General features: G+C 33.7%; 1 protein-coding gene across 1 annotated transcript; it reads right to left on the bottom strand.

The window, feature by feature from the left end:
* Window positions 1-23,500: 23,500 nt before the first annotated feature.
* On the bottom strand, window positions 23,501-99,730 carry LOC139875437 (uncharacterized). Its single transcript, XM_071862774.1, has 10 exons — window positions 99,666-99,730; window positions 27,744-27,888; window positions 27,521-27,600; window positions 27,232-27,397; window positions 26,782-27,130; window positions 26,503-26,650; window positions 26,297-26,350; window positions 25,081-25,955; window positions 23,853-24,821; window positions 23,501-23,751 (listed from the first exon to the last, which is right to left on the bottom strand). Exons 1-10 carry the CDS (start codon window positions 99,728-99,730, stop codon window positions 23,501-23,503), a joined length of 3,102 nt encoding a protein of 1,033 aa, XP_071718875.1.
* Between the last annotated feature and the right edge of the window lie 44,449 nt (window positions 99,731-144,179).

The raw sequence follows: 144,179 nt of genomic DNA, 5'->3' as shown, positions 1-144,179 counted from the left end.
GGTGCGGTTACTTCGACAAATCCTCCAATATCTCCTCCTCCGAGGATTGACTTTAGTGGGCGTGTAATCCGAGGGGTACTCCTCCTAGATTGCGTGAAGAATCGTTTCGATCCCTGGAATGGTGGAACAGTAGTAACAGATGGATTACAATACTAATCCTTAGGGTTAGACGTGTGGGAAATGGGTTCAGAAGAACATCTGAACTAGGAAAGGTAAGTTTTTCCAAGTCGGTGCAGTGAATAGCAGGCATGAAGCAAGCACGTAATCAGGCACTACAGCAACCTAGCTCGTTTACAGCAGTATATAGCATGGCAATATTAACAGTACTAAACAGAAGTAACATGCAATCGAAAGCAGATAGTAGCATGCAGTAGCTAGAATAAGCAAAAGCATGCAGTGAGTTTACATAGCAGTAAAAGGAAACGGTAGCATGCAGCAAGTTCATATGGTAGTAAAAGTAAGTAGTGGCATGCAGTAGTAGTAAGCAGTAACATGTAGTAATATAACATAGTAGCATGCAGCAGGTTCCGCAAAAACAAGTAAACTAGCAAGTTGTAGATTAGTCCTATTAGTGAATCCTACTTGGGTTGGTCCTAGACTCACTAATGCAACCTAATTCCCTACAACCTGGCTCTGATACCAACTGTGACACCCCGTACAAAATCATCGTGTATGGTACATCAACAACAGGATCATTACAAGGTCAAACACTATATGCTGTTTGAAAACCAGTTTTGCATTCATGAATAGATAACGTTTTACAAAAGATGAATATGAAACATTAACATGAGTACATGATACTAAGGTCATTAAAAAGCTATTGTTTTGAAAATAACATAAGTTGGGAATGCAAAGTAAAAGTTTCATGCTTGAGACATCTCTAAGTAATGCAGCGGAAGTCTAACACAGCAAGTCTGTAACAGCAAGTCTATACACCGAGACTAGAACAGCAAGGCTAACAGCAGAAGCAACAACGTCTAAACACCTGAGAAATACATGCTTAAAAAGTCAACACGAATGTTGGTGAGCTATGGTTTGTTTGTATTCAGTAATGTAATGTAGGCCACGAGATTTTAGTGCTTCAAACAAGCATTTCAAATCAGTAATTCAAATCAGTATGATAAAGTATATGTATAACCGTGGGCACTCGGTAACTAACTTAACGTTTATACCCCCTGAAAGTACACTTGGCAAGTGTGTATGTCTACGAAGTATTAAACACTCGTTAAATGCTAGCGCGACTAGCCCGAGTGGGGATGTCAAACCCTATGGATCCATATCTAAGATTCGCGTTCATGGTTCAAAAACCAATGATTAAACATTACCGAGCTAAAGGGAATGTTTATGCCGTTGTATAACCCACACATATATAAGTTTAAGTACTCGTGCCTAGTATGTAAAACATAAAATCATCATGTATTCTCAGTTCCCAAATTAAGTTAAAGTAAAAAGGGAATGCTATAACTCACAGTTATAAAAGCGGTAAAGTCGGTAATGAAAGTACGCAAGTAGTAAGTCGGTCCGAAAGGTCATCAACCTAAATCAAGGGTTACTAGGTCAGTAGGTTGTTTTTATAAATTCTAATAGTGCATAAAATAAGTTTAAGTGTCATCATCATCATCATTCATCATCATAAAAGCTAAGTAAGTTCGACAAGAATAGAGATCGAAACAATAGGCTGATTTCGGTCAGCTTCTGCGACCTCTACGTAAATAGAAAAGATGCATAGTCAGTGGCTATGGCTCCGTATGTGAGTCCCCTAACCTCTGACCAATTTTCAGAACCTAACTCGTCTTCGTTTGACCGTGGCGACGGTTTAAGTGTGAGTAGGTCAGAAATTTCTGCACAACGTTAATAGGGTGTAGTGACTCTCGGAGGGCCATAAATCCTAAACCGTAACTCGGATTAAGACGAGGCCTAAACGGAAAATCATCTAATCGAACCGAACTAACTGAAAATTAGATTTCCAGTAGCCCAGGTGGTCTGATCAGATACGAAAATCAGTGGACAAGTACTCCGGTGAGGTTCTTGGTGCTTGATGCTCATCACGGTTCTCATCCTTGATGCTTGTAGCTTCAAGTGTACAACTCGTTGATGGTTTAGCATCACTTTTGACCAAGATTCTACCATCAATACACAATATGTTAAGACCAAGTGGTAACACAACTCATTTAAGAGTCTTAGATGGATGATGAACCAAGGTTACATCATATCCTTAGTCTTAACACAATTACAAGTCCTATTTACAAACAAAGTTACAAACTTTACATCAATCAAACAAGTATGAACATGATCCAAGTCAAAAGAGGTGATGGAACCCTAAGCTAGGGAGCTTGGATCCCTTTCACACAATTTATAAGGTCACAAAGCTAGAAAGCTTGAACCTTTAGTGTTCTTGAAGATCTTGAAGCATAAAGCTTGGATCTTTAAGATATATGAAGATAACAAACAAAAGTTTGAATCTTTATAACAAAATAACAAGATTAAAGTAAAAGAAAGATGAATCTACAAAGTTGGTGAAGATTCAAAGCTAGAAAGCTTGAATCTTCCATGTTCTTGAAAGATTCATGCTTGAATCAACAAGATATAAGTAAGATCAAAGCTAAAAGGAACTTTGATCTCCATAATATGATGATGATGGCCACGAAAATGAAACGAAAAGAAGAAGAAAAAGAAGACTTACAAGCAATACTAGAAAGGGAAGAAAGAAAGAACAAGTATGTGTGAAAACCAAATGAGCAAGTGATTTGAATGAGAGGTAAATGGCTAGTATTTATAAGCAAGGAATTTAACAAGGATTGATGACATGGACAAGGGCTAGTATTTATAAGCAAGGAATTTGACAAGGATTGATGACATGGACAAGGACTAGTATTTATAAGCAATAAATTTGACAAGGATTGATGACATGGACAAGGGCTAATTAATTGGGTCACTAGCTAGAGTAGGGTGGGCTTGAGCCCAACAAGGTAGAAAGTCCAACAAGACTAACTATTGTGCATAATTAAATTACTACGCGTAATTAAGCATCCAAAAACCGAGGTAATTATTATTATAAAATAATAATTAATATTTTGCAGTCATAATATTCCGATTATGACAAAAGTTAAACGTGCGCGCAAGTTCGCGGTTTATTCGAAACGTCAAATAACACTAACGGTTATAAAGGCTTCCAATGATCAAGTTATGTATCCTACGTACTCTAAGGCACGTTTTAACATATAAATGGAAGTAAACCACGTAAATCAAGTTTCCAGAGTATAAAGTAACACAGTACACACAAATACGCAGTTTCGCAAAAACACAAGGCACAAAAGCAAGTCGAAAAAGCCGGGTCGTTACAATAACTCACTTTCACAGATTTTTACTTCGTCGGGAAGTAAGACTTGGCCACTGGTTGATTCACGAACCTATAACAATATATACATATATACCAAAGTATGTTCAAAATATATTTACAACACTTTTAATATATTTTGATGTTTTAAGTTTATTAAGTCAGCTGTCCTCGTTAGTAACCTACAACTAGTTGTCCACAGTTAGATGTACAGAAATAAATCGATAAATATTATCTTGAATCAATCCACGACCCAGTGTATACGTATCTCAGTATTGATCACAACTCAAACTATATATATTTTGGAATCAACCTCAACCCTGTATAGCTAACTCCAACATTCACATATAGAGTGTCTATGGTTGTTCCGAAATATATATAGATGTGTCGACATGATAGGTCGAAACATTGTATACGTGTCTATGGTATCTCAAGATTACATAATATACAATACAAGTTGATTAAGTTATGGTTGGAATAGATTTGTTACCAATTTTCACGTAGCTAAAATGAGAAAAATTATCCAATCTTGTTTTACCCATAACTTCTTCATTTTAATTCCGTTTTGAGTGAATCAAATTGCTATGGTTTCATATTGAACTCTATTTTATGAATCTAAACAGAAAAAGTATAGGTTTATAGTTGGAAAAAATAAGTTACAAGTCATTTTTGTAAAGGTAGTCATTTCAGTCGAAAGAACGACGTCTAGATGACCATTTTAGAAAACATACTTCCACTTTGAGTTTAACCATAATTTTTGGATATAGTTTCATGTTCATAATAAAAATCATTTTCTCAGAATAACAATTTTTAAATCAAAGTTTATCATAGTTTTTAATTAACTAACCAAAACAGCCCGCGGTGTTACTACGACGGCGTAAATCCGGTTTTACGGTGTTTTTCGTGTTTCCAGGTTTTAAATCATTAAGTTAGCATATCATATAGATATAGAACATGTGTTTAGTTGATTTTAAAAGTCAAGTTAGAAGGATTAACTTTTGTTTGCGAACAAGTTTAGAATTAACTAAACTATGTTCTAGTGATTACAAGTTTAAACCTTCGAATAAGATAGCTTTATATATATGAATCGAATGATGTTATGAACATCATTACTACCTTAACTTCCTTGGATAAACCTACTGGAAAAGAGAAAAATGGATCTAGCTTCAACGGATCCTTGGATGGCTCGAAGTTCTTGAAGCAGAATCATGACACGAAAACAAGTTCAAGTAAGATCATCACTTGAAATAAGATTGTTATAGTTATAGAAATTGAATCAAAGTTTGAATATGATTATTACCTTGTATTAGAATGATAACCTACTGTAAGAAACAAAGATTTCTTGAGGTTGGATGATCACCTTACAAGATTGGAAGTGAGCTAGCAAACTTGAAAGTATTCTTGATTTTATGTAACTAGAACTTGTAGAATATATGAAGAACACTTAGAACTTGAAGACAGAACTTGAGAGAGATCAATTAGATGAAGAAAATTGAAGAATGAAAGTGTTTGTAGGTGTTTTTGGTCGTTGGTGTATGGATTAGATATAAAGGATATGTAATTTTGTTTTCATGTAAATAAGTCATGAATGATTACTCATATTTTTGTAATTTTATGAGATATTTCATGCTAGTTGCCAAATGATGGTTCCCACATGTGTTAGGTGACTCACATGGACTACTAAGAGCTGATCATTGGAGTGTATATACCAATAGTACATACATCTAAAAGCTGTGTATTGTACGAGTACGAATACGAGTGCATACGAGTAGAATTGTTGATGAAACTGAACGAGGATGTAATTGTAAGCATTTTTGTTAAGTAGAAGTATTTTGATAAGTGTATTGAAGTCTTTCAAAAGTGTATAAATACATATTAAAACACTACATGTATATACATTTTAACTGAGTCGTTAAGTCATCGTTAGTCGTTACATGTAAGTGTTGTTTTGAAACCTTTAGGTTAACGATCTTGTTAAATGTTGTTAACCCAATATTTATAATATCAAATGAGATTTAAAATTATTATATTATCATGATATTATCATTTATGAATATCTCTTAATATGATATATATACATTAAATGTCTTTACAACGATAATCGTTACATATATGTCTTGTTTAAAAATCATTAAGTTAGTAGTCTTGTTTTTACATATGTAGTTCATTGTTAATATACTTAATGATATGTTTACTTATCATAGTATCATGTTAACTATATATATATCCATATATATGTCATCATATAGTTTTTACAAGTTTTAACGTTCGTGAATCACCGGTCAACTTGGGTGGTCAATTGTCTATATGAAACATATTTCAATTAATCAAGTCTTAACAAGTTTGATTGCTTAACATGTTGGAAACATTTAATCATGTAAATATCAATCTCAATTAATATATATAAACATGGAAAAGTTCGGGTCACTACAGTTTAGATGCAGGTTGTCATCGTCAATATTCTTATGATGAAATCGTCGTGAATCTTGAATGATACGAATATCTTTATGAGTTTTGTGAATAATAGTGATGTTCTAGCACAGTTTTGAATTCAAAGTATGACTTTTGAAAGATTTAAGGATCTAAGAGTGATATCTTCTGCTAAATCTTGACTTGAATTTCTTATCTGTCCAAAATCAGAATATGTAATTTATGAAAATGGTTGTCCTGATTTTATGAAAGAATGTGTATCGTTGTAAAATTAGTGAATATAGTTGATGACTTTTGGTTTAAAATTGAAGAATGTACAGTGTATCATATCAATTGTGAATTTATATATTTCTCGAGCATTACCTACCCGTTAAAAGTTTCCCAAGTGATATTTTGTACAAGAGAATTTCTATTACAAACTTTATGAAAATATATGTATATTTTTTGCAGATGTAACATAGATTTAATGAGTTACTATTAAACTTATTTGATTTAAGGTGGAAATTATAATTAAGAAATCTCTAAAGCTTTAGAAATTACGTAATATTCGCGGATTATTTCTTCAATGTAAATGAAATTATGAATCAATACTTCATCATTCATTTTTTTATTGATTTTTCCTTGGTGAATGATGTTGGTGCTTGTGGAATTCTTGCGAACTTCGCAAGATACGAATGATGTTGTCTAGAAAGTTTCGAGTACATCGAAGATGAAAGTGTAAAATCAAACATGTAATTGATTAATACACTTGGTTTATTATGAAATGGGATTCATTGAGTTGAAGCAGAGATGGTAATTAATGATGGTTAAGTCTTTAACAAAGGATGTACATCATTGCATATTAGTAATATGAATTAACCGAGCAGTATCTACCCTTATTCAATTCATACATAATAGCTTAGTACGAAAAGATATATTGTGATTTAAAATTATATATATATAAAATATACGTATAAATTCTTCTGAGGGAATGAGTTAATAATTCATAACTCGTTATTACAATATATCCGTTGGTGATGGTGGTGTTAATATCTGAGTTGGTTATGGAGTTTACGAAATTTGAGATGTTGCAGGCGTTGCTGGTGCCAGTGATACTATTGGTGATACCTGCAGTACTGTTAGCGCTGATGATGCAGACGGTATTACTAGTGCTGATGATGCTGGCAGTACATGTGTCGTTTGTAAATCACGCACTATTCCGATCAGGGTTTCTACTCATCTGATTTTTGGTTAAGGCTAGAATAGGTAATCTCTAAGACTTTAGAGATTACATAATCACCGCAGAATGTTTCTCCAATGAAGTTATGATTTAATACTTCATCGGTTATTGTGGTTGGTACTCCTTGGTATCTATGGTGTGTATGGCGTTGATGCTCGAGGTACAGGTTGTGATGCTGAGATGTGGGATGCGAATGTTGTTGTTGATGGTGGTAATGGTACTGTTGGTGTTGGTGATGGTGTTACTGCTGATGCCGGTGATGCTGCTGGTGCTTTTAACCTTTGCACCATATTCTCCAAAGCCACTACCCGAGCGCGAAGCTCGTTGACTTCTTCTATTACGCCGGGATGATCGGTGGTTCGGACGAGCGAATGAATAAGATCTAGAATCTGAGATAGTATATAATCATGACGAGATACTCTGGAAATGAGAGAGAAAATGGTGTTTCGGATAGGTTCGCCGGTAAGTGCTTCAGGTTCTTCGCCAAGAGGGAAATGTGGTGGATGGAAGGGATCACCTTCTTCTTGCCTCCAATGATTAAGTAGGCTATGAACCCATCCCCAATTCATCCAGAATAGATGATGGCTAATTGGTTGATCCATTCCGGTCACACTGCTTTTGGAGCTCGAGTGAAACTCCATGTCGGAATCCGATGAACTTGAACTAGTCGAGGGATCCATCTCGTACGATCAGGGAAATGAATTTTTGATATGTAATAGATTATAGGATTTAGTTTGGTATTCTTCAATACATATTTTACATATGTATATATAATACCAAGATCCCATAAGTTACAGAGAAATTTTCAAAAGATTTTAGACAGAGTTTACTTTAATAGATATGTAAAGATATGAATTTGTCTATACACTATCTATGCAATGAATGCAGTAAGACGCGTCTAGACTTAAGATGATAAGCAGGTAATTTCCGACAAAAATGATAAGCAAAACTTTTGACATGCAAACACGGTCGAAGTCCAGACTCATTAATGCATCTTAATATTTATCAGTTAAACACACTAATGCAAGACCTGGTTCGCTAAGACCACCGCTCTGATACCACATGAAGCAACCCGTCCTAATCCATAAGGACGAATACATTTACATATTGACACATCGCGAGGTTCTGACCTCTAAATGATACATTTTACAAACATTGCATTCCTTTTTAAAAGACAAACTTTCATTACATCGAAAGTTGACAGGCATGCATACCATTTCATAATATAACTAAACTATAAATGACTTAATAGTAATCTTGTTGAACTCAACGACTCGAATGCAACGTCTTTTGAAATATACCATAAATGACTCCAAATAATATCTCTAAAATGAGAAAATGCACAACGGAAGATTTCTTTAATACCTGAGAATAAAATGCTTTCAAGTGTCAACCAAAAGGTTGGTGAGTTCATAAGTTTATCATAAAACAATAAAATTCAGTAATTTTGATAGACCACAAGATTTAAATATTGCATGGTACAAATGGGCCCGAATCCTACACCCACCTGTAATGTACATGCGATTTCCTTTAAATACAGTACACATATCTCGTGTACGAAATCACTTTTCAAAATACTTCATAACCGTACACATATCTCGTGTACAAAATATCATACACATATCCTGTTTATAAAAATCATTCTCTCGATATATAACATTCACTTTACTTTCTTTGCTTGGCTTGGTAACCGACCTTAACATATAATGCGCATCAATAATATCCCCAAAATAAACACAACTTTCAGTCTGTAATAATATATAAACCCCGAAGTACTAAACACCACGCCCACTAGCCCTTCCGTCTAGTGAACATTCTGGGTGGGGGAGTTAAACCCGGTAGCTACCTTTAGGGTTCGCGTGAATTAGGGGCCATACCCGTTTCCTAATTCTTAGGTTACCAAGCTATAATAATCAAGGAGAAATATTCACATCAATTAGTGGCAATTATAACATCCAACTAATTCCATAATAATCAACAGAACTTCTGTCTGTATAATAATTCATTCGAGGAATGTTTTGCTTGTGTCTATCTCGTCAAACATTTATAAAAGCATCTTATGTATTCTCAGTCCATAAATATATATTTCAAATGCATTTAATAAAATAGTTGCAAAAACAGCGCATGTATTCTCAGTCCCAAAAATATAAAGAGTAAAAGGGAATCAAATGAACTCACAATACTGTATTTCGTAGTAAAAATACATATGACGTCATTGAACAAGTGTAGGGTTGGCCTCGGATTCGCGAACCTATATTTTATATATATATATATATATATATATATATATATATATATATATATATATATATATATATATATATATATATATATATATATAATGGTCAATATCTTTCTAACAATTAAGGTCGAGTCATAGTGTACCACAATCCTAATGCTCGAGACCGATATACAAAAGTTAACAAAAATCAGTTTGACCCAAAATGACTTTCAAAATCTTTACATGTTTATTATATACCTTAAATATTGTCATTTTATATATTCAAATATATTTATCAGATTTTATTACAGTAAATAATACAAGTCATATATTAATAAATAAAAATTTATGTATGATAAAAATATACTGTTATATATTTCGAGTAATAAAATTTATATAATTCACTCAAAATCATAAACATATAGTGGTATGTATTATTAATGTAATTATATTACGTGTGGTAAAAATATCTTTGTATCACATATTTATTTGATAAAATAATATTGATAATAATAATAATGAGTAAAAGTTGTATTATTTTGTAATAATAATAATGATATTATTAATAAAGATAATGTTATTAAAAGTGTTTAATATAAATAACAAGGGTAATAATAATGATGCTATTAATAATACTAATAAAATTAATAATAACGATAATTTTAAATAAAACGATAGTTTTAAATTCTATACTTTTAATAACACTATATTCTTAATAAAAACGATAATTCTTAATAATAATAATATTTTTAATAGAATGATAGTTTTAATAAAAATGATAAATTTTAAATGATAATTGATAGTATCGATACTTTAATATTAGTAAAATATATATATATATATATATATATATATATATATATATATATATATATATATATATATATATATATATATATATATATATATATATATATATATATATAATTTATCTTAATAATAATATTTACTATATATAATAATTATCATAATAAGAATAGTAATAATAATATTTTATAAAAATAATTCTATCAAAAATGATAATTTTTAATAATAATCCTAATATGATAATAATGATAATATTTTATAATAAAAATGATATTTCTATTAGAATTGATAATTTTAATAAAAGTGATAATTTTTAATATTAATGAGACTTTTAATAATAATAATAATGATAAAAATTAAAAAATGATTGTTTTTATAAAAATGTTACTTTTTAATAATAACTATAATTTCAGTAATAATATCAATAATAATAATAATAATAATAATAATAATAATAATAATAATAATAATAATAATAAAAATAATAATAATAATAATAACCTTAGAGATAATAACGATAATGATAATAATAATAATTTATAGATAATAATAATAACGACGATAATAATAACGACGATAGTAATAATAATAATAATAATAATAATAATAATAATAATAATAATAATAATAATAATAATAATAATAATAATAATAATAATAATAATAATAATAATAATAATAATAATATTAGAGTTAACGATAATTCAGTTGACCATATCTTTAAATCCGTTCATCAAAATCACACGTCTTCTAAATGAAAAGTTAATAATTTTTCGATAACTTTTCAACGACATGCATATCATATACCTTAACTCAGTAGCATATGTATTAAATTCATGATTCGTCATAAACTATATAACGACAAAAATAAACATTCAAGCATGCATAATCATATATACTCGAGCACTAGTCCGGGATACACTATTTGTATATAAAAGATAAGATATGAATGCTCACATATCAATATTGAGATTCAATATTGCAGGAAAGTATGTAGACGCAACGACGATGGTAAACACTAGGTTGACCTCAAGAGCTATACCCCCGAACTATACCCATAACCTCCACAGCTATAACCCATAATTTCCCTAACTCTATCCCGCTCGAAAAACCCGTTTTGTACTCACTTGGGCAGAACCTCGTCGTAGTAATTTATGTATAAATAATAATAATAATAATACTAATAATAATACTAATACTAATACTAATAATAATAATAATAATAATAATAATAATAATAATAATAATAATAATAATAATAATAATAATTAATATTAATACTAATAATAATTATAATTATAATCTATATATAGAGAGAGTAGTACGAGATAGATGAATGAATGAAACTGAATCCAATTTGATCGAGCTTTATAGACTTGGCCAACAAATAGGTGTCATGCAATCGCATGGCTCTGCTGTGTAATTCCATGCGATTGCATGAGAAGGTTTTCCAGCTCATGTTCGACCAATTAAAACTGCCGACACTCGTTTTAAATTATATAATATATATTTATTTAATTAATATAATTATACATATATTATGTTATACTCACGAGCATAGATGACTTGTAAAATTAGTTCCGATGACTCGTACGTTGACGCTCGACTAAAGTCCCGGTTCCGATTTCTCAAACGACGTTTCGTACGCTTAGAAAACTTGTACTTTACATTTCGTGACTCGTACCCTTGTCAAAATATAGACTAAAATCATTGATAAATCATATTACACGAAGTGTAACTTATACATTTGAGTGTTTTGGTTATTTGCTTCTGTAAATCAACATCTCGTTTGTTTATTAAAATATATTTAATAATACATTTAAAATATTACTTAAATAAAAATGTCTTATAACTATATTTATATTGTAATATATATATATATATATATATATATATATATATATATATATATATATATATATATATATATATATATTTATATATATGAGGTGTAATCACTTGAATCCAATAATTTGCTTGAAATCCAACGAACCAATCAGAGTGCGACATGTGACGCAACAATCACATGTGATTGAAAAAAAATAAAAATAAAAAATTTTGAAAATTTTTTTTTGAAAAATTTTCTTTACAAATTTTTGAAATTTTTTTTTTAATTTTTTTACAATATAAATATAGTTATAAAATTTTTGACAAATTTATGAAATTTTTTTATTTTATTTTTTTTCAATCACATGTGATTATCGCGCCACGTGTCACACTCTGATTGGTCCCTTGAATCTCAATTTAAAAGTTGAATTCATTTGAATATTTCTCATATATATATATATATATATATATATATATATATATATATATATATATCTTTATTTAGGAATATATTTTATGTATATATAATTGGAATATTAATTTAATATAATATTTGGATTTTCAAAACTAAATTATATTTCAAAGTTCGTTTTATATAATTTAAACTCGTTTTAAATAATAGGGGTTATTATATCAAATAATGTTTTTAATAATATGAAAACTAAATAATTAATTTACCAAGTGACACAAGGCAATCACTGTAAAGTATGCTTTTGAAAATTAAATGGAAATCTCCACTAACTTTCGTCGATAGATAAATGACACTTTGTTCTTACTTATAAATCTCTTTACAAAATATTTCGAATACCGTTAAAAGAAAAAGATTTCTTAAATCAACATGGACCTCACCACAAAGACTTATAATAATATCCGATAACTCAATCATTTGACATTATCTTCTAATTCAGTCGATAAATATATTAAACGTATATTGAAACAAATACGTTCATGTAAAGTATTATACATCTAATACTTTGTCAACATTTTCAAATTATAATATCTATACGTATATATATACATATATATTCATATCTAATTATATAATGGTTCGTGAATCGTCGGGGTTTGGTCAAGGTTAAATGAATGTATGAACAAAGTTTAGAATTTTTGAGATTCAACTTAACAAGCTTTGCTTATCGTGTCGGAATAATATAAAGATAAAGTTTAAATTTGGTCAAAAATTTCTGGGTTGTCAAACACATTAATCAAGCAATATATATTATATTGCAATTAAACTTATTAAAAGCTTGAATTATAAGTTGTGCAAGTATTTATATGATTGATCCTAGAATAACTATCTCTTGCTATGTGTGAGTATTACTTGCTACTTGACAATATGCTTAATACTCGTAAACTTGTCAACTTGATTAATATGTTTGCTATGTGCTCACTAGTTAGGATTGAAGTAACTAACCTACTCCAATAGATTAAGTATAAAATAGTTCACAATGAAAGTATAGTCAATTGTCTATTTGGTCTAGTCTAAGTAACTAAGGGTGATTGCTTATGACTTAACTTTGATGTCTCTACATACTTCATGATTATCTTATAGAGACATTATTTAATTAATCTCTAACTAAACTCAAAAAGAACATGACTTGTGATTAATTGAAACTAGGAAGTTAATGATATAGTGACTAGTCTTTAGAATTGAACCAAATGCATTAATGTGACTAACTAAGTCTTGACCAAACTGAGATTTCCGAAAATATCAATCAAGACACTTCTCCAAGAATGTTGGGTTTGCCACTTTTGGAATGTTAAGTCACTTTCATGCAATAAGACCAAATCTCACACACTTAATGCATATAGTACTTGTATAGGATGTTTGGTTTCTTTTGCAGGTGCTAGAAGGAGTAAAGGTGCCAAAATGTGGTGTTCAAATTTGAGTCAAACGGCTATACAACGGATACCAAATTTGAACTGGAGCACGCACGGTCGACCGTGCAGGCAACCGTGTGTCAACGACTATTTTTTGAATCCCACTATAAAAGTCAAACATTAAAGAGCATTTGAAGCTGACCCTCTTGTATATTTCAAAGGCTTAATTCCAGAGATCACAAGGGCTCTAATTACTACTCAAATGTGATCAAGCAAGAGAAGATTCTATGATCTTAGAGATATAGAATTTGGTTGTTGTAAACTTACTAATCAAAATCATTAATCTTGTGAGTTTACTTAGTGTAATGTATGTCCTAGTATTGTCTTAGGAACATCATTGCAAAGGGTATAAGTCTTGTAACTTCAATTAGTAGAAGCATAGGCTATCTTAGTGATCTACTTCCTTAAAGGGACTTAGGAAGTTGATTAATCTTATTTGGAGATTAATACTTGTCCAAGGTGAATACAAGTTGATCTAGGTTGGAGTTGATCTTTCGAAGGGATAGAAAGATTAGGTTTGTTGTCTACCAGAGAAGTTAAAGACTTGTAAATCGAATCTCCACCGGGTTTGGAGAAAAGTGCTTAGTGAAGCAACAAATCCCGATTAGTATAATCGAAGAGTGGATTAAGGTAGATTAGTTAACATCCACCAGAACCACAATAAATCCTTGTGTCTATGTTCTTTACATTACTTCATTTATCATTTTGAACATATGCACTACACACATCAAGTTTGAGTTGAATTGGTTGATTAAAGTTAATCAAATTTGGTGATCAATTGAAAAAGTGTTAAAAACGTATTGAGTAACTATTCACCCCCTCTAGTTACTTACAATTGGCATCAGAGCGGTTGCTCAAATCATTGCTCTATAAACGATTGTGAAAGCGTCAAAATTCGTTTTGTGCAGAAACTTAAGTTAACAATTCTCGGATCAACTCAAACTATGAAATACTTGGAAGAATTGGTGAAAGAAGCACCAATCTTTGATAAGATGAATATTGATGTGTGGAAATTAAGATTTGAGTCTTATCTCAAATCCAAGGATTACTACTTGTGGAGAATAATCAAAGTAGGAGACTTTGTACCACAAGTTAGTTCAAGACTAGTGAAGTCAACATTTCAAAATAATGATGTTTTGAAACAATTTGATGCAATTTCACTACTTCATGGAATTCTTCCCAGTGAAGAAAGATTAAAGATAATTTCAAGTGAAAGTGCAAAAGAATGTTGAGATTCGCTATGTTCTCAAGAAGATTTAAACTCTAGGAGTTTAAAAGGTAAAGGAATAGGGAAGGATTTGGAAAAGGTTGGTGATTCTCAAGCAAATGGTTTGAATGGAAATGAAGACTTTTGCCTCATGAGTTCTTGTAATGATTTGGATCAAGATGGTCAAAGTGAAGAAGAGGTTGAATCTCCTTTCAAAGAAGATGATGTCTCAAGCATGGATTGCAATGAGGTACATGTATTCTATTCTTCTAATTACGAAGAATTGTTAGATTATTACAAGACTATTAAATTTGTGTATGATAGTAGTCGTGACAAAGTAAAACTTTTAGACAGAGAATTACACAATGTTAGACAACTTAACAAAACCTTAATTGATGAAAACAACGCTTTGAAAAGAAAATTTGAAAGTATGATTATTTGTGATTCATCAAGAGGTAAATGTGAAATGAATATATATCACGACTCTAGAAAACACAAATCTTGTAATCAAAGTCCATTGTCTATTATTAGGAAATTTGAGAATATGGGAAAAATGGACCAAACTAGCAATTCTATGGTAAGGATAAGTCAAGGATTGGGTAATCTTAAAATCAATCAAAATCAATGATCAAAATGCTAGTGAGAATAACCTTCTCAAAAAGACTTCATATTAATGAAAGGTTTTTCTTACAAATGCAAAACTTGTTAAAGACCCGCGACTTCGCGGGTTAAATTAAAAATAAACAGTTGAATGAGAATTCAATCTATGGGCGATTATGAAATGATCGATTCATATAGTAATTGAAAAGTTAAATGATGGGCCGATAATAAACCTTATAATAATAATATAATCAAGAAATAACATTTGATTTCCATACATTTTTATTCAAGTTCTTGAAACTGAAAAAACATATACAAAAACTATTATATAGGTATTGCTTTCCATTAGTGATTAAATGAAATTAATTTTTTTGGTAGTTGTGAAGTGCGATCTATGCCAAAGCTCTTTGCCTTATAGTGACTATAGACTGTAATTTTGCAAGGGTTGAAATACGTAATTCATCGGCATGCAAAAGAAGATTAATTTAATTAAATTCAAAACAATAGTGCAACACCAAGTATTATTAAACCTAATGAAATTTTAATGTATACTTGTAAAATAACCTGATCACGAAAGCTACTAACAACGGATATTTTCCTTAGATTTTCAAACATTTGATTTAAGAAATTGTTCATTGCTGAAAAGTCTCCTTTATCAACAAAGGATTTCCTCAAAAAAGAATTAGCTATATTACCTTCTAAATTTTGAACGTTAGTTGTAATTTTCATTTTGTAAGATCCTGTTTTCTTTTTGGGTTTGGACGCCGTCCAAACATTTGGGACGCCGTCCCAGTTTGAATACCTGGACGCCGTCCAACAATTTGGGACGCCGTCCCAGATCGAAGACCTGGACGCCGTCCAACATTTTGGGACGCCGTCCAGAATGGCTGGCAGGCATGTCTTTTTGCTTTTAAATATCTTAGATGGGTAAATTGGTAATTTCACTTGGTGGACGAATTAAAGGCCTTAGATCAGTTTGGTTGAGCCTCATTACTCCATTCCTAACCACCAAACTTCATCCACTTAAATCCTAGTGAGAGAGTGTGATTCAAGTATGAGAAAGCTCAAATCGGAGAAGAAGAAGCTTGTTTCGGGTTTTAGCTCGAGCATTAAAGTTGTTCATCTCCTCGTTAGCTTCGTTTTGATTGTTGTGGTAAGCCCTAAACTTGATTACCTTAGTTTAATGTGTTTAAGGGTTAGGGTTTGGGTTAGTATTGCACATAAAACCCATTTGTGAGTAATTTGGGGTTTTGGGTAAGTTTGGGTCATGAAGACCCAAATGGTGAATAACCTAGGGTTTTGAAAGGGTAAATGGTGTAAATGGGTCTTAAAGAACTAAGTAAATACTAATACACTTATAGTTAATGTTAGTGGATGTGATTTGGGTTGTGGGTGACCCAAATGGGTGTGTTGACCTAGAAATGGGTCAAATGGGTCTTTGATGACCTAGGTTGTCTTGCATGTATGAAAATGAGTTAACTTTGTGGTTAAAAGTGTGTTAATACCTTAATTGGCTAAAGTTAGGGTTTTTGGTGAAGTTAACCATTATTAGGGTTAAAGGTGCAAAATGGGTCGGGATTGCACTTAGGGTCAAAAGACTCTAGATTGTTGAGTGAGTTACTTGACCGACTTGAGTTGTGAATTGATTATGTGCTAAAATGTAATAGGTACGTTACATTGACGTTGCAAGTTCGGTTATCTCACACGAAGACTTTGAGGTGAGTGGAATAATTATATGCGTATGTATATAATGTATCTATTTGTTGTAGCGTGAAAGGTGTAGTGTCGAGGTGTTAAGACACCACGTTTCACATGAAAAGTGTAGCATCGAGGTGTTAAGATGCCACTCGGGTGTAGCATCGAGGTGTTAAGATGCCACCTAGGAGTGTAGTGTCGAGGTGTTAAGACACCACTCCGTAAAATAATGAGTGATGCATCGAGGTGTTAAGATGCCACTCGGGGTGATGTGCCGAGGTGTTAAGGTGCCACCCTAGGGGTTAGTGGTGCGAGGTGTTAAGTGCCCTAACGGATTTTACGAACACCGATGGCGTTTTCGCGAGCGCCGTTCCCTTGTACTATTGGTTAACCATGGTTATTTGTGTTGTAAGCATGTTATATTATTCGATTTATATTTATATGCGGTCGTTATGCTAGCTTGGGGGTATTGGCGAATTATAGCTTGTTATTGCGACGATAAGCTAATGTTGTTTGCTAGCATGTTTGCGGTTGTGTAAGTGTATGCAAGTAGGTATAATTATATATGTATTCGTATAATTATTGCATTCACTAAGCTTTGCTTACCCTCTCGTTGTTTACTTTTTTTTATAGGCTCGGGCGTTGACATGGGTAGGAGCGTTCAATTGGATTAGTGATCTCCCGCTTGTTTTGTTAGGGGATGCTTTTGGGTGTTAGCTTTTGGAGTTCGACCGAGATTGGGTAGTTTAACCCCAAACACCATGCTCTAGTGTCGTTTGGAACTTAAACTTATATTGGGTCGAAACTTTTATTTTTGAACAAAACTTGTAAAATGGGTGATGTGGGCCCGATGATGTAAAACTTGATTTGATGATGAAAATCTCTTAGTTTCACTTATATTGACTTGTGGTAAAAAGGTTCTCGTTTGAAAGTGTCGGGGAGCGGGTTTTCTGCTCGTGTGAGTTGGACCCGTGATCAGTAGCTGGAAGACCATTGGGACGCCGTCCCAATTGCTTGGACGCCGTCCCAGTTATTTGAGCTGGTCGCCGTCCCAAATGTTTGGACGCCGTCCCACCTTTCTGAGCTGGACGCCGTCCAGGATTCTGGACGCCGTCCAGATGCACTGACATACAATTTTTTTTTTTTTGGTACGCGTTTTGAGTTTATGAAGTCGGGTTGTTACACATTTCTTCTTGCAGGGTCGTATATTTCAACAATTCCATCTTTTCAATCTGTTCTTCACTTAGCTCCACGTGGTTAGTAATTAACTACATGTTAAAATGTTTAAATAGTTTAATATGTATTTATTATTTTTAGACTTGGTACTTGTATGGTGTAAAGAGTATTTACATTATTGGTATAAGTAAATATACATAATATATATAATATATACATATATATATGTATGTGTGTGTGTATTATAATTATTTTATTAATTACTCATCTTTATTATATTTGAAGGCCGTAATCCACCTAACCAAGAGATTGTTCTACATGAGACATCTAATATGAAAAAGATGTTGAATACATTGATTCTTGCTGCATTGCTTTTTTTTTATCGTTAATTGAATATAATGTTCCAATATTTGTTTGTTTGTTTGTCGGATCATTATGTTTATCAGTAGAATGCATCATCATCATTTTTTGAAGACTTAATACCAGTTGATCATGGTCTTAATAACAGACATTGTATGTTGCTCCAAAATTAATAAGATCTGTATAGGTGCAAAAATTGGTAACAATTACATATAACTTATTTTACTTATTTCGTTAAAAATTACCAGGGTTGACGTGATGAATTTTCAACACCTGCAATATAAATTTATAGATTAAATTTTTTGTGACATAAATAAGAATTAATGACATTTGTAGATGGAATAATAATCTTACAATATGTAAATTTAATAAAATAAGTAATTAACAAACCTTTTCAGCGGATGTATGTTGTTGTTGAAGCTCGTCATTTAGTTGTTGAATTGTATTTTTTAAATTATTTATGCATTCCTAAAAGTGATTAGTAATAAAAATTCGATTTTTGAATTAATGGTTAGATGAGGCTTGTTAGTTTTAATCTAATGGATATGATTTGATTTTAAGAGTCAAAATGAAAGATTATTTCATTATTTGGATCCTCTTATAATGGAAAATAAAATTTGACCAAAGTTATAGTGTATCAATATAGTGTATGTAACAAAATCGGTAAGAAAAAAAGTCTGCACTATGCTATTGGGATGTAATAACAGATAGTTGTTGAACATCATATTTTTAAAAATTCCGAATGCTTACTCTATTAACCTTATATATATATTTATATATATATATATATATATATATATATATATATATATATATATATATATATATATATATATATATATATATATATATATATATATGTCTAAATTTATATTTATAATACAAATTGTATTGTATTGACAATGCAACAAATTATTTAGGAGGCTATATTAATATACAACATATCATCAAAATAGATGTTAAACTCATTTGAAGAGTATAGTTAAATAAGATAAAACACATATATAAAGTTGCATTGATCTAATCATAGAAGATAGTCATGTTTAATTGATAAGAAAAAGTAAAAGAAGAAAGTAAGTTGTAGATAAATTTCTCTTCATACATATGATTAATAAAAAATACATAGTATGTAATATAGACTAAAAACAGTTTGCATCATAACATAAACACTAACATTAAGTATTACACAAGTACTTGTTTTTGTTGACGATATACGTTTTTTGTTCTTAATATCTTGATTCCTTATCTCCAGTATTATAAAAAAAATTACATCATAGGATCATGTTGAACGGTGATATCGACAAAAAGGCATTTACAGATAGTTTGATAACATATACTACTTAAAAAAAACGTATCTAATAAAAATATGATTATAAAAAATGAAACAATGTACCTGTTCTTCCACTGACAATTGTTTCTTCTTGTATTTACCACCTTTCTTCCTTTGATTATGTGTAGATGAAGATACATTTTCAGTATTTACATTAGATAAATCATGTTGAATCTTTCTGATCCTTTGTACACAATCGACGGTAGCGATGATAAATTGAAAATTTTGTATTGATTCAAATTGAATGGTATGGTTTTTTTTATAATAAAAAGAAGGTAAAGAAGGTAAAGATATAGTCAATTTTTCAATTTTGATGCTTCTCTGTTGTATATTGTATATCGTATATATATAATATTAAATATCAAATAATAAAATAGAAATTGATATAAAATTAAAATACACGATTTTGATTTAATTAGATCATCTATAAATTTTGACTATTTTTATTTGAGATTACATTTGATTGCCAAAAGTTAGGAGATATTTAAGCCATTTATTTGACTTTTATTTTGGATATTGATTTCCCTATCATTTAGCTAACAAATTTATAATTACAAATTGATCTGATAAATCATCACATTTGAATTGGTTCAAATACTCTGTGGGTACCGTGCAGCTTTTTTTGGTTAACTAATCATATACGAACAATAGTTAGAAAAAATATTGTATTTGAACAGAACACATAAATGTCTAACATCAATACTTTACATAATATTGTTTCCTACAACACTACATATGTTGTTTTAAGTCTTAATTGGTAGTGAGATATATGAATGATAAGGTATACAGATATAAAAATAACCTTTAAAAATGCATCTGTCACATATTGTTTTAAAAATTAAAATGACAAACCAAAGAAATTACCATTCATAAATCATCTTCAGAGAATAACAAATAATATGACCATAAATCTGAAATAAAGCATACAAATCCGACAATGAATTATGTAAACATATAGGATTGCAAGGCTCGTATATATAAATCTTGACCAACATGCAGCGGTTGTTTTTGGTGACAGTGTAGCGTGTGATCGATACACATGTTAGTCAATCCTCGATTTCGATTTTTGAAAACTGATATCTGGAACTGCAAAGAAAAAAAAATTCATTTTTGATTAAGCAACTTAGTACCACATAACAACTATCAGTATAACATAAAAAGTGATGAGTGATGCGTATAAGTGATGAGTGTAAAGCGTGTTCGTGTTTACAATTAACGACTGAAACAATTGTGTTTCAGGTTATAAGTGATGAGTGTAAAGCGTGTTCGTGTGTACGTATTTTAACCTAAACACTAACAGTATAACATAAAAAGTACCTTTTTTTGTTGGCGACATTTCTGGACTGCAATTCTTTTTTTGTTCTTAATATCTTGATCACGTAATTCCTATATCATAGAAATAATTATGTTATCATGGTGAAAAGTGTAATTGATAAAAATAGAGGCAGAAAACGTTGATCAAAGACTATCATACATAAACATATGGATGATGATTTAGTAAATACAAAAAAAATTAACCTGTTCCTCTGGTGACAATTGTTTCTTCTTGTATTTACCACGTTTCTTCCTTTGATTATGTGTAGGTTGCGTATAAATTTCAGTAGCTTCCACAGGAATGTTCATGTTCTGTTTCCTGGTACCTGTTACACCATCGTTGGGTATTCTGTTAATAAGGAGTTTTATAATTAAATAGATGTATGGGATTTATTTTTAACAAAGAAGAAGCAAAATATACCGTGATTGCTGACCCTATTGTGAAGATGGTTTGTAGTATAATTATTTTAAAAGAAAACACGTCAATGATTTGATTAGATTGTTTAAAACCTTATTTTTGATAAAAATTGAGAGTATAATTAATTGCCACTAAAATAGGAGTTTGTTTATCAATAGATTGGACTATAAGTCAAAAATGTTTGATTTACCTATTTTTTAGGCCAAAACTCACGGGTTTATTTTTGCCAATGAACTCATAGGCTAATTTCTTAATTTAATTGTACCAACAACTAATATTGAAACGTTTTTTGATTTTAGTTTATTAATACCAACCGTGATTTTAAACCCAACTTTACATAACATCAGCAGCTACAATGGAACAGTTTTACTTGATCAGTGTAGACATTTTATATTTGCTACAATACATATAAATATGATAATTTAATTGTAAATCAGGTAGTCTGACCCATCTAGAATACATATACTAACACTAAACATGTTGCATATACAAATAATGAATCTGGAACAATAATTATGCAATAAAGGATTAAAGATGACTGTTAAATATTGGTTTAAACGAAAAAATCACAAATGTTATGAAATTAAAATTCATAAAACACCATCAATGCATAACAACTGATAGGTGTTTCAGTACCTAAAAAAATTAACAAATCCCACATTGAGTATTGAAAATATCTAAGTTTGCAATGGTTGTAGCTGTCAAATAATTGATCAGACTGCATCACTTGAAAGTGTTAACGTTGGACCTGCAAATGCAATAGATACACTTGTTAATCAATCTTGGAATTTGTTCTTTATCAACAAATAATAAGCAACTGCAATAAAACATGGATCAATATCAGTGTGCCAACTTATGTCCCTATATAAGCAAAATAAAGATGAATTAAATAAGAAGATAAATGATAAAACTTGTTTCACATTAAAAGTCAAGAAAACCCGAAAAAATTCATATGATGACCAATAATTAGCGATCAATCTGAGGCATTTTAATAATCAGATTTTTGTCAGTTGGATTACAATTAGTGGTGTCATAACTACTCTTGAACAAATAATGGTGTATCTTGTTTATCAACATTGTTGACGGTTTATTAAGCCTTGAAGGATAATAAGGTAGTATTAACAGTATTATATGTAAACAAAATAATGTAATATAATTTACCTTGAATATTTCTTTGACTCCAACATAATTTGGTAATAACAGAAATGTTGAGAAGCAGATAGGTAACTGATGTGAACATCCCTAAAATGTGAAGTCACAGTTGTAATATATAATACGTTAAAATTAAAAAAAAAACTGAATTGGCTATTAAATAATATGGACATAAAAGTATTACCTATGATTTGGTTGTTATACTTTGCAAAACCTCTTTGTATACTACGTTTTTCGTTTTGCATGTGTCCTTTCCCTTGTCGTCTAAGAGGACTACTTTTAAGCCCTTTTTGCTAGTCACACGAGAAACAGCAACATATAGCTGCCCATGAGTGAAAACTGGTTTACGAAGATATAAACCAACATTAGCCAACGATTGTCCCTGACTCTTATTAATCGTCATTGAAAAACATACTGAAATAGGAAACTGCCAACGCTGAAATCTGACAGCAATCTTATTGTCAGTAGGAGCAACTCTCATCCTTGGAATGTAAGTGATATTACCAAACGAATGCCCAGTGATGATTCATGCTTCAATTGTGTGTTCACCAAGTCTTTCAACTTGAAGTCGAGTACTATTACACAAACCTTTCGACTGATCAATGTTACGAAGTAATATAATTGGTACGCCTACTTTAAGAGTTAATTTATGGTTAGGGACTACAGGCACTTTAAGTTCATTCAATATCTCAGGTGAATATAACTGTTGTGCAAATAAATCATCATCTTCATCCGGACAAAGACTATCTGAACTATAGTAGACTTTTTCATCACCATCTATGTTGGACAAAACATGATCATTGATAGAGTCAACTTGTTCATTAGTAGGAGCAAGTATGGCTCTATCTTGGAAGAATTTAGGTTTGACATATTCTCACGAAGTCTAGGATAGGTGGAGTCTATAATAGTCTCAATGGGGTTTTCGTTGGTTTTAAGCAAAATATCATTCGAGAAATCTATATCTGCTTCACCATCATTCGGCAAGTTAAGCTTTCCTTCACCAATTTTTAGAATCCAATTTGCAAAGTCAGCTAATTCAGAATCGTCCATTTCATTAGTGCCACTTCTCAAACGTATGTTCTTGGTTAGTTCTAACACAGTTACATCTCTCCATAAATACGAAGAATGTAGTGATGCGTTAACTATCTCTGCTCTTGTACCTCTTTGTATGACAGGTAGAATTTGTCGAAAATCTCCACCAAAAACAACGACCTTACCACCAAATGGTTTATGTTTCGCTTGTGGACGGATAATGTCCCTCATAGTCCTATCAAAAGCCTCAAAACAGTGTTTATGCATCATGGGAGCTTCATCCCAAATGATTAGTTTTGCCTGATTCAAAAGTTTAGCAAGTTCACTATCCGGTTGAATAGAACAAAAAGAATCTTCTAGAATATTAATTGGAATGGAAAATCGAGAATGTGCTGTTCGACCACCGGTTAGTAGTAAAGCTGCTATACCGCTTGATGCTACATTAATAACAATGTCTCCACGTGATCTAATAACTGCTGCAAGGGTTTTCCAAACAAAAGTTTTACCGGTTCCACCATATCCGTAAATGAAATATAATCCAGCAGCTTGTTGATCAACAGTAGCAATAATAGTGTTGTAAACTACTTTCTGCTCCATTGTCATGGTAGCACATAAGGTACGATGCTCTTCTTCAAGATTAGCAATGTTGTAGTTCAATTCATCTTGTATTAGCATGTTGCAAGAAGTATTTATGAATTCATAATCCGGAAAGGGCATGTTTGGTATATTTTTCAACGTTGCACCTGAACGATTTAACTCAATTTCAATTTTAGCCAGAGCCAAATTGTGAAGAACGTTTGTCAATTTGTCAACATCTGTACGAAAACGTGATATAATATATAAGTATGAAGAAAAAAAAGTAAGCTGCCAAATTGCGGTATCATTAAAGAGTAATGAAATAATATATTCTAAAATTCAAAATATTTTTAAGAACAAAGTATGCTTATCATAAAACAAAGTGTTGCATAGGGCATACTTTATTTTAAATTTAATTTATAAATTTACTTTATTACAAAATAACATATGATTAAATTTGATATAAAAAATAAAAAGGAATTGATATAAGTAACATACCATTTGTTCTTAACCTTTCTGGAACTTCGTGTTTGAGATCATCAGATAGTAAGTCACACGTTTCTTTCCATACACGGTCTGGACAAGCAATACTATCTGATGTAATTAATGATACAAACAATCCACGACAATAGTGTCCAGAAGCCCAAGTATGAGTCTCTTTAATGGAAGCAATGTATTCCTTGTCGTCATTTAAAAGTCCTAGTGCGTAACATGCTTCCTTAAATGAATCATGCACCTTACCATCAACCGTTCGTATATCTTCAAAACACGTTGGTCCCCTTACATTGTTCAATAATATACGAAGATAGTAAGACTCACCTGATTTAGGATGCACAAAATGGATCCGTCCAATAGTTTTCTGGCTTGTTCTTTTAGTCCACTTTCGGGTATTACCATTCCAAACATAGTATCTTGGAAATTCAACATAAGTGTATTGGCGTGCTTCATTATCATGTCGATTTCGGTTCATCCATTCTATAAATTGAGAAGCACCCACTGATGGCTTTTCAAGAACAGATTCCATGGGCTCGTCTTCATCAAATACAATTGGTTGGTGGTCTGGCAGGTGAAAAGAAAGTCTGTACACTGCTGGTGACCTATTAACAATTTCGTAATTGAATAAACGCCAAGAGGCCTCACACGCTGAAATGTATCTGCAGCTATAATACTCAGCTATCTCATCTTTCTCCTTTTTCATACAGTTACTGTTATCTGCGGTAGTAGCATCTTCTTGAAATGACATAGATATCCTATCTGGACCCTTGTTTATATATTTGAACAAATATTTTATGGATCCAATTTGATTGCACGACTCGACGTTGATATGAGCTTGGTATTGTTTCAAGAGTGTTTTGTTGTATGGAACAACGTTCCTGCACAATAACATTTAATAGTTAGCAGGTAATATAAATAAATTCCGATATTAAAAATATTTGCAACCATGGCTGTTTATAAATAATTAAGCATAGAGCAAATATATGATATTTTTAATTATTAATGATAGTTTAATTAATAGGCTTAACATTTAGTTGATACAACTAAAATTATATTTTGACTTGGAAATACGATGTTTAGAACACACATTTTTACCAAATTCTAAATTATGTGAATTTTTAATATATCGTACGTACTTATCTCCCTACTTAATTAAAAGCTGAATTATGCCGTTCTTTAAAAAAACTTGTTAAAATAGAGTGGTGGAAAAGGGTCTGACCTGTTGTCAAGTTTCGAGTCCTTTTTCATAATAAAGTTCCCATCGTCACGTCTCCTATACAGAGGATATCCTTCTTTATCAAAATGTGTTTCGTCTATAAAATATTAGGAAAACGCTTTGAACACTCTTTGTTTACCATACAAGGACATGAAAGGTGTTTTGGGCCACAAGGTCCGTGCATCATAAAATCCTGGACAAGTGTGTACAACTCTGGATCGTCTTCTTTGTTTGGTATTTCAGCGCATATAATCTTATCTATGTCCTCTGGATTTGGTATTTTGTCTTCTTTGTCTATAAATATGCATATATGCACATGTGGTAGACCTCTTTTTTGAAACTCTATGACATAGAGATCTGTTCATCGTAAGTTTATATATTAGTAAGCATGGCTATAAAATAACTTAGCAAATAGTAATTTAAATGTAAAGTTAATTAAAATGAAGATCTTGCAACATTTAAAAGTAACTTATGTCCTTGTAGTTTACCAAAGAGTTTCTCTTTCTTGATTTGTTTCATTAATGCATCCAACTTAATCTTAAAAACACGGGTGGTTATATCAGGACGGTCTTCGGGTTTCAAATTATATGGTTCCAAAAACCTAAGAATTTCTGGCCACTGAGAGTTGCATGTGAATGTTATAAAAAAATCAGGATAGCCAAATGCTCTAACAATGGCCATGGCATCCAAGTAATTTTGCTGCATATATCGTGCACCACCAGTAAAGGATGATGGTAGTGTCACTCTAGTTCCTATAATCGATACGTCATTATCCCCTGAATTTTGTGCCTCGTATAAAGAAGATAGTTGCACCCTTCTGAAAGCTTTTGATTGTTTCTAATGTAAAAAAGCCTTGTGTTTTCAACCATTGTATAAGCATCAACTATAAACTGCTGTAATAATTTTCTAGACAACAATATCAATGATGTTTCATTTACCCTCTTTTGCAACCGAAAAGCAAAAAACTCTCTTACGGTTAGTTTTGAATGACCTGTGGCATCCTCTATCTCCACACCCTTATGAAAGATTTCTGGTCGATATCCATCCTCTGCATACGGAAACAATATAGGATATTGAAGCGCCAGATAAGAAGGGTGCAACTCACTGTATAAGTGAAACAATTGTGTTTACAATTAACGACTGAAACAATTGTGTTTCTGGTTATAAGTGATGAGTGTAAAGCGTTTTCGTGTGTACGTATTATAACCTAAACACTAACAGTATAACATAAAAAGTACCTTTTTTTGTTGGCGACATTTCTGGACTGCAATTCTTTTTTTGTTCTTAATATCTTGATCACGTAATTCCTATATCACAGAAATAATTATGTTATCATGGTGAAAAGTGTAATCGATAAAAATAGAGGCAGAAAACGTTGATCAAAGACTATCATACATAAACATATGGATGATAAAGTAAGAATTGATTTAGTAAATACAAAACAATTAACCTGTTCCTCTGGTGACAATTGTTTCTTCTTGTATTTACCACATTTCTTCCTTTGATTATGTGTAGGTTGCGTATAAATTTCAGTAGCTTCCACAGGAATGTTCATGTTCTGTTTCCTGGTACCTGTTACACCATCGTTGGGTATTCTGTTAATAAGGAGTTTTATAATTAAATAGAGGTATGGGATTTATTTTTAACAAAGAAGAAGCAAAATATACCGTGATTGCTGACCCTATTGTGAAGATGGTTTGTAGTATAATTATTTTAAAAGAAAACACGTCAATGATTTGATTAGATTGTTTAAAACCTTATTTTTGATAAAAATTGAGAGTATAATTAATTGCCACTAAAATAGGAGTTTGTTTATCAATAGATTGGACTATAAGTCAAAAATGTTTGATTTACCTATTTTTTAGGCCAAAACTCACGGGTTTATTTTTGCCAATGAACTCATAAGCTAATTTCTTAATTTAATTGTACCAACAACTAATATTGAAATGTTTTTTGATTTTAGTTTATTAATACCAACTGTGATTTTAAGCCCAATTTTACATAACATCAGCAACTACAATGGAACAGTTTTACTTGATTAGTCTAGACATTTTATATTTGCTACAATACATATAAATATGATAATTTAATTGTAAATCAGGTAGTCTGACCCATCTAGAATACATATACTAACACTAAACATGTTGTATATACAAATAATGAATCTGGAACAATAATTATGCAATAAAGGATTAAAGATGACTGTTAAATATTGGTTTAAACGAAAAAATCACAAATGTTATGAAATTAAAATTCATAAGACACCATCAATGCATAACAACTGATAGGTGTTTCAGTACCTAAAAAAATTAACAAATCCCACATTGAGTATTGAAAATATCTAAATTTGCAATGGTTGTAGCTGTCAAATAATTGATCAGACTGCATCACTTGAAAGTGTTAACGTTGGACCTGCAAATGCAATAGATACACTTGTTAATCAATCTTGGAATCTGTTCTTTATCAACAAATAATAAGCAACTGCAATAAAACATGGATCAATATCAGTGTGCCAGCTTATGTCCCTATATAAGCAAAATAAAGATGAATCAAATAAGAAGATAAATGATAAAACTTGTTTCACATTAAAAGTCAAGAAAACCCGAAAAAAATTCATATGATGACCAATAATTAGCGATCAATCTGAGGCATTTTAATAATCAGATTTTTGTCAGTTGGATTACAATTAGCGGTGTCATAACTACTCTTGAACAAATAATGGTGTATCTTGTTTATCAACATTGTTGACGGTTTATTAAGCCTTGAAGGATAATAAGGTAGTATTATCAAACGACGTTTCGTACGCTTAGAAAACTTGTACTTTACATTTCGTGACTCGTACCCTTGTCAAAATATAGACTAAAATCATTGATAAATCATATTACACGAAGTGTAACTTATACATTTGAGTGTTTTGGTTATTTGCTTCTGTAAATCAACTTCTCGTTTGTTTATTAAAATATATTTAATAATACATTTAAAATATTACTTAAATAAAAATGTTTTATAACTATATTTATATTGTAATATATATATATATATATATATATATATATATATATATATATATATATATATATATATATATATATATATATATATATATATATATATATATATATATATGAGGTGTAATCACTTGAATCCAATAATTTACTTGAAATTCAACGAACCAATCAGAGTGCGATATGTGGCGCAAACAATCACATGTGATTGAAAAAAATAAAAATAAAAAATTTTGAAAATTTTTTTTTGAAATTTTTTTTTTTACAAATTTTTGAAATTTTTTTTTTAATTTTTTTACAATATAAATATAGTTATAAAATTTTTGACAAATTTATGAATTTTTTTTTATTTTATTTTTTTCAATCACATGTGATTATCGCGCCACGTGTCACACTCTGATTGGTCCCTTGAATCTCAATTTAAAAGTTGATTTCATTTGAATATTTCTCATATATATATATATATATATATATATATATATATATATATATATATATATATATATATATCTTTATTTAGGAATATATTTTATGTATATATAATTGGAATATTAATTTAATATAATATTTAGATTTTCAAAACTAAATTATATTTCAAAGTTCGTTTTATATAATTTAAACTCGTTTTAAATAATAGGGGTTAATATATTAAATAATGTTTTTAATAATATGAAAAATAAGTAATTAATTTACCAAGTGACACGAGACAATCACTGTAAAGTATGCTTTTGAAAATTAAATGGAAATCTCCACTAACTTTCGTCTATCGATAAATGACACTTTGTTCTTACTTATAAATCACTTTACAAAATATTCCGAATACCGTTAAAAGAAAAAGATTTCTTAAATCAACATGGACCTCACCACAAAGACTTATAATAATATCAGATAACTCAATCATTTGACATTATCTTCTAATTCAGTCGATAAATATATTAAACGTATATTGAAACAAATACGTTCATGTAAAGTATTATACATCTAATACTTTGTCAACATTTTCAAATTATAATATCTATACGTATATATATACATATATATTCATATCTAATTATATAATGGTTCGTGAATCGTCAGAGTTTGGTCAAGGTTAAATGAATGTATGAACAAAGTTTAGAATTTTTGAGATTCAACTTAACAAGCTTTGCTTATCGTGTCGGAATAATATAAAGATAAAGTTTAAATTTGGTCAAAAATTTCTGGGTTGTCAAACACATTAATCAAGCAATATATATTATATTGCAATTAAACTTGTTAAAAGCTTAAATTATAAGTTGTGCAAGTATCTATATGATTGATCCTAGAATAACTATCTCTTGCTATGTGTGAGTATTACTTGCTACTTGACAATATGCTTAATACTCGTAAACTTGTCAACTTGATTAATATGTTTGCTATGTGCTCACTAGTTAGGATTGAAGTAACTAACCTACTCCAATAGATTAAGTATAAAATAGTTCACAATGAAAGTATAGTCAATTGTCTATTTGGTCTAGTCTAAGTAACTAAGGGTGATTGCTTATGACTTAACTTTGATGTCTCTACATACTTCATGATTATCTTATAGAGACATTATTTAATTAATCTCTAACTAAACTCAAAAAGAACATGACTTGTGATTAATTGAAACTAGGAAGTTAATGATATAGTGACTAGTCTTTAGAATTGAACCAAATGCATTAATGTGACTAACTAAGTCTTGACCAAACTGAGATTTCCGAAAATATCAATCAAGACACATCTCCAAGAATGTTGGGTTTGCCACTTTTGGAATGTTAAGTCACTTTCATGCAATAAGACCAAATCTCACACACTTAATGCATATAGTACTTGTATAGGATGTTTGGTTTCTTTTGCAGGTGCTAGAAGGAGTAAAGGTGCCAAAATGTGGTGTTCAAATTTGAGCCAAACGGCTATACAACGGATACCAAATTTGAACTGGAGCACGCACGGTCGACCGTGCAGGCAACCGTGTGTCAACGGCTATTTTTTGAATCCCACTATAAAAGTCAAACATTAAAGAGCATTTGAAGCTGACCCTCTTGTATATTTCAAAGGCTTAATTCCAGAGATCACAAGGGCTCTAATTACTACTCAAATGTGATCAAGCAAGAGAAGATTCTATGATCTTAGAGATATAGAATTTGGTTGTTGTAAACTTACTAATCAAAATCATTAATCTTGTGAGTTTACTTAGTGTAATGTATGTCCTAGTATTGTCTTAGGAACATCATTGCAAAGGGTATAAGTCTTGTAACTTCAATTAGTAGAAGCATAGGCTAGCTTAGTGATCTACTTCCTTAAAGGGACTTAGGAAGTTGATTAATCTTATTTGGAGATTAATAATTGTCCAAGGTGAAGACAAGTTGATCTAGGTTGGAGTTGATCTTTTAAAGGGATAGAAAGATTAGGTTTGTTGTCTACCAAAGAAGTTGAAGACTTGTAAATCGAATCTCCACCGGGTTTGGAGAAAAGTGCTTAGTGAAGCAACAAATCCCGATTAGTGTAATCGAAGAGTGGATTAAGGTAGATTAGTTAACATCCACCAGAACCACTATAAATCCTTGTGTCTATGTTCTTTACATTACTTCATTTATCATTTTGAACATATGCACTACACACATCAAGTTTGAGTTGAATTGGTTGATTAAAGTTAATCGAATTTGGTGATCAATTGAAAAAGTGTTAAAAACGTATTGAGTAACTATTCACCCCCTCTAGTTGCTTACAATTGGCATCAGAGCGGTTGCTCAAATCATTGCTCTATAAACGATTGTGAAAGCGTCAAAATTCGATTTGTGCAGAAACTTAAGTCAACAATTCTCGGATCAACTCAAACTATGGGATACTTGGAAGAATTGGTGAAAGAAGCACCAATCTTTGATAAGATGAATATTGATGTGTGGAAATTAAGATTTGAGTCTTATCTCAAATCCAAGGATTACTACTTGTGGAGAATAATCAAAGTAGGAGACTTTGTACCACAAGCTAGTTCAAGACTAGTGAAGTCAACATTTCAAAATAATGATGTTTTGAAACAATTTGATGCAATTTCACTACTTCATGGAATTCTTCCCAGTGAAGAAAGATTAAAGATAATTTCAAGTGAAAGTGCAAAAGAATGTTGAGATTCGCTATGTTCTCAAGAAGATTTAAACTCTAGGAGTTTAAAAGGTAAAGGAATAGGGAAGGATTTGGAAAAGGTTGGTGATTCTCAAGCAAATGGTTTGAATGGAAATGAAGACTTTTGCCTCATGAGTTCTTGTAATGATTTGGATCAAGATGGTCAAAGTGAAGAAGAGGTTGAATCTCCTTTCAAAGAAGATGATGTCTCAAGCATGGATTGCAATGAGGTACATGTATTCTATTCTTCTAATTACGAAGAATTGTTAGATTATTACAAGACTATTAAATTTGTGTATGATAGTAGTCGTGACAAAGTAAAACTTTTAGACAGAGAATTACACAATGTTAGACAACTTAACAAAACCTTATTTGATGAAAACAACGCTTTGAAAAGAAAATTTGAAAGTATGATTATTTGTGATTCATCAAGAGGTAAACGTGAAATGAATATATGTCACGACTCTAGCAAACACAAATCTTGTAATCAAAGTCCATTGTCTATTATTAGGAAATTTGAGAATATGGGAAAAATGGACCAAGCTAGCAATTCTATGGTAAGGATAAGTCAAGGATTGGGTAATCTTAAAATCAATCAAAATCAATGATCAAAATGCTAGTGAGAATAACCTTCTCAAAAAGACTTTATATTAATGAAAGGTTTTTCTTACAAATGCAAAACTAGTTAAAGACCCGCGACTTCGCGGGTTAAATTAAAAATAAACGGTTGAATGAGAATTCAATCTATGGGCGATTATGAAATGATCGATTCATATAGTAATTGAAAAGTTAAATGATGGGCCGATAATATACCTTATAATAATAATATAATCAAGAAATAACATTTGATTTCCATACATTTTTATTCAAGTTCTTGAAACTGAAAAAACAGATACAAAAACTATTATATATGTATTGCTTTCCATTAGTGATTAAATGAAATTAATTTTTTTTTGGTAGTTGTGAAGTACGATCAATGCCAAAGCTCTTTGCCTTATAGTGACTGTAGACTGTAATTTTGCAAGGGTTGAAATACGTAATTCATCGGCATGCAAAAGAAGATTAATTTAATTAAATTCAAAACAATAGTGCAACACCAAGTATTATTAAACCTAATGAAATTTTAATGTATACTTGTAAAATAACCTGATCACGAAAGCTACTAACAACGGATATTTTCCTTAGATTTTCAAACATTTGATTTAAGAAATTGTTCATTGCTGAAAAGTCTCCTTTATCAACAAAGGATTTCCTCGAAAAAGAATCAGCTATATTACCTTCTAAATTTTGAACGTTAGTTGTAATTTTCATTTCTTCTTGCAGGGTCGTATATTTCAACAATTCCATCTTTTCAATCGGTTCTTCACTTAGCTCCACGTGGTTAGTAATTAACTACATGTTAAAATGTTTAAATAGTTTAATATGTACTATTATTTTTATACTTGGTACTTGTATGGTGTAAAGAGTATTTACATTATTGGTATAAGTAAATATACATAATATATATAATATATACATATATATATGTATGTGTGTGTGTATTATAATTATTTTATTAATTACTCATCTTTATTATATTTGAAGGCCGTAATCCACCTAACCAAGAGATTGTTCTACATGAGACATCTAATCTGAAAAAGATGCCGAATACATTGATTCTTGCTGCATTGCTTTTTTTATCGTTAATTGAATATAATGTTCCAATATTTGTTTGTTTGTTTGTTGGATCATTATGTTTATCAGTAGAATGCATCATCATCGTTTTTTGAAGACTTAATACCAGTTGATCATGGTCTTAATAACAGACATTGTATGTTGCTCCAAAATTAAGAAGATCTGTATAGGTGCAAAAATTGGTAACAATTACATATAACTTATTTTACTTATTTCTTTAAAAATTACCAGGGTTGACGTGATGAATTTTCAACACCTGCAATATAAATTTATAGATTAAATTTTTTGTGACATAAATAAGAATTAATGACATTTGTAGATGGAATAATAATCTTACAATATGTAAATATAATAAAATAAGTAATTAACAAACCTTTTCAATGGATGTATGTTGTTGTTGAAGCTCGTCATTTAGTTGTTGAATTGTATTTTTTAAATTATTTATGCATTCCTAAAAGTGATTAGTAATAAAAATTCGGTTTTTGAATTAATGGTTAGATGAGGCTTGTTAGTTTTAATTTAATGAATAGGATTTGATTTCAAGAGTCAAAATGAAAGATTATTTCATTATTTAGATCCTCTTATAATGGAAAATAAAATTTGACCAAAGTTATAGTGTATCAATATAGTGTATGTAACAAAATCGGTAAGAAAAAAAGTCTGCACTATGCTATTGGGATGTAATAACAGATAGTTCTTGAACATCATATTTTTAAAAATTCCGAATGCTTACTCTATTAACCTTATATATATATATATATATATATATATATATATATATATATATATATATATATATATATATATATATATATATATATATATATATATATATATATATATATATATATATATATATATATATATATATATATATATATGTCTAAATTTATATTTATAATACAAATTGTATTGTATTGACAATGCAACAAATTATTTAGGAGGCTATATTAATATACAACATATCATCAAAATAGATGTTAAACACATTTGAAGATTATAGTTAAATAAGATAAAACACATATATAAAGTTGCATTGATCTAATCATAAAAGATAGTCATGTTTAATTGATAAGAAAAAGTAAAAGAAGAAAGTAAGTTGTAGATAAATTTCTCTTCATATATATGATTAATAAAAAATACATAGTATGTAATATAGACTAAAAACAGTTTGCATCATAACATAAACACTAACATTAAGTATTACACAAGTACTTGTTTTTGTTGACGATAGACGTTTTTTGTTCTTAATATCTTGATCCCTTATCTCCAGTATTATAAAAAAAATTACATCATAGGATCATGTTGAACGGTGATATCGACAAAAAGGCATTTACAGATAGTTTGATAACATATACTACTTAAAAAAAACGTATCTAATAAAAATATGATTATAAAAAACGAAACAATGTACCTGTTCTTCCACTGACAATTGTTTCTTCTTGTATTTACCACCTTTCTTCCTTTGATTATGTGTAGATGAAGATACATTTTCAGTATTTACATTAGATAAATCATGTTGAATCTTTCTGATCCTTTGTACACAATCGACGGTAGCGATGATAAATTGAAAATTTTGTATTGATTCAAATTGAATGGTATGGTTTTTTTTTATAATAAAAAGAAGGTAAAGATATAGTCAATCTCTCAATTTTGATGCTTCTTTGTTGTATATTGTATATCGTATATATATAATATTAAATATCAAATAATAAAATAGAAATTGATATAAAATTAAAATACACGGTTTTGTTTTAATTAGATCATCTATAAATTTTGACTATTTTTATTTTTTAGATTACATTTGATTGCCAAAAGTTAGGAGATATTTAAGCCATTTATTTGACTTTTATTTTGGATATTGATTTCCCTATCATTTAGCTAACAAATTTATAATTACAAATTGATCTGATAAATCATCACATTTGAATTGGTTCAAATACTCTGTGGGTACCGTGCAGCTTTTTTTGGTTAACTAATCATATACGAACAATAGTTAGAAAAAATATTGTATTTGAACAGAACACATAAATGTCTAACATCAATACTTTACATAATATTGTTTCCTACAACACTACATATGTTGTTTTAAGTCTTAATTGGTAGTGAGATATATGAATGATAAGGTATAAAGATATAAAAATAACCTTTAAAAATGCATCTGTCACATATTGTTTTAAAAATTGAAATGACAAACCAAAGAAATTACCATTCATAAATCATCTTCAGAGAATAACAAATAATATGACCATAAGTCTGAAATAAAGCATACAAATCCGACAATGAATTATGTAAACATATAGGATTGCAAGGCTCGTATATATAAATCTTGACCAACATGCAGTGGTTGTTTTTGGTGACAGTGTAGCTTGTGATCGATACACATGTTAGTCAATCCTCGATTTCGGTTTTTGAAAACTGATATCTGGAACTGCAAAGAAAAAAAAATTCATTTTTGATTAAGCAACTTAGAACCACATAACAACTATCATTTAACTTGAATCACCTAAGATAAGAACTGAAATAAGTTCATTAACATTTGATAACGAAAAAGACCCGCCCGAACTGACACTTTTCAAATATCATATTTCGGACAATTCAATTACCATTATCGGTGTAACTAATAATCGTGAACAAATAGTCGTCTCCATGATTAGCAACATTGTTGCAGGGTTCGTTAAGAAATGAAGGATAATAAGGGACTATTAGATGCATATACGTAATACGTTACTACTATTAAGTATTATGAATTACCGTTATTGGCTTTTTGAATCCACAGATGCTTAGAACATGTTCGTTCCATGTATTCTTATTTTAAAGAATTTAGTGATGCATCTTTTTATGATGATGATGTCCATCTTTTTATACCAATACCTTGTTTTTTTTTCTTTTTTTATTTGAGGCGTATGAAATTGGTGAAGAGATATAAATACATGAATCAGTATATATTTGATCGTTATTGTATGGAGGTTATTTTGGTAGGAGGCCTATTTTTCGGATAGAATAAGTAATTGAAGATAATTAAGCGTAATTAGTGGCAATCGACTGTTATTCAAATATTGTAAATTTATTTAGTTTTAAAGGTAGATTAGTCTTTGAATTATGATTCCTAAAAGTGATTAGTAATAAAAATTCGGTTTTTGAATTAATGGTTAGATGAGGCTTGTTAGTTTTAATCTAATGGATTGGATTTGATTTCAAGAGTCAAAATGAAAGATTATTTCATTATTTGGCTCATCTTTTAATAAGTATGGAGATGGAGATATGGAGATTGTTTTTGAAAAATGATTTTAAAAGGTTAGTGGAGGAAGCTTACTTGCTTTAGGATTGTGTGTTTATGTGAAACTATGTATTGCATGTTAATAAAAGATTGATGCGTTTTGTGTATACTATGTGAATGATTGAATATATATATATATATATATATATATATATATATATATATATATATATATATATATATATATATATATATATATATATATATATATATATATATATATATATATATATATATATATATATATATATATATATATATATTGTTGAGTCCCCAAAATAATTAAGGATTTAATTATGACAAAACTGTAATTTATTTGCACTAAAATGGTATGTGCAGCCAGAACAAGTTTGTTTATGTATAGACAGTAAATATTGCTGTGTCAAGTGTTCAGTATGCTGCCTAGTCTACCAGCACAAGGTAGAGTGTATTCTTCGAATCAGCACAGGATGAGTACTCAGCAATTCAAGAATATCAAGTGACTCAGCATAAGAAGAACCAATAAACCTGGAAAGCAGCATACAACACAAGACAACCATGCTCCATTATAAGCATGGTGGTTTCCTGAGTGGTCTACATCAATTGTACTATTCAACAGAAGTCAAAGACAAAGGTGAACATGAAAGGACATGCGTCGGCGGCTGACAAGTGACCTTACCAGACCACATGGGAATGCAGAAGTTTAACGAATGTGCAGACATGTGTTATACTAATAATGCTAAAAACGAACATATATTTCATAGCATTATCCCTCAAGAAAGATAAGCTTTTATTTGCAATTATTCTAGTTACAAGTGATATTCGTTTAAATAATAAAAGGTGCAGACAAAAGACAGATTCGACAAATTAAAGACGCAAACGACCAAAAAGCTAAAAAGTACAAAGTACAATCAAAGTGGTTCAAATTATTGATGAGAAACGTCTCAAAATTACAAGAGTACGAGTCGCAAAACGCAAAGTACAAGATATTAAATTGTACGCAAGGACGTTCGAAAATTCGGAACCGGGACCAGAGTCAACTCTCAACGCTCGACGCAACGGACTAAAAATTACAAGTCAACTATGCACATAAATATAATATAATATATAAATAATTCTTAAAAATTATATATATATATTATATATATTTATAAAACAGTCGGCAAGAAGCAAACAACAAAATGTGAGCTGGAAAAGCAGGCCATGCGATCGCATGGCCTGGAGGCTTAATTTCCATGCGATCGTATGGCCCCAATTTGAGGGTCATGTCCTATAAATTTCACAGTTTTGGTTGAACAAAAACAAATCTTTTTCTTTCTTCATTCTCTCATGTATATATATATATATATATATATATATATATATATATATATATATATATATATATATATATATATATATATATATGGATCAATCCATGGATAAGCACTAAATGGGGCACAAACTGGATAAGTAAAATTTCAAATTTTTTTTTTTAAAAAAAACGATCCTTTAATATGCAAATAGAAGAAAACGAAAAAATTTTAAAAAGTTTTTGAACAAAATCGTTCGAAAATCGATGATGAATGGTAAACATCGATGATGAATGGTAAAAATTGATGATGAATGGTAAAATTAACCATTCATCTGGTTAATTTATCATTCATTTTTGTTCGCGATGAATGATAAAATTAATCAATGCTAAAAAAAAGCAGATGAATGGTTAATTTAACCATTCATCTGTTTATGATGAACGATAAAAAAACAGATGAATGGTTAATTTAACCATTCATCTGGTTTTTTTAGCATTGATTAATTTTATCATTAATCGTAAACAAGATGAATGATAAATTAACCAGATGAATGGTTAATTTTACCATTCATCATCGATTTTTGAAAGATTTTGAATTTTTTTTTATGAAAAAAATTGATTAGAGGTGCATTTTAATGCAGATTTATGAATGTAAAAAAAAATTCAAAATTTTTTTTTTATTTTGCTTATCCGGTTTGTACTCCTTTTAAGCTTATCCATAGATCGTGCCCCTATATATATATATATATATATATATATATATATATATATATATATATATATATATATATATATATATATATATATATATATATATATATATATTATAATTTTAATTTTAATTTTAATAATAATAAGGGTATGTTAGCGAATGTTGTAAGTGTGTAAGTCGAAATTCTGTCCGTGTAACGCTACGCTATTTTTAATCATTGTAAGTTATGTTCAACATTTTTAAATTAATGTCTCGTAGCTAAGTTATTATTATGCTTATTTAAATCGAAGTAATCGAGATGTTGGGCTAAATATTAAAATTGAGTAATTGGGCTTTGTTCTATAATTGGGGTTTGGACAAAAGAACGACACCTGTGGAAATTAGACTATGGGCTATTAATGGGCTTTATATTTGTTTAATTAAATGATAGTTTATTAATTTAATATAAAGATTTACAATTGGACGTACCTATAAATAACCATATACACTCGATCGGACACGATGGGCTGGATATTTATAAGTACTAATAATCGTTCATTTAACCAGACACGGGAATGGATTAATAGTTAATGGACTTATTAAAACAGGGGTGAATTATATACAAGGACACTTGGTGTAATTATAGTTTAAGTCCCCAATTAGTTGGAATATTTGACTTCGGATATAAGGATAATTTGACGAGGACACTCGCACTTTATATTTATGACTGATGGACTGTTATGGACAAAAACCAGACGGACATATTGAATAATCCAGGACAAAGAACGATTAACCCATGGTAATAAACTAAAATCAACTCGTCAAACATCATGATTACGGAAGTTTAAATAAGCATAATTCCTTTATTTCATATTTAATTGTACTTTTTAAGTATCACACTTTAATTTATTGTCATTTTATTTATCGCACTTTTATTTATCGCAATTTCATTATCGTTATTTACTTTACGCTTTAAATTAAGTTATATTTATTTTTAATATTTTACATTAGGTTTTAACTGCGACTTAAGTTTTAAAATCGACAAACCGGTCACTAAACGGTAAAAACCCCCTTTTTATAATAATAATACTACTTATATATATATTTATATTTTTACAAATATAGTTTTTAAAAAATATAGCGTTAAACTTGGCTAAGATCCCTGTGGAACGAACCAGACTTACTAAAAACTACACTACTGTATGATTAGGTACACTGCCTATAAGTATTGTAGCAAAGTTTAGGTATATCCACTCTATAAATAAATAAATAACTTGTGTAAAATTGCATCGTATTTAATAGTATTTTGTAGTAAAAATATAACTATTTTGTACCCCTTCTCTACGCACATCAAGTATTTTTGGCGCCGCTGCCGGGGAGCTGCTTAAACGCCAGAAGCGAAACGCTATAAAAAAAAAGATTCTTAGTTTACTTTTGTAAAAATACGTTTTAATTATTAAAAAAATACAAAAATATAAAAAGAAAAACAAAAAAATTATATATTTTTAATAGTTTGTTAAATATATATAAAATTATAAAGTTTCTTTATTTTTATTTTAGTTCTTAAAATATAAGTTTTTATTTATATAAATATTTTATAAAAATAGAAAATTAAATATAAAACAGAAAAATATATATATAAGTAATCGGGCTACACTGTAGCAGCCCAGATGCTGGCCCGAAACCCTACTCCATGCCACCGCATGGATTTATAACGCAAAGACCATGCGATCGCATGTCCTGATCTGACACGTCAGGGTTGACTTGTTTCTGCATTAATTACGGAGTTTTAATTATTATTATTAATTAATTAAAACCCTAATTAGGGTTTAGTTTTAAATTAATTAATTTTAGTTTTAATAAATTTGTAATATTTAGTTTAAAATAGTTTTATTAGTTTTAAAAATCAATACTTTTATAAAATAAATAATATAAAAATAATATTTTTATAAAAAATTTGTACTTTTTATAACTTTAAGTTTATTATTATATTTTGTATCTTTTTATTTGTTTTATCGTAATATTTGTATTTTTCGTTCGTGTTTAGTTTTAAGGCATAGTTTTTGCCATAGTTATTTTTATTTCTAGATTTTTAGGCTTTGCCGTAAAATCCCTTAAGTACTTTTTCTTTAGACTAAGATTTAGGTGCTTTAGAATTTTGCGACGCCGTTTTTAGATTTTAGTACTTTTTAATTTATTGCCGTTTTGGATATAGTATTTCTTTTAAGCTTTAATATTTTTATACGCAACTTTTAATTCTTAGTTTTTAGACTTTTAAGTTTCGACGCGCTATGTTCTTTTTATTATTTTTCGACCTTTTATTTTTTGATGTTTTTCGACGCGCTCTTTTTCTTTCTTATTTTTCGACGCTCTAGTTTTTAGGACATAGAATTTTCTATTTCTTCTCTAAAATTTCTTTAAATTTCAACGAAAAATTATTTTAAGCGGTTAAATTGATAGACATCCAAAATTTTCTGGTTCGTAGTAATAGTGGGATTTGTTAGTGGCTGAGTTGTGAGCTTCCGATTTAAAGGGATCTGGCTCCCTGCTACATCTTTTGGCTATTCGAAACGTGAGCAAAATCAGAAAAGTCTATTTAATTTGATAACTTATATAATTTTTATTTTTATAACTAATAGGATATTCAGTGAATGCACCGAGCAAAACGTTCACCACCTTTCGTACGTTCACCACCTGTAACTCGATCAAGACATCTAGCGAATATTGTCGCCGTTGATTTTTGTTTAGAATCGTCATCTAGTCGTCCAAGTACTCAAATTCAAATTTTCGATAATCCATTTTTTGAACCCGACCTCACAATTGAGAATCTGAAGGAGATTCAGGGACAATTCAGAGATCCTGAACCATTAATCTTTCCTCCGGAACCACCAATCATTCAAACAGAGATTGTCGAGGAACAACCCATTAAATCAGAATCCTCTAGTGATTCAGACTCAATAAATTCAATCATGGAGAATCTGGAACCTCTAAGTATGGAAGACCGAATGAGAGCTAAACGCACTGGCCAAGGTCACGCAATTACTTAACCAGACATTAATGCGCCAGATTATGAAATCAAAGGACAAATCCTACACATGGTAACAAATCAATGCCAATTTAGTGGTGCGTCGAAGGAAGATCCAAATGAACATCTTCGAACCTTTCATAGGATCTGTACTTTATTCAAAATCCGAGAAGTGGAGGATGAACAGATATATCTCATGTTATTTCCCTGGACTTTAAAGGGAGAAGCCAAAGATTGGTTAGAATCGTTACCTGAAGGGGCGATTGATACATGGGATGTTTTAGTTGAAAAATTTCTTAAACAATTCTTTCCGGCATCTAAAGCCGTGAGACTTCAAGGAGAAATTGTTACGTTCACGCAAAAGCCAAATGAAACTCTATATGAAGCGTGGACAAGATTTGGAAAGTTATTGAGAGGATGTCCGCAACATGGTTTAGACACTTATCAAATAGTACAAATATTCTACCAAGGATGCGACATCACTACACGAAAAGACATCGATATAGCAGCTGGTGGTTCCATTATGAAGAAAACCACAACTGACGCTTACAAAATTATTGATAACACTGCTTCCCACTCACATGAGTGGTATCAAGAAAAAGATATCGTTAGATCATCTAAAGCAGCTAGAGCCGATTCTAGCCATGACTTCTATTCCATTTCTACAAAGATATATGCTGTCGAGAGACGAATGGAAAAGATGACTAAAGATATCCACTCAATACGAATTAGTTGTGAGCAGTGTGGAGGACCACATTTGACAAAAGATTGTCTCAGTATTGAATTAGCAATGGAACAAAGAGAGAATGTTTCATACATGAACCAAAGGCCTGGAAATAATTATCAGAATAATTATCAACCGCCAAGACCAATCAACAATCAAAATCAAAATTATAACCGAAATGTTCCATACAACAACCAACAAGGTCCTAGCAATCAACAAGTATCCAACAATACTTACAATCAGCAAAGACCTATTTTTCAAAACAAACCACCACAAACCGATGATAAAAAGCCAAATTTAGAAGATATGATGTCAAAGCTAGTTGAATCTCAAACGCAGTTTTTCACATCTCAGAAACAAATGAATGAACAAAATGCTCAAGCATTTAGAAATCAACAAGCTTCTATTCAAAATTTGGAACAAGAAGTAAGTAACCTAGCAAGGTTAATAGGTGAAAGAAAACCGAAAAGTCTACCTAGTGATACAAATGCTAACCCCCGGAATGAAACAGCTAAAGCCATTACCACAAGAAGTGGTATTACATTTAAACCACCTGAAATGCCTATAATTTCTGATGATTCTATTCCTACTCCACAAGAACCACAATCTGAGCAAGATAAGGAAACAGAACACGTAGTTGAAAAGGTTAATGAAGATAACACAGTTAAGGCTAAACCTTATGTTAAACCATACCAACCACCACTTCCTTATCCGAGTAAAATGAGAAAATAGAGACTTGAAGCTGAGCAATCCAAATTCTTGGATATGTTTAAACAAATAAATGTAAATCTTCCTTTCATTGATGTAATTTCAGGAATGCCAAGATATGCTAAATTCTTGAAAGATCTAATCACAAATAGAAAGAAAATCGAAGAACTCTCGGCTATTACTATGAATGCTAATTATTCTGCAGTGCTGTTGAATAAGATACCAGAAAAATTATCAGATCCAGGAAGTTTCACGATTCCATGTTTTCTGGGTAGTCTTAGTTTAATAGAAGCATTGGCAAACTTAGGTGCTAGTATAAATTTAATGCCATATTCACTATATGCTAAACTAGACCTTGGAGAATTAAAACCAACACGAATAAGTATACAACTAGCCAATCGATCAGTAAAATATCCTAGTGGGATAATGGAAAACATGCTAGTTAAAGTTGGTACTTTAGTATTTCCAGTAGATTTTGTTATTCTGGACATGGAAGAAGATTCTCGAGTTCCTCTCATATTAGAAAGACCATTCTTAAACACGGCTAAAGCAATAATAGACGTGTTCGGTAAGAAACTGACCCTAAGTATAGAGGACGAGAGTGTTACCTTTTCTTTTGATAGAGCCATGCAACAACCGCAATCTGCAGATGATACATGTTATTATATTCAAACTATAGATTCACATGCAGAATTGTTAGAAGAATTTCCAGAATTACAAGGAATAGGAGAATGTTTTTTAGGAGAAGGAACTGAACCAATTGATGAAACTGAAATGTTAGCTACACTTATGGCTAATGGATATGAACCAACAACAGAAGAAATTCAAATGCTAAAAGAAGAAGACAGATATCGATATAAATCATCGATAGAAGAACCACCGACATTAGAGTTAAAGCCACTTCCAAACCATTTGGAATATGCTTATTTACATGGTGAATCTGAATTACCTGTAATAATATCGTCTTCTCTTATGGAAAATGAAAAATCTCAACTCATTTCTGTGTTAAAAGCTCATAAACCAGCTATTGCATGGAAGATTCATGACATTAAAGGCATAAGTCCTTCGTATTGCATACATAAAATCCTTATGGAAGAAGGTCATAAAACGTATGTGCAATGCCAATGAAGACTAAATCCTAATATACAAGATGTTGTTAAGAAAGAAATTATTAAACTGCTAGATGCAGGTTTAATTTATCCAATCTCTGATAGTCCATGGGTAAGCCCAGTTCAATGCGTACATAAGAAGGGTGGCATGACTGTCATCACAAATGAAAAAAATGAGCCTCTTCCTACTAGGACTGTAACAGGATGGCGTGTTTGTATTGATTATAGAAAATTAAATGACGCCACCAGAAAAGATCACTTTCCCTTACCTTTCATTGATCAAATATTGGAAAGATTAGCCGAAAATAGTTACTATTGTATTCTTGATGGTTTTTCCAGATATTTTCAAATTCCAATAGCACCCGAAGACAAAAAGAAAACCACATTCACGTGCCCTTATGGTACTTTTGTTTACAAACGCATGCCATTTGGATTTTGCAACGCCCCTGCAACCTTTCAAAGGTGCATGATGGCGATTTTTCACGACATGATAGAAGAATGCATGGAAGTTTTCATGGATGACTTTTTAGTCTTCGGTGATACATTTGAATCATGTCTAGTTAATCTTGAACGAATGCTTATTAGATACGAACAATCAAATCTAGTACTTAATTGGGAGAAATGCCATTTCATGGTTAAAGAAGGCATCGTTCTCGGTCATAAAATTTCAAAAGAAGGAATTGAAGTGGATAGAGCTAAAGTAGATGTAATTGCTAAACTTCCACATCCCACCAATGTTAGAGGAGTTAGGAGTTTTCTAGGGCATGCTGGTTTTTACCGACGTTTCATAAAAGATTTTTCTAAAATTGCCACTCCTATGAATAAACTCCTAGAAAAGGATGCTCCATTCATCTTTTCGGATGAATGCATCAAATCTTTTAATATTCTTAAAGAAAAACTCACTAATGAGCCGATCATGATAACTCTAAATTGGAATCTACCATTTGAACTAATGTGCGATGCAAGTGATTTTGCAATGGGAGCCGTTTTAGGACAAAGGATTGAAAAACCATTTCAACCTATTTATTACGCTAGTAAGATGTTATAAGGAGCACAAACGAATTACAAAACTACTGGAAAAGAACTCCTTGCTATTATCTTTGCTTTTGACAAATTTCGTTCATATCTCGTTCTAGCTAAAACGGTGGTCTATACCGACCATTCTGCTCTTAGATACCTATTTTAAAAAAAAAAAGTTGCTAAACCACGATTAATCCGTTAGATCTTACTCTTACAAGAGTTCGATATTGAAATTCGAGATAAAAAGGGAGCAGAAAATCTCGCCGCTGATCATCTTTCTCGTCTTGAAAATCCTGAATTAGAAGTTCTAAATGAATCGGCCATACAAGATAACTTTCCTGATGAATATCGATTGAAGATAGATTATAGTGAAATTCCATGGTTTGCAGACTATGCAAACTACTTAGTATGTGGATTCCTTGAAAAAGGGTTGTCGTACCAAAAACGAAAGAAATTCTTTAGTGATATAAAACACTATTTCTGGAAAGATCCACATTTGTTTTAAAGTTGTCCCGATGGAATAATACGTCGATGCGTATTTGGAGATGAAGCCAGTCAAATCTTAAACCATTGTCACACAGGACCAACAGGAGGGCATTATGGGCCTCAACTCACAGCAAGAAAAGTTTACGATGCTGGATTCTATTGGCCTACAATTTTCAAAGATGCACACCTTCTTTGCAAATTCTGTGATGCTTGTCAAAGGGCCGGAAAAATAAGTCAACGTGATGAAATGCCACAAAATGTCATTCAAGTATGTGAAGTATTTGACATTTGGGGTACTGACTTTATGGGTCCATTTCTAAAATCTCATAATAATCTCTACATTCTCGTTGCCATTGATTATGTATCAAAATGGGCGGAAGCACAAGCTCTCCTGACTAACGATGCACGAGTTGTAGTCAACTTTTTAAAACGTCTTTTTGCTAGGTTTGGAACACCGAAAGCTTTAATAAGTGATCGTGGTACTCATTTTTGTAACAATCAACTTGAGACAGTTCTCAAAAGATATGGAGTAACTCATAAAATCTCAACCGCTTATCATCCACAAACAAATGGACAAGTTGAAAATACCAACCGAGCTTTAAAACGTATTCTAGAGAAAACCGTAGGATCAAATCCGAAGGAATGGTCCATGAAATTGGAGGATGCACTCTGGGCTTTTAGAACAGCCTACAAAACTCCAATTGGAACCACACCTTTTAGACTCGTTTATGGAAAAGCATGTCATCTTCCAGTAGAAATTGAACACAAAGCATTTTGGGCTTTGAAGACATGTAATCTTGATTTACATGAAGCTGGACGTCTACAGTTAAGCCAACTAAATGAATTAGAAGAATTAAGACATGAAGCATACGAAAATTCGTTAATCTATAAGGAAAGAACGAAGAAATGGCATGATAAAAGAATCAGAAGTTCAAAAGAATTTAAAGAAGGAGACAGAGTTCTTCTTTTCAATTCACGATTCAAGCTATTTCTTGGAAAATTGAAATCAAGATAGTCTGGACCATTCATAGTCAAAAGAGTTTTTCCATATGGAACAGTAGAGTTAATAAATTCAAATGGGATTGAATTTAAAGTTAATGGTCACAGAGTTAAACATTACATAGATAATCTAATGGAAGTTGAAGATGAAGTTAATCACAATTTTGACACCACAGCTAACTAAGTGTGGGAAGGTTCGAATCTTTTTAGGGTAATATATATTTCTGTTAGAGTTAGATATTCTGTTTTCGTGTAGTTTCCGAGAATGGAATCCGAATGGTCTTTCCCTAGCAGACCCTAAAGAACTAGTCTTCTCCCCCCATTCTGAATTTTTATTTTTTTTAGGTTTTACGAGATGAAGAATTCCTTTGATCTGAACCATGGTCTAATGCTACATGCTATGATTACTAAACGTAATAATGACACACTTTCGAGTGAACTGGTATCATTCATAAGAGAAAAAAATGGACGGAGTAAGAAAAGAACTCAGAAAAGATCATAATAAGATACATTTTGAAAAAGGAAAATCAAAATCCGCAACGAAAAGAAGAGCACGACACCTTGAAAGATGTTACAAATGCGGAAAATGGTCACACGAAGGTAAATGTTCAAATAATCAAACATATTCAAATACCAAATTTGTTACCCTATGCAGAGAAGGACCGTTCATATGTTTAGAAGAAAATATATTGAAGATTCGAGGTTATGCTTACGTAGCTATGGAGAACTAAATCACACGACTCTCCTATGAGTCGGTTAAAGCGGGTCTCTGAGAATTCTTTCTCACAGGTAAGTATGTACAGTTTTTATTTTTATTTTATTGCTTTTAACCTTTTGATAATAAACGCTGAATCGTTCGCTATAAAGTATTAAATTAGTATTCAATAAAATTAGGTATGCGTAACCGAAATTATTGATATCATACAAAAATTTATTACATCACTGCGAAATTTACCGTTTATTCTTAAGGTATAAATATCTTTAATCAATCAACTCAAAATATTTCAGAAATTCGTTAGGAGTAAAACTAGGTTATGGAACCGAAATTACTTTACCGAAAAGAGGGGCGTATATTTTTGATAATATTTGATTGATTAAAGTGGGATAAAAGACCAAAAAGATTTTTAATTTTATTTTTTTACTTTGTTTTTAAAATTAATATATTAATATTAAATTATTATTGTAAACTTTTTAAAATCTATATATTTAAGTTTGTAAATATTTAAAAAATTAATATTTTTAAAATAAGTTTGTATGTATAAAAACAAAAATATAATATAAGTTTGGTGAGAATTTTTATAATATGAATTTTTAATTTTATGCATTTTAAATTTAAGTTTGGTATGAATTTAAAAACAAAAATTTACTTTATTTCACTAAGTTAAAAATTTGATTTTTAAAATTCGTCGTGAGTTGAAAACTAGGTCGTTGAACCGAAATTGCTCTACCCAAGGGAGGAATAAGAACTTTTATTATCATTATTTTTAATCTTATTGAATTAAAGTATGCCAAAAACATTTAAAAAACCCAAAAATCTTTTCTTTTAAAACTGCGCTTAAAAATGACAAATTTTAAAATTTTGTTGAGGGACGGACTAGGACAATGATCCGAAATGCCCTCACTCCTAAAAAGAAATAAATTTTTAAAATTTATTAATCTATATTTTAAAAGTATAACCTTTTTAAAAAAAAAAATTCCAGACTCCCATGCGATCGCATGGGGTTTGGCCTTCAACCTCATGCGATCACATGAGGACCAATTTCTGGTCAGGAACTTAAAACCCAGCGAGTCTGCTGTTGCATCACAAAAACACACACATACACGAACATACACTCAAACACCCTCAAATTTTCATCAATTTTTCACCAAAATCAACCAAATTTCTTGCTATAATCCGCTCTAATTATTAATTTGATAAGAAGTTTATCAAGAAGGGTAATAATTACACCCCTAAACCTCTTTAAATTTGATTTTTATTATTCTTGAGCTATATTTTACCTAATTTGATTTTGTTAATTTCTAGTGTATTTAGAGTTAAATTGTTAGTATATTATGCATGTATAACCTAGATTGATGCTATTAAACATGATTTGAAGCCAAAAACTTCAAAATTTTTAGGAATCTAGGGTTTGTGTTCTTGAGCAATTTGGGGCTTTTTGATATAAACAGATTATGGCCGATTTTTGTCATGAATTATTGCTAAATTAATTAGTGTAACATGTTTAGGTAGCTAAATGATCCAAACTTTGATCCTAAACATGATTTTTGAAAATTAAAGTGGACTTTTTAGGTATAAAATTCATGAACTTGACTAAATTGATGTAAATGCCATTTGAAACTTGTTTAATTGCTAATAATGGTTATTTTAACATATTATTTAAGTTGAATGCTTATGAACTTTGTAAACATTTTCATATATGCTTATTTGAAAAAGTGTAGAATTGTTAAAATTGTGAAAATGTGTATAAGTTTAAATTTGATTAAACATGTTATTGTAATTATTTCAAGTTGTTATTTTGGTAACACTAATGCATATTTGGATGCACAAAATTTGTGTTTAATGTGTTTTGCAGAGATTTACTAATACTGATGGTGCATCATCATCATCTAGACAACCTGCTTCAGAACCTGAACCAGAAATGCATTATGAACCGGAGTAACAACAGGAACAACAACAACAACCTGATCAACACGTACCTTATTATGATCCGCAATAAGAATATGTTGATGCCTACGTAGTATTTCCGATGCATCCGATAGTACAATACCCAACGATTCATGAAGAACAGTTGCATCCCAATTTGAGATTTGATCGAAGTTGGAGAGATTACCCGACATATCAAAGTAACAAATTCAAATTGGTAACTAAAAATGTAGAAGTGCCAAGGGTAATTGATTGGGAGCCTTTGGAAAGGGTCCAACTAGCTAACTCAGTTAGACAGCATTTGATCCAAAGGTATGGCAGCTCTTCTTTTCCCGATTGGGAACGTTTATTCACCATTCGTAGGCCTGTATATAAGGAATGGTGCGTTGAGCTTATGAGTACTATAGCATTAAATGCGGATGTAGTTAGATTAGATGATAGAAGTTTTCTTAGATTTATACTTGGCCGTATGTTGTATAGGATGTCCATGCTGGACATGGCCAGGGCTTTACAGATATATACGCCAGCTGAATTACTATTACCCGATTGTACAAACTTGATTTATCATGGTGAAAGGGTAGATAGGAATTTTGATGCTAACGCCGTCTAGAGGCGTATGTCATATTATAATGTTTTTGGGCGAGCAGGAACACACTCCTACTTACATATTCACAGAGCCGAGCTTCGTATAATTCATAGATTTCTGGCTAACTCGATTACACAGAGAGGTCACAACAAGGAAAACATGACCTTACATGATTTATTCTACCTTAAGTGTATTCGAGACCCAAGAGGCTTTGTTAATATCCCCTACTGTGTTGGTTTTTATTTGTCTAAGATAGTGGAAGGAATACAGGAAGGGGGAATAATAGGAGGAGGTATTTTTGTTACTCTTATTGGAGAGTATTTGGGTGTAGATAGGGATCAAGGGGGTCCACTTATGGTATGTAGGGAACATGATGATACCTTAGGATTAAAGGTCTATCAGGGTGCTAAAGTATTGAAGAGCAGACGCAATTAGGCAGTATTATATTTTGGTCGTCATCTACAGGTAGAGAGAGGTTCAGATGAGGAAATGGAGGAAGCAGATGACATTAGGGATGTCATTAGGGAGGCTATGACTGATGTCTACCAGCGTATAGATGAGGTAGAAATGACAAACGAGGATAGATTTAGTCAGTTAGAGCAGTGGCAAGCCCAGAATGAATATGAGCATTCCAGGCAACGATAGCATGATAGATGGGACTATCATCAGTGTCAGATCATGAGTCGGCTATCACCTCAGGATCACTACGTACCGATCCCACCCGCTTACTATCCTCCACACCAGCCCGAGATGAGACCACCATTTACTCTCTACGACCCTAACCAGGCCTACCAGTACACCTATCACCAACCATGAAACCCGACCGACGACATGAACTGGAACCCCTATCCAGATTGATATAGTTCCCGTTGGTGATTTCTATGATTTTTATCTTTTTATTATTTTTATTTATTTATGTTTAAACATTATATTTTGATTTGATACTTTTATGTAAGTTTAATATTTTTATTATGTTGTACTAATATTTCATATTTGATTTGAAAGTGGGATGTTAAGTCCCATTTCAAATTACCATGCATTTTATTATTTGTATGTATGTATATTGTCAATTGTACACAACAGGGTAAAACAGCGCATTTTCAAAGACTGGCATTAAGTTCAGCAAAAGCTACTAATTTTGACGACAAAACGAAAAACAAATGTAATGTAACAACAAGATGGAATGAACAAATGATGTGCACCATTTATCATTCAGCAAACAAACGCCAATATGTTTGGAAACTTTGGTAAAATTTAATCATTTTTCTACGCTAATCACCCTCAATAATTTAAATTGTTACTGATTTCTTACAAATGAGGGTATTGCAAGATCTTAAGTGTGGGAAGGGATTAAATTCTTTCGGATTTTTAAAATTTTAACTTATACACTTGGTTACCATTAAAAATACTAGTAACGCAGTAGTTGTATTAGAATCTAGTGCTCTCTGATAATAAAGAACATCTCTAGTCTTATATACTGACTACCCAATTCTAGTAAAATTTTTCAAAATTTTTAAATAAATAAATTCAAAATCATGTTTATACATATTTATGAACGGTAAAACTAGGTGTTAACACCGAAATTATTGTTACCTCGGAAAGGACATAAATTGAGAAACAACCCAAAATGTTAGAATTCATTTAAAATGGAATAGAGGACAATAAAAAGGCAAAGAAAGGAAAATAAAAGCCAAGTGTGGGAAAGTTTACCAAGTTATTTAAAACATATATCACATATTTTTGTACAAATAACTGAAGATACTTTTGTTTTGGACAATTTTATCAGTTTTACCCAATTTCTTATAAGATATTTGAAAGAAAGATGGATCTACACGATGAATCAATTCCATCATTAAAAGGAAGTAAAGTCTTCCGAAAAAGACATGCGCTTCTTGATTTAGGTCAGGAAGTTGTCGTCCAGACCAATTCTAGAGTCTACGAAAAACCTTGAAAAGTTTTCTCAAAAATCAGCTGGAAATCCACGGACCTCAGCATCAAACAGGGTCGCCAAGTGGTCAGACTTATCCTAACCATGAGAGGACCTGTCTCGTAAAATGGGGAGGGCGCCGTGCAAATTAGCTTGATAAGACTAATGAATCAGACCCCCAGAAAGGATAATCTCCTTACAGATTAAAAATCAGCTTTTAAGACTGATATTACTCAATCCTTGAGATTGACCTTAAAGATTGAGAATTCAAACTCATGGAATTCGATGATATCTAAACTCGAGCTTGAACGAGAACAATTTTTGATCAAAATTACAAACCGATTTGTTTTCTGAAAAACCCATTTTTAATGCGTTCATTACCATTGAACATAAAATCCTAGGAATTTACCTGAAATTCATTAGGTCTCCTGAACCAAATCGGGTGTCAACCGTAAGAACGGTGGTTGCATAGCATGGTCAAAGACAGGACCTTGTGCCAGACCAAAAAATTATAGGGTGATCTTTACTATTGCTCCTACAAAGGATAGTAATTGCATCCGACACGTTATAGACCATAATTAAAAGCATGTCACGGGACATTGCCTTAACAGTTGCTTGTTCAACGCTTTTCTTTACAACCTGACGGTAGCTTACCGAAAGGTAATATACGGAGCAAGTATACTGGACGTGTTGCTTTCCTAATACAAGATTAGCAAGTGGGTGACACAAAAACGCAAGTTTTGGGCTAAAATTTTCAAATCTGAAACCCACAAAAACAATTTTGCAAACACCGGTGAAGGGTTATTCCGGAAAACTTATCTAGGGTAAAAGCTAGATTGAATTTACAAAAGATCAAATGTTTTCATAAAGATCCAATTTCCCAAAGGATCTAAATTTTCATAGTCATGTGGGACTCTAAACCACAACGTTACTATTATTGTTTATACCGCCGTATAGAAATCACTGATGTACAAAGTGTGAATAATAAAGAAATGATTCTAGTATTTTTATTTCAAGACTATATTGCTTGAGGACAAGCAATGCTCAAGTGTGGGAATATTTGATAATGCTAAAAACGAACATATATTTCATAGCATTATCCCTCAAGAAAGACAAGCTTTTAGTTGCAATTGTTCTAGTTACAAGTGATATTCGTATAAATAATAAAAGGTGCAGACAAAAGACAGATTCGACGAATTAAAGACGCAAACGACTAAAAAGCTAAAAAGTACAAAGTACAATCAAAGTGGTTCAAATTATTGATGAGAAACGTCTAAAAATTACAAGAGTACGAGTCGCAAAACGCAAAGTACATGATATTAAATTGTACGCAAGGACGTTCGAAAATACGGAACAGGGACCAGAGTCAACTCTCAATGCTCGACACAACGGACTAAAAATTATAAGTCAACTATGCACATAAATATAATATAATATATAAATAATTTTTAAAAATTATATATATATTATATATATTTATAAAACCGTCGGCAAGAAGCAAACAACAAAATGTGAGCTGGAAAAGCAGGCCATGCGATCGCATGGCCTGGAGACTTAATTTCCATGCGATCGCATGGCCCCAATTTGAGGGTCAGGTCCTACAAATTTCACTGGTTTGGTTGAACAAAAACACATCTTTTTCTTTCTTCATTCTCTCAACGTGTATATATATATATATATATATATATATATATATATATATATATATATATATATATATATATATATATATATATATATATATATATATAATTTTAATTTTAACTTTAATTTTAATAATAATAAGGGTATGTTAGCGAATGTTGTAAGGGTGTAAGTCGAAATTCTATCCGTGTAACGCTACGCTATTTTTAATCATTGTAAGTTATGTTTAACCTTTTTAAATTAATGTCTCGTAGCTAAGTTATTATTATGCTTATTTAAATCGAAGTAATCGTGATGTTGGGCTAAATATTAAAATTGAGTAATTGGGCTTTGTACCATAATTGGGGTTTGGACAAAAGAACGAAACTTGTGGAAATTAGACTATGGGCTATTAATGGGCTTTATATTTGTTTAATTAAATGATAGTTTGTTAATTTAATATAAAGATTTACAATTGGACGTACCTATAAATAACCATATACACTCGATCGGACACGATGGGTGGGATATTTATAAGTACTAATAATCGTTCATTTAACCGGACACAGGAATGGATTAATAGTTAATGGACTTATTAAAACAGGGGTGAATTATATACAAGGACACTTGGTGTAATTATAGTTTAAGTCCTCAATTAGTTGGAATATTTGACTTCGGATATAAGGATAATTTGACGAGGACACTCGCACTTTATATTTATGACTGATGGACTGTTATGGACAAAAACCAGACGGACATATTGAATAATCCAGGACAAAGGACGATTAACCCATGGTAATAAACAAAAATCAACTCGTCAAATATCATGATTACGGAAGTTTAAATAAGCATAATTCCTTTATTTCATATTTAATTGTACTTTTTAATTATCGCACTTTAATTTATTGTCATTTTATTTATCGCACTTTTATTTATCGCAATTTCATTATCGTTATTTACTTTACGCTTTAAATTAAGTTATATTTATTTTTAATATTTTACATTAGGTTTTAACTGCGACTTAAGTTTTAAAATCGATAAATCGGTCATTAAACGGTAAAAACCCCCATTTTATAATAATAATACTACTTATATATATATTTATATTTTTACAAATATAGTTTTTAAAAAATATAGCGTTAAACTTGGCTAAGATCCCTGTGGAACGAACCGGACTTACTAAAAATTACACTACTGTACGATTAGGTACACTGCCTATAAGTATTGTAGCAAGGTTTAGGTATATCCACTCTATAAATAAATAAATAACTTGTGTAAAATTGTATCGTATTTAATAGTATTTTGTAGTAAAAATATAACTATTTTGTACCCCTTCTCTACTCACATCAATGCTATACTTTGTCAATGCCTAGGGAACACAACATTCTATTCGTTTAAATAAATAGTGGTGCCAAACCGAATTGGGGTGTTCCTGCAAATAGCTACCAAAGAGGAAAGAGGATAGCACGCTCTCTGATGCAGTTGTCTCACAAGTACAAATATCTTATATACCAGTGGACAATAGAACATTACACGGTTAATAGGACTACTATAAATTGTTATATCCACTATTGTAACAGCTAGTGGTGTGGGTTTTGTTATTTAGAGTGAAAAACGTGTAATAGCTTTAAGTTTATCCTCATAGCTATACATAGGTAAATCTGTATCAACCAACTATCATTCCGCCAAGGATAGTTGTAATTCTTTGTGATTTAATCAATAAAGAATAACAGTTGAAAAATTACCTTCGACTCTACTTACATTACATGTTTGAATACTAAACTGTGTTTAATTGGTTAGTTAATTAAAAGAAATTGTATTCACCCCCCCCCCCTCTACAATACTCTTGTTGTTATTCAAGGGACCAACAACTGGTATCAGAGCTTCAGTCTTGATAATTTAATATCTTGGATCTGAATTCTCTCATGACTGCATACTCAAATACAGCTTACCTTGAAAATGGCTCATCCAATAGACCACTAAAATTTGATGAAGATGAGTATGAATCTTAGAAGGTAAGGTTCATGCTTCACCTGGAGTCTATTGACCCACTTATGCTTGGTATTGCCACATATGGTCCATTTGTCCCAACTGAGACTATTGATATCATTCCAGCTACTGCTGACACTCCTGTCGTTCCTGGCAGAGAGGTTATTCTCACTCCAGCCTGTAGTCTTCACCATGATCATCTTTATCATTCCAATATAATCATCACATCATGTCCAATGATGATCATTACTCAAATCAAACTCGTCATTTTTATTAATTACGATTGTCATCATTATGAAATCATCTATCATCATCCTCAATCTAATCATCTAATCAACTTAATTATCTAATCATCTAATTGTCATAAACGCCATCATCATCGTCTTTACACCCTTTGCTCTTGGTTTCGTAAGAAAACAGAAAAAAAGAAACTGCAGTTGCAGTTAGTTAATAGAGAAACCACACGAGTGGTGTTATGGCCCAACAGAAATACACAACAACCCTCAGCCCAAATGCAGGAATAGAATAAGGCCCAACAGAAATACAATTTGTCTCTCGGCTCATCCAGTGGTTCAATTTAATTGAATAACGAGACGTTTAAGGAAAATTTGTTTTGATTTGGAATCCCTTTCACGTCCCCACATTACATTCCTTTATTCCACTATCAATATTATAACGGAAACATAATAGCTGGAAAAGAAAGGGATGGCTACCTTTTGATACTTGTGTGATACCCACTTGAGTCCCTTTCCTCATTATATAGTTACCATCATATAATTATAAATTCAAAGTTTGGGTTCAGTGATCAAAAAGCAGACGTTTACAGAAGGTTGAAGGTTCGAATAAACAGAAGAGTACAGGAACTGTAGTAGTTGATTCTTTAAATCATAAAATAGAAAACAGAAAACGTGGATCGAATATAGCCTGCACAATACCTTCTTCTTGTTAAATCTGACATTGAAACAGAAACTGATTGCAGCATTCACGAGTATGGTGTTGTGGTTCGATTCTTTCGGTAGGAAGCAAAAACATAATGCCGAAGATGGTGGGTTATGGTGGTGAAAGAAAACTGCAACAAGAGAAAAAGGTGGCGATTTAAATGGGTTTAGGTTGATGGTTGAATGGAGATGAACTCGAGAATTATAAAAGTGGTGGGTTAGTTTCGGTTGAGGTGTTTCAACAAGATGACGGATGATGATGTGGTGGTGTTTAAGGTGATTGAACAATATAGGAAAAGAAGGTACGGTCGATGGTGGTTTTACTTAGAAACAATAAGAATAATATCATGTAAATGATGACCATGATGAATTTCAAAACCAAAATAATATTTTTGTCAAGTTGTTAGTAATGGATGTGGGGTTCTTGTCAAACAACAACAGAAGTATTAGTAGCTCGTTGGTGAGGTTGTGATGATGTGTGATCGAGCCAAGGATGGTGATGAATGTAAATGGTAACCGAATGAATTAGAACATAGTATGTTGTGGAGTTAAGAAGTAGGGTGATATCTCTATATGCCTTGTGTATATATATATATATATATATATATATATATATATATATATATATATATATATATATATATATATATATATATATATATATGTATATATAGAATATATATATTCTGTACAATGAATGTGATAAAGAGAAGGAAACAAAACCTGAATAGTAAATTAAATCATTAATTTGAGCAGTTGAAATGAATCAGATAGATGGATTCTTTATGTGAAAAGAACGGGTAACAGAAAGTAAAGTAGGAATCTCACTTTTTGATACAGTAACGCATTCAATCATATCATGAATCACGGGTTTATCTCTAAGTGAATTTGTTGATTGGGTTTGTTGATTGATTGAGACAGAAAAACAAAAGAATTGGTAGGTTGTCATACGCCTTTGATCAATTAATGGAAACGGAACTTTCAAATAGCATTACTAGTAGTGGGTTGAATATATGTACAATATATATATATATATATATATATATATATATATATATATATATATATATATATATATATATATATATATATATATATATATATAGATGGTGGGGTGTTTGTTTAATGGATAAAATACCAAAGAGAAAAGAAGAAGAACGATGATGATTAAAATATTTATCATGCATTGTATCTTTATGTTATATATGTTTATGAAAAGGACACTAGTGGATCAGAGAATGACAACTTGAATATGTCGACATAAGAAGACTCCAACAATAGTAGTTTCCAATAACAAATTAAAAACGTGTAAGATAATAGTAATCAGTTTTGGTTTTAATATTATACTGACTGGATTTCGTACTCCATTGATAAACAGTGGTGGATAAAAGTCTTCTGAAAAATCTCATAATTTTTAATTAATTAGCTTTATTTATTCAAATCATTATTGTATAATTTTTGGTCATTAAATTATTAGATGAAATTTAAAATACTACATGCGCTCGATCCCAGGTAAAATATAAAAAGTGTTTAAAATTTAATAATTAGATCCTAAATATATTTCTAATAAGCCCATAATTTATATCACTCACTTTCGGATCACTGTTTATTTTTAAAATCATATAAGTTCGTTTTTAACTTGTTTAATATCACTCAGAACATCAAAAGAGTATTATAATCATTTAATATTTATTTTTAATATACTTTATTTATATATAGATATATTTTAAATAATAATTATTATAATATCCTATTTTTTTTTATTTTACTTAATTAATTTTAATAACAACAACATATAATATTTCAAATTATTATTATATATTCATATATTTAAATATATATGTATCTATTTAAAAATAGTGGTTCGTGAATCGGCGAGAGCAGTCGAAGGGTAATTGAATATATGAAACTTGTTCAAAATTTTTGAGACTCAACCTAACAGACTTTGCTTAGCGTGTCAAAAGTATGAGATCGTATTGTGAGTTTGGTTCAAAATTAGTCAAAAATTTCCGGGTCATCACAGTACCTACCCGTTAAAGAAATTTCGTCTCGAAATTTGAGTGAGGTCATCACAGTTAACAATAAAAATATTTTCATGAAGAATATGAGTTGATAAAATAGAGTTTTATTATTATTGATTAATATAGATAAAACGATTCGATTATGTGAAACGTACGAATGTAGCTATCACAAAAGAGTGAAATGTGAAAATAAAGATTCGCCTTAGCTTTTGACGTAGTCACGTTTGAATTTAAAAAAAATAAGGTGCGTCTTATCTTTTGGCATTGTCTTGGCTGAATTCCGGAATTCAAGGGATTTAAAGAAAATCTTCGAAATCAATAAGATTTGATTTTTAAGGAAATTAAGATATCTTTAATTAAATGCGATGATCTGCCTCGATTGCTCTGTCTGATAATTTCATTATAAATTGACCTCTTTCGTTTCATTATTTCCCATCACTCCCATTTTCTATACTTTAATTCATACTTCCTAATCATCAGTCAATATGCTTCATCCAGTTTTAATTCTGGATATATTCCTGACTTTCATATCGATCATTCTCCTTTTTCATCTACCACCGAAGGAATCTGTTTACTTCAACTATTACCTTGGGGTTATAATTTTCTTCATTCTCCCGTGTCTTTATATTGCTATACGCATTGATATACACGGTTTGTAATTTCTGTGTTTGTGATCGGCTTTATAACTTCCTTTATATTTCGGAGCTCTGTGCTCTTGTTTTCTCTTTACGACTTTAAATCACGCGAATAATGGTCCAAAATTCGTAGGTACGAAGTTTCGATTGATCATAATGTTCTAAGCAGAAAGGATCGTAATAGCACGATTTGATTTGGTAAATTATCAGAATTTACAGAAGAAAGAACTATCAAGAATATATTTTCTTGATATGTTCAGAGGTTGAGTAGAATAAAAGAGTTATGTAACATGGCACATAATGATGGTATGATCTACTGTGAACCATCATCACGTTTTATTAGAAACTCAGCATGACTTACTGTAATATAATAACGTTGGCCAAGCGTCATTATATTATACTAACTCATGCTTCAATTCCCAACAATTCTCCAGCAATCATTCATAATTTAAACTCAAATTTATAGAAGGATAGAAACTAAAATAGTTTCTATTATGATGTAACATAGATAGCACGAGAAGATAGATAATTTCGGATGAAAATATTTATGAAAATATCTTCAGAAATATCGAAGATATTTATGATGATATTTTTGGGAATTTCTAAGTTCGATGGTTTATGAATAAAAATATTTTCGCAAGATTTTAACATGACTTCGGGGCACGATATACGCTGAAGATTTCATCGGATCCCAAATTACCTGGATTCTTTGTATATATGGTATGGTCCTTGTATTTTACCTTGATCTCCTTCAAGGTTAGCTCAATCCATTTTTCAGTACCAAATTTTCTTCCTAACACTCCATTCTTTATCATCAAACTCTTGGCCATTTAGACCATCTATAATTTTGTTGTTTACTCTGTATTTAATGCTACCATATCTGAATCATGGGTTATCAATCCGAGGTGGTTTCAAGAGAATTGTGTTTTTAGATGATTAAACGCTGATGGTAATCGTCAAGATACGAATGATTGTTTAGGATGAAATCAAGTGGCAAACTTATATATCAAGGTTATAATAAGGCTAATCCGAATGAAAGTAGAAGTTGATTTGCTGGAGCTGTGACAAAATTGGCTAATTTTGGAAAGGTATTGTAAAGTTATTTTCGGTAATAACACGCCAATGGATCTGGCATAGTTTCGAATTCAAAGTATGGCTTTGAAAGATGTAGTAATCTAAAAGTGATGTATTCTGTTAAATATTGACTTGGATTTTGATCGGTTAAAATCCGAATATGAAATTAAATTTGAATGAAAATGGTTATTCTTTGGTGAACGGATACGTATATCTGTGGTTGTAAGTAGGATAGTAAATGATTGTTGAATCGGATTTGAAGAATATACAGTGTAACTTATTAATGTGAAATCTAAATACTCCTCGGGTATTACCTACCCGGCAAAATATTTTCAGCATTAACAGTTTGTACAAAAGAACTTTTAATTACAATCTTTATGAAAATATATATACATATATATTTTCTTCAGATTTAATCTTGGATTTAATGAGTTAATATGATATTAAACTCATTTGATTTTCGGTTTGAGCTAGAATAAGTAATCTCTAAAACTATTAGGAATCACATATTCTTCGCAGAATATTTCTTCAATGAAGTTATGGATCAATACTTCATCGTTCATTGTTGTTGGTACTCCTTGGTATCTATGGTATGTATGATGTTGATGTTCGAGGTATAGATTGTGAAATTAAGGCTTGGGATGCGGATGTTGTTGTTAGTGGTATTGGTGCTGCCGGTACTGATGTTGGTGGTACTGTTGGTGCCGGTGATGTTGCTGAAGCTGGTACATTTTGCACCATATTTTCCAAAGCTATAACTCGGGCGCGAAGCTCGTTGGCTTCTGCTATTACTCCGGGATGATTGTTGGTCGGAACGAGCGGATAAAAAAGATCTAGAATTCGAGATAGTATAAAATCATGACAAGATACTCTGGAAATGAGAGAGAAAATGGTATTTTGAACAGGTTCGCCGGTAAGTGCTTCAGGTTCTTTGCCAAGAGGTGAATTCGGTTGGTGGAAAGGATCGACTTATTCTCGTCTTCATTGATTAAGCCAACTACGAACTCATCCCCAATACATCCAGAATTAATGATGGTTGATTGGTTGATCCATTCCGGTTACACTGCTTTCGGAGCTCGAGTGGAAATCCATATCGGAATTCGAGAAACTTGAACTGGTTGCAGAATTCATCTTACACTGTTAGATAAAGGGTTTTCGATATGAAATGATTCTCAGATATTGTATGATATTCTAATTACATAGAATACCTACGTATAGTACAGAAGATCCCGTAGATTACGGAGGGAATTAAGGAAACGTGTCAGACAAGGTTTATTGTGATTGAATATGGATTCGTCTGTACACCATCAATGTAATAATCGCAATAAGACGTGTCGAGACTGAAAATGATAAGTAGATATTTTTCGACAAAGAATGATAAGCAAAAATTTTGACATGCAGACCAGGTTCTAGTCCAGACTTATTAATATATCCTAACAACTACTAGGTCGAAGTCCAGATTCATTAATGCATCCTAACAACTACCTGCAAGACACACTAATGCAAGACCTGGTTCGCTCAGACCACCGCTCTGATACTAACTGAAATGCCCCGTCCTAATCCATCTGGACGAAGTCTTCAACAGTTGGTCCCATTGAGAGGTTCTGGCCTCTATATGCCATGAACGACTCCGTGTAATATGAACAAATGCACAGCGGAAGATTTCTTTCATACCTGAGAATAAACATGCTTTAAAGTGTCAACCAAAAGGTTGGTGAGTTCATAGGTTTATCATAAAACAATAAAATTTATCATTTTGATAGACCACAAGATTTAAATCCTGCATGGTATAAATGGGCCTGAATCCTATACCCACCTGTAATGTACATGCGATATCTTTTAAATACAGTACACCTTTCTCGTGTACGCAACCATTTTTCATAAATCTTAGTAACCGTACACATATCTCGTGTACAAAATATCATACACATAACCTGTGTATAAAAATCATTCTCTCGATACATAACATTCACTTCAATTGGTGGCAATTATCATGTCCACATAATTCAATGGTGGCAATTATCATGTCCACATAATTCAATGGTGGCAATTATCATGTCCACATAATTCAATAATAATCCGCAGAACTTCTGTCTGTATAATAATTCATTCGAGGAATGTTTTTCTTGTGTCTATCTCGTCAAACATTTATAAAAGCATTTAATGTATTCGCAGTTCAAAATATATTTCAAAAGCATTTAATAAAACAGTTGTAAAAACAACGCATGTATTCTCAGTCCCAAAAATGTAAAGAGTAAAAGGGAATCAAATGAACTCACGCATAAAAATATTGTAAAACAGTTAATAAAGCATTTGCATGTATTCTCAGCCCAAAAATGTAAAGAGTAAAAGTGAGCAAATGAACTCACAATACGATACTTTGTAGTAAAAATATGCACAGGACGGAACTGAACAATGCAGGTTGGCCTCGGATTCACGAACCTATATTCAATTATGTATATTAACACATGTAGTGGTAATCAAACAACTTTATATCTTTATTAGTGATTTTAGTTGTTATTGTAAATCATGTGTTTCTTTAATAACTAAATTATTTATATTTATTTTATATATCTTAAATAAATAATTAATATAAAAATATTAATATTGTTAGTTTATATGTTTTAAATATAGTTTTATATATAACTAATAGTTATATGATAAAATAATATTGATGGAAATAAATAAAATGTTGTTTCATCTTATAATAATAATAATAATAATAATAATAATAATAATAATAATAACAATAATAATAATAATAATAATAATAATAATAATAATAATAATAATAATAATAATAATAATAATGGTTATTATGATAATAATAATGATACTAGTATTAATAAAAATGATAGTAATAATAATAATTTTGATAGAAAATGATAATTTTTCTAATAATGATAATAATAATAATAAAAAATGATAACAATAATCAAAAGGATAATTGTAATAGTTTTAATAATAAAAATGATAATAATAATAATAATAATAGTAATAATAATAACTCTAATAACTATAAAAATAATAATTTTTCTAATAATGTTAATAATAATACTTATAATACCTAATGCTAATACTTAATAATGATATACTTATTAATGATATTAATATTAATCATATAACAACAATAATTAATAATAATAATGAAATATTAATAATTATAAAGTGCTACCTTAAATAATGAGGTTTGCAAAAAATACAAATGCTACAGACCGGGTTCAAACCCGCAACCTCCCGTATAACACAAACACTCCCCCACCATTGAACTGTTAGACCATTCGTGTTATAGCTCGTTCAGTTAAATATTTAGCATATACGCTCAAAAATTCATTTCTATCTTCATCCTTTTATTGTAATCTCATAACCATCATCCATTATTTCATCATCATATAGCATCGTGTAATCTTCACCATGATCATCTTTATCATTCCAATATAATCATCACATCACGTCCCATGATGATCATTACTCAAATCAAACTCATCATTTTTATTAATTACGATTGTCATCATTATGAAATCATCTATCATCATCCTCAATCTAATCATCTAATCAAGTTAATTATCTAATCATCTAATTGTCATAAACGCCATCATCATCGTCTTTACACCCTTCGCTCTTGGTTTCGTAAGAAAACAGAAAAAAATAAACTACAGTTGCAGTTAGTTAATAGAGAAACCACACGAGTGGTGTAATGGCCCAACAGAAATACACAACAACCCTCGGCCCAACTGTAGGAATAGAATAAGGCCCAACAGAAATGCAATTTATCTCTCGGCCCATCCAGTGGTTCGATTTAATAGAATAACGAGATGTTTAAGGAAAATTTGTTTGGATTTGGAATCCCTTTCACGTCCCCACATTACATTCCTTTATTCCACTATCAATATTATAACGGAAACATAACAGCTGGAAAAGAAAGGGATGGCCACCTTTTGATACTTGTGTGATACCCACTTGAGTCCCTTTCCTCATTATATAGTTACCATCATATAATGATAGATTCAAAGTTTGGGTTCGGTGATCAAAAAACAGACGTTTACAGAAGGTTGAAGGTTCGAATAAACAGAAGAGTACAAGAACTGTATTAGTTGATTCGTTAAATCATAAAATAGAAAACAGAAAACGTGGATCGAATATAGCCTGCACAATACCTTCTTCTTGTTAAATCTGACATTGAAACAGAAACTGATTGCAGCATTCACGAGTATGGTGTTGTGGTTCGATTCGGTAGGAAGCAAAAACATAATGCCGAAGATAGTGGGTTATGGTGGTGAAAGAAAACTGCAACAAGAGAAAAAGGTGGCGATTTAAATGGGTTTAGGTTGATGGTTGAATGGAGATGAACTCGAGAATTATAAAAGTGGTGGGTTAGTTTCGGTTGAGGTGTTTCAACAAGATGACGGATGATGATGTGGTAGTGTTTAAGGTGATTGAACAATATAGGAAAAGAAGGTACGGTCGATGGTGGTTTCACTTAGAAACAATAAGAATAATATCATGTAAATGATGACCATGATGAATTTCAAAACCAAAATAATATTTCTGTCAAGTTGTTAGTAATGGATGTGGGGTTCTTGTCAAACAATAACAGAAGTATCAGTGGCTCGTTGGTGAGGTTGTGATGATGTGTGATTGAGCCAAGGATGGTGATTAATGTAAATGGTAACCAAATGAATTAGAACATAGTATGTAGTGGAGTTAAGAAGTAGGGTGATATCTCTATATGCCTTGTGTATATATATATATATATATGTATATATAGAATATATATATTCTGTACAATGAATGTGATAAAGAGAAGGAAACAAAACCTGAATAGTAAATTAAATCATTAATTTGAGCAGTTGAAATGAATCATATAGATGGATTCTTTATGTGAAAAGAACGGGTAACAGAAAGTAAAGTAGGAATCTCACTTTTTGATACAGTAACGCATTCAATCATATTATGATTCACGAGTTTATCTCTAAGTGAATTTGTTGATTAGGTTTGTTGATTGGTTGAGACAGAAAAACAAAAGAATTGGTAGGTTGTCATACGCCTTTGATCAATTAATGGAAACGGAACTTTCAAATAGCATTACTAGTAGTGGGTTGAATATATGTACTATATATATATATATATATATATATATATATATATATATATATATATATAGATGGTGGGGTGTTTGTTTAATGGATAAAATACCAAAGAGAAAAGAAGAAGAACGATGATGATTAAAATATTTATCATGCATTGTATCTGTATGTTATATATGTTTATAAAAAGGATACTAGTGGATCAGAGAATGACAACTTGAATATGTCCACATAAGAAGACTCCAACAATAGTAGTTTCTAATAACAAATTAAAAACGTGTAAGATAATAGTAATCAGTTTTGGTTTTAATATTATACTGACTGGATTTCGTACTCCATTGATAAACAGTGGCGGATAAAAGTCTTCTGAAAAATCTCATAATTTTCAATTAATTAGCTTTATTTATTCAAATCATTATTGTATAATTTTTGGTCATTAAATTATTAGATAAAATTTAAAATACTACCTGCGCTTGATCCCAAGTAAAATATAAAAAGTGTTTAAAATTTAATAATTAAATCCTAAATATATTTCTAATAAGGCCATGATTTATATCACTCACTTTCGGATCACTGTTTATTTTTAAAATCATATAAGTTCGTTTTTAATTTGTTTAATATCACTCAGAACATCAAAAGAGTATTACAATCATTTAATATTTATTTTTAATATACTTTATTTATATATAGATATATTTTAAATAATAATTATTATAATATCCTATTTTTATTTTATTTTACTTAATTAATTTTAATAACAACAACATATAATATTTCAAATTATTATTCTATATTCATATATTTAAATATATATGTATCTATTTACAAATAGTGGTTCGTGAATCGGTGAGAGCAGTCGAAGGGTAATTGAATATATGAAACTTGTTCAAAATTTTTGAGACTCAACCTAACAGACTTTGCTTAGCGTGTCAAAAGTATGAGATCGTATTGTGAGTTTGGTTCAAAATTAGTCGAAAATTTCTGGGTCGTCACACTAGACGTCACTTATGAAGGCATGGATGAGGTTAGGCAGAACAAGATTATTGCTTTGAAAAGAGAGTACGAAATGTTCTTTGCCTATAAGATGAGACCCTTAAGCAAACCTTCTTTAGGGTTAACTCCTTAGTTGCTGACCTGCTTACTTTAAAAATCACATATACTGATTTTGAACAAGTAAACAAATTCATTGACTCACTTCCTACTAAATGGAAACCTGTCACTGACCCCTTAAGAACCACTCAGACCTTAAAAAACTTTAACATGTCCTCTCTTTATGGTACACTTTGGAATCATGAGAAGGCAGAAGCTAAACTTTAACTGAATTTAAAGGAAAACTTTAAGTATGCCCCCACCACCTCAAAATCCACAAAAACTGATGATACTGCTCTTATTGCTGCTGCTAAAAAGAAAGCTCAAAAAGCTTTACTGGTTCAAAAGTTGAAGGCAGAAGACGAGTCAGCTGAAGATGAGGTGGATAGTGGTACTGGGTCTGAAGAAAGCAGTGATGATGAAGATGATGTGGAAGGGTTGGCTGAAGGTATGGCTTTGCTGGCTAGGCATTCAATCGTAATAGAACCAGCAAGCCATACAAAGGGAGTAAGAAACCAAGTGCTAGGTATATCAGCAAATCAGTCAAGGGTCCTAAATCTGAGTGTTACAATTGTGGGAAGGTTGGACATTTTGCTGCTGAATGCATGTCCAGGAAACCTTCAACATCACATGCTAACTCCTTCTCAAAAGCTGATAAGTACAAGAACAAGTACAAAGCCATGAAGGCTCAGATAAAGGAAAGTGCAAAGGCTTATAAGAAGGGAAAGAAGCCAGAAAAGGTTCTAGTTGCTTAGCATCATGATTGGGATGAAACCAGCTCTTCTTCATCTTCTGACAGTGATACTGATGATGATGATGCTGGTTATGTTTCTGGTAAAAAGTTGTGTTTGATGACCAAGGAGGTCGAGGAGTCTGATGAGGAAGATAATGGTAGTATATTTTTGGCTGATATGAGGGAAGCTGATCGAAAAAAGGATTCACCTCAATGGAAATCTGAAATGCTGTATAAGGTTGATAATTTTCGAACTTATACTGATGATGAAAAAGTTGAAATGTTTGACTACCTAAGAGTTGATTTATGTAGAGGCAGTAAACGTGAAGAAGTTTTGAAAAATGATAACAAATCTTTAAATGATAAACTTAAAAGCAAAACTGATGAAATTAAGATCTTGAAGGATGAAATTTCAAAACTTGAAAAATAAAATTTTACTTTAAAGTCTCTTCACGTTGAGGCAGCAGATGTTAAGAACCAGCTAAACAACCTCAAGAAGGTTGTTGCTTCATGGTGTACATCTGCTCAACGCACAGCTAAGTGTGTAAATGAGCAGGTGCCTGTCCAAGTTGAAGCTTTCTTTGCTGGAGACTATGCTGCTGCTGCTGCTCTCGCAGAAGTTACTTACATGGACCCCATTCTTGAAACAGATCTTGAAGTTGTCTTGCCAAATACCATTGCCAAGATAGTTAAGGGTAAAAAGGTCTTAACAAATAAATTTGTCAAACCTACTGAGACCCCACCACCGTCCATGAAAGAAATTTTGGAGGATGAAGTAAAAGCCAAAGAAACCAGTACTTCAATTGATGAAACTACTGATCCCTTAAGCATTTACTATACGACTCCAAAGGAAAGACACATTAAAAGGGAAATCACTGAAAACAATCAAAGAAAGTTAAAATCAATTGATTCCCCTTCGTGTTCAAATTCCACCAATGCTGAGCCAGCTGATAAAAATTGTACTGGTAAACCAGTAGCTGCTGACAAGCCAGAAAACGCAATACTGGCAAGTCAAAGGCAGCAATCAAGATTCACAAGAATCGACCAGCATCAGCTGACGAGTCAGTAACTTCCCACACTGACTCGTCAAACAAAGGCAAGGCAGTATACCATGATTATGGTACTGGTTCTAAAAGGAAAGCTGCCCTTAAAGGAAAAGCTAAAGTGAACAAAATTATGGAATCAAGTGCTGGGTCATCTATCATTGAGATAATGACTGTCAAGCTTGACCAGCTCATAGCTACCATATATGAAAGTAGACCCGATCTTACTGCACTCATTTACTCAGTGTATGACCAGTCACCGATACCGAATGTGAGAAAATGCTACAAATGTGGCAGCAAGTTTCACTTAGCTAACCGATGTACTCTAACCCTAACCCCATCTGCTGCTGCCTCTTCAAGCAAACCAGCAAACAGGAAGAGATCATCAAAGATGACCCTTCCAGAAGCCATCCTTGGATGGGTTCCCAAAAAGAACTAATCTCTTAGCTACTGTGCAGGGCATTCAAAATAAGCAAATATGGTATCTCCATAGTGGTTGTTTGAGACATATAACCGCATGTAAGTCCATGCTGATGGACTATCAAGAAAAGGATGGTCCAGTTGTATCATATGGAGATAATTCATTGGGTTACACAAAGGGTTTTGGTACTTTAATAAATGGGAATGTTACATTTTCAAATGTAGCATATGTCATTGGACCTAAACATAATCTAGTCAGCATAAGCCAACTGACAAGCAAAAGTAAGATAGTCCAGTTCAGAAGGAAGATTGGCACAATTTTTGATAAGACATGGAAGCCACTGCTGATAGCAAAAAGACATGAGAACATGTATCAAATTGACATGAACACATCAGTCACAACAACTGATACTTGCTTTTATTCAAAGGCAGCAGACAACCTCAAGTGGTTATGGAACAAGAGACTCTCACATCTCAACTTCAAAGATATTCATAAGTTATCTAGTAAAAGTTTGGTGTCTGGACTACCCACAATGTCTTATGTGAAGGACAGATTATGTCCTCGATGTGAAAAAGGGAAGCATCACCATGCCTCATTCAAATCAAAGCAGATTTCATCTGTTGAGAAACCATTTCACCTTATTCATATGGATCTTTTTGGTCCTGTTAATATAGCCAGCTATAATGGGAAGAAGTATACACTGATGATTGTTGATGAATATTCCAGATACACTTGGGTGTTCTTTTTGAAGCAAAAGAGTGAAGCTGCTGATGAAATTATCAATTTTATCAAAAGAATGGAACTACTGAATGGGCAACTGGTGAAGCAGCTTAGAAGTGATCATGGTACAGAATTCAGAAATGTAACATTGGAAGAATTTTGTGCTGACAAAGGTATTTCACAGAACTTTTCTGCTGTGAGAACACTTTAACAGAATGGTGTTGCAGAAAGAAGAAACAGAACTCTCATTGAAGTAGCAAGATCTATGTTGGCTGAGTCTGGGCTAAAAAATTCATATTGGGCAGAAGCTGTGAACACTACATGTTTTACCCAGAATAGATCTTTAATAGTGAAAAGACATCAGAAAACTGCTTATGAAGTTCTCAAAGGCAGAAGACCCTCAATTTCATTTCTTCATGTATTTGGCACTCCCTGTTTCATTCTAAACAATAGGGATCAGCTAGGCAAGCTTGATGATAAGGCTTATGAAGGTATATTTTTAGGATATTCCAACATGTCAAAGGCATACAGGGTTTTCAATAAAAGAAGGGGCTGTTGTGAAGAATCCATTAATGTTACATTTTATGAAACTGCCCCTACTTCATCTTCTGGTCAAGAAGATGAGGAGTTATTGTTTGAAGAGCCAATTCAGCAAGCTCTTGATGATGATGAAGAACCAGCAGCAAATCCCTCACCAATCCATGTTGCTGGGTTCTCTGATGATGAGATGGAACACTCTGTTCCATCTGTGTCTAAACCATGTAGACCTACTGGCTCTACTGAAGTTTTACAATTGGAGCATAGGTCTACTGGTTCTGAAGGATCTTAAACTAGTACTGGTTACACTCATAATGAAAAGTTGTCTCCCACTGCTGCTCATTCCTATGAACCAGCTAACGATCAAGATGCTGTGTTTTTCACAACAAGCTCACCTGTTCATAACACTAGATGGACAAAGGAGCATCCAATTGAACAAGTTATTGGTAATCTGGCAAGTGGTGTTAAAGCAAGAAGACATGCAACCAGCAACTTTTGTATGCATGTAAACTTTGTATCTACCATTGAACCTACATGTCATGATGAAGCTATCAAAGATCCAAGCTGGGTAGGAGCTATACAAGAAGAGATCTCCCAGTTTGATAGGAATAAGGTTTGGATATTGGTACCTAAACCTGATGATGAAACTAAGAAGATCATTAGTACCAAGTGGGTTTTCAAGAATAAGATGGATGAAGATGGGATTGTAATCAGAAACAAAGCTAGATTGGTAGCTCAGGGTTTCAAATAGGAAGAAGGATTGGATTATGGAGAGACATATGGTCTAGTTGCTAGGATGGAAGCTATCAGATTGTTCTTGGCATATGCTACTAAGATGAACTTTAGGGTATTCTAGATGGATGTTAAATCTGCATTTCTAAATAGGAAGCTGCAAGAAGAATTTTATGTCAAACAGCCTCCTGGTTTTGTAAGCAGTAAATATCCAGACCATGTCTACAAGCTAGACAAAGCTCTTTATGGCCTCAAACAGGCACCAAGATCATGGTATGAGACACTTCATGTGTATCTCACTGGTATAGGTTTTAAAGTTGGAACAATTGATACCACTCCGTTCTCAAAAGAGATAGATGGTGATCTCTTGCTGGTACAGATATATGTGGATGATATTATTTATGGATCTAAAAATGAGAAACATTGTCAAGATTTTTCAAAACTTATGTCAAAGACATATGAAATGAGCTTACAAAGAGATTTGCAATACTTTTTAGGATTACAAACTAAACAACTAGATGATGAAATTTTTATAAGTCAAGATAAATATATCAAAGATATGTTAAAGAAATTTAGTATGACCTGTTTAAAAGATATAAGGACCCCAATGGCAGCATCTATTAAAATGGATGCTGATCCCAATGGTGAACCAGTCAATATCACTGAATATAGAGGTATGATTTGTAGTGACCCGAACTTTTCCATGTTTATATATATATTAAATGAAATTGTTATTTACATGATTAAGTGTTTCCAACATGTTAATCAATCAAACTTGTTAAGACTTGATTAATTGAAATAGGTTTCATATAGACAATTGACCACCCAAGTTTACCGGTGATTCACGAACGTTAAAACTTGTAAAAACTATACGATGACATATATATGGTTATATATAGAGTTAACATGATTTTATTATAAGTATGTATCTTATTAGGTATTTTAACAATGAGTTATATACATAAAAATGAGACTATTAATTTAAGAAACTCGAAAACGATATATATAACGATTATCGTTATAACAACGTCTTACTAGGTACATATGAATCATATTAAGATATTGATACACTTGGTTAATTATGTTAAATGATAAGTAAATATATTATTAAGTGTATTAACAATGAAATACATATGTAAAAATAATACTACTAACTTAATGATTTCGAAACGAGACAAATATGTAACGATTATCGTTGTAACGACATTTAACTGTATATATATCATACTAAGATATATTATATATCATAATATCATGATAATATAACAATTTAACATCTCATTTGTTATAATAAACAATGGGGTAACAACATTCAACAAGATCGTTAACCTAAAGGTTTCAAAACAACGTTTACATGTAACGACTAACGATGACTTAACGACTCAGTTAAAATGTATATACATGTAGTGTTTTAATATGTATTCATACACTTTTGAAAGACTTCAAGACACTTATCAAAATACTTCTACTTAACAAAAATGCTTACAATTACATCCTCGTTCAGTTTCATCAACAATTCTACTCGTATGCACCCGTATTCGTACTCGTACAATACACAGCTTTTAGATGTATGTACTATTGGTATATACACTCCAATGATCAGCTATTAGCCGCCCATGTGAGTCACCTAACACATGTGGCAACCATCATTTGGCAACTAGCATGAAATATCTCATAAAATTACAAAAATATGAGTAATCATTCATGACTTATTTACATGAAAACAAAATTACATATCCTTTATATCTAATCCATACACCAACGACCAAAAACACCTACAAACACTTTCATTCTTCAATTTTCTTCATCTAATTGATCTCTCTCAAGTTCTATCTTCAAGTTCTAAGTGTTCTTCATAAATTCCAAAAGTTCTAGTTTCATAAAATCAAGAATACTTTCAAAATTGCAAGTTTACTTCCAAGTTTTCTAAATCCATTCCAAGTAATCATCCAAGATTAAGAAACCTTTGTTACTTATAGTAGGTTATCTTTCTAATACAAGGTAATAATCATATTTAAACTTTAATTCAATTTCTATAACTATAACAATCTTATTTCGAGTGGAAATCTTACTTGAAATTGTTTTCGTGTCATGATTCTACTTCAAGAACTTTCAAGCCATCCAAGGATCCTTTGAAGCTAGATCTATTTTTCTCATTTCCAGTAGGTTTATCCAAGGAACTTGAGGTAGTAATGATGTTCATAACATCATTCGATTCATACATATAAAGCTATCTTATTCGAAGGTTTAAACTTGTAATCACTAGAACATAGTTTAGTTAATTCTAAACTTGTTCGCAAATAAAAGTTAATCCTTTTAACTTGACTTTTAAAATTAACTAAACACATATTCTATATCTATATGATATGCTAACTTAATGATTTAAAACCTGGAAACACGAAAAATACCGTAAAACCGGATTTACGCTGTCATAGTAACACCGCGGGCTGTTTTGGGTTAGTTAATTAAAAAAAACTATGATAAACTTTGAATTAAAAGTTGTAATTTTGGGAAAATGATTTTTATTATTAACATGAAACTATATCCAAAAATTATGGTTAAACTCAAAGTGGAAGTATGTTTTCTAAAATGGTCATCTAGACGTCGTTCTTTCGACTGAAATGACTACCTTTACAAAAACGACTTGTAACTTATTTTTTCGACTATAAACCTATACTTTTTCTGTTTAGATTCATAAAATTGAGTTCAATATGAAACCATAGCAATTTGATTAACTCAAAACGGATTTAAAATGAAGAAGTTATGGGTAAAACAAGATTGTATAATTTTTCTCATTTTAACTACGTGAAAATTGATAACAAATCTGTTCCAACCATAACTTAATCAACTTGTATTGTATATTATGTAATCTTGAGATACCATAGACACGTATACAATGTTTTGACCTATCATGTCGACACATCTATATATATTTCGGAACAACCATAGACACTCTATATGTGAATGTTGGAGTTAGCTATTCAGGGTTGAGGTTGATTCCAAAATATATATAGTTTGAGTTGTGATCAATACTGAGATACGTATACACTGGGTCGTGGATTGATTCAAGATAATATTTTTCGATTTATTTTTGTACATCTAACTGTGGACAACTAGTTGTAGGTTACTAACGAGGACAGCTGACTTAATAAACTTAAAACATCAAAATATATTAAAAGTGTTGTAAATATATTTTGAACATACTTTGATATATATGTATATATATTGTTATAGGTTCGTAAATCAACCAGTGGCCAAGTCTTACTTCTCGACTAAGTAAAAAAATCTGTGAAAGTGAGTTATAGTCCCACTTTTAAAATCTAATATTTTTGGGATGAGAATACATGCAGGTTTTATAAATGATTTACAAAATAGACACAAGTACGTGAAACTACATTCTATGGTTGAATTATCGAAATCGAATATGCCCCTTTTTATTAAGTCTGGTAATCTAAGAATTAGAGAACAGACAACCTAATTGACGCGAATCCTAAAGATAGATCTATTGGGCCTAACAAACCCCATCCAAAGTACCGGATGCTTTAGTACTTCAAAATTTATATCATATCCGAAGGGTGTCCCGGAATGATGGGGATATTCTTATATATGCATCTTATTAATGTCGGTTACCAGGTGTTCACCATATGAATGATTTTTATCTCTATGTATGGGATGTGTATTGAAATATGAAATCTTGTGGTCTATTGTTACGATTTGATATATATAGGTTAAACCTATAACTCACCAACATTTTTTGTTGACGTTTAAAGCATGTTTATTCTCAGGTGAATACTAAGAGCTTCTGCTGTTGCATACTAAAATAAGGACAAGATTTGGAGTCCATGTTTGTATGATATTGTGTAAAAACTGCATTCAAGAAACTGATTTCGATGTAACATATTTGTATTGTAAACCATTATGTAATGGTCGTGTGTAAACAGGATATTTTAGATTATCATTATTTGATAATCTACGTAAAGCTTTTTAAACCTTTATTTATGAAATAAAGGTTATGGTTTGTTTTAAAATGAATGCAGTCTTTGAAAAACGTCTCATATAGAGGTCAAAAACTCGCAACGAAATCAATTAATATGGAACGTTTTTAATCAATAAGAACGGGACATTTCATGATTGGATCCCTACTTTATCTTATAGCCAGCAGACCAGATATTATGTTTGATACATGTCTCTGTGCCAGATATCAAGCTGATCCTAAAGAGTCACACTTGCTAGCAGTAAAAAGGATATTTAGGTATTTGAAAAGTACTGCTAAACGTGGTCTTTGGTATCCCAAAGACTAGGATTTTGAGCTAATTGGGTATTCAGATGCTGACTTTGCAGGGTGTAAAATAGACAGGAAAAGTACTACTAGTGGTTTCCAGTTACTGGGTGGTAGGCTAGTCAGCTGGACGAGCAAAAAGCAAAATACTGTGTCCACATCTACAGCTGACGCAAAATATGTCTCTGCTGGTAGTTGTAATGCTCAAGTACTATGGATGCAAAGCCAGCTGAAGGACTATGGTGTTCATGTTACAAAAACTCTAATATACTGTGACAACACAAGTGCTATTGCTATTACCAACAATCCTGTGATGCATTCAAGAACTAAGCACATTGACATTCGATATCATTTCATAAGAGATCATGTTCAAAAAGGAGATGTGGAGGTACATTTTATTTCAACAGACCAGCAGTTAGCAGATCTTTTCACAAAGCCCTTAGATGAGAAACGTTTTAACTATCTCATCTCTGAGCTGGGTATGCTTGAACTTTAAAATAAAAGGCAATTTTGTTGGTGTGCTGGCTCTACAACATGTAGGGCAAACCAGTAAGTCCAAATTTCTTTCACTTACTGCCTACATGTCAAACAGTCAGCACAACAAGATCTTTTATATCATGGTTATTCAATGTTCAAAATGAAATAATAAATAGCTCACAATACTTAATGACACCTTAAATCTGAAACTCATTTACTCCCAATGATTTAAAATTAAATTCATTACATAAATTTTTTGTATTTAATACAAAATTTATCTTATGGTTTTTAACTTCAAATTGAATTAAAAATTGCTGCAATTAATGCTTAATGGGAGGTATGAGTGCTCAAGCAATTTAAACGTCATGTAAACAGTCTGTGTTCCCTCGAAAATGTGCCAGTCTGTCACATCTGCCCACGCGCCTGCAGATGACAGTTGCCATTTTCTCTCTCCTGCACTTTTTCTACCAATCCGAAAGGTTAAATAAGGCGATCAATTCCACATAATAACCTTCGGTTATTAACTCTTTGATTTACCTTTTAAATACACACTCTTTTCTCTACAAATCCCAAATCTTCAAATATTTCACACATTCATCTTCAACATTTCTTCAATGGCAGAACAACAACACCAATCACCACCTGCTGAGAATCAGTCAGAGGAACAACAACAGCAACAACAAGTGGTGGAACCATAACAACCGGAACAACACCCTCCACCGGTCATTCAGGAACAAGTTGTACATGGTCCACTGTTCAATCTTCACCCCAATCTGATCAAGGCTGCTAATGCACCAGATCAAGCATTGATTCGCCTATCGAGAGACAATGCAGCACACACTCTTTCAATTCCCAAGTCTAAAGCCAACATTGGCTATGAGGCTTTGATCGACTACATCAGGAGGTGCCCCTTGGTGAGATCCATCACCAGAGTTCCTTCCCGTCTCTATCCGGCCTGTTTAACAAGATTCTGGTATACTGTCACCATGGCCACCACCCAACAGGATGCTCCATGTATTCGTGGCATGGTGACTGAAACCCTACACTGCTCGATCACTGTTGATGCCATCCGTCGTGCTCTTCAATTACCCGGTGGTCTATTTGTTAATTCACCAACGAGTAATGATTTCAGGAGGGAAGTGCTGGAAACGATTTGATATGCTGGTCCAATTGCTCATACACTACTAAGGAAGAACATGCCACCGCTATGATATTACTTCTTTGGACTGCTGACCCAGTGCATCAGCCAAAAGTCTGGTAGTTTTGATCAGTGCACAAATTTTGAGCTCAAAATTGGTCATGGTTTGTTGTTCAACAGGAACATTGACTACGCAGCTAAGATCTACCTCAGGTTAAGGGAAATGGTGCTTACACCCAAACGAACACATCTAATCCCCTTTCCAAGGTTCTTGAGCCTTGTTTTTGAACATGAGCTGGGTCAAGCTTACCAACAGATTGCTGATCAATCATTCGACCTGCCTCTAAAACAAGGGGGAATGCCAAAAGATGCTCCTGCTGCTCCATATACTGGTTTAAAACCAGGCATGCTCGAGTATCTTGCTGCTCGAGGTGGAGTAAACCCAACGACTGCCTCTGGTGTTGCACCAGCTGAGGGGGAAGGACCTCAGTGAAAGCCAGATGTGAAAAGGAAGAAGCCAGCTTCCTCAACTAGTACAGCCACCGTCTCACATACTGGTAAAGCAGTAGTTGTATTAGAATCTAGTGCTCTCTGATCATAAAGAACAGCCCTAGTCTTATATACTGACTACCCACTTCTAGTATTGGAATCTGTTGCTTAACTATTTCTTGGTAACAGGCAAATCCAAATGAGCTAAAGCTGGCTCGAAGCAAACCACAGGAGGGATTGCCCCAGTCTCAACTGCTGCTTCTGCAAAGAAAGCTGCTATGGAACCTGGTGCGTCTCTAGACCAAACAGCAGAAATCTCTAACTTAATTAAAAATCTTTTACCTGCTGACTTGAAAAATGAAAGTGGAGTTAAAGGCACAACCTTTACTCTCAAGCTGACTAGTTTTAAAACTAGTGTTAATAAGAGTAGCAACCCATACTCTTCTAACCAGGCACTTCCACATTTTTCTAGAATGAACATAATGCAATATCCTCTGCTGACAATACAACCAGCAGAGAACATAACTGACCCCCAAAGTAGTCTTGAGCTGGTTCCTCATCGTGTTGAATCAGCTCAGACCACTGCTCAACCTAAATGATACTTGGATCATGCTAAGAGTCTCACTCCTACATCATTACCAGCCAGAACTCTTACACTATCTGGGTCAACATGTGTTGCCAATGAGTCAGTAGAGTCACAGCTATACTTATAGACACCTAACTCTGTCTCAATCGAATGGCTGACTAAATCACCAATCTGTCCCCAGAGACCAACAACAGATGCAATTGTTGAGTCAAATTTATTTGGTTCTACAGTTGTTAACATAAAATGTTCTTTTATTTCAGTTCTTAGCAGGGTAGATGAACAGGTAGGGGGAGCAAGAAAAGGATGTTATTATTTCTACTGATGAGCTCTCCGTTTCTGCTACTGGTGTTGGTGCTACTGATTTGTCTACTGGTGGTACTGCTACTGGTACTGTTGCTGGCTCTACTGGAGACAATGTGGTTGCTGGTTCTACTATTCTTACTGATAATGAGCAGTTTGCTACTGCTGATATTTCTGCTACTCCTCCTACTGTCTCTGGTATTGCTGCTTCAACCACTGATTCTGTAGTGGTTGAGGAGATGATAATGGAACCTCCTACTGCACTTGAAAAGGTCATTGGTAATATTTTTAAGGAGGTTCTTGATGTTGATATTTCTGGAACTACCACTGTTACTTCTCCAACTGCTTCTATTGAGGAGATTATCACAGGTAGTGACCAAGATGACGTGGTGCTTACTGATGAGCTTATCACAGCAAATGCTGCCTATTCTGCACATGTCACTCATTCTACGGAACCCACTATGGATACTGGTACCTCTGCTACTGCCACCACTGACTCTTTTCAGGCTACTGCTTCTGCTGAGAAGAAACCATATGTGTGCCAGGTACCAGATCCTGATGAAGTTATACCTAACTTCATCTATAGGGGAGCATCCATCACTTCCAGAGTTGCCTTGCTGGTGGATCAGCTAACTATTGATCCCCAAAGTGCTATAGTCTCAGCCAGCAAATTACCAGAAGAGGAGCTAACTGAGCTATTATCTCAGCTGGATCGACCAGCAAGAGAAGAGATATATGAGAGGTTGGCCACGCTACAACAAGTTAATGAGCGGCCATACTATCACTACTTTGGTATGGCTCCAGCTGCTTCTCCATGGCCTGGTACATGGAGGCCTCTCAAGTTCATTATAGATCCTGCTACTGGTAAATGTGTTATACAAAATGTCCCTAATTCGCCAGTACCTTCTGATTCATCAGCTTCTTCCTCATCATCTTCTTCATCTGATGGTGATGCTGATAAAGGTACTGCTAAGGGCGGACCAGTCACTCATGATAATGTGACTGGTTCCAAAGACAAACCAGTGGATCTAACTGATGATGCTGATAATGATGCTGACAAGAATACCAGTGGTTCTAAACCTTCGGGTGAAGGTAAAAATGATGGTGATCATGGTGACGAGTCAGATTCTGACCTTCCACGTCCACCACCCCACGGAGGTACTTCTATGTTAGCTACTAATGATCGCTCCTCAACCAGCAGTTTTAATGCTGATGAGGTGGCTGCCATCTCCACTCTGGCTGTCTATAAGACGTTAGCCGAAGTTACACCAGATTTACAAAGCACCATTCGCTCTGCTATTGTTGATAGAATGACTGAAGCCATACGCAGAGCTGGGGAGGTTACCACTTCTACCATTGAAAACCAACTCAAACAAGTATGTGCTTTTGCTAATCTAGCGGTGGAAGCTATTGTCAAACAATTTGAAGAAGAGGAGGATCTCAAAAGGTGAATCATCTCTCATAATGAATATGCTGATCATATTGCCCGTCCTCAAACTGATCTTGATGCTGCTAATCGAAGGAATCTTTTCCTTAATGAAGAAAATCGGGTATTGACAGAGAGGTTGGATTCACAGGAATAGCAAATGGCTAATATGGTCCTGTCTCTACTTATCTTCAATTGGTGGAGACTATGCAACAAATGGCTTTCCTACAAGCAGATGTTAGGGCCACTATTAATCAAATAGCTATGGGTGTTACAAGAAATGAAGTTAGAGCTTCAAATCTATGTCTCTGACAATATGGTGTAGATCCCGGTGCCCATCTTTCTCCTGCTAATGCTGACTGGAACAACTTTGCGTTTTCAGTTCCTGAGTCAAAAGGGGGAGAAGAAGTCTAAAAAGAAGTCCAAAAAGAGAAAACAGTCTGAGGGGGAGCATGAGCATGAAAAGGCTCCTAAATAGCAAAGGAGAGATGGTGATGATGATGGTACTGGTACTGATCAAGGTGCAGGCACTAAGCCCAGTAACGCTCATACTGAAGCTGGTGTACAGGCAGCTGGTGAATCTCAACCCAGTGTGTCTGCCACTTCAGTGGATGATATTGATTCTAGCACTAAGCCCAGTGATGTTTCTGAGCTGGCTGTTGCTGAATCTTTTGTTGTCTCTCAAATGATTGAAAGGAAAATGAAAAGAAAACTGGAGAGACATCAGAAGAGACAGCAAGATTTAAATGATGCCTTTAATGCCAAAAGGGAGGCTTATGTTGCTCGTAAACAACACAGAATTGAACATAGAAGAAGCCTGAACCCAGACAAGTTGGATATTAATGATGAACTAATCAGCATTAAAAAGTACAAAAGAGATGCTCGTAAAAGAAATGCTAAGTTCATGATTAAGTATGACAAGAAAAGGGCAAAGCTGTATGCTGAGCGAGCAGACATGATCAAAAGAATGACCCCTGAAGAAATGAAAGATTATCTGCAATCTACTGGGTCAGGAGGAGTAAGAGCTGACGTGTTCATGAAATGGCTATATGTAATATTAGAAACTAGCTCATCTTCTCAACCAACATCTTCTGCTCAGCCATCTACACAACAACAGCCAGCAGAAATAACAGACCTTGATGTTGATGATGTTAAGGGGGAGCATCTTGCTATTGTTCCCTATCTACCTCCACAAGAACCAGTATCAACACAAGAACCATCAGTTAAACCCATTCCAATCGATATAAAAAGGGTGAAATCTACTCCTAGGGACAATCAGCCCCTAAGGAAAGGACCCCTATTTGAGGCAACTGATGAATATACTGTGCAGGTGTGCCAGCTGATACTAATCAGTCAGCTGGTACTGAAGACACAACAAGGAGTGATGTGATAGAAGACCCAGCCAGTAGTGTACTGCTGGGTGAAACAAGTGTTGAAGACCCAGCCAAGACGGCTGAGCTGGGTGCTAAGCAAGATGATGATACTGTTGATCCTGCTGACTTCACAGTATGGGGTAGAGGAGATCACTTATTTGTTCAATCACCTATCTCTCCTCGGACTCTTGCTTATTTTAACAGAACACATGATGAACGTATTAATCAGTTTTCAGTGAGTTCTTCAGGCATATCAGAATCAATCATGTATCCTCCATCTTCCTCAAAACCACATGATAAACACGCAACTTGGGAAGATGATTCAGTTGCCCGTGGTGAGCCAAATCTATTAAGGATGAATCAAGATGAAAGAGAGGCTTACAGGCTGGAGATCACTGTACCTGAATTGCTTGAGCAAATACAAGCAGCTATTTCTAAAAGGATACGCCAAGTTAGATTACTGCATCATCCTCTTGATCAGCCATTCTACATCACTGCCTTAACTTATGGCATTGAAATTGGCGTGTATCGAAATAACAGTAGTCAAAGGCTACATACTGATGAAGAGAAAGCTCAATTTCATGAGGCTCAGCAACTGGGTATGGATCTAAGGCAATATCGTGATGCCCTTAGAACTGATGAGGGGATCAAAATGATTGAAACAGCAAAATCCCTAAATATTACTACCGATGATTATCTTTTGGGCTTAGAAGTTGAAAGGCAAAGAAGGGAGGATGCTGATGCTGAATATGCTGAAAGGGTAAGGCTTCAGGAAGTAGAAGCTAAATTGGCTGCTGATAGAAAGCAAGAGGCTGAGTCCCTCAAGCTAGCCAAACCTATTGTTAAGGAACAAGATAAAGCTCTTGATGAACAGGAAGCTGCTGAGAAAGCACCTGCTACTGCTCCTATAGAAACTGAACGAACAATTGAGCTATCTGATCACTATTATAGGAGCAAGTATGGTGATGTACTGACCAGGAGATCAAATCCCAGCAAGATCATCAAAGTGCACAGAGGCACAAAAAGAGCTTTCAGTATCAGCATGGAAGATAACATTCAAGAGAGGGTAGACTACACTGATTTAAGAACCTTTGGATTCAGTGAATGGATGGAGATATTGGAGTAGTTCATTGGTAAAGCTGAAAGTGGTATTAAAAAGACATTGAAGCCAGAAATCCAAGAGCTTTTCAACAAAGCAACAAAATTTGGGAATGCACCAGTAGTAAACGTAGAGGAAGTTTTTTCTCAAAAGCCTAAAAGAAAGAAATCTACTGGTGAAGGCCCACACAGAAGAGATCCCATCATTCTACCTCCTCATGTTCCAGTTTATGACCCTGCTGAGCTGCCTTACTTGTTTCCTGAAGCCTGGGCTACCTTGAAAGTGAAAGAAGAAGAGCTATCTGGTGATGAACTAGAAAAGGATAAAGATAAAGACAGATAGCCTTCTAGTGCTTAAATTGTATCTTTTGTTACTTCATTTTTCATTATGATGTTTTGTAATTACTGTATATACTCTGTTGTAATGAAGATGAAATGAGTTAATCTTCAAAATCATATCAAGTTATAAGATATAGATAACTCAGCAAAAGATCCCAAAAACAAACTTAAAAGGGACAAATTTACTGCCTATTTTTTATTAGGTCCCTCAGTACTGGCTTTAGTGTTTTTCTCTAAATGTCATAAGTTTTGTCATCATCAAATAGGCGGAGATTGTTGAGTCCCCAAAATAATTAAGGATTTAATTATGACAAAACTGTAATTTATTTGCACTAAAATGTTATGTGCAGCCAGCACAAGTTTGTTTATGTATAGACAGCAAATATTGATGTGTCAAGTGTTCCATATGCTGCCTAGTCTACCAGCACAAGGTAGAGTGTATTCTTCGAATCAGCACAGGATGAGTACTCAGCAATTCAAGAATATCAAGTGACTCAGCATAAGAAGAACCAGTAAACCTGGAAAGCAGCATACAACACAAGACAACCATGCTCCATTATAAGTATGGTGGTTTCCCGAGTAGTCTACATCAATTGTACTATTTAACAGAAGTCAAAGACAAAGTTGAACAGGAAAGGACACGCGTCGGCGGCTGACAAGTGACCTTACAAGACCACATGGGAATGCAAAAGTTTAACGCATGTGCAGACATGTGCTATACTTTGTCAATGCCTAGGGAACACAACATTCTATTTGTTTAAACAAATACTGGTGCCAAACCGAATTGGGGTGTTTCTACAAATAGCTACCAAAGTGCAAAGAGGAGAGCACGCTCTCTGATGCAGTTGTTCCTACAAGTATAGACATCCTATGTACCAGTGGAGAATAGAACTATTACACGGTTAATATGTAGTGACCCGAACTTTTCCATGTTTATATATATTAATTGAGATTGATATTTACATGATTAAATGTTTCCAACATGTTAAGCAATCAAACTTGTTAAGACTTGATTAATTGAAATATGTTTCATATAGACAATTGACCACCCAAGTTGACCGGCGATTCACGAACGTTAAAACTTGTAAAAATGACATGATGATATATATATGGATATACATATGGTTAACATGAGATTATGATAAGTAAGTATCTCCATAAGTATATTAACAATGAGTTATATACATATAAACAAGACTACTAACTTAAGGATTTCGAAACGAGACATATATGTAACGATTATCGTTGTAACGACATTTAAATGTATATATATATCATATTAAGATATATTAATATATCATAATATCATGATAATATAATAATTTAACATCTCATTAGATATAATAAACAATGGGTTAACAACATTAATTGAGATCGTTAACTTAAAGGTTTCAAAACAACACTTACATGTAACGACTAACGATGACTTAACGACTCAGTTAAAATGTATATACATGTAGTGTATTTAGATGTATTAAAATACTTTTGGAAGACTTCAAGACATATATCAAAACACTCATACTTAACAAAAATGGTTACAGTTACTTTTCCATTCTTTTCTTTCATCAAGAATTCTACTCGTATTCTTATCCGTATTATACACAGCTTCAAAACGTACTTACTATGAGTATATACCAATAGGAACTAGCATGGGATTCCTCTCTTGATTATGTCATGTATGACTAATCAATTTTAACTTCTACCATGAGCTATTCAACTAACTAGAACTCCTTTTAACCCCACTCACCACTCACCAATTACCACTCATCATTCACTCCATTTCACTTCCAATTCTCTTTCTAATTCTCTCTCAACTCACACACACTATTATGAACGTATTTTTCCAGTAGTTAATCATCATCTTCATCAAAAATCACTTCAAGAATCAAGCTATAATCATCATAGGAAGAACACTTCAAGAATACTTCAAAAATCCCTTCAAGTTTACTAATTTACTTCCAAGCTTTCTAATCCATTCCAAGTAATCATCTAAGATCAAGAAACCTTTGTTATATACAGTAGGTTATCTTTCTTATTCAAGGTAATATTCATATTCAAACTTTGATTCAATTTCTATAACTATAAACTATCTTAATTCGAGTAAAAATCTTACTTGAACTTGTTTTTGTGTCATGATCCTACTTCAAGAACTTTCAAGCCATCCAAGATTCTTTGAAGCTAGATCATTTCTTGTCACTTCCAGTAGGTTTACCTACTAAACTTGAGATAGTAATGATGTTCATAACATCATTCAATTCATATATATAAAACTATCTTATTCGAAGGTTTAAACTCGTAATCACTAGAACATAGTTTAGTTAATTCTAAACTTGTTAGCAAACAAAAGTTAATCCTTCTAACTTGACTTTTAAAATTAACTACACACATGTTCTATATCTATATGATATGCTAACTTAATGATTTAAAACCTGGAAACACGAAAAACACCGTAAAATCGGATTTACGCCGTCGTAGTAACACCGCGGGCTGTTTTGGGTTAGTTAATTAAAAACTATGATAAACTTTGATTTAAAAGTTGTTATTCTGAGAAGATGATTTTTATTATGAACATGAAACTATATCCAAAAATTATGGTTAAACTCAAAGTGAAAGTATGTTTTCTAAAATGGTCATCTAGACGTCGTTCTTTCGACTGAAATGACTACCTTTACAAAAACGACTTGTAACTTATTTTTCCGACTATAAACGTATACTTTTCTGTTTAGATTCATAAAATAGAGTTCAATATGAAACCATAGCAATTTGATTCACTCAAAACGGATTTAAAATGAAGAAGTTATGGGTAAAACAAGATTGGATAATTTTTCTCATTTTAGCTACGTGAAAATTGGTAACAAATCTACTCCAACCATAACTTAATCAACTTGTATTGTATATTATGTAATCTTGAGATACCATAGACACGTATACAATGTTTCGACCTATCATGTTGACACATCTATATATATTTCAGAACAACCATAGACACTCTATATGTGAATGTTGGAGTTAGCTATACAGGGTTGAGGTTGATTCCAAAATATATATAGTTTGAGTTGTGATCAATACTGAGATACGTATACCCTGGGTCGTGGATTGATTCAAGATAATATTTATCGATTTATTTCTGTACATCTAACTGTGGACAACTAGTTGTAGGTTACTAACGAGGACAGCTGATTAATAAACTTAAAACATCAAAATATATTAAAAGTGTTGTAAATATATTTTAAACATACTTTGATATATATGTATATATTGTTATAGGTTCGTGAATCAACCAGTGGCCAAGTCTTACTTCCCGACGAAGTAAAAATCTGTGAAAGTGAGTTATAGTCCCACTTTTAAAATCTAATATTTTTGGGATGAGAATACATGCAGGTTTTATAAATGATTTACAAAATAGACACAAGTACGTGAAACTACATTCTATGGTTGAATTATCGAAATCGAATATGCCCCTTTTTATTAAGTCTGGTAATCTAAGAATTAGGGAACAGACACCCTAATTGACGCGAATCCTAAAGATAGATCTATTGGGCCTAACAAACCCCATCCAAAGTACTGGATGCTTTAGTACTTCGAAATTTATATCATATCCGAAGGGTGTCCCGGAATGATGGGGATATTCTTATATATATGCATCTTGTTAATGTCGGTTACCAGGTGTTCACCATATGAATGATTTTTATCTCTATGTATGGGATGTGTATTGAAATATGAAATCTTGTGGTCTATTGTTACGATTTGATATATATAGGTTAAACCTATAACTCACCAACATTTTTGTTGACGTTTAAAGCATGTTTATTCTCAAGTGAATACTAAGAGCTTCCGCTGTTGCATACTAAAATAAGGACAAGATTTGGAGTCCATGTTCGTATGATATTGTGTAAAAACTGCATTCAAGAAACTAATTTCGATGTAACATATTTGTATTGTAAACCATTATGTAATGGTCGTGTGTAAACATGATATTTTAGATTATCATTATTTGATAATCTACGTAAAGCTTTTTAAACCTTTATTTATGAAATAAAGGTTATGGTTTGTTTTAAAAATGAATGCAGTCTTTGAAAAACGTCTCATATAGAGGTCAAAACCTCGCAACGAAATCAATTAATATGGAACGTTTTTAATCAATAAGAACGGGACATTTCAGTTGGTATCCGAGCGTTGGTCTTAGAGAACCAGAAAATTTGTATTAGTGTGTCTTATCGAGTTTGTTAGGATGCATTACTTCGACCGTGTTTTCTTTAAAAATGATTGCTTAACATTTTTGTTGGAAACTATATATTTTTAACATATGAATATTATGTGATATATTAATCTCTTAACGTGTTTGATATTATGTGATAGATGTCTACCTCTAGAACAAGTCCCATTGACTCACTTAATAATAATGAAGAGTCAAATGTAAGTTGGAATGATTTGTGGACTGATTCACAAGTTCCCGAAGAGGAACCGGAAGAAGAGTCGGAACCGGAAGAAGAATCGGAACCGGAAGAAGAATCGGAACCGGAAGAAGAAATAGAACCGGTGGGGGAAATAATAAAACGGTTAAGTAAAAGAGAATCCTCAACCAACCAACCAAGGTTAATTATGGTCAATGGTGTTTCCGCCAAGGAAGCAAAATATTGGGAGGATTACCAATTCTCCGATGAATCGGATTCCGACAAGAATTCTGATGATGTTATAGAAATTACCCCAACTGAATTTAAAAAGGCAAAAGAAAATAATAAGGGAAAGGGCATAAAAATAGAGAAATCTAATTCCAACCCCGATGAACTTTTTATGTATCGTCAACCCCCGAAGTCCTTAAGTTGTAACAATGACCCGGGAACCTCTAAACCACCAGGTTTTTCTAAACCAATGTGGACAACGACGGATCGTATTAGGGGAACATCATATATCCCTAGAAACTTGGCAAAACGAACCAAAACCGAACAAGAAGAAATGAGCGAGTCGGAATAAGATAGTTGTATTCGTGTGGTGTAATATATGTAATATAGTGTGCTTATGCTTTATGATATATGTAAAAATTGCTTGTATTAATAAGTATTTTTTTTATGAATCTAACTCTTGTCTATTTTACAGTATAAAAACACAAAATGGATAGACAACCCAATATTTTAAGAGACCTACCCGGAGACATGATTGATGAAATCTTGTCTAGAGTCGGTCAGAATTCCTCGGCACAACTATTTAAGGCGAGATCAGTTTGTAAGACATTCGAAGAACGTTCCAAGAATGCCTTGGTTTATAAAAGGCTTTCGTTCGAAAGATGGGGGATATCACATTGGGAAATCCATAAGTTACGATGTGTTTACTTTGACGCATATATTGCGGGGAACCCAAATGCTATTTTACGCAATGGGTTAAGAAATTATTTTGACTCAGTATATCCGAATATAGGACTTCGTGATTTAGAAAAAGCGGCTAACATACAACATCAAGAAGCATGTTATGCTTACGAGTTAGTAATGTTCGCTTCTCACCAAAGTGAGAACAAGAACATCGGGCTACAACTATTAAACAAAACGTTCCCACAAGTGACGAAGTCGGTAATTAGGGTAAGAAATGAGGTTTTTAGGTTATTACGAGACTGTTGGTCATTACGTAACCCTCGTCCCTTTGACGACGTTACAACACGCTATCTTATCAACGGCCATAACGGTTATGTTCCACAAGACCAAGGATGGGAAGTAGTCCTAGTAAAACCAGAATGCATGACTTGTTTCTGGACGTATGAATTACGTGTCTTTATTGCCTTTGCTGAACGACTTGTGTACTAGCTAGAATTATCTTCACAACTATCTTGTATCAAAGTTATTGTGTGCTATATTTCATGCTTTATGTAAAATAAGCGGTATTGTAAGTTTGTAAAATATTGTATAAAAGTTTGAACGCGAAATATTATTACAATCAGTTTTTCATATAGAATTGTAGTAGTTGAATTGTATATTAGCTACTAAGTATGAACTTAACGGGTAGGTACTACCCGAATTTAAACTTATAAAACACTAATATGAAGAAAAAGCTTTTATAAATGAGTTCATATTATGCTACGAAATACTATTAACTACTCTTAATATTCTGTATGATTAACTTGTTCCATTTGACTATTTTGAAGGAAATGGCACCGACTACTCGACACACCGTGAATATGAATGAAGAGGAATTCCGTACTTTTCTAGCTTCAAACATAGCCGCAGTACAGGCTGCGCTACATACCAACAATAACCTTGGATCTGGCAGTACAAGAAATCGTGTAGGATGCACCTACAAAGAATTCACTGCCTGCAAACCTTTGGAATTTGATCGAACCGAAGGACCGATCGGATTGAAACGGTGGACCAAGAAGGTCGAATTGGTGTTTACCATAAGTAAGTGTACTGAAGAGGACAAAGTGAAGTACGCTACGCATACCTTCACAGGTTCTGCGTTAACATGGTGGAATACCTATCTAGAGCAAGTGGGACAAGATGATGCGTACGCACTACCGTGGTCAGCATTCAAGCACTTGATGAAGGAGAAATACCGTCCCAGAAGCGAGGTCAATAAGCTCAAGACAGAACTTAGAGGGTTACGAACCCAAGGATTTGATATTACCACGTACGAAAGACGATTCACAGAATTGTGCCTATTGTGTCCGGGAGCATTCGAAGATGAGGAAGAGAAGATCGACGCGTTTGTGAAAGGATTACCGGAAAGAATCCAAGAAGATATAAGTTCACACGAGCCCGCCTCCATACAACAGGCATGTAGAATGGCTCACAAACTAGTGAACCAGATTGAAGAAAGAATTAAAGAACAGACTGCTGAAGAGGCCAATGTGAAGCAAGTCAAAAGAAAGTGGGAGGAAAACGGTGATAAGAATCACCAATACAACAACAACAGCAATTACAACAATATTCGCAACAATTATCCCAACAATCGCAACATCAATCGCAACTACAACAAACGGCCCAACAACAACAACAACAACAACAACAACAACTACAACAATCATCCCAACAACAATAATAACCGCAACAACAACAACAATCAGAAGCAGATATGCCAAAGGTGTGAAAAGTATCACTCGGGGTTCTGCACCAAATTTTGCAACAAGTGTAAAAGAAATGGTCATAGCGCGGTGAAGTGTGAGGTCTACGGACCAGGGGTTAATAGAACGAAAGGAACAAATGGTGTCGGAACGAGTAATGACGGAGCAAGTAGTGTCGGAGCAAGTTATGCCAATGTAGTTTGTTATAAATGTGGAAAACCGGGCCACATTATTAGAAATTGCCCGAACCAGGAGAACACGAATGGACAAGGCCGCGGAAGAGTTTTCAATATTAATGCGGCAGAGGCACAGGAAGACCCGGAGCTTGTTACGGGTACGTTTCTTATTGACAATAAATCTGCTTACGTTTTATTTGATTCGGGTGCGGATAGAAGCTATATGAGTAGAGATTTTTGTGCTAAATTAAGTTGTCCATTGACGCCTTTGGATAGTAAATTTTTACTCGAATTAGCAAATAGTAAATTAATTTCAGCAGATAATATATGTCGAAATCGAGAAATTAAACTGGTTAGTGAAACATTTAAGATTGATTTGATACCAGTAGAGTTAGGGAGTTTTGATGTGATAATCGGTATGGACTGGTTGAAAGAAGTGAAAGCAGAGATCGTTTGTTACAAAAATGCAATTCGCATTATACGAGAAAAAGGAAAACCCTTAATGGTGTACGGAGAAAAGGGCAACACGAAGCTACATATTATTAGTAATTTGAAGGCACAAAAACTAATAAGAAAAGGTTGCTATGCTGTTCTAGCACACGTCGAGAAAGTACAAACTGAAGAAAAGAGCATCAATGATGTTCCCATTGCAAAAGAATTTCCCGATGTATTTCCGAAAGAATTACCTGGATTACCCCCACAGCGATCCGTTGAATTTCAAATAGATCTTGTACCAGGAGCTGCACCAATAGCTCGTGCTCCTTACAGACTCGCACCCAGCGAGATGAAAGAACTGCAAAGCCAATTACAAGAACTTTTAGAGCGTGGTTTCATTCGACCAAGCACATCACCGTGGGGAGCTCCTGTTTTGTTTGTCAAGAAGAAAGATGGTACATTCAGGTTGTGTATCGACTACCGAGAGTTGAACAAACTTACCATCAAGAACCGCTACCCACTACCGAGAATCGACGACTTATTTGATCAACTACAAGGCTCGTCTGTTTATTCAAAGATTGACTTACGTTCCGGGTATCATCAAATGCGGGTGAAAGAAGATGATATTCCAAAGACTACTTTCAGAACACGTTACGGTCATTACGAGTTTATGGTCATGTCGTTTGGTTTAACTAATGCACCAGCTGTGTTCATGGACCTTATGAACCGAGTGTGTGGACCATACCTTGACAAGTTTGTCATTGTTTTCATTGATGACATACTTATTTACTCAAAGAATGACCAAGAACACGGTGAACATTTGAGAAAGGTGTTAGAAGTATTGAGGAAGGAAGAATTGTACGCTAAGTTTTCAAAGTGTGCATTTTGGTTGGAAAAAGTTAAAATCCTCGGTCACATAGTGAACAAAGAAGGTATTAAGGTGGATCCGGCAAAGATAGAAACTGTTGAAAAGTGGGAAACCCCGAAAACTCCGAAACACATACGCCAGTTTTTAGGACTAGCTGGTTACTACAGAAGGTTCATCCAAGACTTTTCCAGAATAGCAAAACCCTTGACTGCATTAACGCATAAAGGGAAGAAATTTGAATGGAATGATGAACAAGAGAAAGCGTTTCAGTTATTGAAGAAAAAGCTAACTACGGCACCTATATTGTCATTGCCTGAAGGGAATGATGATTTTGTGATTTATTGTGATGCATCAAAGCAAGGTCTCGGTTGTGTATTAATGCAACGAACGAAGGTTATTGCTTATGCGTCTAGACAATTGAAGATTCACGAACAAAATTATACGACGCATGATTTGGAATTAGGCGCGGTTGTTTTTACATTAAAGACTTGGAGGCACTACTTATATGGGGTCAAAAGTATTATATATACCGACCACAAAAGTCTTCAACACATATTTAATCAGAAACAACTGAATATGAGGCAGCGTAGGTGGATTGAATTATTGAATGATTACGACTTTGAGATTCGTTACCACCCGGGGAAGGCAAATGTGGTAGCCGATGCCTTGAGGAGGAAGGACAGAGAACCCATTCGAGTAAAATCTATGAATATAATGATTCATAATAACCTTACTACTCAAATAAAGGAGGCGCAACAAGGAGTTTTAAAAGAGGGAAATTTAAAGGATGAAATACCCAAAGGATCGGAGAAACATCTTAATATTCGGGAAGACGGAACCCGGTATAGGGCTGAAAGGATTTGGGTACCAAAATTTGGAGATATGAGAGAAATGGTACTTAGAGAAGCTCATAAAACCAGATACTCAATACATCCTGGAACGGGGAAGATGTACAAGGATCTCAGGAAATATTTTTGGTGGCCGGGTATGAAAGCTGATGTTGCTAAATACGTAGGAGAATGTTTGACGTGTTCTAAGGTCAAAGCTGAGCATCAGAAACCATCAGGTCTACTTCAACAACCCGAAATCCCGGAATGGAAATGGGAAAACATTACCATGGATTTCATCACTAAATTGCCAAGGACTGCAAGTGGTTTTGATACTATTTGGGTAATAGTTGATCGTCTCACCGAATCAGCACACTTCCTACCAATAAGAGAAGATGACAAGATGGAGAAGTTAGCACGACTGTATTTGAAGGAAGTCGTCTCCAGACATGGAATACCAATCTCTATTATCTCTGATAGGGATGGTAGATTTATTTCAAGATTCTGGCAGACATTACAGCAAGCATTAGGAACTCTTCTAGACATGAGTACTGCCTATCATCCACAAACTGATGGGCAGAGCGAAAGGACGATACAAACGCTTGAAGACATGCTACGAGCATGTGTTATTGATTTCGGAAACAGTTGGGATCGACATCTACCGTTAGCAGAATTTTCCTACAACAACAGCTACCATTCAAGCATTGAGATGGCGCCGTTTGAAGCACTTTATGGTAGAAAGTGCAGGTATCCGATTTGTTGGAGTGAAGTGGGGGATAGACAGATTACGGGTCCGGAGATTATACAAAAAACTACCGAGAAGATCATCCAAATTCAACAACGGTTGAAAACCGCCCAAAGTCGACAAAAGAGCTACGCGAACATTAAAAGAAAAGATATAGAATTTGAAATTGGAGAGATGGTCATGCTTAAAGTTGCACCTTGGAAAGGCGTTGTTCGATTTGGTAATATGACAAGAAAAGGGCAAAGTTGTATGCTGAGCGAGCAGACATGATCAAAAGAATGACCCCTGAAGAAATGAAAGATTATCTGCAATCTACTGGGTCAGGAGGAGTAAGAGCTGACGTGTTCATGAAATGGCTATATGTAATATTATAAACTAGCTCATCTTCTCGACCAGCATCTTCTGCTCAGCCATCTACACAACAACAGCCAGCAGAAATAACAGACCTTGATGTTGATGATGTTAAGGGGGAGCATCTTGCTATTGTTCCCTATCTACCTCCACAAGAACCATCAGTTAAACCCATTCCAATCGATAGAAAAAGGGTGAAATCTACTCCTAGGGACAATTAGCCCCTAAGGAAAGGACCCCTATTTGAGGCAGCTGATGAATATACTGTGCAGGTGTGCCAGCTGATACTAATCAGTCAGCTGGTACTGAAGACACAACAAGGAGTGATGTGATAGAAGACCTAGCCAGTAGTGTACTGCTGGGTGAAACAAGTGTTGAAGACCCAGCCAAGACGGCTGAGCTGGGTGCTAAGCAAGATGATGATACTGTTGATCCTGCTGACTTCACAGTATGGGGGAGAGGAGATCACTTATTTGTTCAATCACCTATCTCTCCTCGGACTCTTGCTTATTTTAACAGAACACATGATGAACGTATTAATCAGCTTTCAGTGAGTTCTTCAGGCATATCAGAATCAATCATGTATCCTCCATCTTCCTCAAAACCACATGATAAATACACAACTTGGGAAGATGATTCAGTTGCCCGTGGTGAGCCAAATCTATTAAGGATGAATCAAGATGAAAGAGAGGCTTACAGGCTGGAGATCACTGTACCTGAATTGCTTGAGCAAAGACAAGCAGCTATTTCTGAAAGGATACGTCAAGTTAGATTGCTGCATCATCCTCTTGATCAGCCATTCTACATCACTGCCTTAACTTATGGCATTGAAATTGGCGTGTATCGAAATAACAGTAGTCAAAGGCTACATACTGATGAAGAGAAAGCTCAATTTCATGAGGCTCAGCAACTGGGTATGGATCTAAGGCAACATCGTGATGCCCTTAGAACTGATGAGGGGATCAAAATGATTGAAACACCAAAATCCCTAAATATTACTGCCGATGATTATCTTTTGGGCTTAGAAGTTGAAAGGCAAAGAAGGGAGGATGCTGATGCTGAATATGCTGAAAGGGTAAGGCTTCAGGAAGTAGAAGCTAAATTGGCTGCTGATAGAAAGCAAGAGGCTGAGTCCCTCAAGCTAGCCAAAGCTATTGTTAAGGAACAAGATAAAGCTCTTGATGAACAGGAAGCTGCTGAGAAAGCACCTGCTACTGCTCCTATAGAAACTGAACGAACAATTGAGCTATCTGATCACTATTATAGGAGCAAGTATGGTGATGTACTGACCAGGAGATCAAATCCCAGCAAGATCATCAAAGTGCACAGAGGCACAAAAAGAGCTTTCAGTATCAGCATGGAAGATAACATTCAAGAGAGGGTAGACTACACTGATTTAAGAACCTTTGGATTCAGTGAATGGATGGAGATATTGGAGTAGTTCATTGGTAAAGCTGAAAGTGGTATTAAAAAGACATTGAAGCCAGAACTCCAAGAGCTTTTCAACAAAGCAACAAAATTTGGGAATGCACCAGTAGTAAACGTTGAGGAAGTTTTTTCTCAAAAGCCTAAAAGAAAGAAATCTACTGGTGAAGGCCCACACATAAGAGATCCCATCATTCTACCTCCTCATGTTCCAGTTTATGACCCTGCTGAGCTGCCTTACTTGTTTCCTGAAGCCTGGGCTACCTTGAAAGTGAAAGAAGAAGAGCTATCTGGTGATGAACTAGAAAAGGATAAAGATAAAGACAGATAGCCTTCTAGTGCTTAAATTGTATCTTTTGTTACTTCATTTTTCATTATGATGTTTTGTAATTACTGTATATACTCTGTTGTAATGAAGATGAAATGAGTTAATCTTCAAAATCATATCAAGTTATAAGATATAGATAACTCAGCAAAAGATCCCAAAAACAAACTTAAAAGGGATAAATTTACTGCCTATTTTTTATTAGGTCCCTCAGTACTGGCTTTAGTGTTTTTCTCTAAATGTCATAAGTTTTGTCATCATCAAATAGGGGGAGATTGTTGAGTCCCCAAAATAATTAAGGATTTAATTATGACAAAACTGTAATTTATTTGCACTAAAATGTTATGTGCAGGCAGCACAAGTTTGTTTATGTATAGACAGCAAATATTGATGTGTCAAGTGTTCCGTATGCTGCCTAGTCTACCAGCACAAGGTAGAGTGTATTCTTCGAATCAGCACAGGATGAGTACTCAGCAATTCAAGAATATCAAGTGACTCAGCATAAGAAGAACCAGTAAACCTGGAAAGCAGCATACAACACAAGACAACCATGCTCCATTATAAGTATGGTGGTTTCCCGAGTAGTCTACATCAATTGTACTATTTAACAGAAGTCAAAGACAAAGTTGAACAGGAAAGGACACGCGTCGGCAGCTGACAAGTGACCTTACAAGACTACATGGGAATGCAGAAGTTTAACGCATGTGCAGACATGTGCTATACTTTGTCAATGCCTAGGGAACACAACATTCTATTTGTTTAAACAAATACTGGTGCCAAACCGAATTGGGGTGTTTCTGCAAATAGCTACCAAAGAGCAAAGAGGAGAGCACGCTCTCTGATGCAGTTGTCCCTACAAGTACAGACATCCTATGTACCAGTGGACAATAGAACTATTACACGGTTAATATGTAGTGACCCGAAATTTTCCATGTTTATATATATTAATTGAGATTGATATTTACATGATTAAATGTTTCCAACATGTTAAGCAATCAAACTTGTTAAGACTTGATTAATTGAAACATGTTTCATATAGACAATTGACCACCCAAGTTGACCGGCGATTCACGAACGTTAAAACTTGTAAAAACGACATGATGATATATATATATGGATATACATATGGTTAACATGAGATTATGATAAGTAAGTATCTCCATAAGTATATTAACAATGAGTTATATACATATAAACAAGACTACTAACTTAAGGATTTCGAAGCGAGACATATATGTAACGATTATCGTTGTAACGACATTTAAATGTATATATATCATATTAAGATATATTAATATATCATAATATCATGATAATATAATAATTTAACATCTCATTAGATATAATAAACAATGGGTTAACAACATTAATTGAGATCGTTAACTTAAAGGTTTCAAAACAACACTTACATGTAACGACTAACGATGACTTAACGACTCAGTTAAAATGTATATACATGTAGTGTATTTAGATGTATTAAAATACTTTTGGAAGACTTCAAGACATATATCAAAACACTCATACTTAACGAAAATGGTTACAGTTACTTTTCCATTCTTTTCTTTCATCAAGAATTCTAGTCGTATTCTTATCCGTATTATACACAGCTTCAAAATGTACTTACTATGAGTATATACCAATAGGAACTAGCATGGGATTCCTCTCTTGATTATGTCATGTATGACTAATCAATTTTAACTTCTACTATGAGCTAGTCAACTAACTAGAACTCCTTTTAACCCCACTCACCACTCACCAATTACCACTCATCATTCACTCCATTTCACTTCCAATTCTCTTTCTAATTCTCTCTCAACACACACACACTATTATGAACGTATTTTTCCAGTAGTTAATCATCATCTTCATCAAAAATCACTTCAAGAATCAAGCTATAATCATCATAGGAAGAACACTTCAAGAACACTTCAAAAATCCCTTCAAGTTTACTAATTTACTTCCAAGCTTTCTAATCCATTCCAAGTAATCATCTAAGATCAAGAAACCTTTGCTATATACAGTAGGTTATCTTTCTTGTTCAAGGTAATATTCATATTCAAATTTTGATTCAATTTCTATAACTATAAACTATCTTAATTCGAGTAAAAATCTTACTTGAACTTATTTTTGTGTCATGATCCTACTTCAAGAACTTTCAAGCCATCCAAGATTCTTTGAAGCTAGATCATTTCTTGTCACTTCCAGTAGGTTTACCTACTAAACTTGAGGTAGTAATGATGTTCATAACATCATTTGATTCATATATATAAAACTATCTTATTCGAAGGTTTAAACTCGTAATCACTAGAACATAGTTTAGTTAATTCTAAACTGGTTCGCAAACAAAAGTTAATCCTTCTAACTTTACTTTTAAAATTAACTACACACATGTTCTATATCTATATGATATGCTAACTTAATGATTTAAAACCTGGAAACACGAAAAACACCGTAAAACCGGATTTACGCCGTCGTAGTAACACCGCGGGCTGTTTTGGGTTAGTTAATTAAAAACTATGATAAACTTTGATTTAAAAGTTGTTATTCTGAGAAAATGATTTTTATTATGAACATGAAACTATATCCAAAAATTATGGTTAAACTCAAAGTGGAAGTATGTTTTCTAAAATGGTCATCTAGACGTCGTTCTTTCGACTGAAATGACTACCTTTACAAAAACGACTTTTAACTTATTTTTCCGGCTATAAACCTATACTTTTCTGTTTAGATTCATAAAATAGAGTTCAATATGAAACCATAGCAATTTGATTCACTCAAAACGGATTTAAAATGAAGAAGTTATGGGTAAAACAAGATTGGATAATTTTTCTCATTTTAGCTACGTGAAAATTGGTAACAAATCTATTCCAACCATAACTTAATCAACTTGTATTGTATATTATGTAATCTTGAGATACCATAGACACGTATAAAATGTTTCGACCTATCATGTCGACACATCTATATATATTTCGGAACAACCATAGACACTCTATATGTGAATGTTGGAGTTAGCTATACAGGGTTGAGGTTGATTCCAAAATATATATAGTTTGAGTTGTGATCAATACTGAGATACGTATACACTGGGTCGTGGATTGATTCAAGATAATATTTATCGATTTATTTCTGTACATCTAACTGTGGACAACTAGTTGTAGGTTACTAACGAGGACAGCTGACTTAATAAACTTAAAACATCAAAATATATTAAAAGTATTGTAAATATATTTTAAACATACTTTGATATATATGTATATATTGTTATAGGTTCGTGAATCAACCAGTGGCCAAGTCTTACTTCCCGACGAAGTAAAAATCTATGAAAGTGAGTTATAGTCCCACTTTTAAAATCTAATATTTTTGGGATGAGAATACATGCAGGTTTTATAAATGATTTACAAAATAGACACAAGTACGTGAAACTACATTCTATGGTTGAATTATCGAAATCGAATATGCCCCTTTTTATTAAGTCTGGTAATCTAAGAATTAGGGAACAGACACCTTAATTGACGCGAATCCTAAAGATAGATCTATTGGGCCTAACAAACCCCATCCAAAGTACCGGATGCTTTAGTACTTTGAAATTTATATCATATCCGAAGGGTGTCCCGGAATGATGGGGATATTCTTATATATATGCATCTTGTTAATGTCAGTTACCAGGTGTTCACCATATGAATGATTTTTATCTCTATGTATGGGATGTGTATTGAAATATGAAATCTTGTGGTCTATTGTTACGATTTGATATATATAGGTTAAACCTATAACTCACCAACATTTTTGTTGACGTTTAAAGCATGTTTATTCTCAGGTGAATACTAAGAGCTTCCGCTGGTGCATACTAAAATAAGGACAAGATTTGGAGTCCATGTTCGTATGATATTGTGTAAAAACTGCATTCAAGAAACTGATTTCGATGTAACATATTTGTATTGTAAACCATTATGTAATGGTCGTGTGTAAACATGATATTTTAGATTATCATTATTTGATAATCTACGTAAAGCTTTTTAAACCTTTATTTATGAAAAAAAGGTTATGGTTTGTTTTAAAAATGAATGCAGTCTTTGAAAAACGTCTCATATAGAGGTCAAAACCTCGCAACGAAATCAATTAATATGGAACGTTTTTAATCAATAAGAACGGGACATTTCATAATAGGACTACTATAAATTATTCTATCCACTATTGTAATAACTAGTGGTGTGAGTTTTGTTATTTAGAGTCCAAAACGTGTAATAGCTTTAAGTTTATCCTCATAGCTATACATAGGTAAATCTGTATCAACCAACTATCATTCCGCCAAGGATAGTTGTAATTCTTTATGACTTAATCAATAAAGAATAACAGTTAAAAAATTACCTTTGACTTTACTTACATTACATGCATGAATACTAAACTGTGTTTAATTGGTTAGTTAATTAAAAGAAATTGTATTCACCCCCCTACAATACTCCTGTTGTTATTCAAGGGACCAATATATATATATATATATATATATATATATATATATATATATATATATATATATATATATATATATATATATATATATATATATAGTATATTACGTGTCATTGATGATTTAACATCGGGAGGATGTAATCATTCAATGTTAGGAAAAGTAAACTTGTCCTCAAGTTTTCTATAGAACCTAATAATTGTCAAAACTCGTTCAAAGAAAGAAGAAGTGAAGAAATAAGTGATCAGAAGGATCCACGGTAGCACCACGGCTGACAGTATACCTGACCGCAGATTCCTGTCCTGTACGTGTAGAAATTCCTACACGGCTAACACCACGATCGATCATGCTTCGACCGTGCGTGGTTTGATTCTATTTTAAATTAAATTAAACCCTCACTTTTACTTTTTTCTAACTCACTTCAAAACACACACACCTACACACGGCTGAGGAAGATCGACCGCACGAAGAAGAACGCTCATTCCTTCAATCTCAATTCCTACTTTCAGTATGATTAATCCTTGCTTTCCTAGCATTCAATTGTGTTTGTATGATGAATTAGGGTTATGAAGAAACCCTAACTAGAATGAACCAAAACCTAAATTGATGCAAACAATCAAAATTGTTCTTGAAGAACAATTTAAAAAAACGATTGTAGTAGTACCTATCTATGCATTAATTTGACAATGAGTATTTCTATGGTTCATTATACATCTAGGTTAGATTTTCATAGAATCATTGTTCATATGATATGAATGACATTGTTTCTAATTGAGTGTAATAATGTTGAAAGTCAAAACATGTGTTGATGATGATCTCAAAAGTCTAGAACACATATGAACTTTGTGAAAATCTTAATCTAGTTGCAAACTCATTGACACTAATGTAGAGTGAAAATATGAAGAATATTAACATCAAAACTTCTAAGTATTGATGATAATTAAAGTTTGCAAAACTCGTTGCCTACAATTGAATTATACACTTTGAATTAATTTGAAGTATCATTGTGTACAAAAATGGCAAGGACCAGGGATGCTCAATCTAGAGGAGGTGAGAATAGATATAATCCTCCAACTGATGCTAGACAACGTACAACATATAACAAGAAATGGATCAAAGCAAGAGCAATAGCAGAAGGAAGAATCATAAACCTTGAAGCATTCCCTGAAATAATTGACAAACTGTTTCAAAGGAATCTAGCTTCGTTCGTACTAATCAATGGACCTATATATCCTGAGTTGATAAGAGAGTCTATGCCAACTATAGCTTTAACACAGAAAATAAAGTGGTAAAATTCCATCTTAACAAAAAATGGTGGGAATTTCCTCTCAGTACTTTTGGTGAAATTCTGGGTGTTCCTACTGAAGGAATGGAGTTCTACAGTAGACGATACAAACTAGAACATGTTCCTGAGTTTATTCAAGCTATCGATGCATTGACCTTGCTTTGCAAACCTAATGCCAATCACTCAGAAATCCTATCCAAGGGACTAACTGGAAAGGATCTCCGATCAGATCTGGATATTCTGAACAAAATCATTGACCACAACATCTACTGTAGGCTGGGGAACCACTCCCACATTCATGTCACTCAAATTTATGTCATGTGGGCAATTGAATTAAATATGAAGAGTAATGTGGCATTTTTGATGGCATCCCGAATGAGCAACCTGATGACTGAATCAACTACATCTCTTCTGTATGGAATGCATCTGAACAGTTTGTTCAACTACCTCAAGGTAACACATGCTATTGTTCAACAACCTTCATTCAAGCCACTAGATAAGTCAACTGTCATTCGAAGTGGTCATCTATCAGAATCCTCTCGTGGAAGAAGATCGAGTCTTCAATAGGATCTCGATGAGATTGAGAACTATCAACCAGAGGAAGAATTGGATGAAGATGGAATAGAAGATGAGGAGGAGAACTTACAGGAACATCAAGAATTCGTGAATTCGAATTTCAAAATCAAGATCGATAGGATTCTGAAGCGAGAGGAAGAGATTAGCGAATATCACTCTAGGTTCAAGAAAGCGTTGAAAGGATTTGTGAAAACAATTTCTTGCAGTAGGTCGTAACTTGTGTGTTAGGGATAATGATCTCTATTTGTGTACTCTGTGAAGTGCTTAAATGTTAGCACTAAACAATTATGTGTAAGATAAATAATAATGTTGTGTTTATTGTGTGCTTAAGTTAGCTTTGCTTATATACCCATGCAAAAATATAAATCTGTCACTGAACGACTGCTCCCACGGTCGACCGTGGTTCGACCGCAGAACACTTGACAAAATTGATTTGTCCTAACACTCTTACACAAATTCAATGATCAATAGATTGCAAAAGGACAAATTGATATCTTTGTCAAAGTGCTCTCAATCTAGCTACCTACCTCATTAAAGTTTACTAGATAACATTCATCATTTGCCTATTAAAGCAAATACATTCAACAAATTCACACCCACATCAACTACTCCAAACATCTCTTTGCAAAGCAAAAATTCTTCATAATGAGGTCTATTGTTGAAGGGAGAGAAGTTCTTATACATCATCTTACTACCTACTCTCTTGAAAGCTTTTCAAACATCAAGTGGGATGTCTTTCTTAATCTAAGAGGTTCACTCTATCCACTTCACATCAATGAATTCTATGAGAATTTTCAATTCTCACAAAATAATGAGAAAATCTCATTTTCTATTTATGGAAGAAGTTATTCATTAATGCTTAAAGAATTTGGAAATATTATGGATGTTCCGAATGAAGGTCGAACATTATTTCTAGAACCAAATTCGTTCAATGAATTTCCTGAATGGGTAAAGAAAGACAATGCACTAGATATTATGTGCAATGGAACTCTTAGACCTGAATACATAAAAAAGGATGGATTCCTTTGTCAACATCTTGCATCAACATATGATCTTTGGCAACAGATCATCACTGCAAATGTTTACGAAAAGGGGGAACTACTGGATTGACTGGATGCAAATGAAGTCACCTTCATATGGTGTCTTCTGAACTCCACGAAAGTAAATGTTGCACACTTCATGGCATCAAGAATGCAACATGCAGCTCAACATTCCCACGTGTCACTTCCGTATGGTCTCCATCTGACCAAGCTATTAGCATATGTTGGAATTACATCTCCGTTTCACCATTCCATTCAAGTATCTTCATATCCAATATGTAAAGCTTCAACCAAGTAGATTCAAGAACCTCCTCTTGAAAATCCACCCAACTTTTGTTCTCTTTCGACACAGGGACAAAACAATGTAATTCATGGAAACATTCTAAAACTTGGTCGAAGATTATCACGACTTGAGGACAAGGACAAGGGTCACTCCTCTCATCATGATAATTGAACTTCTCTTGAGTGTCATGTATTATCTATGTATGAATTACATGTGCTTAGTATGTGATTTGAATAAAATGTGTGCTTGTTATGTTTTAATAAATGTTTTTCCAACGTGCACAATTTAAGGGGGAGTTTTGCTCAAAGGGCGAGCTTAGTTCAAGGGGGAGCTAATCTTTTTACTTTGACAAAAGGGGGAGAAAGATGGATTCAAGTGATTGTTAACACTTGCGTATTTATAGCAAAATGTCCATCATCACTTGTATGTTTCACATCATCAAAAAGGGGGAGAATGTTGGTTGAATGTTGGTTAATAAACTAAACGATAAAATTAAGTACGATAATTAACCAAAGAATATGTTTTGATGATGACACATACATATGCATAAGTGATGACTGACATCTTAACATAAAACATGCAAGGTCACTAATCCATACTTTATCTTGCAAACGACCAAGTCAAACATAGGTTAAAGAATGAAATTAGAAGTTCAGCTAAACACACGGTCGAGGTACGGTCAACCGTATAGTCAATCGTGAAACCCCAAACTGAATTGCAACGCAGTTTTATGAAAACAAATTGCACGGTCACCACTACGGTCAACCGCAGTGCGATCGCAGTTTTCTCTGTTACCGATTTTGACCAAATAAAGTTTGACTAGTTCCCGACATCTATAATTCATGAAACCTTTCTTAACATGCTTAGAATATATGCCCTCTCCATACTCAATTGAGTTTTGGTCATAAAAACACTAATTGTGGTTAATTACGCCTAATGACTTCTTAATGACAAATTAACCAAAATTAGGCATAACACATAAGTGTTAATCAAAAACTTGTGATCTTAATTCTTATCTAGATATCCTTAGTATGATCATCAAGTACCAACACACTTAAGCCAATGTCACTAGAATAATAATTGTTATTAGAAATGACTTAGTGATTAATTAAGGCTAAATGAGGAACAATGCTCTCAAGGTTAACTAGTAATGACTTTTAATCCTAAAATACACTTAGATACATTTAGGATGGTCACCAAGTCCCAGCTAGAAATTCCTCTTCCCTTGTGCATGTGTTGGACATTAATGTGTGCTTGCACATTAATCAAGCAATATATTATATTGCAATTAAACTTGTTAAAAGCTTGAATTATAAGTGGTGCAAGTATCTATATGATTGATCCTAGAATAACTATCTCTTGCTATGTGTGAGTATTACTTGCTACTTGACAATATGCTTAATACTCATAAACTTGTCAACTTGATTAATATGTTTGATATGTGCTCACTAGTTAGGATTCAAGTAACTAACATACTCCAATAGATTAAGTGTAAAATGGTTCACAATGAAAGTATAGTCAATTGTATATTTGATCTAGTCTAAGTAACTAAGGGTGATTGCTTATGACTTAACTTTGATGTCTCTACATACTTCATGATTATCTTATAGAGACATTATTCAATTAATCTCTAACTAAACTAAAAAAGAACATGACTTGTGATTAATTGAAACTAGGAAGTTAATGACATAGTGACTAGTCTTTAGAATTGAACCAAAGGCATTAATGTGACTAACTAAGTCTTGACCAAACTGAGATTTCCCAAAATATCAATCAAGACACTTCTCCAAGAATGTTGGGTTTTCCACTTTTGGAATGTTATTGTTAAGTCACTTTCATGCAATAAGACCAAATCTCACACACTTAATGCATATAGTACTTGTATAGGATGTTTGGTTTCTTTTGCAGGTGCTAGAAGGAGTAAAGGTGCCAAAATGTAGTGTTCAAATTTGAGTCAAACGGCTATACAACGGATACCAAATTTGGACTGAAGCATGGATGGTCGCACCACGGTCGACCGTGCAGGAAACCGTGTGTCAACGGCTATTTTTTGAATCCCACTATAAAAGGCAAACATTAAAGAGCATTTGAAGCTGACCCTCTAGCATATTTCAAAGGCTTATTTCCAGAGAACACAAGGGCTCTAATTACTACTCAAATGTGATCAAGCAAGAGAAGATTCTATGATCTTAGAGATATAGAATTTGGTTGTTGTAAACTTACTAATCAAAATCATTAATCTTGTGAGTTTACTTAGTGTAATGTATGTCCTAGTATTGTCTTAGGATCATCATTGCAAAGGGTATAAGTCTTGTAACTTCAATTAGTAGAAGCATAGGATAGCTTAGTGATCTACTTCCTTAAAGGGACTTAGGAAGTTGATTAATCTTATTTGGAGATTAATACATGTCCAAGGTGAAGACAAGTTGATCTAGGTTGGAGTTGATCTTTCAAAGGGATAGAAAGATTAGGTTTGTTGTCTACCAAAGAAGTTGAAGACTTGTAAATCGGATCTCCACCGGGTTTGGAGAAAAGTGCTTAGTGAAGCAACAAATTCCGATTAGTGTAATCGGGGAGTGGATTAAGGTGGATTAGTTAACGTCCATCCGAACCACTATAAATCCTTGTATCTATGTTCTTTACATTACTTCATTTATCATTTTGAACATATACACTACACACATCAAGTTTGAGTTGAATTGGTTGATTAAAGTTAATCGAATTTGGTGATCAATCAATAAAGTGTTAAAAACGTATTAAGTAACTATTCACCCCCCTCTAGTTACTTACAAACAATAAGATAGATAATCGTCAAACCTTCACGGTTTAACCTGAAGAACCTTCTCGGTTCAAGATAAGAAAAACCTTCGCGGTTAATTTTATTCAATATCAAAAATAATCAAAAACTAATAAACTTGTCCCACGTTTACAAAATAAATACTCCGTAGCTAAGCCTAAGAGGATAAACACAAGAAACAAAAAAAGATAAAAAGATAAGAACAACATTTTAAATTTAAGCTAGACTCCTTATCCAATTAGTTTCTTGGTTGATTGCTCCATACGTTCACTTTTTTGCTTCTCAAAACTACCTTTAATTCCATCTGACTTTCATACAAGTTTTACTTCGGCCCATTTTATAACAACCCAATTTTTTTGATCATTTTTATACTTAACAAACGAACTTGAAACATAGGTTGTCCAAAGCAAATGGAACTTGGTTAGAAAACCGAAACTATTGAAAGTAACGAAATGGGTGACGAGGTTACCAGAACAAACTATCATGGGTTATCATCATCGAAATATATAATTAATTAACGAAGGACTAACGCGGAAAAAATGTGCGAGGACTAAAATGCACATTAATTAAATTAATAAATATTTAAAAATATATATATAATATATATATAGATATAGATATATAAACCGAAAAAAAAATTAAAAGATAATTCCAAAATTTCCTATCCTAATTAATCCTAATCACTTTCAAACTCTTAAACTTTATCCTAAACTAAGAGTCCTAGATACTCACTAAGTCTTGAGCTTTATCCTAAACATTATCCTAAACTAAAGCACTCCTAATAATCTTCTAATTCCTTGAACTTATCCTTATCTCCATCAAATTCTAGAATAATCTTGAATAATTATAATTGCAATCAAACTCTAATAACCAACTCTATATAAAGAGAGCTAGCCCTCACCCCATTCATTCATTCATTCATTCATTCATTCACAACAAATCACTCACAACTTCTCTCCTTTCCCCCTTGTGAAAATCGGCCAAGAGCATCACCACCACATCACCACCATCGACCACCACACCACCGCCACTTTTTGGGCTGCTGTGAACAGCCGTAAACCACCACCCCCACCACCTTTTTAGCTGCAGTTTAGCAACTAGAAAACACCTAAAACATCCCCACTTTGCAGCTCCTGCTGCCGCTCCTGTCCCTTGTTCGGCAGCAATAAACCACCACCCGAAACCGCCACAATTTGCAGGGGTTGCTGCTGTTTTTGCTGCTATTTTTGACCGAAATCCAGCACCAAAACCGAGGGTTTTAGACTGCTACTGCTGCCGCCTTTTTACTGTTTCTGTCTGCCACCTGTAACAGCCTTTTGCTGTTGTTTTTGACCGCCAAACGCCACCACAAACCGTCCAAAACAGTCCATGTTATGCTGTTGCTGTCCGCCGCCAAGAACCACCACAAAACTGCCACTTTTTCGTGTTGTTTTGCTCCTGTTTTTCTATTGCTGTTGTTCGGTTTCTAAACACACCCAAACACACTCGTTTTCTTCATCGTTTACTCCTAATGGTAGCCCATAAACTCTAGATTAAATACACACTTTATATATACGCAATCTTTAATTTATATGGTTAATACATGTTGTTTTTACGTGAGTAAAGGTGATGAATATAATGAATATGAATATAGTTTAATATTGATATAGATAGAGATTCAGTAAAAGATGTAAACTTTGATGATAATGAATAATGATAAGAACATGATAAGAATATACTAATAACATGATGAATATGGTTAAGAACTTGATGATAACAACTTGAACATACATATAAACATGGAAGTAATATAGTTATAAAGATGGTTAATGTGTAATATGAATAATAATTCAAGACTAAGCATACATTAATATTATAAGTTATGAATTAAAGATTATGAAGTATGAATCATGAACTTGAAGATTATTGATGAAGTTATACAAGTTATAAATATATAAATGGTTAAAGGTTATAGTTATGATCTAATATGTTAATAATGTGATAAGGATATTGATAAGTATAAAAGTTAAGAAGATAAAGATTTAAACTTTATCATAAGTAATATAGTAACATGAACTAATAACATATTTGTTATGTATAAGTCCAATACAGCTTTAAATACATAAATATTACATATATGTAAATATTGACAACGCACAAACTTATATATATATATATATATATATATATATATATATATCATGCACATTATATGACATATATGGAACATAATACTTGTGATGTATCCCTATACACACAAGGAATACATATGAACATATAATACATAGATAGACACATATGAATTATATAAGTATATAATGAACTATAATCACAAATGAATAACGTATGACTTTCATGAGTCTCACCGCTACTTATGGTCATGGATGGTGTCTAGGTTGCCAGTTTGGATATGGTTGTGGATCTCGAATGTCACAACTTAAAGTCAGATCAAGAGTCCTGGCCCCCGGTTACATCTGGCTATCCATTGACTTACTTGATAGCAACGAGGATCATTTGATTTATACAACATTTAAACTTTGAGAATGGTTAGCATTAAAAACTCTTAAAAGAACACCGGTAATATACATGAACATATATATCAAACACATAACTATAATGATAATGATGATGATGACCATGATGATCTAACTAACTTAAACCTAATGATGATAGGTTGACAACTTTGGACTACCGCTGCTATCACACCATTACTGTGCTCATAAGGTGAGTCATAGCCCCAAATTTTTAACTATTTTATAAACTGTTTTCGGGGTGAGAATATATGTCTTTTTCTATTTTACAAGTAGACACAAGTACTAAACTTACATTCTATGCTGAGTTATAACCAAAAATCCTTTAGCTTTGGTAACTAGTAGCTATCTGTTTAAGAACTGGTGGGCGCGAATAGGTGTATATGGATCCATAGGGCTTGACATCCCCGTCCGTCCGGGTTAGAAACTAACCTAAACTTAACGGGCGTATGCTATTTGAGGTGGTACATTTTGTTTAGGTGTACATAACAACAGGGGTACTAAACGAACGTTAAGGCTTAGTTACCGGGTGCTCAAACTTATAGAATCTTTTTATATTTTTAAAGATGCCGGCAAAGCATGCAAACAAATCTTGTGGTCTACACTCTACACTTTATGCGACCTAAACCTATGATTCACTCAACCTTCGTGTTGACGTTTTCAGCATGTTATTCTCTGGTAATATAATTTAGCTATGCTTCCGCAATAGAAGAAATGTTAGAGTTCAAACATGGAAACTAAGGATTAAAGCATATAGAGTACGAAGACTGGACTTTGACCTCTGGTAATACAGCACATCATAGTTTCATTTTGACAGGGTATTACAGTTGGTATCAGAGCCTCAGTTATAGGGAATTAGGTTGCATTAGTGTGTCTGCCTATAGGATGCATTAGAAGCCTAATCTATAACTTAGAATCTCGAAAATTTCCTAACTACTTGTTCTTGCATATACTTGAACTCTAATATGTTTCCTTAGATAGAATGTCGCAACTAAACCCTATCGTCATTTTGGACATTGAGAATTAAAGTCATATCCGCTCACCCGAATAGCATCTCATGAGTTCCTCCGAATAGAGAGGTCATTCTGACGACTCTGAAAGCGAATCTTTCGAAGAAAAACCCAAGGAGGACGAGGACGATTCCAACACCGAGGATAACCCTTCCTACGATTATCAGGACCGAGAGGGTTAGGAAGAGAAATCCAAGGAGAAAGAAGAATCCGAGGAACCACATACCGCTGTACCAAGTCTACAAGACTCAATTTCATCTATTACTTCTCCTACTACGTCTTTTGTTCTCCGTATACCTTCACTTCCTAAAAACCCACGTAAGCGTAAGGTTATAACTAGCACTTGTGCGCGTCAGGGTAACAAGAACGTTATGCGGTATTATGTTTTGGACGCTTCACCACCCCGTGTCATTCATCGCCACCTTGATACACCATCCACTAGCGCTACAAAAACCTCACCTACTAACGAGGTTAGAGAATCGAAGAAGGTTGTGAAGAAACTGTTATTTAAAGTCACTATTTTAGAGAGGAATTGTAAGGCCGCATTGACTGATCGGAGAAATGTTTAAGGCGTAATTATGTAAATCTACACGATGAGATGACTGCACTCGAGTCGCTAGTTATACCGAGGTTACTCAGCCTGGAGTAGAGGCTTTCCGGGGGAAATAGTTCCGACCAATAGGGATCAATCATATAGGTCTATTATTTATTTTACCTGATATTACGTTAGGTCTAGCGGACGTGGTTAGTCCTTTATTTTTGAGATAGGTACTCTACCACTTAGGGAAGTTTATATTTTCTTTATATTTTGGGATATTAAGTTTTTCTTATTTTCCTAATACATGATTTCAATTGGTATTATTATTATTACTACTATTGTTAATTATTTACACTAAGTCGTAAGATATTTACATTATACCAACGTCAAATAAAAACTACACTATATTTTTATAAGAATATATTATTAATTATATGTATTTTTTTCAAGATATATATTTTATTTAATAAAGTGCGTAGCCAACTTGGAAAATGTTTATAGAATAAGTACAACCCTGATTGTTTTAAAATATGCCTCAAAAGTGTCAAAATGAAGTTATCTATTAAGATAAAGCCTCATATTTTCAGTTTGTGTCTATAAAAGTATATGTTTTCTGATACTTATAACTTGTTAATTATAGGCGGATCTCGCCGACTTGAACTTATGGGGTAATGCCGAGATGGAAGTATGAGTTAGGGTAATATAATGACTGAGATTATATTACGGTGACTCATATAGAAGTTCCGACATTATAACATAAGGAATGGGAAGCGGGACGGAATTTAATAGGCACTGTTTAGGGTATAGGAACTTACAAACTTATGTATAATTAAAATTGAGCGTTAAAATTTAATTCTTCTTGTTATTTGCATACATTTGTCTTACTTCATATCTATTCAACACTACTCGATACTACCCCTCTCTTTTTGACGTTATTCACTACCCCACATTACTGAGAGTTTCTTATTAACGACCATACGTTTCTTTGAGCTATCTCGTACTACTTACTATCGCTTGTTATGATTCGTCACTTTTCATAACTACTCTAAATTCCATAAATACTTAAATTCTATCGAGATCGTGAACATTGACGTAATGTGCTGTTTGAAAGAAACATGTCGCCTTTAAGAATATACCAGTCGTCACAGAATTTTCGAATGTTTTCCCTGAAGAATTTCGCCTTTCACCTCATCGATCGGAGGAAATTAGTGCCCACAGCTGCCCCTATTGCTCGATCATCTTATAGGATAGCGCCGTCAAAATTGAAGGAGTTGTTGGATGAAGGGTTTATCCGACCAAGTTCATCATTCGGGGGAGCTCCAATCCTTAGGAAGAAGGATGGCTCTCTATGCATGTGTAACAACTATAGAGAATTTAATAAAATGACAATAAAAAAAAATAGATACCCGTTGCCGAGGACTGATGATCAGTTCGATCAACTACAAGGATATTCCATTTATTTGAAGATTAACTTAAGATCCGGATATCACCAATGGAGGGTGAAAGAAGAAGATGTTTTGAAGACTGCGATTATAAAACGTTATGGTCATTACGAGTTTTTCAATGATTTCATTCAGTTTAACAAACGCACCCACCGTGTTCAAGGATCTCATGAATCAAGAATGCAAAACCTTAATGGGACAAGTTTGTCATCGTATCTATAGATGATATCTTGGTATACTCGAAGAATAGAGAAGAAAACGAAGAGCATCTAAGATTACTATTGGAGCTATAAGAGAAAGAGAAATTGTACGCTAAATTCTCCAAGTGCGAGTTTTGGCTATCGAAAGTGCAATTTCTCGGTCACATGGTTAGTAACCAAGGGATCCAAGTAGACCCGACGAATATTGAAGCTATCAAGATTTGGGAAGTTCCCAAGACGTCGACACAAGTACGATAATTTTTAGGACTCATTAGTTACTATAGAAGATTTATTGAAGAATTCTCGAGAATTGCTCGACCATTAACTGCCTTAACTCACTGAGGCAAGAAGTATACATGGTCCAATGAGTAAGAGACTGCTACTGAAGCAAAAGTTAACTTCCGCACCTGTTTTATCATTGCTAGAAGGGAACGATGACTTCATTGTGATGCTTCACGCCAAGGATTTGGTTATGTATTGATACAACAACAGAAGGTCATTGCTTATGCGTCACGTCAACCGAAGATTCCTGAGCAAAACTACACATCTCATGATTTAAGTCGGAAAGGCTCACCCTGGAAAAGCGAACGCGATTGCCGATGCTTTAAGTCGGAAAGAGAGAGTAAAAACCACTACGAGTACGAGCACTAAACATGGTAGTTTATACAAACCTCACTTCACGAATTCGAGATGCACAGCTCGAAGCACTTAAGAAGGAGAATGTGAGGAATGAATCTATCAACGGATTGGAGAAGCAATTCGAAGATAAAGGCAAGAGATCCCTATACCTCACTGGACGAATTTAAGTACCAAAAGTTGAAGGACTAAGGAAGTTGGTGCTTGATGAAGCACATAAGACAAGATATCCAATTCACCCAGGTGCTGACAAAATATACCATGACTTGAAATTGTTATATTGGTGGCCTGGAATGGAAGCAGATATTGCTACTTTTGTTGGAGCGTGTTTGACTTGTTCTAAGGACAAAGTTAAGAATCAAAGACCATCAAGATTATTGCAACAACTGGAGATGTCCAAGTGTAAGTGGGGAACATATTACCATGGATTTCATCACAAAGTTACCAAAGACTGTGAGCGGTTATGATACTATTCAGGTGATAGTTGATCGTCTCACCAAGTCTGCTCATTTCCTACCTATTAAAGAAACCGACAATCATGGAGAAAATGGCACAAACATATTTGAAGAAAGTTATGCCGAGTCATGAAGTGCCTATATCTATTATAACTGATCGTGACAGCCGAATTATCTAGCGATTATGGAGATCCTCACAAGAAGCCTTGAGAACGCAACTATACATGAGTAGTGCATACCATCCGTAAATGTTGGAAGACAAGCTGCGCGCATTTGCGGTTGACTTTGATAAAGGATGGGATCGATTCTTATCGTTAGCTGAATTCTCATATAACAATAGTTGTCACTATAGCATCAATCCTCCACTGTTTGAAGCACTTTATGGGAGAAAATGTAGATCACCGATATGTTAGAAGGAGGTAGGTGACCGAAAACTGGTTGGTCCCGAGATCATTCATCAAACCACCGTAACAATTATGCAAATCAAGGAAAGGCTTAAGATGGCTCGAAGTTGTCAAAAGAACTATGCCGACGTCCGAAGGAAACCTTTATAATTTCAAACCGATGACATGGATATCACCTTAGAAAGGTATGATACGCTTAGGCAAACGAAGAAAACTAAGCCCGAGATACATTGAGCCATTCGAAGATCATCGAACGTGTTAGGCCAGAAGCCTATCAACAACAACTACCTCAACAATTCGTGGGAATACATGATGTATTTCTTGTATCGAACTTTAAAGAAACACCTGGCGAAAAAGGATATTGTTATTCCTCTAGATGAACTACAAATTGATGAGAAACTTAACTTCATAGAATAGCCTAGAAAAATTATGACTGTGAGATCAAACGACTCAAACATAGAACGATTCCTATTTTCAAAACTTCATTAGAACATCCGTTGAGGAGCTAAGTTTATGTAAGGAACGTAAAGACCAAGTAAAATGAAAATATCCTCACCCGTTTTCAAAAGCAACACTGACTGATGGTCACAACTAAATTTCGGGACGAAATTTCTAATAACGTGTAGCGACCCGACCAAATCGTCATAGACGGCGCCGCTACTTAGGTCCCGTTGCGTGGTCATAGTCCCTATATGAGACGCGTTTGACCAAAATTATGTCGCATTCATTTGAAACGTGCATGACTTGCAAAGTTTAGTTCACCAAACGGATCGACAACAAGTTTAAGTTTACAAAAGTAGTAAAGTACAAATGAAATATCTTGCGACATAATTAGTTTAAAATCACAGTTGCTATAAATAGCGTAAGTATGTAAACAACATGTTTGAATCCAAAGATGCTATCACTAGCGTATGCATGTATGCTTGACCTCAAGCAAGAAATCAAAGTGTGCGGAAGCATGTATCAAGTAGCCAAGTATGAACCTGAGAAACATATAGAAAACTGTCAACGAAAAACGTTGGTGAGATCATAAATGTATTTGTAAAAGTATATTTTGAACCACAATAGTTTGTATAGATGATTATCCAAATCGTATTTATTCCGAAGAATGTAGTTTGTATTGCGAGCACCCAATTACCAAAGCTTAACTGAATCTTCCCTCTGAATTTTGAATATAGTGTTAGAACATACACTATGCACGTTGAAATTATATTTCATCCACTAACGGTAGCGAACCGTCTGAATGAGGGTTCGTTAAACCCGTATGGCCACACAACATAATCACTCGCTTACACTTACACCCTGCAAGTGGAACTAATGATAATTGGATTGAGGACTTTTGTTCTAACTCGTCTGTATCTTTGTATTCGTATTTGTGTTCAAAGTATAAAAGTATGAAAAGTATATATGCATGTGAAATGTATATAAGTATGTAATGTATATGTTTCTCAGCCCACGATTTAAAAGAATAAAAGTTGTTGAAAAGGTGGGACTATGATCTCACCTCGAGTGCACGAGTATAAAGGTACTTCAACAAGTAAACGTGTGCATGAAAGTTGCTTAGCCTTGACCTAAACAAGTAAGTTATATCAATTAACCGGTTACGACACAAGGTCGGGTGAAATGTGTTCAATTAGTCCTATGGCTCGTTACGACTCGAATAGTATAGCATGTGAATCACGTTGTCAAGTTTCATGCAAGAATCAAGTATAAAAACATGTTAGAACGATTGTAATAAAGTTTGAGTTGACATTTCAAAACCTTACCATTAGAAAGGAAATCTTATTACGTTTCCAACGATATTTGATTCATCGAAAACGGAGTTACGGTCAAAAAGTTATGGCCAAAACAAGTTTGCTGAAGTTCGGATGAAACAGGCAATTGTCACGGCGCGACAAATTGCTCCGCGGCGCGACAAATGCCTATGTTGAAGGTCAGAAAGCTTGAAAAACATGTTCTAAAATCACCCTTTGGGCCACGGCACGACAAATTGCTCCGCGGCGCGACAATGGCCGTGGCCTGGTCCCTGGCCTGTTTCACTTGTTCAAGGCTTGGTAAAATTTCAAACAAACGCAAAACTCAAACCGTAAACAATTAGAAAGCGTATCTTATACCGTTGGAAAGCTCTTTTGACAAGGAACACAACTAAACATGTTTCATCAAACAAAAACAACATTTTCCATAACCGATTTCTCGTCAAGTGATCGTTTAAAAGTCCATTTTCAAAGTTTCAAGTTCATCAATTGCATTTTAAGTTTCGGGAATCCAATTTACACATACGATATGCCGTTTCGAAGGTAATTAAGCATACATTACAACTAATCACTAACAATTAACATTCCATGGCATTCAAGCATCAAAAGTTCATGTCAAGGACTATCAAACCCTAGTCAAACATCACAAAATCAATATTCATGTTTTTGAAGTTTTCTTAATCAACCTACGCATCAAAACGAAGCTAGTGATACTAGTAACACAATTAAAACATGCACTTTAACAATCTAACAACATTAACTCATCCAAAATCAAGGATTAAGCAAACCCATTTCAAGTTCATGCTAGTTACTCCAAAAACAACAAATCGAGCAAACCAAACATATATTCATGTTAGACTTGAGCCATAGACACTAACTAACACCATTTCAAATCAAAAACACGAATTTAGAGAAATCTAGAGTTTTAGAAATGTTACCCAAACGAGATGAAGTTGGTATCAAATTGTAGAGGATGAAGAGAGGATTCCAAATATGTAATTTGTTTTGTTGTAAGCCTCCTAGATCGAATTTAGATGATGAATGATTGAATTGGGTGTTGTGTGTGTGTGTTCTTGCTAGAGAGAAAGAGAGAGAGATGGAGGGATTGAATGGTGGTGATTGGGGTGGACTAGTTGACCTAGTCAACTAGTTTGCCCCGTGTCAATTTTAGTCCCTCGAGTTTAGAAGCGGGTGCGGGATTTAACCAAACGAATATTTTAAAAACGCTCGAGTAGACGAGTGATGTTATAATTAAATAACGAGAAGATTATAAACGTTAGTCAACGGAAATTGGGAATTTAAATGGCGAAAGATATTATTTAAAAAAAAAAGACGGTGTTAAAAATAAATTTAACGGAAAAACGCGGGATGTTACATTATCCACACCTCAAAAGAAATTTCGTCCCGAAATTTAGTTGGAAGTAGTAGTTGTTGAATCTTCCTCGAGATTTTGTGTTGCCAATTCTACGAATGAGGGAGAAGTACGTTCTAGGGTATTTCAACGAATTTTGACTGTCGGGATCATATGTTGTTTTAAGGTTTGGCTTCACGATTTATGGTTTCAACCGGTCCTCCTAGGAAGTGAGGGTTATCGTCGATAGTGAGTTCATCAAAGGAGATAACAAGTTCTCGTTTCACAAAACACGTCTTTGAGTTGATACATCGAATGTAGGATAAACGGAGACCCAAAATGAGTCGGAAAAGTCTAAACGGCTAGCGACGGGTCCAAAACACCCCAAGAATTTAAAGGATCAAAATATCGCGGATTTAGCTTCCTACGTTTCCCGAAACGGATTGCACCTTTCCAAGGTGCGACTCTTAACGTGACGCGGTTTCCCACGCGGAATTTGAAATGTTTACGTCTAACATCGGCGTAGCTCTTGGTGATTACGAGTCGCGTAGGGTTTTACCTGAATATGAATAAATTTTCTCGGTTGCTCATGAATAACCTCGGCCCCGGTGAATTGATCATCGTTTACTTGGTTCGACAAAGGAGAATGACGTTTCCGGTCACATGTGGTTTCAAAAGGAGTGACGTTAAAACTCGAATGAAAATCATTGTAGTACGAGGATTCGGTTTAAGGAAAATACTTTTCTCAAGTAAATTTGAAGTTGGTAATACAAACTTGTATTATGGTTTCCAAGGTTTAAATCGCATGTTTGTTCGGTCCGTCGGGTTGTGGATGGTACGCGGTACTCATGTCTAAACGCGGTCCCGAGGCTTTTTGTAAGGTACTCCAAAATCTAGAAGTGAAACGAGGATCTCGATCCGAAACGGGGTATATTTCCCTAAGGCATATTGAACAAGTTTGCTAGGAATTGAAAACGTTAGCTAGGACAAGTTTCTCAAGAAAATTCGCGTCGCGGAAGATTTATCGTTTTCCAAAAATGTTCGTCGGGGCAAGTTCTTATCGGGTTTTGAAAACGATTGTTAGGACTATCCACCCTCGCGGCGAATATTTGTACGACGTGAAGAGTCGCTCTCCATTGCGAATTTAGAATAAGGACCTCCTGAACCGGAAGTACGAGGGTGATGCAAGAGAAGTTTCCGCCCCGATGTAAGCATAACGAGTAAATTGTAGTTAATCAATAAGACTGTGCGAGGACGAGATAGTATACACGTGTAACATACGGTTGAAGTCGAGAGGAATCGGTAATTCATTCGGAAGCATAAGTATAGTTCGACAAAAGTCGAAGGGGTGTCCCCGGTATGGCTGTTATCAATATTCTCGGAGTTTTCGGATGTCCAAACATGAAAGGATGAAGTCATGTACATGGCACATGGTGGTGTTTAGGTTGATCGAGTCTAACCACCATCACGCGTCACTAGAACTTTGGTATGTCTTACCGTAATATAACTACGTTGATCGAATGTAGTTATATTATGCTAACTCATACCTCCATTCCCACATCACTCCATAGATTCAAGTTCGTGTCATCGCGAAAATCTAAAATGAACAAAATGTAACGACGTCTCAAACGTGACTCGTATTAAATCGAAAGAATTTCTGCAACTCTAAGGAAGCGTTCCCCGAGGGAAGTGTATAAATGATTGTTCACGTCAATGCGGTTCGAGTCAGACAATAATGTATTTAGATATGAAAAGAGTAACGAGTCATGATAACAAGTAGTACGCAACCGTAGTGATAAACAGTGATGACGATACTCATCTAGAGTGGTGGTGGTAACTTTACAACACTTGTGGATAGTAAGCTGAGACGGGGTGGATAACAACCAAGGAGTCAGAATTCCCGAACTAGAGTGACTAACGAAGTCGTGGTCATCCGTACGCGTATGAACCTTGAATTCACGTGTGTTACCAAAAAGTGGCGGAATACGAGTTCGTATGATGAAGGTTGGGTACCATTAAAAAGTTTGATTAAGAATGATTCAAGTATAATGCACAAGTAGTCAAGTAAGTGCTATCTATAGCAAATGTATGTCAGAATGCAATGGCTAACTATCCGGTTGTAGTCTAGATTCACTAATGCGTCCTAACGACTCTGTCAGACACACTAATGCACATCCTAGTTCCCTACAACCTGGCTCTGATACCATCTGTAGCGACCCGACCAAATCGTCATAGACGGCGCCGCTACTTAGGTCCCGTTGCGTGGTCATAGTCCCTATATGAGACGCGTTTGACCAAAATTATGTCGCATTCATTTGAAACGTGCATGACTTGCAAAGTTTAGTTCACCAAACGGATCGACAACAAGTTTAAGTTTACAAAAGTAGTAAAGTACAAATGAAATATCTTGCGACATAATTAGTTTAAAATCACAGTTGCTATAAATAGCGTAAGTATGTAAACAACATGTTTGAATCCAAAGATGCTATCACTAGCGTATGCATGTATGCTTGACCTCAAGCAAGAAATCAAAGTGTGCGGAAGCATGTATCAAGTAGCCAAGTATGAACCTGAGAAACATATAGAAAACTGTCAACGAAAAACGTTGGTGAGATCATAAATGTATTTGTAAAAGTATATTTTGAACCACAATAGTTTGTATAGATGATTATCCAAATCGTATTTATTCCGAAGAATGTAGTTTGTATTGCGAGCACCCAATTACCAAAGCTTAACTGAATCTTCCCTCTGAATTTTGAATATAGTGTTAGAACATACACTATGCACGTTGAAATTATATTTCATCCACTAACGGTAGCGAACCGTCTGAATGAGGGTTCGTTAAACCCGTATGGCCACACAACATAATCACTCGCTTACACTTACACCCTGCAAGTGGAACTAATGATAATTGGATTGAGGACTTTTGTTCTAACTCGTCTGTATCTTTGTATTCGTATTTGTGTTCAAAGTATAAAAGTATGAAAAGTATATATGCATGTGAAATGTATATAAGTATGTAATGTATATGTTTCTCAGCCCACGATTTAAAAGAATAAAAGTTGTTGAAAAGGTGGGACTATGATCTCACCTCGAGTGCACGAGTATAAAGGTACTTCAACAAGTAAACGTGTGCATGAAAGTTGCTTAGCCTTGACCTAAACAAGTAAGTTATATCAATTAACCGGTTACGACACAAGGTCGGGTGAAATGTGTTCAATTAGTCCTATGGCTCGTTACAACTCGAATAGTATAGCATGTGAATCACGTTGTCAAGTTTCATGCAAGAATCAAGTATAAAAACATGTTAGAACGATTGTAATAAAGTTTGAGTTGACATTTCAAAACCTTACCATTAGAAAGGAAATCTTATTACGTTTCCAACGATATTTGATTCATCGAAAACGGAGTTACGGTCAAAAAGTTATGGCCAAAACAAGTTTGCTGAAGTTCGGATGAAACAGGCAATTGTCACGGCGCGACAAATTGCTCCGCGGCGCGACAAATGCCTATGTTGAAGGTCAGAAAGCTTGAAAAACATGTTCTAAAATCACCCTTTGGGCCACGGCGCGACAAATTGCTCCGCGGCGCGACAATGGCCGTGGCCTGGTCCCTGGCCTGTTTCACTTGTTCAAGGCTTGGTAAAATTTCAAACAAACGCAAAACTCAAACCGTAAACAATTAGAAAGCGTATCTTATACCGTTGGAAAGCTCTTTTGACAAGGAACACAACTAAACATGTTTCATCAAACAAAAACAACATTTTCCATAACCGATTTCTCGTCAAGTGATCGTTTAAAAGTCCATTTTCAAAGTTTCAAGTTCATCAATTGCATTTTAAGTTTCGGGAATCCAATTTACACATACGATATGCCGTTTCGAAGGTAATTAAGCATACATTACAACTAATCACTAACAATTAACATTCCATGGCATTCAAGCATCAAAAGTTCATGTCAAGGACTATCAAACCCTAGTCAAACATCACAAAATCAATATTCATGTTTTTGAAGTTTTCTTAATCAACCTACGCATCAAAACGAAGCTAGTGATACTAGTAACACAATTAAAACATGCACTTTAACAATCTAACAACATTAACTCATCCAAAATCAAGGATTAAGCAAACCCATTTCAAGTTCATGCTAGTTACTCCAAAAACAACAAATCGAGCAAACCAAACATATATTCATGTTAGACTTGAGCCATAGACACTAACTAACACCATTTCAAATCAAAAACACGAATTTAGAGAAATCTAGAGTTTTAGAAATGTTACCCAAACGAGATGAAGTTGGTATCAAATTGTAGAGGATGAAGAGAGGATTCCAAATATGTAATTTGTTTTGTTGTAAGCCTCCTAGATCGAATTTAGATGATGAATGATTGAATTGGGTGTTGTGTGTGTGTGTTCTTGCTAGAGAGAAAGAGAGAGAGATGGAGGGATTGAATGGTGGTGATTGGGGTGGACTAGTTGACCTAGTCAACTAGTTTGCCCCGTGTCAATTTTAGTCCCTCGAGTTTAGAAGCGGGTGCGGGATTTAACCAAACGAATATTTTAAAAACGCTCGAGTAGACGAGTGATGTTATAATTAAATAACGAGAAGATTATAAACGTTAGTCAACGGAAATTGGGAATTTAAATGGCGAAAGATATTATTTAAAAAAAAAGACGGTGTTAAAAATAAATTTAACGGAAAAACGCGGGATGTTACATAACGGGTGGTACTATAACAACCCAACTTTTTCGATCATTTTTATACTTAACAAACGAACTTGAAACATAGGTTGTCCAAAGCAAACGAACTCGGTTAGAAAACCGAAACTATTGAAAGTAACGAAATGGGTAACGAGGTTACCAGGAAAAACTATCATGGGTTATCATCATCGAAATATATAAATAATTAACGAAGGACTAAAATGCACATTAATTAAATTAATAAAAATTTTAAAAAATATATATATATATAATATATATAGATATAGATATATAAACCGAAAAAAAATAATAATAATAATTAAAAGATAATTCCAAAATTTCCTATCCTAATTAATCCTAATCACTTTCAAACTCTTAAACTTTATCCTAAACTAAGAGTCCTAAATACTCACTAAGTCTTGAGCTTTATCCTAAACATTATCCTAAACTAAAGCACTCCTAATGATCTTCTAATTCCTTGAACTTATCCTTATCTCCATCAAATTCTAGAATAATCTTGAACAATTATAATTGTAATCAAACTCTAATAACCAACTCTATATAAAGAGAGCTACCCCTTGAAATGTCCCGTTCTTATTGATTAAAAACGTTCCATATTAATTGATTTCGTTGCGAGGTTTTGACCTCTATATGAGACGTTTTTCAAAGACTGCATTCATTTTAAAACAAACCATAACCTTTATTTCATCAATAAAGGTTTTAAAAAAACTTTACGTAGATTATCAAATAATGATAATCTAAAATATCCTGTTTACACACGACCATTACATAATGGTTTACAATACAAATATGTTACAACAAAATAAGTTTCTTGAATGTAGTTTTTACATAATATCATACAAGCATGGACTCCAAATCTCGTCCTTATTTAAGTATGCGATAGCGGAAGCTCTTAATAATCACCTGAGAATAAACATGCTTAAAACGTCAATAAAAATGTTGGTGAGTTATAGGTTTAACCTATATATATCAAATCATAATAATAGACCACAAGATTTCATATTTCAATACACATCCCATACATAGAGATAAAAATCATTCATATGGTGAACACCTGGTAACCGACAATAACAAGATGCATATATAAGAATATCCCCATCATTCCGGGACACCCTTCGGATATGATATAAATTTCGAAGTACTAAAGCATCCAGTACTTTGGATGGGGTTTGTTAGGCCCAATAGATCTATCTTTAGGATTCGCGTCAATTAGGGTGTCTGTTCCCTAATTCTTAGATTACCAGACTTAATAAAAAGGGGCATATTTGATTTCGATAATTCAACCATAGAATGTAGTTTCACGTACTTGTGTCTATTTTGTAAATCATTTATAAAACCTGCATGTATTCTCATCCCAAAAATATTAGATTTTAAAAGTGGGACTATAACTCACTTTCACAGATTTTTACTTCGTCGGGAAGTAAGACTTGGCCACTGGTTGATTCACGAACCTATAACAATATATACATATATATCAAAGTATGTTCAAAATATATTTACAACACTTTTAATATATTTTGATGTTTTAAGTTTATTAAGTCAGTTGTCCTCGTTAGTAACCTACAACTAGTTGTCCACAGTTAGATGTACAGAAATAAATTGATAAATATTAGCTTGAATCAATCCACGACCCAGTGTATACATATCTCAGTATTGATCACAACTCAAACTATATATATTTTGGAATCAACCTCAACCCTGTATAGCTAACTCCAACATTCACATATAGAGTGTCTATGGTTGTTCCGAAATATATATAGATGTGTCGACATGATAGGTCGAAACATTGTATACGTGTCTATGGTATCTCAAGATTACATAATATACAATACAAGTTGATTAAGTTATGGTTGGAATAGATTTGTTACCAATTTTCACGTAGCTAAAATGAGAAAAATTATCCAATCTTGTTTTACCCATAACTTCTTCATTTTAAATCTGTTTTGAGTGAATCAAATTGCTATGATTTCATATTGAACTCTATTTTATGAATCTAAACAGAAAAAGTATAGGTTTATAGTCGGAAAAATAAGTTACAAGTCATTTTTGTAAAGGTAGTCATTTCAGTCGAAAGAACGACGTCTAGATGACCATTTTAGAAAACATACTTCCACTTTGAGTTTAACCATAATTTTTGGATATAGTTTCATGTTCATAATAAAAATCATTTTCTCAGAATAACAACTTTAAACTCAAAGTTTATCATAGTTTTTAATTAACTAACCCAAAACAGCCCGCGGTGTTACTACGACGGCGTAAATCCGGTTTTACGGTGTTTTTCGTGTTTCCAGGTTTTAAATCGTTAAGTTAGCATATCATATAGATATAGAACATGTGTTTAGTTGATTTTAAAATTCAAGTTAGAAGGATTAACTTTTGTTTGCGAACAAGTTTAGAATTAACTAAACTATGTTCTAGTGATTACAAGTTTAAACCTTCGAATAAGATAGCTTTATATGTATGAATTGAATGATGTTATGAACATCATTACTACCTTAAGTTCCTTGGATAAACCTACTGGAAAAGAGAAAAATGGATCTAGCTTCAACGGATCCTTGGATGGCTCGAAGTTCTTGAAGCAGAATCATGACACGAAAACAAGTTCTAGTAAGATCATCACTTGAAATAAGATTGTTATAGTTATAGAAATTGAACCAAAGTTTGAATATGATTATTACCTTGTAATAGAATGATAACCTACTGTAAGAAACAAAGATTTCTTGAGGTTGGATGATCACCTTACAAGATTGGAAGTGAGCTAGCAAACTTGAAAGTATTCTTGATTTTATGTAACTAGAACTTGTAAAATATATGAAGAACACTTAGAACTTGAAGATAGAACTTGAGAGAGATCAATTAGATGAATAAAATTGAAGAATGAAAGTGTTTGTAGGTGTTTTTGGTCATTGGTGTATGGATTAGATATAAAAGATATGTAATTTTGTTTGCATGTAAATAAGTCATGAATGATTACTCATATTTTTGTAATTTTATGAGATATTTCATTCTAGTTGCCAAATGATGGTTCCCACATGTGTTAGGTGACTCACATGGGCTGCTAATAGCTGATCATTGGAGTGTATATACCAATAGTACATACATCTAAAAGCTGTGTATTGTACGAGTACGAATACGGGTGCATACGAGTAGAATTGTTGATGAAACTGAACGAGGATGTAATTGTAAGCACTTTTGTTAAGTAGAAGTATTTTGATAAGTGTATTGAAGTCTTTCAAAAGTTTATAAATACATATTAAAAAACTACATGTATATACATTTTAACTGAGTCGTTAAGTCATCGTTAGTCGTTACATGTAAGTGTTGTATTGAAACCTTTAGGTTAACGATCTTGTTAAATGTTGTTAACCCAATGTTTATAATATCAAATGAGATTTTAAATTATTATATTATCATGATATTATCATGTATGAATATCTCTTAATATGATATATATACATTAAATGTCTTTACAACGATAATCGTTACATATATGTCTCGTTTAAAAATCATTAAGTTAGTAGTCTTGTTTTTACATATGTAGTTCATTGTTAATATACTTAATGATATGTTTACTTATCATAGTATCATTTTAACTATATATATATCCATATATATGTCATCATATAGTTTTTACAAGTTTTAACGTTCGTGAATCACCGGTCAACTTGGGTGGTCAATTGTCTATATGAAACATATTTCAATTAATCAAGTCTTAACAAGTTTGATTGCTTAACATGTTGGAAACATTTAATCATGTAAATATCAATCTCAATGAATATATATAAACATGGAAAAGTTCGGGTCACTACAGTACCTACCCGTTAAATAAATTTCGTCCCGAAATTTTAAGCTGTTGAAGGTGTTGACGAATCTTCTGGAAATAGATGCGGGTATTTCTTCTTCATCTGATCTTCACGCTCCCAGGTGAACTCAGGTCCTCTACGAGCATTCCATCGAACCTTAACAATTGGTATCTTGTTTTGCTTAAGTCTTTTAACCTCACGATCCATTATTTCGACGGGTTCTTCGATGAATTGAAGTTTTTCGTTGATTTGGATTTCATCTAACGGAATAGTGAGATCTTCTTTAGCAAAACATTTCTTCAAATTCGAGACGTGGAAAGTGTTATGTACAGCCGCGAGTTGTTGAGGTAACTCAAGTCGGTAAGCTACTGGTCCGACACGATCAATAATCTTGAATGGTCCAATATACCTTGGATTGAATTTCCCTCGTTTACCAAATCGAACAACGCCTTTCCAAGGTGCAACTTTAAGCATGACCATCTCTCCAATTTCAAATTCTATATCTTTTCTTTTAATGTCAGCGTAGCTCTTTTGTCGACTTTGGGCGGTTTTCAACCGTTGTTGAATTTGGATGATCTTCTCGGTAGTTTCTTGTATAATCTCCGGACCCGTAATCTGTCTATCCCTCACTTCACTCCAACAAATCGGAGACCTGCACTTTCTACCATAAAGTGCTTCAAACGGCACCATCTCAATGCTTGAATGGTAGCTGTTGTTGTAGGAAAATTCTGCTAACGGTAGATGCCGATCCCAACTGTTTCCGAAATCAATAACACATGCTCGTAGCATGTCTTCAAGCGTTTGTATCGTCCTTTCGCTCTGCCCATCAGTTTGTGGATGATAGGCAGTACTCATGTCTAGACGAGTTCCTAATGCTTGCTGTAATGTCTGCCAGAATCTTGAAATAAATCTGCCATCCCTATCAGAGATAATAGAGATTGGTATTCCATGTCTGGAGACGACTTCCTTCAAATACAGTCGTGCTAACTTCTCCATCTTGTCATCTTCTCTTATTGGCAGGAAGTGTGCTGATTTGGTGAGACGATCAACTATTACCCAAATAGTATCAAAACCACTTGCAGTCCTTGGCAATTTAGTGATGAAATCCATGGTAATGTTTTCCCATTTCCATTCTGGGATTTCGGGTTGTTGAAGTAGACCTGATGGTTTCTGATGCTCAGCTTTAACCTTAGAACACGTCAAACATTCTCCTACGTATTTAGCAACATCGGCTTTCATACCCGGCCACCAAAAATGTTTCTTGAGATCCTTGTACATCTTCCCCGTTCCAGGATGTATTGAGTATCTGGTTTTATGAGCTTCTCTAAGTACCATTTCTCTCATATCTCCAAATTTTGGTACCCAAATCCTTTCAGCCCTATACCGGGTTCCGTCTTCCCGAATATTAAGATGCTTCTCCGATCCTTTAGGTATTTCATCCTTTAAATTTCCCTCTTTTAAAACTCCTTGTTGCGCCTCCTTTATTTGAGTAGTAAGGTTATTATGAATCATTATATTCATAGATTTTACTCGAATGGGTTCTCTGTCCTTCCTGCTCAAGGCATCGGCTACTACATTTGCCTTCCCCGGGTGGTAACGAATCTCAAAGTCGTAATCATTCAATAATTCAATCCACCTACGCTGCCTCATATTCAGTTGTTTCTGATTAAATATGTGTTGAAGACTTTTGTGGTCGGTATATATAATACTTTTGACCCCATATAAGTAGTGCCTCCAAGTCTTTAATGCAAAAATAACCGCGCCTAATTCCAAATCATGCGTCGTATAATTTTGTTCGTGAATCTTCAATTGTCTAGACGCATAAGCAATCACCTTCGTTCGTTGCATTAATACACAACCGAGACCTTGCTTTGATGCGTCACAATAAATCACAAAATCATCATTCCCTTCAGGCAATGACAATATAGGTGCCGTAGTTAGCTTTTTCTTCAATAACTGAAACGCTTTCTCTTGTTCATCCTTCCATTCAAATTTCTTCCCTTTATGCGTTAATGCAGTCAAGGGTTTTGCTATTCTGGAAAAGTCTTGGATGAACCTTCTGTAGTAACCAGCTAGTCCTAAAAACTGGCGTATGTGTTTCGGAGTTTTCGGGGTTTCCCACTTTTCAACAGTTTCTATCTTTGCCGGATCCACCTTAATACCTTCTTTGTTCACTATGTGACCGAGGAATTGAACTTCTTCCAACCAAAATGCACACTTTGAAAACTTAGCGTACAATTCTTCCTTCCGTAATACTTCTAACACCTTTCTCAAATGTTCACCGTGTTCTTGGTCATTCTTTGAGTAAATAAGTATGTCATCAATGAAAACAATGAAAAACTGGTCAAGGTATGGTCCACACACTCGGTTCATAAGGTCCATGAACACAGCTCGTGCATTAGTTAAACCAAACGGCATGACCATAAACTCGTAATGACCGTAACGTGTTCTGAAAGCAGTCTTTGGAATATCATCTTCTTTTACCCGCATTTGATGATACCCGGAACGTAAGTCAATCTTTGAATAAACAGACGAGCCTTGTAGTTGATCAAATAAGTCGTCGATTCTCGGTAGTGGGTAGCGGTTCTTGATGGTAAGTTTGTTCAACTCTCGGTAGTCGATACACAACCTGAATGTACCATCTTTCTTCTTGACAAACAAAACAGGAGCTCCCCACAGTGATGTGCTTGGTCGAATGAAACCACGCTCTAAAAGTTCTTGTAATTGGCTTTGCAGTTCTTTCATCTCGCTGGGTGCGAGTCTGTAAGGAGCACGAGCTATTGGTGCAGCTCCTGGTACAAGATCTATTTGAAATTCAACGGATCGATGTGGGGGTAATCCCGGTAATTCTTTCGAAAATACATCGGGAAATTCTTTTGCAATGGGAACATCATTGATGCTCTTTTCTTCAGTTTGTACTTTCTCGACGTGTGCTAGAACAGCATAGCAACCTTTTCTTATTAGTTTTTGTGCCTTCAAATTACTAATAAGATGTAGCTTCGTGTTGCCCTTTTCTCCGTACACCATTAAGGGTTTTCCTTTTTCTCGTATAATGCGAATTGCATTTTTGTAACAGACGATCTCTGCTTTCACTTCTTTCAACCAGTCCATACCGATTATCACATCAAAACTCCCTAACTCTACTGGTATCAAATCAATCTTAAATGTTTCACTAACCAGTTTAATTTCTCGATTCCGACATATATTATCTGCTGAAATTAATTTACCATTTGCTAATTCGAGTAAAAATTTACTATCCAAAGGCGTCAATGGACAACTTAATTTAGCACAAAAATCTCTACTCATATAGCTTCTATCCGCACCCGAATCAAATAAAACGTAAGAAGATTTATTGTCAATAAGAAACGTACCCGTAACAAGCTCCGGGTCTTCCTGTGCCTCTGCCGCATTAATATTGAAAACTCTTCCGCGGCCTTGTCCATTCGTGTTCTCCTGGTTCGGGCAATTTCTAATAATGTGGCCCGGTTTTCCACATTTATAACAAACTACATTGGCATAACTTGCTCCGACACTACTTGCTCCGCCATTACTCGTTCCGACACCATTTGTTCCTTTCGTTCTATTAGCCCCTGGTCCGTAGACCTCACACTTCGCCGCGCTATGACCATTTCTTTTACACTTGTTGCAAAATTTGGTGCAGAACCCCGAGTGATACTTTTCACACCTTTGGCATAGCTGCTTCTGATTGTTGTTGTTGTTGCGGTTATTATTGTTGTTGGGATGATTGTTGTAGTTGATGTTGTTGTTGTTGTTGTTGGGCCATTTGTTGTAGTTGCGATTGATGTTGCGATTGTTGGGATAATTGTTGCGATTATTGTTGTAATTGCTGTTGTTGTTGTATTGGTGATTCTTATCACCGTTTTCCTCCCACTTTCTTTTGACTTGCGTCACATTGGCCTCTTCAGCCGTCTGTTCTTTAATTCTTTTCTCAATCTGGTTCACTAGTTTGTGAGCCATTCTACATGCCTGTTGTATGGAGGCGGGCTCGTGTGAACTTATATCTTCTTGGATTCTTTCCGGTAATCCTTTCACAAACGCGTCGATCTTCTCTTCCTCATCTTCGAACGCTCCCGGACACAATAGGCACAATTCTGTGAATCGTCTTTCGTACGTGGTAATATCAAATCCTTGGGTTCGTAACCCTCTAAGTTCTGTCTTGAGCTTATTGACCTCGATTCTGGGACGGTACTTCTCGTTCATCAAGTGCTTGAATGCTGACCACGGTAGTGCGTACGCATCGTCTTGTCCCACTTGCTCTAGATAGGTATTCCACCATGTTAACGCAGAACCTGTGAAGGTATGCGTAGCGTACTTCACTTTGTCCTCTTCAGTACACTTACTTATGGCAAACACCGATTCGACCTTCTCGGTCCACCGTTTCAATCCGATCAGTCCTTCGGTTCCATCAAATTCCAAAGGTTTGCAGGCAGTGAATTCTTTGTAGGTGCATCCTACACGATTTCCTGTACTGCTAGATCCAAGGTTATTGTTGGTATGCAGCGCAGCCTGTACTGCGGCTATGTTTGAAGCTAGAAAAGTACGGAATTCCTCTTCATTCATATTCACGGTGTGTCGAGTAGTCGGTGCCATTTCCTTCAAAATAGTCAAATGGAACAAGTTAATCATACAGAATATTAAGAGTAGTTAATAGTATTTCATAGCATAATATGAACTCATTTATAAAAGCTTTTTCTTTATATTAGCGTTTTATAAGTTTAAATTCGGGTAGTACCTACCCGTTAAGTTCATACTTAGTAGCTAATATACAATTCAACTACTACAATTCTATATGAAAAACTGATTATAATAATATTTCGCGTTCAAACTTTTATACAATATTTTACAAACTTACAATACCGGTTATTTTACATATAGCATGAAATATAGCACACAATAAATTTGATACAAGATGGTTGTGAAGATAATTCTAGCTAGTACACAAGTCGTTCAGCAAAGGCAATAAAGACACGTAATTCATACGTCCAGAAACAAGTCATGCATTCTGGTTTTACTAGGATTACTTCCCATCCTTGGTCTTGTGGAACATAACCGTTATGGCCGTTGATAAGACATCGTGTTGTAACGTCGTCAAAAGTACGAGGGTTACGTAATGTCCAACAGTCCCGTAGCAATCTAAAAACCTCATTTCTTACCCCAATTACCGACTCCGTCACTTGTGGGAACGTTTTGTTTAATAGTTGTAGCCCGATGTTCTTATTCTCACTTTGGTGAGAAGCGAACATTACTAATCCATAAGCATAACATGCTTCTTTATGTTGCATGTTAGCCGCTTTTTCTAAATCACGAAGTCCAATATTCGGATATATTGAGTCAAAATAATTTCTTAACCCGTTGCGTAAAATAGCATTTGGGTTCCCCGCAATATATGCGTCAAAGTAAACACATCGTAACTTATGGGTTTTCCAATGTGATATCCCCCATCTTTCAAACTAAAGTCTCTTATAAACCAAGACATTCTTGGAACGTTCTTCGAATGTCTTACAAACTGATCTCGCCTTAAATAGTTGTGCCGAGGAATTCTGGCCGACTCTAGACAAGATTTCATCAATCATGTCTCCGGGTAGGTCTCTTAAAATATTGGGTTGTCTATCCATTTTGTGTTTTTAAACTGTAAAATAGACAAGAGTTAGATTCATAAAAAAAATACTTATTAATACAAGCAATTTTTACATATATCATAAAGCATAAGAACACTATATTACATATATTACACCACACGAATACAACTATCTTATTCTGACTCGCTCGTTTCTTCTTCTTCGGTTTTGGTTCGTTTTGACAAGTTTCTAGGGATATATGATGTTCCCCTAATACTAACTGTCATTTTCCACAACGGTTTAGAAAAACCTGGTGGTTTAGAGGTTCCCGGGTCATTGTTACAACTTAAGGACTTCGGGGGTTGACGATACATATAAAGTTCATCGGGGTTGGAATTAGATTTCTCTATTTTTATGCCCTTTCCCTTATTATTTTCTTTTGCCTTTTTAAATTCAGTTGGGGTAATTTCTATAACATCATCGGAATTCTCGTCGGAATCCGATTCATCGGAGAATTGGTAATCCTCCCAATATTTTGCTTCCTTGGCGGAAACACCATTGACCATAATTAACCTTGGTCGGTTGGTTGAGGATTTTCTTTTGCTTAACCGTTTTATTATTTCCCCCACCGGTTCTACTTCTTCATCCGGTTCCGATTCTTCTTCCGGTTCCGATTCTTCTTCCGGTTCCGACTCTTCTTCCGGTTCCTCTTCGGGAACTTGTGAATCAGTCCATGAATCATTCCAATTTACATTTGACTCTTCATTATTATTAGGTGTGTCAATGGGACTTGTTCTAGAGGTAGACATCTATCACATAATATCAAACGCGTTAAGAGATTAATATATCATATAATATTCACATGTTAAAAATATATAGTTTCCAACAAAATTTGTTAAGCAATCATTTTTCAAGTAAACACGGTCGAAGTCCAGACTCACTAATGCATCCTAACAAACTCGATAAGACACACTAATGCAAAATTCTGGTTCTCTAAGACCAACGCTCGGATACCAACTGAAATGTCCCGTTCTTATTGATTAAAAACGTTCCATATTAATTGATTTCGTTGCGAGGTTTTGACCTCTATATGAGACGTTTTTCAAAGACTGCATTCATTTTAAAACAAACCATAACCTTTATTTCATCAATAAAGGTTTTAAAAAAACTTTACGTAGATTATCAAATAATGATAATCTAAAATATCCTGTTTACACACGACCATTACATAATGGTTTACAATACAAATATGTTACAACAAAATAAGTTTCTTGAATGCAGTTTTTACATAATATCATACAAGCATGGACTCCAAATCTCGTCCTTATTTAAGTATGCGATAGCGGAAGCTCTTAATAATCACCTGAGAATAAACATGCTTAAAACGTCAACAAAAATGTTGGTGAGTTATAGGTTTAACCTATATATATCAAATCATAATAATAAACCACGAGATTTCATATTTCAATACACATCCCATACATAGAGATAAAAATCATTCATATGGTGAACACCTGGTAACCGACAATAACAAGATGCATATATAAGAATATCCCCATCATTCCGGGACACCCTTCGGATATGATATAAATTTCGAAGTACTAAAGCATCCGGTACTTTGGATGGGGTTTGTTAGGCCCAATAGATCTATCTTTAGGATTCGCGTCAATTAGGGTGTCTTTTCCCTAATTCTTAGATTACCAGACTTAATAAAAAGGGGCATATTCGATTTTGATAATTCAACCATAGAATGTAGTTTCACGTACTTGTGTCTATTTTGTAAATCATTTATAAAACCTGCATGTATTCTCATCCCAAAAATATTAGATTTTAAAAGTGGGACTATAACTCACTTTCACAGATTTTTACTTCGTCGGGAAGTAAGACTTGGCCACTGGTTGATTCACGAACCTATAACAATATATACATATATATCAAAGTATGTTCAAAATATATTTACAACACTTTTAATATATTTTGATGTTTTAAGTTTATTAAGTCAGTTGTCCTCGTTAGTAACCTACAACTAGTTGTCCACAGTTAGATGTACAGAAATAAATTGATAAATATTATCTTGAATAAATCCACGACCCAGTGTATACGTATCTCAGTATTGATCACAACTCAAACTATATATATTTTGGAATCAACCTCAATCCTGTATAGCTAACTCCAACATTCACATATAGAGTGTCTATGGTTGTTCCGAAATATATATAGATGTGTCGACATGATAGGTCGAAACATTGTATACGTGTCTATGGTATCTCAAGATTACATAATATACAATACAAGTTGATTAAGTTATGGTTGGAATAGATTTGTTACCAATTTTCACGTAGCTAAAATGAGAAAAATTATCCAATCTTGTTTTACCCATAACTTCTTCATTTTAAATCCGTTTTGAGTGAATCAAATTGCTATGGTTTCATATTGAACTCTATTTTATGAATCTAAACAGAAAAAGTATAGGTTTATAGTCGGAAAAATAAGTTACAAGTCGTTTTTGTAAAGGTAGTCATTTCAGTCGAAAGAACGACGTCTAGATGACCATTTTAGAAAACATACTTCCACTTTGAGTTTAACCATAATTTTTGGATATAGTTTCATGTTCATAATAAAAATCATTTTCTCAGAATAACAACTTTTAACTCAAAGTTTATCATAGTTTTTAATTAACTAACCCAAAACAGCCCGCGGTGTTACTACGACGGCGTAAATCCGGTTTTACGGTGTTTTTCGTGTTTCCAGGTTTTAAATCATTAAGTTAGCATATCATATAGATATAGAACATGTGTTTAGTTGATTTTAAAATTCAAGTTAGAAGGATTAACTTTGTTTGCGAACAAGTTTAGAATTAACTAAACTATGTTCTAGTGATTACAAGTTTAAACCTTCGAATAAGATAGCTTTATATGTATGAATCGAATGATGTTATGAACATCATTACTACCTTAAGTTCCTTGGATAAACCTACTGGAAAAGAGAAAAATGGATCTAGCTTCAACGGATCCTTGGATGGCTCGAAGTTCTTGAAGCAGAATCATGACACGAAAACAAGTTCTAGTAAGATCATCACTTGAAATAAGATTGTTATAGTTATAGAAATTGAACCAAAGTTTGAATATGATTATTACCTTGTAATAGAATGATAACCTACTGTAAGAAACAAAGATTTCTTGAGGTTGGATGATCACCTTACAAGATTGGAAGTGAGCTAGCAAACTTGAAAGTATTCTTGATTTTATGTAACTAGAACTTGTAAAATATATGAAGAACACTTAGAACTTGAAGATAGAACTTGAGAGAGATCAATTAGATGAATAAAATTGAAGAATGAAAGTGTTTGTAGGTGTTTTTAGTCGTTGGTGTATGGATTAGATATAAAGGATATGTAATTTTGTTTGCATGTAAATAAGTCATGAATGATTACTCATATTTTTGTAATTTTATGAGATATTTAATTCTAGTTGCCAAATGATGGTTCCCACATGTGTTAGGTGACTCACATGGGCTGCTAAGAGCTGATCATTGGAGTGTATATACCAATAGTACATACATCTAAAAGCTGTGTATTGTACGAGTACGAATACGGGTGCATACGAGTAGAATTGTTGATGAAACTGAACGAGGATGTAATTGTAAGCACTTTTGTTAAGTAGAAGTATTTTGATAAGTGTATTGAAGTCTTTCAAAAATGTATAAATACATATTAAAACACTACATGTATATACATTTTAACTGAGTCGTTAAGTCATCGTTAGTCGTTACATGTAAGTGTTGTATTGAAACCTTTAGGTTAACGATCTTGTTAAATGTTGTTAACCCAATGTTTATAATATCAAATGAGATTTTAAATTATTATATTATCATGATATTATCATGTATGAATATCTCTTAATATGATATATATACATTAAATGTCTTTACAACGATAATCGTTACATATATGTCTCGTTTAAAAATCATTAAGTTAGTAGTCTTGTTTTTACATATGTAGTTCATTGTTAATATACTTAATGATATGTTTACTTATCATAGTATCATGTTAACTATATATATATCCATATATATGTCATCATATAGTTTTTACAAGTTTTAACGTTCGTGAATCACCGGTCAACTTGGGTGGTCAATTGTCTATATGAAACATATTTCAGTTAATCAAGTCTTAACAAGTTTGATTGCTTAACATGTTGGAAACATTTAATCATGTAAATATCAATCTCAATGAATATATATAAACATGGAAAAGTTCGGGTTACTACACCCCTCACCCCATTCATTCATTCATTCATTCATTCATTCATTCACAACAAATCACTCACAACTTCTCTCCCTTCCCCCTTGTGAAAATAGGCCAAGAGCACCACCACCACATCACCACCATCGACCACCACACCACCGCCACTTTTTGGGCTGTTGTGAACAGTCGCAAACTACCACCCCCACCACCTTTTTAGCTGCAGTTTAGCAGCTGGAAAACACCTAAAAACAGCCCCACTTTTCAGCTCCTGCAGCTGCTCCTGTCCCTTGTTCGGCCGCAATAAACCACCACCCAAAACCGCCACAATTTGTAGGGGTTGCTTCTGTTTTTGCTGCTGTTTCTGACCGAAATCCAGCACCAAAACCGTGGGTTTTGGGCTGCTACAGCTGCCGCCTTTTTACTGTTTCTGTCCGCCACCTGCAGCAGCCTTTTGCTATTGTTTTTTACCGCCAAACGCCACCACAAACCGCCCAAAACAGTCCCTATTATGCTGCTGCTATCCACCGCCAAGAACCATCACAAAACCACCACTTTTTCGTGTTGTTTTGCTCCTATTTTGCTGCTGCTACTGTCTGGTTTCTAAACACACCCAAACCCACTCATTTTTTTCATCGTTTACTCCTAAAGGTAGCCCATAAACTCTAGATTAAATACACACTTTATATATACGCAATCTTTATTTATATGGTTAATACATGTTGTTTTTACATGAGTAAAGGTGATGAATATAATGAATATGAATATAGTTTAATATTGATATAGATTCAGTAAAAGATGTAAACTTTGATGATAATGAATAATGATAAGAACGTGATAAGAATATGCTAATAACATGATGAATATGGTTAAGAACTTGATGATAACTGTAGCGACCCGACAAAATCGTCATTGACGGCGCCGTCTACTTAGGTCACGTTACGTGTTCATAAGTCTTTAAAACAGTCGCATTCATTTCAAATGTGAAGATTGTTTCAAAGTTTACAAGGTTAGTTCAACCATAAGTTACGTTACAACGTTATAAGTACAAGTGAAACCTATGCTACACAATTTAAAAGTAGCCAAAAGATGCTCCATGTATGCATATATACTCGACATCCAATGCAAGTATCAAAATAATGAGCGGATACATGTATCACAAAACGTTCAAGGACCTAAGAAAAACATAGAAATCTATCAATGAAAACGTTGGTGAAATCATAGTTTTAAGTAAGTAAGTAAGTAAGTACAAATGAACCACAAGATTTGTATCATTGAATAATAATAAACCATTCTAAAATTTGTTATCACGAGCACCCAATTATCAAGGCTTAAATTTCCATCCATATAACTCCATCACAATAGTGTTAGAACATACACTGTTTCTCTAAAATATATTTCATCCTAATAACGGTAGTGAACCGTCCGAATGAGGGTTTGTCAAACCCATATGGCCATACAACATAAGTTCTCGCTTACACCCGACAAGTGTAACTAATGATAATCAAATTGAGGATTTTTGTTCTAACTAGTATGTAGAATGTTTGTTTTTGTACTTGTGTTCACTTTGTAAAATGAAATGTTTATGTTTTCTCATCCCAAATGTAAGTTTAAAAGAGTAAAGGTGAGACTATGATCTCACCTTGAGTGCACGAGTGAATAAAGTACTTCACAATATAACGTGTGCAAGAACGAATGCTAGTCTTGACCTAAACAAGTAGGTCGTATCAATAACGGTAAACACGGTTGGTCAAATATGTTCAATTAGTCATATGGCTCGTTACGACTCGATTATATAGCATGTGAATCAAATTGTCAAGTTCCATGCAAGATACAAGTATAAAAGCACATTAGAATGATTGCACAAACATTTGGTTAAGTTTGATTAAAAGTTGTAGTGACCCGAACTTTTCCATGTTTATATATATTAATTGAGATTGATATTTACATGATTAAATATTTCCAACATGTTAAGCAATCAAACTTGTTAAGACTTGATTAATTGAAATATGTTTCATATAGACAATTGACCACCCAAGTTGACCGGTGATTCACGAACGTTAAAACTTGTAAAAACTATATGATGACATATATATGGATATATATATAGTTAACATGATACTATGACAAGTAAACATATCATTAAGTATATTAACAATGAACTACATATGTAAAAACAAGACTACTAACTTAATGATTTTTTTAAACGAGACATATATGTAACGATTATCGTTGTAAAGACATTTAATGTATATATATCATATTAAGAGATATTCATACATGATAATATCATGATAATATAATAATTTAAAATCTCATTTGATATTATAAACATTGGGTTAACAACATTTAACAAGATCGTTAACCGAAAGGTTTCAAAACAACACTTACATGTAACGACTAACAATGACTTAACGACTCAGTTAAAATGTATATACATGTAGTGTTTTAATATGTATTTATACACTTTTGAAAGACTTCAATACACTTATCAAAATACTTCTACTTAACAAAAATGCTTACAATTACATCCTCGTTCAGTTTCATCAACAATTCTACTCGTATGCACCCGTATTCGTACTCGTACAATACACAGCTTTTAGATGTATGTACTATTGGTATATACACTCCAATGATCAGCTCTTAGCAGCCCATGTGAGTCAACTAACACATGTGGGAACCATCATTTGGCAACTAGCATGAAATATCTCATAAAATTACAAAAATATGAGTAATCATTCATGACTTATTTACATGAAAATAAAATTACAGATCCTTTATATCTAATCCATACACCAACGACTAAAATCACCTACAAACACTTTCATTCTTCAATTTTCTTCATCTAATTGATCTCTCTCAAGTTCTATCTTCAAGTTCTAAGTGTTCTTCATATATTCTACAAGTTCTAGTTACATAAAATCAAGAATACTTTCAAGTTTGCTAGCTCACTTCCAATCTTGTAAGGTGATCATCCAACCTCAATAAATCTTTATTTCTTACAGTAGGTTATCATTCTAATACAAGGTAATAATCATATTCAAACTTTGGTTCAATTTCTATAACTATAACAATCTTATTTCAAGTGATGATCTTACTTGAACTTGCTTTCGTGTCATGATTCTGCTTCAAGAACTTCGAGCCATCCAAGGATCCGTTGAAGCTAGATCCATTTTTCTATTTTCTAGTAGGTTTATCCAAGGAACTTAAGGTAGTAATTATGTTCATAACATCATTCGATTCATACATATAAAGCTATCTTATTCGAAGGTTTAAACTTGTAATCACTAGAACATAGTTTAGTTAATTCTAAACTTGTTCGCAAACAAAAGTTAATCCTTCTAACTTGAATTTTAAAATCAACTAAACACATGTTCTATATCTATATGATATGCTAACTTAATGATTTAAAACCCGGAAACACGAAAAACACCGTAAAACCGGATTTACGCCGTCGTAGTAACACCGCGGGCTGTTTTGGGTTAGTTAATTAAAAACTATGATAAACTTTGATTTAAAAGTTGTTATTATGAGAAAATGATTTTTATTATGAACATGAAACTATATCCAAAAATTATGGTTAAACTCAAAGTGGAAGTATGTTTTCTAAAATGGTCATCTAGACGTCGTTCTTTCGACTGAAATGACTACCTTTACAAAAACGACTTGTAACTTCTTTTTCCGACTATAAACCTATACTTTTATATTTAGATTCATAAAATAGAGTTCAATATGAAACCATAGCAATTTGATTCACTCAAAACGGATTTAAAATGAAGAAGTTATGGGTAAAACAAGATTGGATAATTTTTCTCATTTTAGCTACGTGAAAATTGGTAACAAATCTATTCCAACCATAACTTAATCAACTTGTATTGTATTTTATGTAATCTTGAGATACCATAGACACGTATACAATGTTTCGACCTATCATGTCGACACATCTATATATATTTCGGAACAACCATAGACACTCTATATGTGAATGTTGGAGTTAGCTATACAGGGTTGAGGTTGATTCCAAAATACATATAGTTTGAGTTGTGATCAATACTGAGATACGTATACATTGGGTCGTGGATTGATTCAAGATAATATTTATCGATTTATTTCTGTACATCTAACTGTGGACAACTAGTTGTAGGTTACTAACGAGGACAGCTGACTTAATAAACTTAAAACATCAAAATATATTAAAAGTGTTATAAATATATTTTGAACATACTTTGATATATATGTATATATTGTTATAGGTTCGTGAATCAACCAGTGGCCAAGTCTTACTTCCCGACGAAGTAAAAATCTGTGAAAGTGAGTTATAGTCCCACTTTTTAAAATCTAATATTTTTGGGATGAGAATACATGCAGGTTTTATAAATGATTTACAAAATAGACACAAGTACGTGAAACTACATTCTATGGTTGAATTATCGAAATCGAATATGCCCCTTTTTATTAAGTCTGGTAATCTAAGAATTAGGGAATAGACACCCTAATTGACGCGAATCCTAAAGATAGATCTATTGGGCCTAACAAACCCCATCCAAAGTACCGGATGCTTTAGTACTTCGAAATTTATATCATATCCGAAGGGTGTCCTGGAATGATGGGGATATTCTTATATATGCATCTTGTTAATGTCGGTTACCAGGTGTTCACCATATGAATGATTTTTATCTCTATGTATGGGATGTGTATTGAAATATGAAATCTTGTGGTCTATTATTATGATTTGATATATATAGGTTAAACCTATAACTCACCAACATTTTTGTTGATATTTTAAGCATGTTTATTCTCAGGTGATTATTAAGAGCTTCCGTTGTCGCATACTTAAATAAGGACGAGATTTGGAGTCCATGCTTGTATGATATTGTGTAAAAACTCCATTCAAGAAATTTATTTTGTTGTAACATATTTGTATTGTAAACCATTATGTAATGGTCGTGTGTAAACAGGATATTTTAGATTATCATTATTTGATAATCTACGTAAAGCTTTTTAAAACCTTTATCTATGAAATAAAGGTTATGGTTTGTTTTAAAAATGAATGCAGTCTTTGAAAAACGTCTCATATAGAGGTCAAAACCTTTCAACGAAATCAATTAATATGGAACGTTTTTAATCAATAAGAACGGGACATTTCAGTTGGTATCAGAGCTGGTATAACGCCGTCCATGTGTGTCGGGTTAGTCGTAAAGGAGGTTCTCACAGTGTTACCTGTGACAAAGCATTGGCTCTTACTCCTTGCGATCCCTTACGAGGGTTGGCAGTAGCCGAGAGGCAGGCCCTAAAATCAGTATCTGAGGTGCACTCAGTGGTCACCAGGCGGTTAGCTGGGAAGGCACTGGGTGGGAGGGTGGTTGTCCCCAACTGTATTTCAGTTGGTATCTGAGCGTTGGTCTTAGAGAACCAGAATTTTGCATTAGTGTGTCTTATCGAGTTTGTTAGGATGCATTAGTGAGTCTGGACTTCGACCGTGTTTACTTGAAAAATGATTGCTTAATAAATTTTGTTGGAAACTATATATTTTTAACATGTGAATATTATGTGATATATTAATCTCTTAACGCGTTTGATATTATGTGACATATGTCTACCTCTAGAACAAGTCCCATTGACTCACCTAATAATAATGAAGAGTCAAATGTAAATTGGAATGATTCGTGGACTGATTCACAAGTTCCCGAAGAGCAACCGGAAGAAGAGTCGGAACCGGAAGAAGAATCGGAACCGGAAGAAGAATCGGAACCGGATGAAGAAATAGAATCGGTGGGGGAAATAATAAAACGGTTAAGTAAAAGAAAATCCTCAACCAACCGACCAAGGTTAATTATGGTCAATGGTGTTTCCGCCAAGGAAGCAAAATATTGGGAGGATTACCAATTCTCCGATGAATCGGATTCCAACGAGAATTCCGATGATGTTATAGAAATTACCCCAACTGAATTTAAAAAGGCAAAAGAAAATAATAAGGGAAAGGGCATAAAAATAGAGAAATCTAATTCCAACCCCGATGAACTTTATATGTATCGTCAACCCCCGAAGTCCTTAAGTTGTGACAATGACCCGGGAACCTCTAAACCACCAGGTTTTTCTAAACCAATGTGAAAAACGACAGCTCGTATTAGGGGAACATCATATATCCCTAGAAACTTGGCAAAACGAACCAAAACTGAAGAAGAAGAAACAAGCGAGTCGGGATAAGATAGTTGTATTCGTGTGGTGTAATATATGTAATATAGTGTGCTTATGCTTTATGATATATGTAAAAATTGCTTGTATTAATAAGTATTTTTTTTTTATGAATCTAACTCTTATCTATTTTACAGTATAAAAACACAAAATAGATAGACAACCCAATATTTTAAGAGACCTACCCGGAGACATGATTGATGAAATCTTGTCTAGAGTCGGTCAGAATTCTTCGGCACAACTATTTAAGGCGAGATCAGTTTGTAAGACATTCGAAGAACGTTCCAAGAATGCCTTGGTTTATAAAAGGCTTTCGTTCGAAAGATGGGGGATATCACATTGGGAAATCCATAAGTTACAATGTGTTTACTTTGACGCATATATTTCAGAGAACCCAAATGCTATTTTACGCAATGGGTTAAGAAATTATTTTGACTCAATATATCCGAATATTGGACTTCGTGATTTAGAAAAAGCGGCTAACATGCAACATAAAGAAGCATGTTATGCTTACGGATTAGTAATGTTCGCTTCTCACCAAAGTGAGAACAAGAACATCGGGCTACAACTATTAAACAAAACGTTTCCACAAGTGACGGAGTCGGTAATTGGGGTAAGAAATGAGGTTTTTAGATTGTTACGGGACTGTTGGACATTACGTAACCCTCGTCCCTTTGACGACGTTACAACACACTGTCTTATCAACGGCCATAACGGTTATGTTCCACAAGACCAAGGATGGGAAGTAATCCTAGTAAAACCAGAATGCATGACTTGTTTCTGGACGTATGAATTACGTGTCTTTATTGCCTTTGCTGAACGACTTGTGTACTAGCTAGAATTATCTTCACAACCATCTGGTATCAAATTTATTGTGTGCTATATTTCATGCTATATGTAAAATAAGCGGTATTGTATGAATCCCGCCGGTGCATTCGTAAGACCAAAGGGCATAACTACAAACTCATAATGCCCGTAACGCGTTCGAAAAGCCGTTTTCTCTATGTCTTCCTCACGGACCCACATTTGGTGATAGCCGGACCGTAGGTCGATCTTAGAGAAATACGTTGCACCTTGAAGTTGATCAAATAAATCCTCAATCCTAGGTAATGGGTAATGATTCTTGATTGTCACTTTATTCAACTCACGGTAATCAATGCACATACGCATACTACCATCTTTCTTCTTCACAAATAACACCGGAGCGCCCCATGGCGAAGCACTCGGTTGAATAAAACCCTTCTCGAGTAACTCTTAGGTTTGATTTAACAACTCTTGCATTTCCGTTGGTGCTAAACGATAAGGAGTTTTAGCAATGGGAGTAGCTCCCGGAACCAACTCAATACGAAACTCAACTTGTCTTTCCGCCGGAACACCCGGTAATTCGTCCGGAAAAACGTCTTCGAATTCACTAACAACCGAAATTTCATGAATAGTGGTAGCTCATTGTGAGTATCAACAACATGAGCAAGGAAAGCCATGCCACCGGTAACAACAAAACGACGTGCCCGTGCAAAAGTGCATATCGGCACCGGTCTCCTTAGCTTATCACCATGAATAATTAACTCTCTCCCACTTAGGGTCTTCACACGAATAAACTTATCATGGCATGCAATATCGGCTCTATAACGATCGAGCCAATCCATACCAACGACAATATCAAAGTTGCCCAAGGTCATTGGAATAAGATCAATTTTAAAGGTTTCGGCACCAAAAACAACATCACAATTTTCACACACATCAACCACTAGCACCGTCTTGTCGTCTGCTATTTCGACTTCTATCGGACGACTTAACTTAGCTAACGGTCTATTAAGTTTAGGCACAAATTTAGGAGACACAAACGACAAATTTGCACCGCTATCGAAAAGAATCCTTGCCGGATTAGAATTAACCATGTAAGTACCTGAGACAACTTCGTGCGATTGTTTGGCTTCATCATTGGTCATCAAATAGTTGCGACCCCTAGCCGTACCCGCCGCCTTCTCTAACCGCTTCACATTGTCGTTTCGCAAGTCGGGACACTCCGGCTTCTTATGCCCTTCTTTGCCGCAATTAAAACAAGTGACTTTGTTTCCGGAAGATGGTTTCGGACACTCACGAGCCATATGACCCGGTTGCCCACAATTGTAGCACGTATAAGAAAACCCACCGGTAGTGCCCTTCTTTGCACTATTGACACTTTCGGCCCCCCTCTTGCTCTTGTTCTTCTTGCTTGAGGCGTTAGAGTAACCAAAACCTTCAAACTTTCTTTTGGAAAACATGAAATCACTCTTTCTTGGAACCTCCGGCTCAAAACCCCGAGCCAACTCAAACAATTCATCAAAAGTCTTAGCCATACCCCGACTAATCTTCCCCTTGTACTCATCATTCAAAGTACGGTAGAAATCCTTCATGAGCTTATGATCATCACCAACATATTCCGGGCAAAAACGAGTCTTTGCCAAGAATGTAGACTTGAGGGTAACCAAATCCATGGAACCTTGTTGCAAATGGTGCAACTCGTCCCGGATTCTATCGAGGTCGGAAGAAGTTCGGTATTCTTTGAAAAACTCTTTCTTGAAGTCTTCCCAAGTCAAACCCATACATTGTTCTTCACCATACAAGTTGATTTTATTGTCCCACCACAACTTAGCTTCTTCGCGTAACATGCTAGAACCATACCTCGTCTTCTTTTCGGGAGGACATTCCGCGGTACGGAAAGCTCCCTCAATATCGGAGATCCAACATGTACTTTTCAAGGGATCTCGCACCCCATTAAACATCGGGGGTTGAGCATCCTTGAAGTTCTTGTAGTGGAAGTCCCGCCTTCCTTCGCCTCCTTCACCGCGAGGATAGATATTCCTAGCGTCAAGGGCCTCTTCGATAGTGGCCTTCATTCGTTCATTTATCAAATCGGTCACCTACCCATCGACCGAATCTTGAAAGACCTTTCGGACGTCCGTAAGAAAATCCGCTTTTAACTTTTTAAAGACGGCCTCAACCTTGGCCGAAAACTCGGCATCCTCGCTTGTACTTCCGTTATCATGATCGGGACCGTTTCTCGTCTTCATTCTATAAAACGAAATAGGTTAAACCACAAAAACGAAAGGACAATTACATGTGTATATACATATATGCCACACTACTCCATCTCGCTCAACAATCGTCGTACATTGCTTGTTTAACACGATTTACGCCCGTAACAATGGTAGCTAATCATTGTTACGCGAGCACGTCGCATTAACTTGCTAGTACAACGTCCATCTCGCTCGATGCCCGCTAAACATACATAACAAATAGCGCATGATTAGTTTACATAAACCTATGCACAAACCAATCCCGATCCGACCCAAAGTCCTACAAGTCCCGCATAACGCACACACAAAAAGTCTAAGTCTAGGCGCCTATCTCAAGTCACCTAAATCCCTTAGACCATGCTCTGATACCACTTGTAACGACCCAACCCGTTAACCAACCAAAAACGCGGAAAAAAAAATATAAAACTGATCTGGAGGGTGCGCGGCACGCACCACTGCCTATGCGCGGCGCACACAAGGCCTGAGACAGTTCTGATCAAAATGTCCATTTTTCGCGAAAAGATCTTCGACTTCCCGACACTTTTAGACCATACGCTTTTCACAACAAACTTATATATGTAAAACTAACACGAATCAAACATAAAAATGACGTTTTACAAGCGGGGCCCACACGACCCAAAATACAAGTTTAATACAAGTTTAGAGTTTCAACCACCAAAAAGTTTAAGTTCCAAACTACACAATGAGCATGGCGTTTGGGATTAAACTACCTAACTACCGGTCAAACTCCAAGAGCTACTAAAGCCAAAAGCGTCCCCTAGTATCAAGCGGGATCTCTAGTCCAATACGATGCCCTTACCCTTGTCCAAAACCGAACCTATAAAATGGTAAACAACGAGAGGGTAAGCAAAGCTTAGTGAATGCAATAATTATACGAATACATATATAATTATACC

This window comes from Rutidosis leptorrhynchoides, chromosome 11 (assembly GCF_046630445.1).
Source record: "Rutidosis leptorrhynchoides isolate AG116_Rl617_1_P2 chromosome 11, CSIRO_AGI_Rlap_v1, whole genome shotgun sequence".
NCBI lineage: Eukaryota > Viridiplantae > Streptophyta > Magnoliopsida > Asterales > Asteraceae > Rutidosis > Rutidosis leptorrhynchoides.
The sequence above is the reverse complement of the archived record's forward strand: the minus strand, read 5'-3'. Positions and strand labels throughout refer to the sequence as shown.

Coding starts and splice junctions, on each gene's coding strand:
- LOC139875437 (XM_071862774.1), bottom strand. CDS start 99,730: ATGATCGATCGTGGTGTTAGCCGTGTAGGAATTTCTACACGTACAGGA. Junction 27,398..27,520: donor CAAAAAAAGGTACTTTTTAT/GTTATACTGTTA, acceptor TCACTTATACAG/TGAGTTGCACCCTTCTTATC. Junction 24,822..25,080: donor AGAAAGGTTAAGAACAAATG/GTATGTTACTTA, acceptor GTTTTCGTACAG/ATGTTGACAAATTGACAAAC.